The sequence below is a fragment of the Amborella trichopoda genome, chromosome 8, assembly GCF_054954075.1.
Source record: "Amborella trichopoda isolate Santa Cruz 75 chromosome 8, AtrichopodaSantaCruz75HAP2 v2.0, whole genome shotgun sequence".
NCBI classification, from domain to species: Eukaryota; Viridiplantae; Streptophyta; class Magnoliopsida; order Amborellales; family Amborellaceae; genus Amborella; species Amborella trichopoda.
This window is the reverse complement of record NC_142343.1, coordinates 13880254-14024432: the sequence shown is the minus strand read 5'-3', so window position 1 is coordinate 14024432 and position 144179 is coordinate 13880254. Positions and strand designations below refer to the sequence as shown.

The 144179-nt window shown below is 35.6% G+C and overlaps 2 protein-coding genes and 2 long non-coding RNA genes across 8 annotated transcripts; 2 read left to right on the top strand and 2 right to left on the bottom strand.

Moving 5' to 3' along the window:
• Positions 1 to 36405: 36405 nt before the first annotated feature.
• On the bottom strand, positions 36406 to 45511 carry LOC18438359 (type I inositol polyphosphate 5-phosphatase 8). Its single transcript, XM_006848511.4, has 11 exons — positions 45002 to 45511; positions 44222 to 44270; positions 43666 to 43750; positions 43486 to 43551; positions 43250 to 43340; positions 43019 to 43123; positions 41237 to 41720; positions 39375 to 39568; positions 39180 to 39288; positions 38595 to 38743; positions 36406 to 37183 (listed from the first exon to the last, which is right to left on the bottom strand). The coding sequence occupies exons 2-11, from the start codon at positions 44249 to 44251 to the stop codon at positions 36943 to 36945; spliced, it is 1554 nt and encodes a 517-aa protein (XP_006848574.3). The 5' UTR covers positions 44252 to 44270; positions 45002 to 45511; the 3' UTR covers positions 36406 to 36942.
• A 10226-nt stretch (positions 45512 to 55737) lies between these two features.
• Positions 55738 to 57972, top strand: LOC148780810 (uncharacterized). 2 transcript variants are annotated; one of them, XR_016060526.1, is made up of 2 exons: positions 55738 to 56611; positions 57316 to 57972. It is a non-coding gene; the product is annotated as an uncharacterized LOC148780810 (long non-coding RNA). The 2 variants fall into 2 exon arrangements; XR_016060527.1 differs by having other exon boundaries at positions 57283 to 57972.
• A 2662-nt stretch (positions 57973 to 60634) lies between these two features.
• LOC148780809 (uncharacterized) lies at positions 60635 to 62064 on the bottom strand. Its single transcript, XR_016060743.1, has 2 exons — positions 61746 to 62064; positions 60635 to 60954 (listed from the first exon to the last, which is right to left on the bottom strand). It is a non-coding gene; the product is annotated as an uncharacterized LOC148780809 (long non-coding RNA).
• Positions 62065 to 74864: 12800 nt separating this feature from the next.
• On the top strand, positions 74865 to 122567 carry LCB1 (long-chain base1). Of its 4 annotated transcripts, none has more exons than XM_006848513.4 (12): positions 74865 to 75105; positions 75276 to 75370; positions 88068 to 88159; positions 104176 to 104269; positions 104367 to 104439; positions 104614 to 104746; positions 106485 to 106659; positions 108203 to 108343; positions 108432 to 108527; positions 121312 to 121453; positions 121941 to 122068; positions 122225 to 122567. In XM_006848513.4, the coding sequence occupies exons 1-12, from the start codon at positions 74988 to 74990 to the stop codon at positions 122396 to 122398; spliced, it is 1461 nt and encodes a 486-aa protein (XP_006848576.1). In that variant the 5' UTR covers positions 74865 to 74987; the 3' UTR covers positions 122399 to 122567. The 4 variants fall into 4 exon arrangements, with proteins under 4 accessions (XP_006848576.1, XP_088729874.1, XP_020525615.1 ...); XM_088873748.1 differs by having other exon boundaries at positions 104356 to 104439; XM_020669956.2 differs by lacking the exon at positions 108432 to 108527.
• Positions 122568 to 144179: the final 21612 nt, after the last annotated feature.

Below are 144179 nucleotides of genomic sequence, written 5' to 3'. Positions count from 1 at the left end.
ACTGAAGACACTGAAGGAAGATGCTCAAGCTCCAAGGGATACAGCCAGCCCACTTTTCTACCTTTTTTCATTGTCCTCCTGGACAAAAAGATCACGAAAAAAGATTCTATTATAAGACTGTTCAATCAATTGTCCAACAGACAGATAGTTGATTCTTGGAGAGTTTGGGAACTACTAAAGCACAGAAGAAAGGCTTTTTCATCCTTTCTTGGAAATTTTGATAGAACCAATGCGAGCTGATATAAGAACCATCACCAAGATAAACTCGAGAATTACCATCCAATTCTTGGGAGGAGGAAAAGGTATATAACACATTTCTTTCTATAGTCGCCCTTCCCTTCTCAATACCTAAGACTTCTCCCAGTCACAGAAGAGGGAAATCGGCCTAGGCCCTTCTGCACCCAGCTGGTCGTAGGTCTATAGGATACTAAAGCACAGAAGAAAGGCTTTTTCGTCCTTTCTTGGAAATTTTGGATACCTGGAAGTATAGGATATCTCCAGGAGTTGTTTAGGGGTTGTTTGGATATCGAAATATAAAGGAGTTGTTGTTTAGATACCTGAAAATATATTACTAGCGTGGATAATACCTGGAAATATATAGCAGTTGTTGTTTGGATACTTGAAAATATGTTACTGGCGTGGATTGTTGACGTAATATATGATCTGTAAATGGATTGTTGCGTAATATTGTATTATATTATATGTAAATGGATTGTTGCATAATATCATATTATATTATCTGTAAATGGATTGTTGCGTAATATATTATCGATATCTGTAAATAGATTGTTGCGTAATATATTGTCGATAAATGGATTTATTAGTAACTGTAAATAGATTGTTGCGTAATATTTTATCGGTATATGGATTTATTTGTAAATAAATTGGCGTAATATATTGTCGGTAATGGATTTATCGGTATCTATAAATAGATTGTTGCGTAATATATTATCGGTAAATGGATTTATCTGTAAATGGATTGTTGCGTAATATATTATCTGCAAATGCGTAATATATTATCGGTATCTGTAAATGGATTGTTGCGTAATTGATTATTGGTAAATGGATTTATCTGTAAATGGATTGTTGCATAATATATTATCTGTAAATGAATTGTTGCGTAATATATTATCTGTAAATGGATTGTTAAATGGATTTATCTATAAATGGATTGTTGCGTAATATATTATTTGTAAATGGATTGTTATTGTTTGGGTAGTATTTAAATGCAACTTGAGAAATACATTGCTACCAGCATGCCATAATCGAATATATAGGGGTTGTTTGGATACTGAGAAATATATTACTGACGTAATATATTATATATATTACTGGAGTAATATGTTATCTATAAATGGATTGTTGCGTAATATATTATCGGTATCTGTAAATAGATTTTTGCATTATATATTATCGGTAAATGGATTTATCTATAAATGGATCGTTGCGTAATATATTATCGGTATCTGTAAATGGATTGTTGCGTAATATATTATCGGTAAAGGATTTATCTGTAAATGGATTGTTGCATAATATATTATCTGTAAATGGATTGTTGCGTAATATATTATCAGTAAATGGATTGTTATATGAATTTATTTGTAAATGAATTATTGCGTAATATATTATCTGTAAATGGATTGTTATTCTTTAGGTAGTATTTAAATGCAACTTGGGAAATACATTGCTACCTGGTGTGGCATAATCAAATATATAGGGGTTGTTTGGATACAGGGAAATATATTACTGTCGTAATATATTATCTATATTACTAGCGTAATATGTTATCTGTAAATGGATTGTTGTGTTAATATATTATCGATATATGTAAATAGATTGTTGCATAATATATTATCGGTAAATGGATTTATCTGTAAATGGATTGTTGCGTAATATATTATCGGTAAATGAATTTATCTGTAAATGGATTGTTGCGGAATATATTACATGTAAATGCGTAATATATTATCGGCATCTGTAAATGGATTGTTGCGTAATATATATTATCGGTAAATGGATTTATCTGTAAATGGATTGTTGCTTAATATATTATCTGTAAATGGATCGTTGCGTAATATATTATCTGTAAATCGGTTGTTGCTTAATATATTATCTGTAAATGAATTGTTACGTAATATATTATCTGTAAATGGATTGTTATGTGGATTTATCTGTAAATGGATTGTTGTGTAATACATTATCTGTAAATGGATTGTTATATGGATTTATCTGTAAATGAAGTGTTGCGTAATATATTATCTGTAAATGGACTGTTATTGTTTGGGTAATATTTTAATGCAACCTGGGAAATACATTGCTACCTGGTGTGCCATTATCGAATATATAGGGGTTGTTTGGATACCTGGAAATATATTTCTGGCGTAATATATTATCTATAAATGGATTGTTGTGTTATATATTAACTGTAAATGGATTGTTGCGTAATATATTATCTGTAAATGGATTGTTATTGTTTGTATAGTATTTAAATGCAACCTGGGGAATACATTACTATTGTTGGCGTAATATATTATCTGTAAATGAATTGTTGCGTAATATATTATCTGTAAATGGATTGTTATCGTTTGGGTAGTATTTAAATGGAACCTGGGAAATACATTGCTACTGTTTGGTTATGTTTGGAAGAAATATGGGAAATGCATTATCGATATTTTACAAGTACTTGTCTATAAACTATCATAGCTTTTTTTTGTCACAAAATTCCACTAAAATGTGGAATTAAAGTCATCATCACACCATTCCAAAAAAATTTTCTAATAATAACATCATCACCATTCTAGTGAGAGCAATGTTCGTAAAATCGAACTGGAACGATTAACTGGACATGGCGCTAGGAGCGGTTTGAACTGGAACCGGACTAATTGGGGCGGTTAACCAGACTAACCGGTCAAGTAGATTTTTTTAAAAAAAATGGGTCCAAAAAAAAAAAAAAAAAGGAAATACTTATATGAAGTGTATAATATCTTATAACATATATTTATCTTACAAAAAAAAATTGAAACAACTTTTTATAATTAATATTTGAATACTATGGTCCTGTACATGAAAATATCTTAGGATATTTTTGAAGATATTTTTGTCACGTAACATATTCTTCTAAGAATTAATATATTCATCCCAAATCTTACATTGAAAACTTTCTAGTTTTTTTTGTACAAAAAGCGCTCACATTAGAAACGAAAGTTTATGCATTATTTTGCAAATAACAAAAGTAACGTGATGCTATTAAATCAAATAAAAATGGCAAAGAGAGTGTTAGCTAGAAGGGGTTTTGGAGGATTAGAGAGAGAGAGGCAAGGGGTTGAGTATGTAGAGAGAGAGAGATGAGACAATAGATTTGGGGTTTGAAGGGTTAGAGAGAGAGAGAGAGAGGCAAGGGAAAGTAGCTGTTGGGTGTGTTGATAGTGTCTAAAGTGGATGGAGGTGTAGGTGCAAAATAGAGAGGAGGGGAAAGTAGTTGTTGGGTGTGTTGATGGTGTGGATGATGGCGTGGATGGTGGTGTGATTCCGGTGGTGACTTTGCCTTATGATCTCTCATGTGGACTGCTTGAAGATGCACACTTCTATTGTCGGGTCATTCTCTCCATCATCGAATGATATATTTGGTTTGAGTGATTGGGCCAGAAGGTGCTGGCAGCTGCCTTATGCTCCAAAGGTTAAAGTGCTAAGGAGAATAAGATTCTCTTCCTTTTGAATGAGAAATAGGTTGCTATAGCTGCTTTAGCTAATCGGTTTGTCAGGATCTAGGAAAAGCTTTTATCGTTAGATCAGTGGAAGCCTTCCTCTCATACGTCTTATCTGCGTATGGAAAGCATGTGGATTAGGTGCTCAAGTGTCCCACTACATGCGTGGTCGGAGGATACCTGTCGTAAATTGGCCAGTTGTTGTGGTGAATTTTGTGACGTTGGCAGAAAGTCCCTTCTAGGGGCTAATCTTTATTTTATACGGTTTCGTATATGGAAATTGTATGGTGCTGCAATCTCAAAATTGATTAGACTTTTGGTGGGCCAAGAGTCATTTTCTATTAAGGTTTATGCTGAGGAGAAGAGAGGCACCTAGCCAGTGATAGTCGTTAAAATTGCTGAGGACAATGGCGAATGGCAGGAGGTCCGATGGCGATCATCCAAAAAACGTGACTTTTTGAGATGTTGTGATAGGCCCATTCCTAATCGTAGAAGACATCGGAAGTTCAATAATCAAAGGAGGCATTTTCAAAATTTGAAAATCTCCAGGAGTTGGGTTCCGGTGGGGCGTTTCCAGGACCCTATGGCAAATTGTTTGGCTGCGGTTACAAGTGGAGCGGTGGCTCAAGCAATGAGGGACTACGGTAGGGATTTGGTGTTGCGGGACCACACGAGGAGATGATGGCTGCACTTTTATCGGACATGACGGTTAATTTAGCGTTGCATCCCGAGGAGCCGCCTATGGGGTCGGTATATATGAACATCCCGAAAATTGTCGTACGGCCTACCGTCTTTGGGAAGGTACTGCTTGCTCCCTTTCCTTTTGATGCCAAGAAGGTGGCTTACTCCAAGTATTCTTTCAGCCTACTGTTGTGGCTATTGTCGGTGGCGAGTGTAGGTCAAAATCAAGCATCTGCGGTTGCTCTCAATCTCCTATTACTCACTGCTGCCAAGATGTACCCATTATTCCATCTCAATGTTGCAAGGAAGGCCCGAGCTTCTCCTAGGTCAGCGTTTGATCCGAAGGTCGTTGATCCTCTAGCAGTGATGGTCATTAATAAGGATGAAGGTCTCAGTGACCTAGAGGAAGGTGAATTTGTACTTGATATAGCACCTGCTCGCGTGGAACCAGATTCTCGGTAGGTTGATGAGAGTGGTCTGTCCAGGTTTGATCAAGGTCTCGCCATGGTAGAAGTAGCCATGTCCTCCCCTCTCAAGGTTATTCACCAAGAGGAGAGGCCATTGTTGTTGCGCTTTAATGGTACACGGATGGATGGGGCCAGTCCTACTGTTCCGGATGATGCTCTTGAGAAGATTTCCGCTGAAGATAAGGTGCTAAGAAAGGAGGCAGAGAAGGTAGTATCCTTCATGGTTTTGGATTGTGGAATGGACTATGATATACCAATCGGAGTTGTCTTTAAAGAAGTCGTTGCTAAGAAGAAAGCTGAAAAATTGGTGAAGCAGAGTGCAGGTCCCATTCTTTTGGGGAGTACGGCGTAGACCCGGTGGCTACTATGTGTAAAGCTACAACTAAGGGCAAGTCTCCCATGAAGCGTACTAGGTCATCAGCCAGATTGCAGGCCAAGGGTTTGATGCATGCTATCGTTATTGCAGATGACCAGATCATCAAGGTGAGCTCTGGGCATTATTCGGATGGGGAGGAAGCTCTGGACGATGATTTGAAGAGAGCTATTGAAGAGGGTATCTTTGGTGTGAGTAGGGATAATCCAGGTTCATCCTCTTTCTTCCCTTTTTAATGAATATTTTGTTTAGGAATGAGGTCTGGGAGACCTCAGTCGTAAGAAAGACGTAAGGTTTTTGGTGTCTTGTTTTAAACCTATTGTGTTGATTTTAGAAGAAACCAACTTCCAAGCCCCACCATCTTTGGCGTTAGGGAAGTTTGGGGTCCTAGAACTAAGGATTTTTTGGATATTGACTCTGTGAGTGCTTCTAAAAGTTTGGGGTCCTGGGTCTGTGGATTTTTTGGATATTGATCTTTGGTGTTAGGGAAGTTTGAGGTATCATGTTAAACATAAAATTGATGAAACTATTAAGTGCTTAGCATATTTGGATGCTTGCATCCAAATCTCAAGAGTTCTCTTTGAGGAGCAAGTGATAGAGATAAGTTCTAAATCAAATGAATTACATGAGCTTCTTAGGATCGAGGAGATGTATTAGAAACAGAGATCCAGGTTCAAGTGGTTGAAAGACGGTGATTTAAATATTAAATTCTTCCATGCCATTGCAAATGCTATGAGACGTCAGAATGATGTTTTTGGGCTTTTGATTAATGGTATTGATCCTGAGGATGCTAATGGGATGGCTGATGCGGTGGTTAACCATTTCAGAAAAGCTTTTACTACGGAAGTGGAGGTTACCCCACGGTTAGTCAGAGTGGGCTTTAAGAGCCTGTTAGGTGGTATGGTAGCTTTACTTAGAAGGATGTCCATGGAAAAAGTAAATAAAGTTGTTTTGGCCGCCCTGTTGGCTTCCCTCTATTCTTTTTTCACAAATTTTGGAATTTGATTGGTAGGGAGGTGCTGGTTATGGTCCCTAATTTTATGAGTAGAGGTGAACTATTCAAGGGGGTTAATTCCTCCTATATTGCGCTTATTCCTAAAAAGCCAGTTATTGCTAGCCATGGTGATATTAGACCCACTAGTTTGCTTTCAAGCCTGTACAAAATATTGCCAAGGTATTGGCAGAACGACTTAAAGTTGTTCTACCTGACGTCATCACAAGGCCTCAGTCTGCATTCATAGAGGATAGATTGATAATTGACAGCGTCTTGGTTGCTCAGGAGTGTATTCACTCCAGAATCTTGAGTGGTGAAGTAGGGCTAGTGATTATACTGGATATGAAAAAAGCCTATGATAGGGTGAAATGGAGCGTTCTATTAGAGATCATGAAAAACATGGGTTTTGGTGAGAAGTGGCGTAGTTGGATTTATGGGTACTTGTCATCTTCTCACTTCTCTATTATATTCAAAGGAAGTCTGACTGGTTTTTTCTGCGCATCCAGTGGACTTTGGCAAGGGTGATCCCCTATCCCCCTTCACCATTTATGCAGAATGTTTCAGTCGGTTCTTGCACAATGTTGTAGCTTGTGGTCATTTTGTGGGTTTCCAATTGCCCAGTGGGGGTCTTTGTGTCTCACATTTGCAATATGTTGATGATGCTCTCTCTTTTTGTGAGGCTAGACCTGATCAGGTGGCTAATATTGCAACTTTCCTCAGCTGTTGCAAAGTGGCGTTGGGGCTCAAGGTTAACTTGGGTAAGTCTATTGTGGTAGGTATTAATTATGGTGAGACATTGTTTTCTGAGATCGCAGCAAAGTTGGGTTCTAAGGTGGAAAGCTTCCCAATCATGTATTTGGGCTTTCCAATTTTAGATGGTCGCTTACCTTTGGTTGCTTGGGATAAAGTGATCTAAAGAATACAAGTCAAGCTTCACTTGTGGAAGTATAAATATCTTTCTTTGGGAGGTAGGATCACTTTGATTAAGGCATATTTATCTAATTTACCTATTTATCAAATGATCTTGTTGCAGATTCCGCCTAGGGTGGCTATGAAAATTGAAGCATTGATGATGAATTTTCTCTGAGGTTCGTTTGAAAATACTAAAAAGTTTCATCTCTTGCGCTGAGATAGAGTTTGTACACCTAGGAAGGAGGGTAGATTGGGTATAAGAGGAATCAAAGTGATTAACTAGGTTCTTCTTTGTAAATGGTGGCATAGCTTGATCCTGAAAGACTAGTTGTGGTATCAAGTTATTGCTGCCAAGTATGGTGATGACAGATTTTAAAATGTGGGTTGGGCTCCGGAGTGGTACAAGGGGTATGTCATATTGCTGGAGATCTATAAATTTGTGTAAATCCTTGATATATAAAGATATTCGGTAGTCTCTGGGTGATGGGCATAATATTTCCTATTGACACCATAAATCTTCACCATTGAAATATCTATTACATCAGTCTTTCAGTGTATGTATAACCCCAATGCTATTGTCACTGATCTTTATGAATGCAGAGAAGACCTGGTTTTTTGGAATATTGCACTACCCAATAATAGGATTCTTGAGCAGCTCCTTCAGGAGTATGTAAGCTTGTTAACTCTCCTTCAAGAAATCTATGTTCCACAAAATGCTTCTGATATGGTTATATGGGAGATTGATTCAGATGGGTTGTATTCGGTGAAGTCTATGTATCAGCTCTTGTTCCATGACCGATGGAGATGGTCTATGCCTGAAATTGCTACCCTTAGGAAATGGCTGTTGTCATTGAAGGTACAAGCTTTTCTGTGGTTGGCGGTGCAAGATAAGGTACTCACAATCGACAATCTTATTAAAAGGGGAAGGATTTTGTTTGTGTAAGGATGATGCTGAAACAAGTCCTCATATGTTTCTTCATTGTTCCTTTACTCGATGGTTTTTTAATAAACTTGGGGAAGGGTAGATGGACACCACCATTGGAAGGGACTTTTAAGCTTAATTTTGATGGCAGTTCCTTTGGAAATCCAGCGCAGGCTAGTTTTGGAGGTGTAATGCGAGATTGGAATGGCGATGTTATTTTTTCCTTTGCAGGCCCTTTGTGGGAAAAAAGGGCTAATTTTGCCGAGATGATGACCTTACTTCATGGTGTAAAATTCTTCGTGCAAAGAAGGGTGGGACAATGTTGTGTCGTAGAAGGTGATTAGTTGATTGTCATCAACTGGTGCAATAGGATTCAGAATCAACCTTCGAAGTTGAGGTCTTATTTGTTACAAATTTGGGATTTATCCAGGTCCTTTACCTTTTCATTTGTGCATGTGCTTCGTGAGGCCCATGTTGTGGCCGATTATCTTGCTAAATGTGGTTCCGCCTTGACTGAGACTTTGGTCTTGGATTCTGTAATTTCTTTTTAGTCTTTGATTAATAAAGCTTTGAATTCTTATAAAAATAAATAAAAATTCCAACTAATTAAGAGAAGAAATGGAAAAGACCTCTTCCATATAGTTAGATAAATCATAATTCATACAATACTTTTTCGATGAAATTAAATAAGGCATACTTCACAAAAAGTACATCTCATGATATGCAACAAAACAAAAAATCAATATTAATATGTTCTACTATTCTTATATGTATGTACCATATCCATATTAGTGTGTTGTGCATTGATTTTATCAAAAAATAATAACAGTAAAACAAATAATTTGATTAAAAAAAATTTATATTAAGCAAAATAGAAAAACACTTCCCATATTTATCATAAAACATAATTTTATTAAAAAACAATAATTTTATCAAAAAATAATTTACTAAGAAAAATGGAAAACCACTTCCCATGTTCATCATAAAACATAATTTTATTAAAAAAACTATGATTTTATTAAAAAAATAATTTTGTTAAACAAAATAAAAATATAGTTCCCATATTTATCAGAAAAACATACTTTTTTTACTAAAATACATAATTTTATTTGAAAAATAATTTTATTAAGCAATATAGAAAAAAAACTTCCCATATTGATAAAAAAACATAAGTTTACTAAGCAAAATGATTTCTTTTTTTTTAGAAAACCAATTTCTCAAAACGTGAGGGATGATTTGAAATTAAGATCACCTTTGTAAACTCTCTCTCTCTCTCTCTCTCTCTCTCTCTCTCTCTCTCTGTGGAATCATGCCAGATCAAGATCGGCCAGTGATTGGTCACTAGTTAGTCGGTCGATTTTTAAAAAATCGGCCTTGATAGAAAATTGGGAAAAAAAAAAAAGAAAAATGAGAAAGAGAAGAACCAAGCACATAGAAAACGATGGTGTAGTGTTTCATTGAACAAAAGCCAACCAAAATTTTTACATGCACTTAAAAAAACAAAATGTCCCATTTCCATTATTATAAATATAACTATATCATGCACTTAAAAAACCATAATTTAAAAAAATTGAGCGACATTATCATGCACTTATCAAAAAGAAGAATCAAATTCATCAAAAAAATAATTTTATCAAAATGAATAATTTTATTAAGCAAAATAGAAAAATACTTCCCATATTCATTAAAACACATAATTTTATTAAAAAATCATAGTTCTACTAAAAATAATTTTATTAAGCAAAATAGAAAAACACTTTCCATATTCATCAAAAAACATAATTTTATTATGCAATATTTTTTTTTTTAGAAAAATCGATTTTTCAAAAACCCAAAAAATGAAGCAACATTTCGAGCAAGAAACGACTCTCAATGTTTGGATAATCGAACAAATAAACATCAATGCATTGTCAAGGCTTCGATCATCTTTCACACGCACCAAATATCATGAAAAAATATTCGGTATTTTTAATTTAATTGAAAAAAGGAGGAAATTTCAGATCTATGAAAAATTCATGATATGGTGCAACGAAAAAATTCATATAAAAAAATTTAACCAATCAAAAATAAGTATACCAATTTTATTTGAGATATGAAGCTTCAATGATCGAAATCCACAACTCAATTTGATAAAAAACAACCAATAAATGGATAAAACATCTGCATTTTGGGTAGAACATAGATTCTCTGAGCAGCAATATATCGGGGAAAATTAAACCCTTGATTTTTTGTTTTCTTAACAAATTAAAACTTGAATCTAGTAAATATGTCGAATAGCAATCAAAACCCTCAAATTTCTTCAAAAACCTAAAATATCCACCATTTCAATCCAAAAAACGTTTTTTTTTCAATGTTTAAATCTAAATTACTTGTTTTATTATATAGTGATTTAAACTATTAAAACACGAAAAAAAACCAAAAAAATGGCCGTAGACCGAATAAAAAAATGTGAAATTTTAGATTCATAAGTTTCCTGCTACATATAACGGGCTCTGTGATAAATACCGGCCGTTATATTGCAGTTATCATTATATCGTTATATCGGGCGATAAAAACAATAAACCGGACCGGTTAGGTAAACCGCCCAATTTTGAGAAAAAACTGTCAGCTCAATATTGAATCTGCCGGTTTTTGATGTCGATTTTTTTTGGAGATGACCATCTAATGAGGTGTACCGCTAACCGGACTCGTCACCCCACCGGTAGCGATCTAACTGGCTGGTTTTGTGAACACTGAGTGTGTGTGTGTGTGTGTGTGAGAGCGAGAGAGAGAGAGAGAGAGAGAGAGAGAGAGAAAGAGAGAGATAAATAAAGGCATTAATAATTAACATTCCAAAGATAGAGAGAGTGCAAAGTATTGATCTTAATCATCATCATTTTAAAGAGAATGATATTGTGAAATAAAATTGTTATTGTTCCAACAAAATTTACTTATGTTATCATACTTTATTTAATTTCAGCAGCATCATGTATTAAACTCTGGTAATTTTAGTAGCATATGGCTCACCTTGATTACAAAAATAATGCATCGAAAGTCATATAAGAGAGTATCAAAATAACTCATTGTTGTTCATATCAGATATAACCTAAATTCCAAAGAATTTTCCTAAATTGTAGAGAGAGAGCCCATATCAGGATTCAAAAAAAGAGCTCAAAAACCTAAAGAGAGAGATTCTCAAATGATGAATCATACAAAAATCTTAAAAGAAAATCCACAGAGATACTTTTACACAGAAAACAATTATCATATAACCAAAACCCAAAAAACAGAACGATTGACCTTATGAAATAAATATTGTAAGTACTGTGTGATAACCCCATAATCAAGATTTCTGAAACCTTTCATACTTACTGATTTTAATAACAAGAACAAGTCAAATCAACATATAACTTTACTGATTTTATGTAAACTAAAGTAACAAAGAACAAACCAAATCAACATAATCTTAACTGCTCAAATCAACCCCATTGGCCTGTAAAATATTTATTGTTGCAAGAATCTTTTACCCACAAAATCCTACTTTTATAGGGTATTAGAAAAAATGAAGGCCCTAAATTTTGTAGGGCAGATTTATGTCATAGAAAAATAGGTAAAAGCTTAACTTTTTAATAGAGAGAGAGAGGAAAAAATTGCTCTTACTTGAACGCGGAATAAAAAGACAGATGTTGACTTCAAATAAGGTGACAGAATTTGCTCCAAGAGAGAGAGAAAAAAAAATGCAGCCGTTTTGCTCGAGGTTGCTCCATTGCTCCGAGAGAGAGAGGTAACAAATTTGCTAGCAGAAGTTATATGCACGATTTGCTTGTAGAGAGAGAATAGAGAAGGGAGGCTCGAAGACAGAGAAGAGAGGTTGAGTTAGCAGTGAAGGGATTTGGGGAAATGATGCGTAAACAATTACCTGTCGCGCACCGTAATTGATTTCTTAGTTTCCCATAGATAATAGTTTTCATGATATATGGGAAAATAACGTGTAATCTCATTTCCTTATTATTTTGGTGTACCCCAATACTGAAAATTCTAGATTTCCTTGTAATTTGTTTCCTTGTAATGGATTTTCAGTTGTCCAAACAACCCCATAGAGACTAAGTCCCAAGTTAACATTCAAAAAATAAAAAATAAAAAATAAAAGAAATAAAAGTATCCTTTAACAGAAGTGAATAGTAGCACAAAGCTCTAGTACAACACCTCTTAGGATGTGCGTATTCGTTTAAGTGGAAGGCTTAAAAAGGGCAAGACATAAATAAGCCCAAATGGACTTGATTGAAAATAGTGAGAAAAAATATGGGGGTTTATGACTTCACTAAGAGTACGACTCTTGATGGAACAAAACAATAAACCAAAATTTATATATTCAATTCCAAATAATTGAGAAAAAGCTCTGATAATGTTGATGTTGGACAATAGCACATCAATTTTCAAGTTTTCATAGATCTGTCGATCTGCACTATTTTTAAAAACTTTAAACTTTATAAAATATATTTTAAGGATATTACAAAGATTTCCAGTATTGAAACCACATTTCTCGACACTATTTGAAGGTAGGCTCTAATTTGATTGTATAGAACGTAAGCTCCATACAAACTTCACCATATATATATATATATATATATATATATATCCCCACTAACTCATATGAACATATGAGCCTAACTTTCTAGATTGATTCTAGGTCAATCTGACGATCACGGATGTCCGGTAGTATTTGAATTTTATTTATTTTTCTACAAATCTAAATCATTTGAAAATTTAGTCGTGTGTTCACCAAAAATAGGTGAATCTTTAAAAACTATCAAACAAATATTTTACATGAAATAATTGACCAAAATACCCCCAAAAAGCTTTGGGGGGTATTTTGGTTATTTTATTTTTTACGGATAATTTTGTTTATATTTTTATTAGGTGCGACTTAATGAGAAGAACACACACCTAAAATTTCAAGTAATTTGAATACGTAGAAAAAAAAACTAAAATTTAAGCACTACCAAATATCCGTGATCGTCAGATTGGCGCAGATTCAATCGTTGGGCTCATATGTTCATATGAGCTAGTGGGCTAATCCCATCTTTTCTCCTATACATATATATATATATATATATATATATATATATATATATATATATATATATATATATATATATTATTTCAACTCTCATCTTGTCCATAATCTCAATTTTGTTCAACTTTCTTAGAAAAAATCTAAAGATAAGAAGAATTAAATAAGGAAAGAGGAAGGAGAAAGATGACCATTTGGTAGGCTAACACAAAGTTTGTACTCCTAAAGTGCAGGGGTTTTGGGATCCATAAGTTGAAGTTAATGACTCAATCGTCAAATGGTGGTGGTTATGATTGAATGGGATGATCGATTGAGGAAGGGTGTGTTGACTTCAAAATATGGTGTTGATAACTCTGGTTTCATTGCTTAAGGTAGAGGCTGTCAGGCAGCTTCGCAGATTTGGAAGGATATCTATCTAAATAAGGAGGTGGTTTGTGGTGATAAGATTGATTTTTGGAAGCATAAGTGGCTGAGAGATAGTTCTGTAATGCTTGGAAGGATATCTATCTAAATAAGGAGGTGGTTTGTGGTGATAAGATTGATTTTTGGAAGCATAAGTGGCTGAGAGATAGTTCTGTAATGCTGCAGTATCACGATATATAGAAGGCTGTAGATCAGAATTTTAAGGTTGGTGAGGCTCTTGAAAGGGTTTTGATGCAACAATCTTGGGATATTCGTCTTATCCACAATAGACTGTCGGATGCTATTATTACTCAGTATTCAACCTTATGGAAGAGTTATCTCATGTCTATGTTTCTCAGAGTCAAGAGGATGAAGTTGTTTGGGAGATATCATCGGATGGTGAAGTTTTGGTGAAGTTTGTCTATTATCTTTTTTTTTTCCACGATAGATTGTGATAGGAGCAACCCAATCTGAATGCTATGTGGAAGTGGTGAGTTCCTTATAAAATTCAACTCTTTCTTTGGGCTTTATCTCATGATAAATTCTTGATAGTTGACAATTTGAGGAAAAGGGGTAAAATAATTATCAACATTTGCCATCTATGCAAAGAGTCCGAAGAGGACGGGGATCATCTGATCATTCGTTGTAAAGTTGCTTATGCCCATTAGTGTTGGGCAGTTCAATTGGTTGGGTGCTGTGTGTCTTTGCCACTAAGACATGTTAACATTATTGATAAGTTATATTTATCTTTCTTGCCTAAGAAAGGTACGATTATCTGAAGGATTGTTAGGGCGTCACTATTATGGGAAGTTTGGCTAGAAAGGAACAGGAGAACATTTGAGGCGGTGAGTTCGGAGTTGATCCTTACGAAGTAGAAAATTTTGCATAATGTTTGGTTCTGATACTCCAATACGAAATAGGGTGTTGGGGTGTCAAAACCAAATGATTTTTTTAATCTTCACCTCTTGGTTGCTAAACCTACGATTATCTATACACCACTTGGGTTATGGTTGCCTCCTATACAGTGGTGTGTTAAATTGAATTTCCATGGTAGTACTTATGAGAAACTGTATTTCTATATATTTGGGCTTTAAGCCCCCATGAAAGATGTATTTCAGAGCTTATCAACGAAGTGAACAAGATCTCCAATTTATAGAGTTACAAAGCTATATACTTCTAAAGAAAGTAACATATGTAATGAATCACCTTCCTAATATAGGTACACATAAAAGGAAGGAAAATATTGTTCCTAAACATTAGTGTAGGTTTCTATATTTTCCACACTCCCCCTCAAACTCAAGATGAGTGGATAGCAACTTGAGTTTGGACAACTGAAGGCAGGTGCTAGTAACAAGAAAGCAAGAACAAAAGAAGCATGAGCAGCTGCAAATTAGCGATCCTCAGAATCCGATAGAGAATGGAGACAAGTGGAAGAAAGAGATAGAGTTTTAATGGATTTTCAATAGATGTAGTCATAGATGAGTTAAAGCAACCAAGGACAAAAGCAAAACAAGACATCAGCATTGCACCTATGGATTCGAATAGGTGTAGAGAGAGTAGTGACAAAACAAGACAAGACAAAGAGAGAGAGAGTGGAGACAAATGCAAGAGAGAGACAACAGAGTAGATTATAGGCTATTGAGATACAAAGCGAGGACATAGAGAAGGGGAGGAAATCTAGAGAGAAAAAATGACCATGGTCAGGCTCCTGTCTTTCTCTCTCCTCCTCCTCATGCTCTCTCTCCTGTTTTCTGGCAGTGCCCTGGTCGGAATCCCGATTTCTGACCACTTTTTGGACTAGGTTCAAGACAAACCCTCGTACGATGGGTAGAGCACAAGCCAAAACCTCGTGTGAATTGGGCTTGAGGGGATTTGGCTGATGTGGGTTTTTCAGAAAGCCGGTTCTCTCAAAGATACAGAGAGTGAAAAAGGTATTTGGTATTTCAGAGTGTAGAAAAGGTATTTGGAGAAGCCATTTTTTGGTTCTTTCTCTAGGGAAGGTAAGCGGTTACCTCCATTGTAGTAGTAATGAGAGAGGGAGTGGGAAAATCATAGTAAAGAGATCTGAAACATATATCTTTCTCTCCATTAACCAATACAATGGGATCTTTCTCTCTCTATGTTTTTCTCTCTACTTTCCTTTCTACTCGACAGAGCCCAACAAGCACACCAACCAGTAGAGGCCGGTAGCCAGGAGGCCAAGCATCACTACTGTCGCTAGGGTTTCCATTAGGTTAGAAAGAGAAGAGAAAGAGATGAGAGTCTAGAGGGGCTAGGCCTTGAGAAGAACCACAAGGGATGTGCTCAAGGAGAGAGAAGGTTATAAATAGAAAGAAAAACTATTTGACAGTTGCCTTCATATCAGATCAATGTAGAGAGAGAAAGAGGGGTAATATTTAAAAAAAAACAGTGAAATATAGTGGATGAGAGGGGGAATGGGAAAATCACACTAAAGAGAGAAAGTCTAAGTGGGAGAGAAATGGTGGGAGAGGAAACAGGGGTTTCTCTCTGCTCAATAAGAAGAAAAGGTGAGAGGCCCCTTCCCTGGCAGAATCTGGGCAAGAGTCCTACCCGCAGCACCTCTCCGATGTCCGGCCTCCTCCGCCGCCACAACAAGTCCAGCAGCAGCAGCAACGACGGTGTCCAGCACAACCAGGCAACTGTCGACTCAGCCCTGATGGCGCGATCGGGGAGCATGAGACCAGTTAGCTCGATTTTCTTGGCAAAAGACGAAGGCCTGCCTCTCCTGGCATACGTCTCACCGGGGGCCTTGGTCAGAAGAAAGACGCTGTTTTTCGACGAGTTTGTTGTCGTGATGCACTCTCTGATCGCAGGCGGAGCAGACGTCGGCCCCATCCGGACAGCAAAACACCAATGCCTCTGCTTTGTTGCAAGCGCCGCACTGTATCTTCATGTCCTTCCGTTCTTATGGGTCAAAGAAACAGTAACGGAAGATAACAGTAGCAGATTGGGGAACACCAATGTCTGAAGGGCAGAAAAACGATGACTAATGAATTGAACCAGTAAATGACAAACGTTGCTTGGTAGTTGGAGACATCTTGAATTAGACGAAGTTGGAGAATTCTTGAATGAAACAAAATTGATCTTTAGTGGCTCTGATACCACGTGACAAACTGTATTTCTATATATTTGGGCTTTAAGCCCCCATGAAAGATGTATTTCAGAGCTTATCAAAGAACTGAACAACATCCCCAATTTTTAGAGTTACAAAGCTATGTATTACTAAATAAAATAGCATATGTAATGAATCACCTTCTTAATATAGGTACACATAAGAGGAAGAAAAATATTGTTCCTAAACATCAGTGTAGGTTTCTATATTTTCCACAGTTCTATGGATAACCCAGGCCCAGCTGGATTTGGAGGAATTGTTAGGGATTGGAGGGGTGATGAAATTTACTCATATTGGGAGCCTTGTGGGCCTGCTGCGGCTAATTGTGTTGAGTTGTTAGCAGTGTTGAATGGTATTGAGTTGGTAAAGACTCGATGTGCCAATTTGGGATGGGTGGCTGAAGGTGATTCGCTGAATGTATTTAATTGGTGTTATGGGATTGGGAGACCTCCTTGGATCTTAAAGAAAAGATTTAATGCAATTGGTAGATATCTTTCATGGGCATGTGGTTACTTTTCATCATATTCATAGATAGGCCAATGACAGGGCTGATTCTTTAGCAAAGCTTCGAGTTAATGCTGATCACTTACGTGTTTCATCTTTGTTGTAATCTTCTAAGGCTGTGCCTTACGTAATTAATAAAATTATTTGTTCTTGTCAAAAAAAAGAAAGAAAGAAGACCGTGATAAAAAAAGATATTGGTTGCCAATATGTTGGATATTGAAGATATTGATCGCCAAAAATTGGAGTGATATGAAATTAGATTTAATTTCACTTGTATATCATGTTATCTCAACTTGCTTTCTCTTTTCAAAGACCCACAAAAACTCCACCAACTTCTTTGTTCCGATGATCTCCCTTCTTTATATTTTCAGGTAAGTTCTCTCTTAGTTTACTTTGGTTCTTGGTTTAATTCCAGGTTTCATTATTTAGGTATACTCATTTCATGGTTATATGTATGATATTTATTCTTGGTTTGATTTAGTTTTAAGGGGGATGATTAAAATACAATGCTTTGTGTGATTTTAGTGTGTGAGCGTCCATTTGGAGTATCTCGAGATCAGCGATTCTTTCTTTCACCGATTAACCTCTTCAGTAGGTCAAAAGGGGAATAATTGTTTGAGATGCATTTTTTTGCGGCAAAAAGTACCTTATCTCTATAGCTACGGATGCACTTCAAAAATCCATCGGAAAAAGATAGTTTTAATGTTGAAAAGCCCTTTGATTGATCATCTCGAAATCGAGATGTATGATCATGAAAAATAAAAAGATTTAAGTCTTAAAAATAATACATTTTACAACATATTATCTACACCGTTCATTTTCAAGATTTTCATATGTTTATAGATCTACTTGATTTTAACCATTTAAAATTTAAAATTTTATAAGTAGATATAAATATAAATTTTGACATAAACCTAAGAACATTTTATATCAAAATTATATACCATAATAAAAATTGAAGGGGCACCTTACCTCTACATCTACAATGCATCCGTATGCCAACTGCACCCTTTTTGGCGTTAAGCATATTTTAAACTCTCTTTTAACGTCCCTGGCTAATAATAGCTTTTCCCTTCCCTTTATTTCTCTCTCAAGCCTCACTTCCCAGTTAAACCACTTCTTCTCCCTCTCTTCTCTGCTAAAATGCCACCACTCTTTCACTAGGATCTGCCTTCTTACTTGAATTAAAACCTCTCTCTCTCTCAACCAAAAAAGTCCATCTCTCTCTCTCTCCTCTCTCTCTCTTGCAAACCTCCATTCCCACTTGAACCAATTCATCTCTTTCTCTCATATGCCCTCCCACTTGAGCCAATCCCTCGCCCTCTGCTAAAAACCCATTGCTACAAGCACTACCCACATAAATCACAGCAAACCAGCCACAATTACATGAGGAATTGATGCCATTAAGCACCCTATTTTACCCTTTAACAAATAGAAAGCACAATTTAAAGAATAATTTATTATCAGTAGGCAAAGAAATGAAGTTTGATAGCCGTTTGTTCTTCAGATCAAATGTAAAAGGGAAGACAACCTAAGCAATTTGCGGGAGAAAGAATGGGGTACAAGGGAAGCCGAGGGAGATTATTGGCTTGGGTGTGCTTTTGGAGAAAGAGACGAGATGAGAGGAGAGAGAGCAGCTTTCGGGTTGTAGGGGAAAAATCGGGGACAACAAAAGGTGGGAAAGATTTCGGGTTTCAAGTCAACATTTTTTGGGTGGCTGCTGTTGGATGAGAGAGAGAAGAACAAAGGAGAGAAAGAGAGAGAGTTGGGTAGCTCTTGGATGAGAGAGAACAAAGAGGCGAAAGAGAGATTTGGGTTGCATGACAAATATGGGAGACGAGAGAAGCTAGAGAAATTTCAGGGTTCCAATATAGAAGGAGAAGAGAGAGAGAGGCTACAGGTTTGGAAGGGAAGAGAAAGAGGGAGATGGAAATAAAGAGAGGAGAGAGAGGGAAAAGCCAAAGGGAAGAGAGAGGGAGATAGAAATAGAGGGGGGAAAGCCAAGAGCACGGGATTTTTTGTTTTTGTTGTTAAGAGTGTACAGGGGTAAAATTGAAAAATAAGCGGGTTTCCTACAGGTGAAGGAGATATTTAATATCGACATTAGCGCTTCTAACAGATGGTTGAGGACTAAAATCACCTTAAATCTGTGTATTGATATCATTCCCCATAAGTTGCACCCTCAATGACCCGAAGCAAACCTGAAGCGGTCCGAATTTGACCGAAGCAGCCCAAAGAGGTCCGAATCTGATAGAGGCTTCACTTCTCTTCTATTTATACTTATAATCCAAAGGCTTCGACCTCTTCGGCCAAAGCGAAGCGAATTTGATAACATTCGTTGGCGCTCTTGGACACACATATGACATCTCTAATATCTGTACACTACAGTGTCCCTTTGTTTAGACACGTTTCATTTTTTTGAAAATGACATTTTTGCTTTTGAGAAACTTGATCTTTCATTGAAAAGTTATTTATTTTAAAATTAACAAGTATTTTAGAACAAAATAAGTAGAATAAATATTTTTATTTGTTAATTAGGCTTCCTATAAGTCAGCCATGTAGACCATCTTGCTCACAAGGAGGCAAGATGATTATAAATCAAGTATGCGTAAGTACTAGGACCTGGTCATCATTGAACATAGCATAGATAAACCTACAGAAATTGACATTGAGATTATGGTATCTGATGAACCAATCTTAGAAAAGGATGGATTTTTAGAGGTGCCAATGGGATGACCATGTGATTTCAGATGAATGCATTAGGACTATTTTGAATAACCACACAATAAGGTTGCTATATTTTGAATTAACAATCAGCTAATACTTTGTAGCGTTTTTTCGTATTGTTATGATCCAACTTTGAATTGGTCTATAAGAAATCATGATAAATAAAATTCAGATTCACAAAGTAACTTGTTTTACTATTAGTTTAATTATTTTTACTTTTTGGATGCTTTCTTATTGTTGTATGATATGAATTGTTATATGTGGAAATGCATCTGTGAACTATATATAAATTTTAATATATGCATATATAGTCGTACTCATATATGTAGACACTTGTATATTGTATGCACATGTCATGTATGGATGTATTTTTTTGAAGTTCGCATTTTTGACATTCTCATCCATGTCACAAATATATGTTGGGAGTCCCATCCCATGCGGGATGGACACCAATGGAATTGTTCTTTTGAAGAATGGCAGTTCGGGAATATAACAAGGGTGACTTGTGAATATGAGAATAGGATCTCATGTGGTGATTGATATGGGTGATATTTCCTCCTATCTCTTTCTAAAACGGAGAAAGAGATGGACTACCCTTTTAGGTGGTTATGAGATATCCTTCCAAATATGGTTGTTATATTCTTGAGTTCATACAAATACAAATCACATGAGAGGCTTTAGTGCACTTGGTTGGTTTGACCGAAGCCATCTACCTGGGCTATTTTTGGGCGTGAACCTCTCTGGGTCATTTTTTGGCGAACTCTTCTTAGTACCAGAAGCCTCCTTCTATAGAGTAGAAGAAGATAGAGATTCATCCTTCTTTGAGAGAGAAGAAGAGAGAGTTATCCTTCTTAGAGAGAAAAAAAGAGAGAGAGTTGTCTTTCTTCTTAGAGAGAAGAAGAAGATGAAAAGAGTCAATGATCATCTTCTTAAGTCTTTTCTTTATTAGAGAGAAAAGAGGGAGAAGGGAAGAAAAAGGAGAGAAAGAGAGAACATTTTCTTTGAGAGAGAGAGAAAGCCTCTAGAAAGAAAAGAAGTCTCTGATATTAGAGAGAGAAATCCTAGAGAGAGATAAGTCTTTAGATGAATCAGTAATCCCAAGAAAAGTTGATTTTTTATAATACTATTGTAACGTGTGAGTTAATAGTGGATTCGTCTCCTTCTCCCGTAGACGTAGCCTGAAAAGGTGAACCATGTAAATTTGGTTCCAGTAAGATTTATTTTTTTATACTTTTTATTGCATGTTTTCCCACTCAAACACACACACATCGACTTTGGTATATTTGTGTTTCTCATATTTCTTGGTTCCGCTACGCGCATCTGCATTCGTGTCAGAGGGGTCCAATTGGGTGAGCCCAACAAGTGGTATCAGAGCATGCTTCCCTTGCCGCTTGGTCATCCCTATCACCATTTTTCAATATAGCGAACCTAGTAGTCATATGACAAGTAAGAAAGAACACAAATCCCACTCCTTTAATTGAGCTTAGGGAATTCACAAACCCTCAGGCAACAGTAACAATCAGATGTCACAATGATTGGGGGGCAGATCATGATCAGGTGGCAGTTCACGAACGTGCAGTAGCTCACGATCGGGCGGTAGTTGATGATCGGACAACACAACAATCGGGGGGCAGTTCACGATAGCGTAGTAGCTCACGATTGGATAGCAGTTGATGATTGAACAACACAATGATCAGGGGGCAGTTCACGATCGGGCAACAGTAACAATCAGACGGTTCACGATGAAGCGGTCGTTCACGATCGGACGGTAGTTCACGATTGGGCGACAGTTGATGATCGGGCGGTAGTTCACGATCGAGTGGCAGTGACCATTGGACGACACAACGATCGGGAGGGCAGCTCACGATCGGGCTGCAGTTTACGATCGAGAGGCAATTAGCCTAAGTGATAGGGCGAGAGCTAACCGTAATGCCCGGCCGATAGCTAACCATAACGTACGGTGGATCGACACTGTGTATGGATAGATGGATTCTAGTATCGAGGGCAGAATGATATTGTTCAATAGAAATAACTGGATCATATGGAAGCCAATGATGGAAGATCTACTATATTGACAGGACTTTCCCATTGAAGGGGTAGAACAAAAGCCCGAAAGTATGACAGATGATGAGTCGAATAGACTGAAATGAAAGGCTCTCGGAACTATCCGACAATAGTTGAAAGAAAATGTATTCCACCATGTGTAGATGGAGACATCCTTAAAGTTATTGTGGGATAAGCTACATGACTTGTACGAGAGGAAGATCACCGAAAATAAGGCGTTCTTGATCAGGAAGCTAGTGAACATGAAGTTCAGGGATAGGGAATCCGTTGCAGGGTTAAATGAGTTTCAAAGCATTGTCAACCAACTCGCAAGGATGAAGTTGTTCTTGAAAGATGACCTACAAGCTTTGTTTTTGCTCGATTCACTGCTAGACATTTGGGAGACTCTAGTAGTCTCTGTGAGTAAGTCAGCATTGAATGGGATAGTGACCATGAGCCAGGTCACTAATAACCTATTGAATGAGGAGGTGAGAAAAAAAGCTTCCGATACATCTTACTCGCAAGCCCTTGTCACAAATCAAGGAAGGTCCAAGAATAGGGACCAAAACCGATCGAAGATAAAAAAGGGGGATCAAATGTTTTCATTGTGGCAAGGAAGGGCACATCAAGAAATATTACCGGAAGCTCAAGAATGAGAGGTATGAAGAAAATGTCATAAATGATGGCAGGAAAATCACTGCAGTGACTATAAATGATGGTGTGGTCGAAAACTGTGGTGAATGATGCACTAATATTGTATCATGCAACTCGGATTGGGTTGTGGATACCGAAGCATAGAATGTTACTCCACAAACTGTGGGTAAGGCAGATGCATGCATCTCTAACCCCATGTAACCACTATTTGTAAAGAAAAAAACATAGAGCCTCTTTCTTTAGTAAGGCTCTAAGGAAACCTAAATCTGGTGGATTCAGATGTGTGTAGTTCCATAGAAGACAGGTCGTTTGGTAGTGCATCATACCTCATCACCTTCATTGATGATGCTTCATGAAAAGTATGGGTGAAATCGAAAGATCAGGTGTTTGAGATCTTTCAGGATTTCCATGCAAGGTGGACAGGGAGACACGCGAGCTGTTAAAGTGTCTCAAAGTTAAAAGCATGTTATCCACCACCAAGTCGTATTGGGAGGAAGCAGTCCTCACAACATGTTATCTAATAACAATCTCATTGTTTCCTCTGAATTGTCAGATCCTATAGAGAGGTTGGATCGGAAAGGATATCTCTTATTCATACTTGATGGTCTTTGAGGCATTGGTAAACATGCCAATGAATGAACATCCAAGTTGAATGAGAAAGCACTCTTATGCATCTTCTAAGGGTAATCAGATGAAAAGTTCAGCTATAGGCTGTGGGTTCCTGAGTACATAAAGTTGATCAGGGGTATGGGTGTGTCTTTCAATAAGACCTTACTATTGAAGACGTGATGAAGGTAGCAAAACCACGAATCTCCGATGGGTTCAAAACCAGTCATAATTTCTCTACTGTGGTAAATGAAGATGGGGGAGAAGTGAAACAAGAGAATGGGTGCCAAAGAGTTGATTGTCAGTTTCGAGTGACGAGAAGCTGGGGAGCAACTTGTTCAAGAAGTGCCACCCACAGTTGAGCTAAGAATGTCTTCTAGGGGATTATCCTGCAAGGGGTTGACCATAAATCTATCAGGAAGTCAGGTCGACAAACACAAAGGGGTGTGAATTAGTTATGTAGGATGAGATATATCGTTGCATAAGAATCACACCTATGACCTAGTAAAGTTGTCGAAAGGCAAGAAAGCATGGGAGTTAAGTGTCGTGAGATCCATTCAACCAAGAGGAAGAAAGAAGAAACGCAGAAAGTTCCCTATGGGCCGGTCGTAGGAAGCATACGCAGCAGAAGCGTGGTTAGCTCAGTTAGAGATTGTTGGTGAGTGTCCACTGTGCAAAGAAAGTCTTGACCGATATACCTTTAGTCATTACCTTAACCAACAGTGAATCGCTACTATACAAAGAAGGTATTGACCAATAGACTATTAGTCATCACCTTAACCAATAGTGAATCACCACTGTGTAAAGAAGGCATTGACCAATGGATCATCAGTCACCACGTTGACAACAGTGAGTGACTTTAACCACCAATGACTCTATGGACTGACAGTAACACCGTGAGAAGATTCAAGTATTGTTAATCTTGGTAATGAATGCTAGACAACAATCAATTTGATATTCAAGTATCTTAGAGAAACATCCAAAGTGTGTTTGTACTTTAAGGGAGGAAGCTTGTGTTACATTGGTACATAGATGAAGAAATCATTGGAGGACTAGACTCCAAGAAGTCAATCTCGGAATACTTAATTACTTTTGCAATGGAGTCGTTGTATGGCAGTCCAAGCTACAGAAGGGTGAAAAAATTGTTGCAACTAGAGAAAATCTATATCGACATAAGCATGTCGGATATGATGACGAAGATCTTGTCCAAAGATAAGCAAGAGTCATGAAGAAGCATGGCTGGCACGGGTGCCATTTGAGCACCTGATTGATCTGCGAAGGGAGACCGCCCTCTTAGAATTGGAGGGGCAGATTGTTAAGCGTCCATCCCATGAGGGAGGGATACCAATAGAATTGTTCTTTTAATGAATGGTAATTTGAGAATATGGAAAATGGTGACTTGATATGGGTGATATTTCCTCCTTCTCCTTCTAAAAAAGAGATAGAGATGGACCACCCTTTTAGGTGGTTAAGAGATACCTTTCCAAATATGGTCGTTATCCCCTTGAGTCCATACAAATAGAAATCACGTGAGAGGTTTTGGTGCTCTTAGTTGGTTTGACCGAAACCATATCTCTAGGCCATTTTTTGGCGTGAACCTCTCTAGGTCATTTTTTGGCAGACTCTTCTTGATGTATCAGAGATATAGGAAGACTCTTTCTGTATAGAAAAAGAACATACAGATTCATCCTTCTCTGTGAAAGAAGAAGAAATATAGTTATCCTTTTCTGAGAGAGAAAAAGAATATGAAAAGAACCAATGATCATCTTCTTAAGTTTTTTCTTTGTTGAAAGAGAAAATAGGGAGAATGGAAAAACAATGATAGAAAGATAGAACATTTTCTTTGAGAGAGAGAAAGCATCTAGAAAGAAAAGAAGTCTTTGATATCAGAGAGGGAAATCCTAAAGAGAGAAGTCTATAGATAAAATAGGTGATCCCATGAAAAGTTGGTTTCTTGGAAAACTATTGTAACTTGTGAGTTAATAGTGGAATTCATCTCTTTTTCCCATTGACGTAGCCTTAAAAGGTGGACCACGTAAATCTGGTGCCAGGAACATTTATTTTTTTATAAGCTTTATTACATGTTTTCCTACTCAAACACGCACATATCGACTTTGGCATAGTTGTGTTTCCCATATTTCTAGGTTTCGCTGCGCGCATCTCCATTTGTGCGAGAGGGATATAATTGGGTGAGCCCAACAACAGACACACGTGTCAAGAGTTTTACCACATGTCAATATATGGTGGATAGGGACATGCGATCCACACCTCCAAAAATGCATACAATACTTCTGTGGAGTGTCTAACGACATTCTCTTTTTTCACACACATTTTTTTTTTGGAATTTGGCATTGTTTTTTTTTTAGAAAAGTCATTCTTCAACGAATAATATTTTTTTAGAAACAATAAAAAATATTTTAGAATAATAAAAGTAGTTTAGAATAAATAAAATAAAAATTTAATTTTCTATGTGAATGGCGTGATTATATAATTCGATAACCATGCAATAAAGCTACATTTTGAATAAATAATTAGCTCATTGTTTTTACCATTTTTCTAGGGAAAAATTTTTATATAAGGGTGAGGCCCTGAAAAATCAAATTAAAGCGTACCTAAAAACTTCACTAGAAGAGGTTGTTTCAATACCCAAAAATCCTCAAAGCGATCATCTCAACCTTAAGATATATGCACATGAAAAAATATGGATTTCAAGTATTGGAAATAGTGCATTCACTCATGCTTTTTCTAGACCGTCAATTTTCAAGATTTCCAAGTGCTCATAAATCTGTTTGATCTATATTATTTTTAAATCTTTAAATTTTATAATTAGATATGAAAATAAATTTTCAAATCATCACAAAGATTTTCAGTACTGAAACATCTTTTGACGCTATTTACAGGTGCACCTTGCTTGGATCGTTTAGGGCCTCAGCCCTATACAAACCACGCCCTTTCTCTAGTTTGTTGTAACACAACCATGTATTGGATTATAAAAAAAAATTTATACATAAAATTTTGATTCACAGAGTAACATTTTTTAGATTGTTAACTAAATTTAATTTTCTACGATGCTTTACTATTTCTATGACAAGTATTATTGAAAATGAAAAAACTTATGTGAACGCACATATATATATATATATATATATATATATATATATATATATATATATATATGTGTGTGTGGGAAAAGATGGGATTGACCCACTAGATCATATGAACATATGAACCCAACGGTCCGGATTGAATTTGGGCCGATCTAACGATCACAAATGTCCGGTAGTGTTTAAATTTTTTTTTTACATATTTAAATCACTTAAAAATTTAGGTATGTGTTCTTCTCATTAATTCACACCTAATAAAAATATTAAAAAAAATATATTCTCAAAAAACAAATGATCAAAATACCCCCAAAACTTTTTGGGGGTATTTTGGTCAATTTATTTCATGTAAATTATTTTTTTGATATTTTTAGAAGATTCACCTATTTTTTATGAACACAAAGCTAAATTTCAAGTGATTTAGATTTGTAGAAAAAACCCTAAAATTCAAACACTACTAGACATATGTGATCGTCAAATCGGCCCAGATTCAATCTGGAACTTGGGCTCATATGTGTCATATGAGCTAGTGGGCTAATCTCATATTTTCCCGATATATATATATATATATATATGATACTACAAAACACCTACAGGCGAAATGAACTGTGATTTCACCTACCACCATCATCATCCAAACTTCATCGCACGGTCACAATTGTCTGGTAGTGTTTTATTTTTAATTTTATTTTTACTAATCGAAATGATTTAAAATTTGAAGCATGTGTACATATTAGTGAGTCACACCTAATAAAAATATGAAATAAATAATTCGTAAAATATTAATTTATCAAAATTCCCCTGTAAATTTTTGGGGGTATTTTGGTCAATTCATATATATATATATATATATATGGAAGATACTACAAAATGCCTATAGGCAAAAATGAATAGTGATTTTGCCTACCCTCATTATCATCCAAACTTCATCGCACAGTCACAGTTGTCCGGTAGTATTTTTCAATTCTCTTTTTTTTCTTTTACTTATCGGAATGAACTGAAATTTGGAGCGTGTGTACATCTTAGTACGGCACACCTAATAAAAATATAAAAAAATAATTCGAGAAATATAAATTGACCAAAATATCTCCAAAATTTAATGGGGGTATTTTGGTGAATTTATATTTTGCACCTCACTAAGATGGACACACTCTCCAAATTTCAAGTAATTTGAAATTGTAGAAAAAAAAAAAAAATTTGACCGTGCGATGAAGTTTGGATGGTGATGAGGGTGGGCGAAATCACTGTTCATTTTCACCTATAGGCATTGGGAAGAGTTTTCCTATATATATATATATATATATATATATATATGTGTGTGTGTGTGTGTGTGTGTGTGTGTGTGTAGAAGATAATGTGTGTGTGTGTAGAAGATACTATAAAACGCCTACATACGAAAATGAATAATGATTTCGCCTACCCTCATCACTGTCCAAAGTTCATCTCACGGTCACGATTTGTTCGATAGTGTTTTATTTTTCATTTATTTTCTACAAATCAGAATGATCTGAAATTTAGAACATGTGTTCATCAAAAATAGACGAATCTACAAAAAATATCAAAAAAATATTTTAAATGAAATAAATTGACAAAAAATACCCTCGAAAAGTTTCAAAGGTATTTGGTCAATTTTTTCGTGAATTATTTTTTTTTTTATTTTTTTTAGGTGCACCTCACTAAGATTTACACACGATCTAAATTTCAAATCATTCCGATTTCTAAAAATAATATGAAAATTAAAATATTACTAGATAATCGTGATCGTGCAATGAACTTTAGACGGTGATGAGAATAGGAAAAATCATTGTTCATTTTTGCCTATAGGTGTTGGGATGACTTTTCATATATATATATATATATATATATATATATATATATATATATATATATATTGTTTTCCATTTATATATATAAAGGGAAAGCTTTCTATGTTCCCCCTACAACATAAAAGTTCTATGCTCCCCCTTATCCAACCGTCTATTTTTTAATGGAGGGCTAAGCTTGTCCCAATCACAATGTCACGTCTCTACACTGTTTTATTTTTAATTTTTTCTATAAACTGTTTTGACACAAAATTTTGGACGTCCATTCCTATATTAAATTCGCACTAACGAAAAAAAAAAAAAATATTTTCAATAAAATAAAATAACTAAAATACCCCTGAAAATTCTATATGGCCTAGGCTTTGTAACTTTTTGAGAGGCCATTTCTACGGATGAAAATTCTATATGGCCTAGGCTTTATAAAAGCAAATATCAAATCCTCATCTATAAAGCACTCTTGGCAAAAGAAAATTTTCATGATGTTTCTAAAATCAATTTTCAACACCAACAATAAAATTTGAAACTAAAAAATAGTACAGCTCTTGCGAATATGTGAACATTTATTTTTAAGGTGAAATATAAATATTATAAAAAAAAATTTACAATATACACTATTTTTAAAGCATGAAATCCTAATTATTTTTTTTTAGAAAAATTTCTCCATACCCTTCTTTGTTTAAACTCATTTATCAAGAGACCTAAAGTTTCAAAATCTTTCTATTAACATAAAGCTCCAAACTTTTGTATTTTCTAACCCCCAAACACAAATAACCCCTTTGACTATACATAAATGACCCAAACAAATCATAAAATGACACCTTTTTTTCACACTCCATACATAACAATGAATTCTCGTACAATTTTTAGGGTATATTAAGGAGAAAGGATACCGGAGATGTTAGAATTTGTGGGAGCATACATGTACAGACATTGAATAGAGAATGGAGAGAGAAGAAGAAAGAACACAACATTTACGTGGTTCAGGCCGAAGCCTTACGTCCACAGATTCAAAGCCCAACAAGCTACATCTTCATTATTTTGGATCATTATTTACATCAATAAGTTTTATATATATATAGGACAATCACACGATTACATGAGATAAATATGGTATGATAACTTGATGACCAAGTAACTTGGTCTCTATCTTCTAGATACCTAACCTTATCAAGAGGTATATACATATACATCCATAATGATAATGATCTTCTAGATACCTAACCTTATCAAGAGGTATATATATACATCCATAATGATAATGATGTATATCAATATGAACGCAAGATATCCATATCCCAACACTCCCCCTCAAACTCAAGATGCTTTGACACAAAGCAGCTGGAGTTTGAATAATACTAATTTGCCAAAAAAAATGAGCTGTGATCAAATCCAAGATAAATTTCATGGGTTACCATGGTCTACCAAGAAACAACATTTTTTGGGCTCTCTACTTTCTTCTCTGAAGGTCTTCTCTCTTCAAAGGCTTCTCTGCAGGTCTACTCTCTTCATAGGCTTCTTTTTTTTCTAGAGGTTTTCTCGCTCTAAAAGAAAAGGATCTTTCTTTCTCTTTTTTTCGGAACATCCGAGATCAAATAACAAAAAACTCGACGATCATCACACATGATGGAACAACAAAAAACTCATCATCAAACGAAATCAAATAACGAAAAACTTGATTATCAATCGGGATCGAGAAATTCGATCATCTTCATCTCCTCATCTAGAGATGAAACTATTTTTTTTTCTTTTGAGTATAATCATATAAAAAAATGCCAATGAAATTGGGCTTCTAAACAACAGCCCACATCTTAAAAAAAATACCACCCAATTTATTCTTTTTTTTTTTTTTTTTTGTGAGCAACCCTAAAATAAAGAGACTTTGGCACCAAACCCGTGCACGTAATAACACTGCCAGATGACAAAAACCCATTAATAGCTTGCAATAACTGCATAATTCTTGCATCAAGACGGAGGTCTTCTCGGACATGTAGAAGATAGGTATACTTTTGACCATCAGAGCCTATAAGTCCCAACTTCTTAGGCGTTGTCTTTGTCGACAAGATAGTCACTTGCTCGCAAAAAGAAGATATAGTAATAATGCCACGGAGCTATGCTCTTTGATCACCATCAGAACCATATGATAATGGATATGCATGTATATTTCTCAAGACGACCAGGTATAGGCACGAAGCTCTCTTTAATCACCATCAGAACAATATTTTTTTCTCAAGACTTGGCATAAAAGAAGAGTTTTGATATGGTCCCTATGGACCACTAGATGAAAAGCATGGATTTATTTGAAATCACGGAGACTCTCTCTCTCTTGATTTTATCCTCTCTCCATCTCTAGAGATGGAGCTTCATTTCCTGGAAGGGTTTGTCTTCCGGGTGATCAGACGGTCTGATTTGGACTGGGCCTTCTTCGTGCTCGATTGGACGGCAGATGTAGGTCCCAAGAGCAACAAGGGGGATACGACAGATTTGCGAGGGGGAAGAAAGGACTTTGTGTTGCACACAACGCATTGGTGCAGGACAAGTGGGTACATGGTGGCGGAAGCTAGGGGCTGCCCGAGTTAGGAAGGGGAATTCAGAGTTGATGGCTGCTGGGTTTTACAGAGTTTTGGAGGAGGCGAGGCGAGAGGATGCCCACAGTTCCGGCTCTATTATGAATAGCTTCGACGAGTAGAAGAGATACAATTTACTCTCTTTTTGTGAGGATGACCCATATTCTCCATCAACTGAATTGGATCAAGAAAAGCCTGCAGAAGAGGATAAAGACGATGCAGCCGATATGCCTGTGTTCTCTCGTAAAAAATACGGGTTCGTGTGGAGAGAGAAAATGGGAAAGAGAAAGGTTGCGTGAGAAAGAGATGGATGTGAGAGAAAATAGAAAAGACGGTGCTTGTTTGGACGAGAGAGGTAGGTAGGTGACGTCAAGGAGGGTAAAAAATGGTTGGAAAATAGATAGTAAGTGGCTAAGGCAAAGAGGTTGCAGCGAGAGAAAAAATACGGTGGGCACGAATCTGAGCCAACAGTAGAGCTAGCAAGAGGGTATTGAAATTTCCCGAGCCAACAGTAGAACCAAAGGTTACTGAAATTTCCCAACCTCGGATCTGAGGTTGGCGAGCTCAGATTTGAGCAGAGGAGTCTAAGGTCAACGAGCTCAAATCTGAGCTGAGGAGTTGGAGTCTGAGGTCGGCAAGCTCAGATTTGAGCCGAAGAGTCTATTGCTCTGATACCATGTTAGAATTTTTGAGAGCATACATGCACAGACATTGAATGGAGAATGAAGAGAGAAAAAGAGAGAACGCAACATTTACGTGATTCAGGTCGAAGTCTTACCTCCACGAATTCAAAGCCCAACGAGCTACATCTTTATTATTTTGGATCATTATTTACATCAATAAGTTCCTCTATACAATCACACGATTACATGAAATAAATATAGTATGATAACTTGATGATTAAGTAACTTGGTCTCTATGTTCTTGATACTTGACCTTATTAAGAAGCATATACATATACATCCATAATGATAATGATGTATATCAATATTAACCCAATATATCCATATCCCAACACTCCCCCTCAAACTCAAGAACCCACGATATCCATATCCTAACACTCCTCTTCAAACTCAAGAACCCAAGATATCCATATACCAATAGCAGGAAACCCTGCGAGTTTGGCATGGGTGAGCTCTGTTTTGCCTATTCTCTGGTTTGGCTTTGCTCATCAATCTTCCCCTTTCTTCATCATCTCGAAAGTCTTCTTCTCCATCTTCTCTCTCTACCGTGAATTGGTCTATGCGTCAAGCACTAAATACCACTTGAGGTTTAACCAAATTGGTAAATGATAATGGATGATTAAATTCAGCGGAGCAGGTGAGTGAGGAGAAATAAGGGATTGTTGCAGTGGTTTTCTTTTGTTTTTGGACTTTTCTCCATTACATCTGGTTTTGAGCCCATGGTTTTAGTATAAACCCTTTAGGAAATTGTTTGTGTATTGTTTCTCTCTCATTTTCTTGTTTTATTTTCTCTCATTTGAGTCTATGTTAATCTTTGGGGAATAAAAAACAGATTTATCTTTCCTCCTTCCATTGTTTTGTGTTTTTTATAAGATTTTCATTTGAGTTATAGGTTGTTGGTCATATATGAAACCCCTGGTATCTTGTTTCACGAATTTCATCTCTCTATGTCTCTCTGTCTTTTCTCTCTCTTCTGGAAATTTTTATTCCTGGTTCTGAACTGATGGTTTGTTTTTATCCGATTAAGCTAATGGTTTGAAGGTCTCTTCTTCCTTTTAAGTCCATTTCCATTTGGTTCAGAGAATTTTCCTCTCACACTTTCTCCTGGTAATTATCTGGTGTCGCGGTAATTATCTGGTAATAGTTTCATAGGGATGCAGTCCTATCAAACTATTTTTTTCAAATTTACGAGGTAGGCCTACTTCAAAAATTTTATTAAAAGAGGTTGTTTTGATGTCCAAATATCATCAAACTTGATTATCTGGACATCAAGATGTATGGACATGAGAAAAAAGTGGATTTTACTTTTTGAAAATAGTATATTTTGTAATGTATTTTCGGACCGTCAATTTTCAAGATTTTCAAGTTTTCATAGATCTATCGATTAACACTATTTTTTAAGCTTTAAATTTTATAAATAAAAATAAAAATATATTTTATGACTATCACAAATATTTTTAGTATTGAAACCATATTTCTCGACCCTATTTGAAGGTAGGCTCTAATTGATTGTTTAGAGCCTAGGGTATATAAAAACCGCACCCTTTTCCCTTTCTTTTTCGAAGGAGCCAATGTTTCCAAACTCCATAACCACATGAACGGTTGCCAAAGTTAGGCTCAGGAGGTAAATTTGAATATTCCAATCAATTGGTTAGACACTGTCCAGTCAATGAGAGAGTGAGATTCATGGTGCTCCATCCAAAGTTAGAGAGAGAGAGTAGCGCATGCACTGCCAAAGTTAGGTTCTCTAGAATTACTTTGTAGAAAATGATTCACATGGACATCATAACACTCAGTTTGTGATAAGCCGCGTGGCCACTGGAAACTGCTCAATCAAATTTTTTCTATTATTCTCTATTTGTTTTTGTGTTTTTCAATCAGTCGAGCCCCAATATTATATCCTAAAACCACTACTTTTTTATTATTATACCTATGATTTTGAAGGAACATATTGAAACATATTTGCAGCCATCCCTCAGAATTGCTGGATCAAATCATATTTTCCGAGGAACACAAAAAAATAAAAAAATTTAAAATTTGAGTGATGTATGTATAGATCTAAAAATTGTAGTTAAAATACAAAATGTTTCATTTATATGTGAAAATTACAAAGAAAATCGGTCAACTTTTCTTTCTTTTTTTTTTTTTTTTTTAGAATTACCCTTAATCAACCCAAATTTTCATTAGTAGACAAATGCCCCATGCTTTAAAGCACTACCCTACTACTAACGAAAAAACTAACAAAAAAAAATCAAATTTTGAGTTGACCAATGGACAATTTTGAAAATAAAAAAAGTGAGTTGACTTATTTTCTTTGTAATTTCTGTATATAAGTGAAGCATTTCGTATTTTACCTAAATTTTAAGATCTATATGTAAATCACTCTTAAAAATAAATAAATAGAACGTTGATGGATTTCACAAGAAAAAAACTTACAACATTAGAAACTTTTAATAGGAACTCAAAAAATAAAAAGATAAATTAAAAGATTGAAACCAGCCAAGGAAAAATTAAAAAAGTCATGGAAAATTTTGAGATAAAAATAGAGCATGTGACTTGGTGCCTGTTTAAATCTGTCAAAAGATGAAAGATGCATGTGTGTTTTGCTGTGTACATGTGGTTATATGCGTGCTGTGAACTGGAAATAATGTGTGGGCATGTGCATGCATTAGAGTAATAGTAGTGATAATGAGTATTGTAGCAATCTATAACCAACATGCATGTAAGAGATAGAGAGAGAGTCGCATAAATGCAAGTTATCACATGCATCAATGCAAGTCATCACATGCATCGGCGTTGCAGGCCTATCTGGAGATTGTGTTTAAATTTGGCTAATAGTATACCCAAGCTTGCGTCTTTTGTTGACCAACAACGAAAGGCGGCTAACATGTTTATAAATATGGCTGCAGGGAGGCAAATATAGCTGCAGATTTTTTTGGCTAAAACGGCGGTCTCTATGAATGAAGCAATTGTGTGGCGTACTCGCCCCTTTGATTTGTAATATCTTACATTTCAGCTGATGTTGCTAGTGTTCGCTTGCTAAGAGTTGTATAAAACTTGTTTATGTAAAATTTTTTTTGTTTTTTTTTTAATAAAACCGGTAGAGGCGGATGTCCCGATTGACTCACCCAAATAAAGAAAAAAAACGTCATCACATGCATGTCGAAGAGAGAAAAAAATTTATTTCCTTGAGGTACCCTTAACTAAGAAATTTATTTCCTTGTCTTTTATCCTAAAGTATGAGAGTCCCTACTTTATTCAAGCGTTGATTTAAATCGTCCATCTAGAATGACAAATTTTGTAACTTTAAGTTCTAAGCATAGTTATGCGGATCCTGGTTAAATTAAAGGTGTAGATTGTTTTGGGGATGGAGTTCCTTGCATGAAACTTTTTTTGGTTGAACTAAATAAACGGGATTGCGTACAATGAACCCTATTGTCCTTTGTACGCAAAGATCACAATCTCCCCGAGCTTTCCAATTTAAAATCAGACTGTAGGATAAGACTTTTTTATGAGAAATCCTAAAGATTTTTTCTTTTTCAAGAAATTATGCTTGTGCCAAAGATTTTTTATTTTTCAAGAAATTATGCTTGTGCCATAAATAAAATAGGGAATTATGTGGAGGTACAAATTTTGCAGATTCCACACTAAGAACCATTTGATTTATTTTTTTTCCCCTTTGTCCAAACATTGTACTGTATTTTTATTTTTATTTTTAATTTTTTTTTAAATGCATAGCTAGTTTGAGTTCTAGATCCTTACGCTACTTGGCTCATATGAAGATTGTGCAAGGCAAGTGCTCCAAGGTCTTTAACCTTGGACGGGTCGCTAAACTGTGAATTTTAGTCCAACATTCTAGACGTGGGATAAGTACGTAGACTATGAATTTCACACTCTAGGGACTTGTATGAGTTTCTAGATCTCAAACCACTTGGCTTGAACAATCTTCAGAGAAGCTAAGCAGTCTGAGGTCTGGAATCTGAGACAGGTTCCTACATTTCAAAAAATTAAAAGTAAAATGAATAAGTAGTCAGATGTTTAGAACATTAAGGAGAGAGTTAAAAAAAAAAAAAAGTGAAAAAAAACAACGGTTTGATGTTTGGAACATCAAACCATTGGACCTCATAGATTTTAATAAATTTTAGACCCATGCATAATTATCATATTTAAATATAGTATGGGTGTAAAATTTTTTTATTTTTTTTTTTTTTGAGATTTCAAGGGTGGTTAATAGTAAAGCCTACTTTCATTTGTAACTACGATGATTTTGCTAAGGTAAATGGCAATGATAAATTAAACAAATATTTTGTAACAAATCCACGAGTCTTATTATATAGTGTTTGGTCAAAATAAAATAGGGTGCAGTTCATATAAAGTAATGTTATCAAATTCATTTTGCTTTGGCCGAAGCTTTCGGATTTTGCTTTGGCCGAAGATAAACGTGGTGCTGTCACTTTGGTCATATTCAAGCCGTTTTGGGATACTTCAGGTCTACTTCGGTCGAAACGTCGGGATGTTTCGGTTAGAAAAGAAATTACCTATATAAAAGTATTTTTTAAAAAAATTTATTTTAAAATTTTAAATTTTTTCCATTATTTTTATATATTTGATATATATAAATTTTTAGTTTATTTATATTAAATTAAAAAAAATCTGAAATCTTCCTCCAAAATAAACCGTAGCACCGAATTGTTTCATTTTTCAAATTGTTTCATTTTTTGAACCAAACCAAAAATATCTGAAACGAATTCGGTAACATTGATATAAAGCGCACACATGACATAATAAAATAAAACCCGAAGAGGATACGACAACATTGATATAAAGCGCACACATCACATAATAAAATAAAATGGGAAAAAGAGTACGGGCTTAATTAGCCTGGCTCAATTCCTACCCCCAACCGAATCACTCAAAAAATAATAACAATAAAATAAGGTGCAGCTCCAAACCCACAGAAGATACAGTCCAAAAGAATTTTCCAGTTAAGTAAGTCAAAAGAAACTAGTAAATGACAAGGAAGTAAAAAGGCTAAACCTAATCAACATAAACTACTGCAGACCAAGAAAAATTTCCTCATCTTTATTAAGCAGCAAAACCAATAACAAAGTCATTTAACTCAAAAAAGAACAAAAAATAATAATATTTACATTAAAAAAATGCCGTAAAGGCGCCAAAAAAAATAAAATAAAAAATAGCCAAAGACTCTTTCCTGCATCATGAACGCCACCAAGTACAGCTGGAGCGCAAAAGACAAAAAAAATAAATACAAAAAACAAAACTCAAATCTGGGAAGAGAGAGAAAATTGCAGGTATACACATGTTCCCTCATGATGAGAGAGAGTGGTTAGGCTTTGGCATCTTTCCCTGCTCTCTCTACAACGAACTCGAGGGGTCCAGCTTTTCACCCTCAAAGCGTGACCCACGAGCTCGAGGGGTCCAGCTTTTCACCCTCAAAGCGTGACCCCTGAGCCCACCGGCCGCGCCGACCTTCGGTCTGCGCACTCCCGGCACAATGAGACATGATGGTTGATTTCTTTCTCTCTCTACAAAAAGGGTTTCTCTCTCTAAAAATGTTGGTGAGGCATGGGATGGGTCAATGGGCGACAAGGTGACTGGGGAGCAGCTCTTCGGCCAAGACCCTGGCAGTTGTGCAGGTAGAGGGCTTTGGGGGTTCATGACAGTTGAAGTGAGAGTTGGTTTGTAGAGTTAGAGAGAGAATAGAGAGTTGGAGAAAGAAGAGAGAGAAGACGGGCCGGTGGTCCGAGAATTTGGACTCGGCCCGAGAATAGGTCAGTTGGGTCAGCCCACTCCCACGCCATAAGATGCGATCGCACCTGTTTTGCCCGTCGCCACACGCACACAAGTGGGTCAATAGAGAGAAGTATTTCTTGTACTTACCAAAATAAAAAATAGAGAGAGAGATTTAGATAAGATCACCCTTAATAAAAAAAGAAAACTATACAACGTTATCTTTTTATACAAAGAGGATACAATTAATTTTTATCATTAGATGTAAAATTGGATGGTTGTATTTATTTCACTGACTAAATAAAAACTTTAAAAAAAAAAATTTCAAATTTTGTGACACATCCAAGCTATCAGATTACACATCGGATAGTTATAAATAATTGTAACCTCCTTATACTAGAGATAAATGGTCTCATTGTATACACTCTCAAATAAAATAAAAGAAAGTATACCATAAGGGCATTTACTAAATGTTTGTAAAATTGGGGCACTTAAAAGTGTAACATTGATCTGGCTAATGAATGGAAAGGATTATTTTCAAATTTTGTCCTGCCCTTGAAGTGGGTGTGTTTTACATATAATAAGTAGGGGTTGGGATGATTGTGAACTTCCTGTAATAAAGGTGAAAGGTTTTATAAAATAAGGTCACATGTGAGAAGCGGCTAATTGCCCAATAACTTTCTTTAGTGCTTTGTGTAAAAATTACAGAAATTCCACTCCAGTTTAAAGAGGTTTCCTTGCAAAAAAATAGGAAAGCATTGCAAGGCATTAAGGTAAAATAAAAAGAGTAAAAAAAAAAATCATTGGAGCACTCGCATTGCATCAAGAAAAAACCTTTACGGTGTGTTTAACACATGGAGTTTTTGGAAATGGAGGGGACTCTCTCACAAATTATGGAAGATTGAAGAGAGATCTTCCAAAAATAAACCTATGCTAATACTAAAAAAAGACTGCATGAAAGGTCGCCTTTCCATTTTACAGCTTCCACACAGTAATATCAAACATAGAAGTGAGACATTTAACTCCCACTTCCAGAAACTTGCACTTATCAAACACGCCCTTAGTCTTTTGGTGCTTAAAAAACTGGCTCGGGTACCCAAACAGTGTGCCTGACAGGCTCAAGTCAATAGATCTGATTTGCCATGTCAGCTCGACTAAGTCAGTCGATATTATAAAACACAAAACAAAAAAAGAGAAGGCCAAAAATAGGTAAAAAATATAAGAATACAGAATTTGAGAATTCATCTACAGGAGGCACAAATCAAAATCAAAATAAAAAAATAAATATTAAACATCATTTGTAAAGAACATGGAAGAACCAAATGGCTGAAAATTAGCCCAAAATTAGCCAAAAATCAACTTCCCTGATTTTTAAAAATCTCCAAGAGATATCGTAGATCAATGTGAAGCATATCGGGACAAAATGAATGAAACTGCTGAAAGAACAGAAATCAAAGATTTTATTCAAAGTTTTACTATTAACGAAAGAGGCCTTACCAAGCTGGGGTTCGTCGTTTTTCTCTGGGCTTAGCATTTTGGGCAGCATACTGTTCCGAATTAACAACATATTTGTAGGTGGGAGCAAAGTAAATTTTCCCTTCCTTCCATCCATTGAATATTCGACCAGCCTTTCTCTCTTGTAGGAGCTGCAAAATTCCCAAAAGGAATGATTAAACTCATATTGAATAAACCATTGGAATATAGCAAAACAATACACATTTTGGTGGAGCTCTTAAGTATGTAATTTACTCAAAAGAAGTGTAGAAATAGTTTCCCAATCCTTAATTAATCTCCAAGAAACCACATGGATTTGATTAATTAATTTTTTTGTCAATAATAGCTGCCATCAACTAGCAAGAAGTCCAAAGAACCCATTTAAAAAGGGGCATATATAATGGAATAGTCTATCTTCTTAATAGGCTTTTGGCACATGACCGTTGAGATTTTTTAATTAGCAAGTTACGGAAAGAAAATTGCTTTCATCTCAACTAAAGAATAGAGATGAGTAATCGGGCTTGAGCAAGCTTGAGTGGTTAGTAGTTGACATTAATAACACTACATCTCAAATTGAAATTACTCTACCTGGTCTTTCTCCAACAAGGCTTCCCAATCATTTCTTTGGATCAAGGCATGCATCTCTCCATCACTTGATGCGAGACGATAGTTTAGATCTCCAAGCCATATTATCTTACTGCAAAAATAAAAACATTTGAAAATAAATAAATAGTATAATTCAATAAATATTCGTTAAAAGAAGAGGGCCAACTCTTGACTTACTCATGGTCTAATATGCTATCGGGGGTGGGAGGTGCAAAGACCGGATGTGATTGAGGAAACCTTGTCTTTTTCAGTATTTCCATGATATCCAAATTTCTCCTAACCTCATCACCTTCCTTCTCTCCAGATGTGAGATGAGTGCAAACAAAGCAAAAGGTTGTTTGGTGAAGAGTCATGCTAATGGAAACTGAGCCCTGCATTGAAGTAAGAAAAACTCAGTGAAATTTTGTCATAGTAAAAATGTATTCTTAATTTCTAGAGTTATTGCAGAAGGGATCGAATTAAAAATATAAAATGATTTTTTAGATAAATAAAATAACGGATTGCATATTATGAGACCATTTATTTTTGGGTGCGGTTTGTATAAAGCCGAGGTTCTAAACAATCAAATTTGAGCCCACCTTCAAATAGTGTCAAGAAATATGATTTCAATGCCAGAATGTTTTGTGATAGCCTTAAATTTTTTCAACTTTAGTTATAAAATTTAAAGCTTAAAAAATAATGTAGATTGATCGGATCTATGAAAGCTTGAAAATCTTAAAAATCAACGGTCGAAAAATACATTACAAGATGCACTATTTCCAAAACTTGAAATTCATCTTTTCTCATGTCCATACATCTTGATGTCGAGATGATCAATTTGATGATATTCGGGCATCAAAAGAACTTCTTGTAGTGAATGTTTTGAAGTAGGCTCTAATTTGATTGTTTAGAGCCTAAGCTTTAAATAAACCTTTTATGTTTATTGTAAGAGGTCATAATTAGTCGTAGCCATTAGATGTCAAATTGGACTGTTTGGGGTTTATGACAAAGTTTAAGATTTTTTTTTTTTTTTTTAAAATTCAATCGAATACAATAACATATACATAGCCATCCGATTTGAAAGGTATATTTGAAAGGTATATTTGCATACCTTGTACCTAAGATAAAAGGTACATTTGCATACTTTTTCATAAAATAATATGTTGGAACTTGGAAATTTTTTATGGGAACATGTTGAAACACGTTCTAGCAATAAATCAAGGAGCTTCATCTCATTGTAGATTTGAATGAATTAATGCCATATATTCTGGAAATGGTTGGCAAGACCCACGACGTTCTCATAAATCATCAACACATTTTCTTAAGTAGTGTACGATTTTTATATTCTCTTTTTTATTTTCTCAATATTCTTCCTCTTCTATTACAAGTTGGTAGTGCATGAAGGTGCATCTTGCTCCTCATTTCGCTAAAAGAAATTTCTTTTCTTTCAATTTTGTTATTTTTTTCCTGTCACTATGACTACAATATGAATTAGATAGGTTTGGCGATTTCCATGTTAGGCCACCTTATTTTATTATAAACAACATCAGCATTTGTCTTCTAAATAATGGAGAGAAAGAACATTGAATAAATAAATAAATAATAACAATAACAACAATAATAATATAGGTAGTAGTAATAATAGGGATTGTATACAGTGAGACCATTTACTTTTTGTACAAGGAGGTCACAATTATTTATAACTATTCGATAGTAAATCTGATAGCTTGGATGTGTTAAAGTGCGAAAAAATTTCTTTTGAACTTGATCAATGGATTACATGCATCCACTCAATTTCACATCCAATAGTTAAGATTGACTGTGACCACCTTGTACTAAAGGTAAATAGCCTCAGTGTATACTTTTCCACAATAACAATAACTTCTATATTTCACAAAAAAAATTGCAATCCAATAATCAAATCAATCTATATCAAGGAAATGTAAGAAACAAACGAAATAAATATAACTGAAATTAGGTTATTTATATAAAAACCATTCACATTGCCAAATTTTAAACCTAAAGAGATGAATAAAAATGCCAAAATCTAAAATACTGACCTTGTTTCCCATGTAACCCATGAGCCCACGTCCAACGCATGAAACCTTCAAATTTGTAATATGTTGGTTCAACTCATTGCGGACCCACACACACAGGAATATTCCCACCATTTGTTTGCTTGCAGCCAAATAGTAGCCATTCTTGCCCTCATTATGCCTTTCTAATGATTGAGTGGGGCTCAAGGCTGAAAAAGAATATTCATTGTGTGGGTTTAAGTTTGATTTTGAGCTTCCAAATTCTTCAGCATTCATCTCATCTTGTAATGACAACAGATCAGAGAAGCTTATCCGTGGCCGTTGGAGTGGTTGATGATCATTTTCTTCATCTTCAAATTGAGGGGATTTCGTTGAGGTGGGTCCCACGGTTCGGTCACTCTCAGGGTCGTTTAGGGTACGGTGAATCAAAGTGAGCCACTTGGTAGCGGGGCCCCTGTCCTCGGCTCCTAAAACATTTCCAGCATTTAATGGCACAATTTCTTGAAATCTGACAAAGAAAACCAAATGAAACATACCAGTTAAACCATAGTTTGAAAAATCCTAATAAATTATTGGGATTGTCTAAAGAAACCACTTATCATTTGTATATGGAGGTTATAATTATTTTTGCTTCTAAATTTCAAAATGGGTAGCATGAGGCATAGCAATTTTGTTAAAAAATGAAATTGCACCATATAACCATACCAAAAAATACAGTTTTGGCGCCTTAAAACCCTATGATGGCCTGAAAATAAATTTGTCCCAGATTTTGTGCTTTGTAAATGATGTAGATGCAGTGAATTTGTAAACGCTAAAAAATAAATAATCAGATAATACATTACTAGATACACTACTTTTAAAACCCGAAATCCATTTTTTTTCTGATCTAAAGTTGCCAAGGTTCAAATAATTAATTTGACAGTTTTCATCGATCTTTTCCTCCATGGTTTTGAGGTGCGACTTTGATTTTTATCGTAAAGCCTCTGTCGTACCATATAAAACTTTTTTCTGCCATCATACAATCTTGTTGAAAAGTTAAGAAAAGCTTATAGTATGCTTCTGCTGGAGCATATTGTACAGAAACTACCTAGGGAAAAAGGGCTATTTGGGAGAATTTTTTAGACTAAAATTTTAGAATCCGTCTAAGTATCATCAAATGAATAGTTCAAACAAAAACAATGGACTTTGAGTTGTTAAACACTTAATCTTGCCATTCAAAACTTGAAAGGTCCATATTCAATCTTGGGATGTTTTTTTTTTGCCACACAGTGGTGTACAATTTGATTTTTTTCTTTTGAGTTCGGTCGCTAGGTTCAAGAGGTTCAACCCCAAATTCTAGGGCCCGAAAAATACTCCTAGTTTGGTATTTACTTCACGGAGCAAATATACACTGTGCTCCAGCATAAGAAAGATATGATTTCACATAGTCAAAACATGAATGTTTTTTTTTGGAGCGTTTAGTTAAAGGAAAATCATTTCATGCGGGATGGACCGCATTTCTGTATATGCTGTCCAGAAAGGGTAAAGTATCCATCTTGAAAATAGTTGCAAAGTACGTGTTTTATCTAAATATAATAGAATTTTTCAAATGTTTTTTTATTAAAATTATTATTTTTAGTTTTAAAAATTTATTTATTTATTTATATTCTTGATCTCCATGTTAAGGATTACATGTCTTTAAAAATTAAATCTTAAAATCCATCTCAAAAATAGATTTATTAAGATGCCCACATTTCTACATATGCGGGCTTGGCCGCTGGATCAAACATCAGTGTTTGCATGCGTATGTTGTAAAACGTGACGTACCCGCATACATAAATGTCTGATGGAGTCGGTGTGTTGAGCCACTCCTTCAAACTTAAATCCGGATTCGGTGCTCTGCCGCCAACATTCCATGTGCCAACAAACATCCTATATCCAAATACAAAGTGATCACAAATGTAAAAATAGGACCCCAAAATGAATGAAATCACTTCCTTAAAAAAAAATAATAATAATAATAATAATAATAATAAAATCATTAGTAGTAATACACACCTTAATTTCCGATCGCCAGTACCCTTTTGTGGTCCATCTAGCTCTACCCTAGGCCTTTTGAGATTCTCCTCCCTCCCATTGGAAAGTGATCCTGTTGCCAAAAAACAACTCTAAGTAATCTCTTGAAAGTTAATTTATTTGGGGATCATGGCCTCCATCTTCACTATTTACTTTCCCAGATTCTTTTTTATTGCAAGCGTGATTTTGCTTTTGGTTTTGAATAGAATGAATAATACCTGGGTAGTGCTTTGTGAGTATGTAATGATCCTTATTGGAGCAGCTCTTCCTTCGTTCTTGCGGTCCTGCAATTCAAGAATAGATGATATATTATCAAATAATATTTTTTTAATTTATTGACTGCAAATAGTTGAGATAAAGTTCAGATGATGATAAAAGTCAATATGAGTGAGTCTTGCCTTGAATCCAATAGTCAGACTGAAATTCATTCGCATTAGTCTTGATATTCAGCCATTTCTTCACTACTGTTTTAGGCCAAGAAGACTACAAAGAATAAAAGGATATGCTAAATAGAAGACAAAGAAAGATGACATAAAACAAATAACATGAAAATAGAAAAAAAAAATGTAAACAAATACACCTAGTGTGTATAGTATGAAAGTTAGGCATCCACCATACATCTTCCCCTATATGGACGGATGGTGGAGGACCCACATGCTTTGGGTCACTATTTTCTGCCGTTGTCCACTAAGAAAGGAAAAAGCTATATGACTTTTACCTCTCTATATTTTATTTTTTTGTAGTTGAACTATAGGAATCGAACAAGGCCCTTTTTTTTGCTTTTTTTTTTTTTTTTGCATGTAGTTCAATTTTATTTTATTTTTTGTAGTTGAATCATAGGAATCGAACTTGAGATGTAGCGCTGCAAAATGTATATTAGCAACTACTTAAGCCCAAAAACCCGATTCCTAATCGTGAGATAAAAAAAGAAATGACCAGTTTGAAAATCCATACCTTGTACTTAGTGAATGGTTCAGCCCCCATCTTTGGCTGTCAAAAATACCTGCAATATTCCAATTTAATTTCTCTTATTTCTTTAAAAACAAAAATTCTATTTTGAGGGTCAAGAGTTAGAAGGATACAATCCAAGCCAATATTACATGCAAAAAAGGTCATTAGGAAAGTTAAAAACCAAATTGTGTAGTGGGATTGGATACAAAATAGGAAACTAAATCAAAATCAAATTCGGAAATTACAACTTTTTTTTTTTTTTTTGAGTAGTTGGGTGGTAGAAATTCGTTCTTGAGAAGTGCCACTTGCTACAAACATTGATTGCAGTTGTCTTAACTGAAGCCTTGGTCATGTGTGGTGCGGATAAAAGTTGGAGCAGGTTACTGAAGATATTCCCATGTAACTCTCATAGCATTCAATGTAGAGTTCTTCCCCAACAACCTCTCTCTCTCTCTTAAAAATATTTTGGACCACAATTGTTGGACACCTTTGAAATTGACCAGAAATATTGTGCACCCCTCTCTCTCTAAATATTATTTTCCTCCATTCTGTTGCCGTTTCTTGGTGGCCTTCAACAATCCTAATGCACTTATCAAACAAGCAAAATGGAATCAAAACATTGTGTTTCTTCTTTTTTCTTTTTTCTTTTTTAAAAGCAATGAGGAATGGAAGACAAAAATTGGATTCTAAACATTTGGGGTGGAAAAAGAGAATGAACATTCCGATTCATTCAGGAAAGTATGAGGAACAAAGGGAGCAAAACCCGAGGGATTGGAGGCCTACCTCTCCTCGAATGTTTTGCCTCAACAACTCTATCTCCTCAACATTCGATCTTTGCGCGGCACCGAGAGAGAGAGTATAAGCTTCGCTTTGAAGATTTCCTCGCACTAGCACGTTTCACACAATGTCTCTGGTAGCTGAAAGTCCCCTTTGAAGGCAGCGAGAAAGAGAGAGCATTTGCTGCTATCTCTAGTATTCTTAAAATGAAAGCTACAAGCCCTTTATCTTTCGTCTCTAGATGTGAAGAAAAGAAACGCAGGGCCCCACAAGTGTTGAAGATTGAAGATTAAGGGAGAGAGAAACTTGAACACCAGTTTCTCAACTAAATGAGAGCTTCAAGTGTTGAAGATTGAAGATTAAGGGAGAGCTAAACTTTGAACACCAGTTTCTCAACTAAATGAGAGAGAAGAAGAGCGCGTGGGTTTTGGGGAAGGAAGGACATGGGAAACAGAGCTTTTTAACCCCCTTTTCTCAAGAAAGCGCCTTCTCTTAAAAATAACTGCATTTTAAATTAGCTCTCTTTCTCTCTCTAGAATGCATTTTAAATTAGCTCTCTTTCTCTCTCTAGAATTTTATATTATTCTCTCACACCCCATGTAACTTATACTTTGTTCTTTTTCGACTAATGTCATTCATTGCACAGCGGGGATTTCGCTAAGAAAAACATAGGCATCACAGCACGCATCTCTTTCTCTCTCATCGTGTCATTGGAAAGTCTCACACACGATGTTGTGCATGTGAGTTTGGGAAAGTAGCACAACAACAAAACAAACCCATGCCATCATCCACCATAGATTGGGACTAATTACCAAATAACGGCCCTAAAATTTGAGGATTTAGAAAAGGGAAAAGTTTATATATAAATCTCAACCTTATACTGTATGAGTAAGGTGCAACTAAAAAAACCCACTAGAGACGGTTGTTTTTATGCTGGAAAACCCTCAAACTGATCATGTCAGCCTCGAGATTCATATACAAAAAAAAAAAAGGGATTCATAGTTTTAAAAATGGTTCATTTTCTAGCACATTATTTGGACCGTCCATTTTCAAGATTTTAAAATGGTTATAGATTTGTTTGATCGTCACTATTTCTTGAACTTTAAATTTCATAATTGTGGGAAACAAAAGATTTTCATATTATTGTTATGCTTTGCAGCAGTGAAACTATATTTTCGACATGGTTTTGCTTCAATAGTATAAAGTTGACACCTTACGATAGATAAATGGACAAAGCAAACGTGGTGGAAGAATCAACCCTTTTGATTGAAGAGAAGCAATTGGAGGAGGCGCATGGCAAATGCTAATTGGTTTATTCCCACCAATCTCAACTTCCCACTTGGCACACCCTTCCCAATACTCGGTAAGTGAATCGCATTGAGCTCTTGCCCAATCCCACCCCATCTTACACAAATTTGTGGTATTTACCATTTGTCTTGGCGCACATGTTGCAGTGACCCCCCCATCTGTTAGATTTGAATTCTATGAGTTAGAGGACTGCCTGGCAATGGGCCCGGCTGGGCCAGCCTTGGCCCTAGCATGACTCTAGCCCTAGTCTTGTTCAGGCCTGGCCGGGTCTAATATACTTAAAGAAAATATAATAAAAAATTAAAGAAAAATTGGGCCCCACTAGGCCAGGTTGGATCAGCCTTCTTGTGGCCTTGGCCTGCCCTCAGACCAAGGTGGCCTAACCTGGCCCTCGAGCCAAGGTTGTTCGGCCCTGGCCCGGCCTTCCAGCCATAGTTTGTGGCCAATGCAATAGGTTTCTAGGGCCAAACCGGGATAGGTCACCTAACCAGCCCTAGTCATATATACCTTGGCTATGCTTAAAATCCAAGAATTTTTTTTGGACTTTGTTTAAAGAAATGGTACACCCCAATCGTGGTAAGTAGTCTTGCAAGGGCTCGAGGTATTTATGATCTAACCTCCTCAGGCATCTTTCAAATTTGTAAATGCTAGAAAAAGAAGCATCCCAATATTGAAGAAATACAACTCAAATTTTTGAACCATCAAATCTAAGTATTGAGGAGCTCAAAATCTAAATTATATTTTTAAAATAATAATCTGGTGATTTTAAGAGACACTCAAAATTTCATATCGTGAAAATAGTCTTTAGCAAGTGTTTTTACCCCAAGTAAGTAAATGTATACATGTTCCCGTGGGACCATGCTGTATGCGCTCCTGTAAAGTATCCCTAAATAAAATACACCTACGATTCATTATGAAGCCCTCCCTCCCTCCCCTCTCTCTCTCAAAGAAAGAGAGAATGATGAAACAATTTCAATTAAGGGCTAAACTTTTGACTACATTAAGTAGTGTACCAAAATCAAGGACGACCCACACATAGCCCAAAAAGACCACGAGTACTAGAATCTCTTAATGCCACTTAATCAATAAAACCGATTAGTAATCATTATTAAAGAATTTAAGAAGAGTTTGTTATCATTCCACACATATTACTTAGTCAAATCTCATTAGGGTTTTTCTCATGGGTCCAAGTGGTGGGGATAAGGCTCCATTATCCTCTCCCCTAACCCACATTGGGCATCATGTGGTCCCTCCAGCCACACCAAAAGATCCTTTGAATCATGCCTAATTAACCTAATCCTCCACATTGCTTTGGTTAGAGACTTGGGAGACAGTTCTAAGGGAGTTGACCAGCATATTTGGCATTCCACAATTGGCTTCTTAAGCAAATTTTGAATTATGAACCCTTGCTTTACAGCAAATTGTGGGGCTCACAGTAATACTTAACAACATTTTTCCAAGAAAAGCCATGATACACCATCAATTTTGAGATCTATTATCTTAATCATTCTTTTTGTTATGCCATGGATTAACCAATAAACAATAAGGGATGAAAATATCGATGTGCTTCATTTATATTTATAATCTTATCATTAATAGTAATCCCTTACCATTATTTATCAACCAAGGATTAGCTGTTCTATCTCTTGTATTTTATTTACAATTATTTCGTCCTCAAAACACCATGTGTCCAATTTGGTGAGGATCACGATTACATTCATTAAAAAACTAAGCATGGCTAATTACACCCTTGTTTTTTTTGGAAAATGGCTTGATAGGGCTGCAGCCCTATCAAAATAAGTAAAGCCTCACTTTATAACTCATCGAAAATTGCAATTCAAGCATTAGAAAACCTTTATATCGATGATATTAGCTTGAACATTATGGTTGTAAAAGAAAAACATATATTTCAAGCTCTAAAAATATGGTTATTATAACAAATTATCTAGACCTTTCATTTAGCCTTAAAAATAAGTGTTCATAAATCCACGAGGTCTGTACTATTTTTTTAGTTTCAAATTTCATGCTCGGTATTGAAAATTGATTTTAGAGCTATCATAGTTATTTCAAGAACTTTTTGGACGAGAATTTCATGTGAGACTTAATTTTGTTTTCATACAGCCTAAGCCTTATAGAAACCTCATCCTTTTTTTTTCGTTTTTTTTATTACCACGTGTAATTGCACATTTCTTTAAGTCTTGTCGAAGAAATCCTCGACATTACTAATTAAAAGAAGGAATTAGTAGTGCCAAGTGTAAATAGGGCATTGGTTTTGGTAGATACTTAAGATATTCATTGAGTTATTTATCTCTAAGATCAAATTGAATGACATATGAGTTTTGACGATTTCTCCCTTGAGGGCACATAGTTAAGCAAGTGATAAGCATATCATATCATGCATGAATAATGTGTTGTTGTTGACCGACAAATCCACATGTAGAAAGTCCCACCCTTTCTTACAATGAAGCAAGAAGTAAATTATGAGTCATGAAAAGCCATCGGGCTTGATTGGTTAAGGTGCTAACTCTCTCGTCATATTTGCAAAAGAAAAAAAAAAAAAGTTGGGTAGAGTCATTACGTTGTGGTTTTCATTCCCACCACTAACACCACCCATGAATATTTTCAAAAAGCTGCCTCCTATTCTACTTGAAAAAATGGATACGGGCATGTCTTCCCCACTGAATTATCAAAAAAAACGGATAAGGGCATGTCTTCCCCATTGAATTATCAAAAAAAGTAAACAACAACAAGGCGCACTTCTAAATTTTGTCTGGAGATGTAGTTTGAGTTTTAGACACCTTATGATGGCTTCAAATCTATATTTATTCCTAACTTATTAAATTTAAAAGTCCTAAAATGGTACAAATTGAGTAGATATATAAACACTTGAAAATTTTAAAATAGATTGTCCAAATAATTTAATACAAGATGTACTATTTTTAAAACTTGCAATTCTATTTTTCTTCGTATAAGTCCAAATGATTAAATTGGAGTGCTTTCCAAAAAACTTTCTTCTGGAGGATTTTTGAGGTGCATCATACTTCAATAGTATAAGGTTGACAACTTATATAAACTTTTCCAAAAATAAATATTTGGTTGCTGCTGGTGTAGGCTAACTAGCCAAGAAGGTGCGGTAGACTCACCATTGGCATCATACTTCAATACTATAAGGTTGGAATGCCATGACTGCTGTCAACAACTCATGTGGTGCGGTCATGCGAAGCAAAGTGGTGTGAACTGAACAATTGAGTTGAAGCACAAAGTGATTGATGATTAAATGTTGGACATTCAGTTGGTCAAGGCAAGTAATTAAAGCGTATAAATGAATTTATCAAAATACACCTCATTTATCAATTATTTAACATTTAGCCTTTTGAAGGCTATTCCAAGTCATGATCATGTGTATTTTGATGGAAATTTTGAAATTAAATCAAAGAAAAATAGGTTTATTATTATATAGTTCATTTATTATATATATATATATATATATATATATATATATATATATATATATATATATATATATATATATATATATATATATATATATATATATATATATATATATATGTGGCAATGATTTCATGCAACCGTTGTATAGTAATATGATGCAATAACCTTAAAAAATCATCTTATAGCCATTTGTTTGATCCAAATATTGAAATATACACTCTTTCCATTCTAATGAACAATCACAAAAAAAGAAAAAACATAACCTAGAAAGTATTTTTTTAACCTAATTAACATAGGTCATTCATTTTGGTGAGATGGTTAGATCTAGGCCTTTGAAGGATTTTTTCAGTTCCAATTTTTTTGGATAGATTTATTATAATTAGATGAACAATGTTAAAAAATAAAAACATGATTTTGAGTTCATAAAGGCTAAGATCTTGAAATTCACAAAATGAATGGTCTAGAATAGTTTTTGGAGGTGACTCATTTTGACCATATCTAGGGTTCAAATTGAACTTATTTTTTTTTGGAGATTGATTATTGAGATAAAGATAGTGTGCATGCAAAATTTGGAGTCATACAAATACCACAAACATGGTTTTCTAGAAGTGTCATTGCATTATACTATAATACACCCGTTGCATTGGATCATTGCTCATATATATATATATATATATATATAGGGCAATGATTTCACGCAACCGTTGTATAGTAATATGATGCAACAACTTTAAAAAACCATCTTATGGCCATTTATTTGATCCAAATTTTGAAATATATACTATTTTCATTCTAATGAACAATCACAAAAAAAGAAAAAATTAAAAACACAATCTAGAAAGTATTTTTTTAGCCCAATTAACATAGGCCGTTCATTTTGGCGAGATACTTAGATCTAGACCTTATAAGGATATTTTTCATATCCAATGTTTTTGGATGGCTTTATTATCATTAGATGAACAATGTTAAAAAAATAATAATTTTGAGTTTATAAAGGCTAAGATCTTGAAATTCGCAAAATGAATAGTCTAGATTCGTTTTTGGAGGGTACTCATTTTGACCGTATCTAGGGTTCAAATTGAGCTTTTTTTTTGAGGGATTGATTATTGAGATGAAGAGAGTATGTATGAAAAATTTGGGGTCATACAAATACCACAAACATGGTTTTCTAGAAGTGTCATTGCGTTATACTATGATACAACCGTTGCATTGGATCATTGGTTTTATATATATATATATATATATATATATATATATATATATATATATATATATATATATATATATATATATATATATATATATATATATATATAAGCATCTACGCAGTGCCTATGGGCGAAAATGAACTGTATTTTCGGTCAAAGGCTAATCACTGTCCGAAAAAATCAGGTGACGTTTGTTTTTTTACCGCCACGAATCTAGCAAGTCATTGGCAGTACCGTCACAGACATACTAGGTCCGTGGCGATCAAAAATTCACGTGGAACCGCAATAGATGGCACGGGTCTGTTCAATAAACCGCCACATAGCAAGTCCATGGCGGTGGCAAAACACTGTAGCATTTCGCCTATAGGAGTTTTTTAGATTTTTCCTCTATATATATATATATATATATATATATATATATATATATATATATATCAGAAAATGGTTAGATTATCCCACTAGTTCATATGAACATATGAGCCCAATGGCCCAGATTGAATCTAAGCCGATCTAACGGTCACAAACTCATTTTATATTTAAATTTTAATTTTTTTTTATACTATTTCAAATAACATAAAATTTTAGGTGTCCATTTTTATCATTAAAGCTCACCTAATAAAAATATTTAAAAAATAATTCATAAAAATAAATTGACCAAAATACCCCAAAGCATTTCAGGGGTATTTTGGTCAATTTATTTATTGTACATTATTTTTTGGATATTTTTATTAGATTATTATATTTTTGAAGAATACAAACCTAAAATTTTAAATTATTTGGATTTATATAAAAAATATTAAAATTCAAATATGAAATCTCATCACATCGGCCCATATTCAATATAGGCCATTGGGCTCATATGAACTCATTTGTTCATATGAGCTAATCTTAGAAGTTTCTATATATATATAGGGAATGATTTCATGCAACGGTTGTATAATGATATAATATAACCACACTTCTTAAAAACCATGTTTGTAGCATTTGTATCACCCCAAAAATTTCATATACCCTCTCTTCATCCCAATATTCAATTTTCAAAAAAAAAAAAAAAAATTTACATCACAAATATGGTTAAATGAGTCCCCTCCAACAATGAATCTAGACCATCCATTTGGTCAATTTCAAGATATAAGCCTTTATCAACTCAAAACCTTTTTTTTTTCTTTTTCAATATTGTTCATCTAATGTTAACAAAGCTATCTAAAAATTTTGAAAAGAGGAAAATCCTCCTAAAGCCTAAACCTAAGCATTTTAACAAAATGAACGGCTTATGTTGATTGGGCTAAAATAACACTTTCTAGGGTGAATTTTCAAATTTTGTTTTTTTTTTGTGATTGTTCAATGGAATGAAAAGAGTGTACATTTTAAAATTGCGACCAAACAATTGGCACTAACATAGTTTTTATCCTCGAGTAGATGGAATAGTTGAAGCTCAACGTCTTAGATTGAATTTTGGCTAATCAAATGGTTAACAGTTTAAGCCCAATATTTTTATAAATCCTGTAGACCTAAAATTTTGGGGCCATGTGAGTCTGACCTAAGCATAGGTGTGAGCACGCACGTGCATGTACACACATACCCACACACACATGCGTACAAAGGAAAAAACAAAAGGTAATATTTATATTTATATATATATATATATATATATATATATATATATATATATATATATATATATATATATATATATATATATATAGATAGATTAATAAACTACCACCTTTAAGGGTATTTTGATTCCCTTCATTTGCATGTCATTTTCTTGATTTTCCTTTTTTGCCTTTGGTGAGCACGATTCGTCTAAAAAAAGTGCCTAAAGGATTTAAGAAAGGAAAGGCTTCAACAGACCAGAGAACACATTCTTGGGCTTTAGTGGTTAATAGTTGAATTTAGCAATACTATAGCTGAAGTTCGATTCCTACAAACTACCCACAATAAAAAAAGAGCCAAACTCACCTCTCCTTATCAGAATTAGAAGTCTTTTATTAAAATTTAGGTTTGGGGAAAGGTTCCAGGGATCTCAAGTACCTTGTTTCGTTTAGATCCAAGTTTGGTTAAGCAAACTAAGAAAACCGTCGATCAATCTTTTCAGTTACAAAAGGCACAAAATTAGAGTTTAAATATCCAAGCTAAACTCCTTATATGAGCAAGGTGGAATCTTCACAAATTTGAATTGTTCTAGATTCAAGTTCAAACTGGCATAGATTTGACCAGGTTATGCAGTTTTAGGATCCATTACTTTATGCTCCAATTGATTCAAATGGTTGTTGTTTTGATCTAAACCCTTTTAAAAGATAATATATCACAATTTAAGGATCATTATTTTCGAGTATCAGACACTTCTAAGCTGGTATGGATTGACATCTATGGTCTTGAAATTAGATCGCGGTGTAGGTTTGATGAGGCGCTCAAGCTACCGACCTTGATTCCATATCCTTAACAATTTCCCTTGACTATCACATGTCATAAGGTCTGTTTATGGGCTGATAACTTGATTAGTTCAGATTTATTCAAGCTTATCTCTAACCTTCGTGGTTTAGATCAAACAAACACCAATATTTGTGTAACTACAGAGAAAATTCATTTGGTGGGTTATATGCATTTAAGTTTCAATTCAAATATTGATCACCTTCCCAAAATGATACCAAAACTGTAGCAAAACAACAGGCTCTTCTTCTAATGAAAAAGCTATATTCACTTAGTGAGTTCTTATGGATACTACTTTAATCTCTTAAAATCCATTTGAACATTTTGCCTTGTAACAAGGTTGTGAAGAGGGTTTATGAAGGTTTCGATGAACTAGGTCTTGGAGACGATGATTTGAGCAACCCTATGCTCTTTGATTTTGTAGAATCCACTCCTCACTTTTACAAAAGAGTTAAAAAGATAGTTGAAATTTTTATCAATCCAACTACAAAGAGTTAAGGAACATTATTTGTCTCTTCTCTTCTTTTCTTTAAAATACAAAAAGTTCAATTCGGTCTCTTCTATACTTTCCCTTAAAATACCCATTGTCTAAAAATCATCATTCATGCATGACTGAAGTTACGAAGAAAAATAGAGACAAACGGAAGAAGATTACCCAAGAGAAGAGACCAATAAAGTTCCTTAAAATACAAAAAGAAGAGAGAGAATACCCTTTTTCTCGTTTTCTTTTCGTATTTTAAGGAACTTTATTTGTCTCTTCTCTTCTTGGGTAATCTTCTTCCCTTCGTCTCTTCATCGCTATTTTTCTTCGTACCTTCAGTCATGCATGAATGATGATTTTTAGACAATGGGTATTCTATGTCTTGTTTTATTTTTTTTCATTTTTTTTCTTATGTATATGGCGTTATTCTAGAATACATTCTACTAATGGTGAATTTAGAATTTAGTAGTAACAAATTGCTGACATCAAATGCCCTTAAAAATATAAAAAAGTATATTAATAATGGCTTATATGAAAATTTTGATAATGGCATTTTTGTAATTTTAACTTACTTTTAAAGTCCAATCATCATTCAAAAAGTCAAAAGAATCGTTTCTAATTTGAAATTGAGTTTTAGAGGGATTTTAAAAAGACTAAAATACGAATAACTTCTAGAAAATTATGTCTATAGTATTTATTTACCCAAAATTTTGTAAGTACACTCTTTGCATCCTGACAGTTAAACCTAAAAAATTGTCATTTTGCACCTTGATATGATCAAAATGAGTACCCTTCTAACAATGAGTCTAAATTGTCCATTTAGTGAACTTTGAGATCTAGATCTTAACGTATTCAAAATCATTTTTAAAAAAATTATTTATCTAATGATAAATAAAACCATCTATAAAAGTTGGAAAATAAAAATAATCCTTTTAATACATAGATCTTAACATCTCGCCGAGTAGACAGCCTATGTTAATTGGATTAAAAGAAAACTTTTTGTGATATGTTTTCTTCTTTTTTTGAATGATTGTTCATCTAAACGAAAAGAGTATATGTGTAAAAATTAAAGTTAAACAAATGACTCTAGTATGATTTTATTATAAACCTCAATGGACATGTTATGTCCACTGCAGGATGAAATACTATTCAAATTCACCCATAGGCCTTTTTAAGATTTTTCCTATATATATATATATATATATATATATATATATATATGAAAAAAGCTCATGTCAGCCCATAGGCTCATAGATTAGTGTAAGCCCAACGATCCGTATTGAATTTGGACTGATCCAATGATCACATATGTATTTTGTAATTGAATTTTAAGTTTTTTTTTACAAATCTAAATTACTTGAAATTTAGAGTGTTTGTTCTTCAATAACAGTCAAATATAAAAAAAATATTAAAAAAACAATTAGCATAAATTAAATTGACCAAAATACCCTTGAAATGTTTCAAGGGTATTTTGGTCAATTTATTTATGTGAATTATTTTTTTAATATTTTTATTAAATGAACCTTGATGAGAATACTTTATGCTCCAAATTTCATACTATTTAAATTTATATAAAAAATATTAAAATTATATTTGGATATACAGTCCTGACCATCAGATCGACCCAGATTCAATCTGGGCCATTAAGTTTATACTATTCCATAAGCTAGTGGGCTAACCCTAGCATATACCACAAATTACATATGTTTAAGTTAGAGTCCCTTGTGAACCTCTTTTTTACCCCTAATGCCCTTATATTACCATTTGACAAACCTTAAATAAAAGGGCACTTTGGACAGTTGTTTTCACAATAAAAAAAAAACGAAAGATGTTTTAAATTTTTAACCTCGCCCCAAAACTCCCTCCATTCTCTCTACCTCCAGTTTCTATCTGATGAAAAAAATTCAGGGGTCCAAAACTCCATCCCTTCTCTCTCTCTCATAAAAAAAACTCTTGAGAGAAATAGCATACTAAGAGTTATGCTTCTTCTTTTTGAACATTTTTCATGTACATATCTGTGCTTTAGAATGGAATCCCTTGTTTTTTCTATCGCTCTTCTTTTCGTGTACCTATCTATGCTTTAGAATGAAATCCCTTGTTTTTTCTATCGCTCTTCCTTTTCTCTCTCTCTCTCTCTCTCTCTCTCCTAATACCTAGTTCATATACAAAATGATGCTCTCTCCTAATACCTAGTTCATATACAAAATGATGGGGATTCAATCTAAAAAATTCAAGTTTTCAAAACTCTCACGAAAAAAACTCTTGAGAGATATAGTATACTCAGAAGTATATCTTTTTTTCTTAAAAAGCATTTTTCAGGTACAGATATATGCTTTAGAATGAAATCCCTAGTTTTTCTATCGTCATTCTTATTATATATCTGTCTCTTCTAAATGCTTGGTTCATAAGCAAAATGATGGGGGTTCAATCTGAAAAGTTCAAGTTTTCAGATTAATAAGCCCCCAAAGTTTCTAGGGTTCACCCTTGTCTGAGAACACTCTTACATTGTCAGAGAATTTGAAATTTTGTGGGTTTTAGGAGGAGTTAGGAGGGTTCAACTTTAAAAAATTTGTGGGTTTTTCTTCATTGCATGTCTAATCCCCATCACTCTTCTCCTTTCTCTCGTAGAACCCCAACATTTATTTCCCTCTCAATATCAAATCCCCTTCCCTCCACTCACTCTCTCTGGATCTCTTAGTACTCTCTCGCAGCCCAAGGAGATACATCGCTCAGGTACTCTCTCTCTCTCTCTCACTAAATTTGTTATTTGTTTTTCCTTTTGTTGATAAATATTTTATTTGTTAATGACTGTAATATGCTTTTGAACTTTACACTACAATTTTCATTTGAGTTGGCTGATAGTTTGGTTCGCTAATATATATGAGTATATGATTATTGATGTATTATTTACTTATTATGGTTATTAACTTTTTCGATATATGATATACTGATATATGGATTATATATAAGTTGTTGATGTATTAGTAGCTCTATTGATTTGCTTGTTATGATTCTACAAAAAAAATGTACGACTCTACAATTCTCAGTTTCAAGTGAAATTTGCATATGGGCTAGTTTATGAAATTTTGCATCTCCATTACCAGTAGTGGAAATTATGCTACTTAGGTTCTTGACTTTTTTTTATTTTATATCCTTTATGGTAAGAGCAAAAAATGCTTAAACAAAAAATGTAAAATGGATGGATATTTGGGTTTGCAATTTTACAAATTTGGGTTTCTTTTTGTTATGTATAGTTAGAAATATATTTGCTTGAATTCAGCTAGTTTTGGCCGAAATGGATGTCTTTATGGTTCTGATTTACATAGCCATTGTAATTTTTAACGAACATGCTCCAAAAATCTCTATTGTAGTAACATTATCTATTTGAGACTTTTTTTTTACAGGTACTCACAATCAAACTTGAGTCTTTTTTACAGGTACATAAGTAGGCATAACTTGAAGAAAACCTATTAGAAACAGTTCCTAGTGATTTAATTCCATACCATAGGCAAATATTTCAACTCATGATGATGCTTATGAATTTGACAAGAGTTTTGCTAAGGCATGGGGATTTTTAGTGCGTCGTCAACGAACAATTGAAAAGGATGGGGATGGCAACGGAACTATTAGAAGATGTTATGTTTGCCATAGCGCAGGCCATTTAACAAACAAAGAGTTGTCTGAAAATAGAGGACAAAGTGATCGATCATCAAGGAAATGCAATTGTGGAGCGAATATGAGTATTGCAGAAGTCATAGATTTGAATATTTCAAATTGGTGTGTTGTAACTTTTGATAATTTACACAATCATGATGTTCTCGAGCCACAAGAAGTTAGATTTTCTATTGCTTATCGTAATATTTCATAAAGCTATAAGCATCATACTCTACAATTTGCAAAGGTTGGTATATGTGTTAGAGATATGATGCGGTTGTTTGAAATAGAGTGGGGTCTTAAACTAGGGAAGTTACCATCTATAGATAAGCATATCTATAACTTTGTATGTGCTATAAACAATGTGAACCATGACATTGATGTTCATTTTCTCTTAACAAAAGGTAAGCAAATAAAAGATAAAGATTAGATTTAAAGTAGGATTTTACAATTGGTGAAGATAATAGGTTGGAGCATATTGTTTGGTCCCATGGTTCTTGTTCTCATGCATATGAGATCTTTGGTGAAGTGGTAGTTTTCGATACAACCTGCTAGTCAAATGGTTACTTTATGTCGTTCGGCATTTGGGTGGATGTCAATAACCATGGTGGCACTTGTTTATTTGGGTGTTTTCTACTACAAGATGAAAGAGTTCAATCTTTTGCATGGGCAATGCAGGAATGTGATATTCTACAAATTTTTAGCTTTGAGTTATTTGATATTCTTATCAATGATGTGTGTTTGAGCATGCTTACATGTTTTTAGTATTTCCAAAGCATTATATGGGTGTAGGCATTAGTAGGTCTAATGAATGGAAAGATGCGACAAACAATCCTAACTTATCAAGACTTGGCTCTCCAAGAAGCAATCTGTAAGGAACTCCCCAACACTAAATATGCATTTTGTATATGGCACTTATTATCAAAATTATCTGGTTGGCTTTACCTCCTCCTTGCTAAAAGATACAATAAGTTTGACAGCGATTTTTACAAGATATATAATCTTGAGTCCATTGAAGATTTTGAATAAGACTGGAATGCATTAGTCAATAAGTTTGAATGGCATTCAAATAGACATAATAACAACCTATGGAATTTAAAAGAGTTTTGGGCATTACCATACTTGAGAAGCCACTTTTTTGCTGGAATGAAGACAACAGGACATTCAGATTCCAACAATGCATCTATAAAACAGTTCTTAGGTTCACAAACTCCACTTAATGAATTGATAGATCAGATATAAGAAATAGTGATCTCATTGTCTTCCTTAATGTTTCAAGATATTGGCATGTTATTTTTTATTTATATTTTTTGTATCCTTTTTGTATATGACTGTTGTTATTGAGATGAGAGATGTAGAGGGTTAACGACGTTTGATGCTACAAAAGTCCAACAATGTGGATGTTCGAACAATGTGCCCTTTCAAAGACCATGGAGCACATGTCTTAACTACTTATGCATTTTCTAAGCTATTCAAGAAGAAATTATTTCATCTTTCCAATATTTGACATCTCGAAAGGATGATGGAACCTAGGGAAGTGACACACTTTTCAAAGAAAGAAAGAGGGTAAAAAGTTTCTTTGATGGTCGGAGACAATAATATCAATTGCAGTTGTAAAAGGTTCGAGTTTACAGGAATCATTTGTAGGCATTCTCTTCATGTTCTCTTTAAGGAAAATTTTATTCAAATTCCAGACCAATATCTGCCAAAATGTTGAAAGCGCTCTACATCATTAATATCAAATGATAGCTCGAGCACATCAATTGCGTATGTTGAGCGTGTCCAAACTATACGATCATTAGCATCAACAATTGGTATGAAAGGTGCAAGATTTGATGATTATTACAAGTTCATTATGGAGTAATTTTCAAGAACTTTGGAATATATTGAAGAAATAGAATGCATGAGGTCTCCTATGGTTGATGAAATATCCAATGCAAGTCTAGTGACTGCAAAGGATAAAAATGGACTTCATTGTAAAAGCGCCCATGAAAAGAACCCAACTCGGTCTATCACAAAAAGGCCGTCTCCTCAAAATAGGATAGAGATAGAGCCCCATTTGTAGTGGCCAACAAACCAAGATATTGTAAGTTTCCTTTATTTCGCTAAGAAACGTAGATATTGTGGCCAAATTGACCATGATTATAGGAATTAAAAAAGAGCTTAATTTAGTAGGTAATCATTATATGTTAGAGCATACAATTTTTGGTGAGTTGTACATAATAATTGTCATCCCAGCGATTTTGTTGAGAAGTTATTGTAAGGTGAAATGTGGATGCAATATTGATGTTGTGCATCAAATGTAATGAACATACTTTTACTTGATCAAATGCTCCATCTTTTGCTAATTATTGTTCTAATAGAGGTTGGAGGGAAAGTTATTTATGCTTTCAATTGCAATTCACACATATAAGTCATTGGATAGGATTTCAAATGAAGTGTCATTCTGTGCTCCTTGTGAATGCATTAGGGCAAAGACTGCATTTTCCCATGGGATATTGAGATATGGCAGTCCCAGCAGGGCAGCAATACTTAGAGAATATTGTTGATAGGTTTATAAGTTAACACTATTGTTTGTGTGTTTATAAAAATAAGTTGAAGACAAATGCCAGGCTGATAGATGTAATGAATGACTTCTCACAAGGTTATTATTAATATGCTTTGTCCAGATCATACCTTATTGCATTAATTTTCATGAAAATATGCAATAGGTGAGGAGCTAGGCCTTGCATGGTATAGCATTTAGAATAGGCTTCACTAAAAGTTTCTTTCTAACAAAATGTATATAATGACTTTCCCACATAAGCTCTAGCTCGACCTTAAGTGACGGCATGCCACTTCCATCTGAGATTGATAACCTGTAAGGACAGTACCACATCCTGCGCTCCAACCCTCTCCTAACCCCAAAAACAATCAGAACAAAAAGAAAGAGAAAAGTGTAATAAACATATGTTACCGCTCAAAGACAGTCTGATATGCAAACCAGCTAGCATGCCCTACTCATATGGAATGGCCAAATGATCACACTCTACACATCTTGTAATAAGTAGTAAATTATTCAGAGAGACAGAGAGAGAGAGAATTAAAGGTTCAAATCACAACTTCCCACTAAAAAAAAAAAAAAACTTTATTTATGTAAGCGCAAAATAAAGTACATCAATTGTTTTAAAATTTAAGAGAGAGAGAGAGATCTCCATTAACACTGTTTGCATAAAATTCTAATTATAGGATTACACCATTATTCCATCTCTCTATGTTTCTCTCAAGAAGAATTTTTGGCCTTGAAAATACATGAGCTAAAAGCTCTCATGCCTTTACGTTATGGCTTTTAAACCAAATATCTTCATCACCACACTTCAAACCAGGGCCTCCTACTCACGCTGCCCCATACAGTTCGCCTTCAAAATGCACACCAGATTAAGCTGTGAATAGATCAAACAAATAAATAAAACCATACTCAATAGCATTTCTCCAGTCTTTCCTATCATCATATATTTATTATACTGAAAATAACAAAATATCATTCACTTGATCCAAAATTAACTATGAAAAGTATTGCAGAATCAAGGGGAAAAAAATGGAATCAAAATGTAAAAAAATGGGTGGGGCATTTTTCAAACATGAAAAATTTTAGTGTATCTTGAAGCATATTTTCAAGTAAGAATGTCATTCCAACTGCTCTCAATATGTGGGGCTTTCAGTGTGGTAGTTGCTTATACAAACATAAATATAGAGAAAATCAAAATGAAGAACGAACCCTACACCAATAAATCAATCAATACATAAATAAACAGAGTAAATTCTTGAAGAAAAACCCATAAATAAAACCAAAAAAATGAAAACAAATGATATTGAGCTCGATATTCTTATCTGGTGTGAATGGATATTTCATTGGTTGATATCACGTGAATGTGAAATAAAACCTACAAAAAATCATATGGCGTAGGGTTCTTTCTTCTCAAATCATATTGCGTAGGTTCTTTCATCATGTGAACGTGAAATAAAATCTACTAAATCAAAAAAAAAAAACCTACCAAAATCACATCCAAAAAAGAAAAACACATAAAGCTGCCAAAATCTCACCTCTGATAATCTTGTTCACCAAAAATGAAAACTACCAAAATCTTGTAAAAACCTCAGCACAAAAAGAAAAACACAAAAATGAAAAATCTTTACCAAAAAAGCAAAACACAGAAAGCTACCAAAATCTCACCTCTGATGATCTTGTTCCTAAATAAAACTCTGCATTTGATAGCAATGGAGAAGAGGAGCACTTCCATGTTTGCAGGGGTATTTTTTGTTTGGGAAAATTGCATAAAACCCTCAAAAATAAACTTTATAAGAACTTTACCCCCAACCTAGCCTTTCCTAGAAACTTTTTCCCCAAGGCCATCTTTTCTAGCAAATAAACCCCCAACTCAAAAAACAAAAAAAAAGCAAAAAACAAAAAAAAACAAAAACAAAAAAAGCAAAAACAAAAACAAAAACAAAAAAGAAAAAAAAGAGACTAAAATACCTTTCCCTTACCCCACACGTTGACCTAACTCATTATTTATCATTTTCTCTTTCTACTAAGGACCCATTATGTCTGCCTATCTCCCGCTCTCTCTCTCCACATCGGCCCGAGCTCCCTCTCTCTCGCTCTCTCCCCCAAACTAGGCCCGAGCTCCCTCTCTCTCGGTCTCTGTCCCCCAAACCAGGCCCAAGCTCCCTCTCTCTCGATCTCTCTCCCCCAAACCAGGCCCGAGCTCCCTCTCTCTCACTCTCTCTCCCGAAGCAAGACCGAGCTTTTCCCTCTCTCTTGATCCCTCTACCTGAATCCAAGGCCCGAGCTCTCACCCTATCTCTCGCTCTCTCTCTCTACGAAGGACCCACTACCCGATCTCTCACTGACTCTGTGAAACATCTCAGGCTATCGATTTCTCAGCACTAGCCCAAGCTCCCAAAGCCCGAGCTCGATTTGTAGCTCGATGTCTTAGTGCCAAATCAGCCCCATCAAAGGTATGAAATACTATTTTATTTATTTCTTATAAAAATAAAAAATAAATTGTTGTGACATTCTTAGCCCCAAATCATTATCATATTCTCTTTTTCAATAATGTTTACATTTCCATCTGTGTTTCTCTTTGATCCCACATGAAATTTTACCTTATTGGATTTTATTTAGGCAAATTATTGATGATATATATTGATGTCACATTTCTCTCGTGGCTAGATAGATTCTTCGTGCATGAATTGAAGATTCAAATCAGAGTGAAGAAATTGAATTCCTGTGCCTCTGTTTCTCACTCTCGATTATCTACTCAGTTAAAACTATTTAAAAGAATAGATGATTGGTTGGAATGTGGTATCCTTTAGAGTTTGGATGTTATTGGTAGTTGTAAATTTTTATTCTCTATTGTAAATTTACTCTCTATTGACTTGAATGTGATCACCTCTCTATTTTATCGTTTATCCTCTCGGTTATCATCTTGATTATCCTTTCTATTAAAACTTTTATCTCTATTGTAATTTGAGGGCTTGAATGTTATTAGCGGGTTGTAATTTTTTGGTATGTTTTGCTATAAATATTGGGTATGAATGATCCATCCTATTTCTCTTGTTCAAATTTAGTTTGTCATTAAAAAACAAAAATTATGCCTAGGACTTGTTGATTTTAGAAGTAGCTATTATTTTTGTAGGTTATATACCCCCTAACATTATGCCTACCTCTTGTTAAAATTTAATTGTAGCTCTTTAAAAAAAATATATCAGCTTGCCAAACTTCCGCAAGTTCAAGGCTAGTATTAAGACGTTGTAATGCAATGTGTGGAGTATAAACTATTACAAATCTTGTGTAGGACAAAAGAAAATGGGTGATAACATATTGATTTATTATATTTTTGGTGGAGAACTCCGATCAAGTGTCGATGGGACTTTATACTATATTAGTTGTAATGCATGTACATTTATGATTGACAATAGAACTAGGTTAGATGACATGCGAAAATATGTAGCAGTGCGGTTCTCACTTGACATCCACTTGATATCTTTGAAGTATTTGTCCTAAGAAATAAAATTTTTATTCTGAACCTATACATTAACGATGATATTGTTAGGATGTTGAACGCCCATGAAGGTGAGAATCAAGTGTTCGTCTATGGATTTGATGGGAGTGAACGTAGGGGTAGACGTACTTCACATAATACTATGACAGTTGAAGATGTCAAACCCCCACAATCCTCTAATGTTTTGGTCTTTAGCTCCGAACAAAGCAATGCACTAAGGTTGCTTAGCACATGGGAGGATGCACTTTCTAGGATAGGACAGTAATTTGAATCTTTAGAAGATTTTCGAGAAGCCCTTAGCAAGTTTGCTATAGTAAACCATTGTCACATACCGTCTTGTTAAAAATGAGGGGTATCACATAAGGGCAAAAATGAAAGGGTGATGGATGTAAATGGGAGATATATGTTGTGAAACTTGGCAAGACGAATGTTTTTAGAATTAAAATATGGAAAAGAGATCACTCATGCAATATTGGGACAAGCAATGATATACAAGAAGAGCGTCACAAAAAGTTGTATGTGCCTTTATCAGAGCATGTAGAATATATAGGCAGCAAGATTATTTTGATAAAATGATGGAAATTAGATCACTTTCCGATGACGCATTCAAGTGATTCATGGAAGCATCACCAAACTGTTGGGCCACATCACAGTTCAAGGGTAATTAACATGACCAAGTAACAACTAATGTGGCTGAGTCATATAGCAAGTGGATTCTAGACACACGAGATATACCAATTCTCCACTGCGTTGACTTGAATAGGAGACAAATCATGGAACTAATGGCCACTCACAGCTTGAAAGCTGAAACTTAGACTATAACACTTACCCTGAAAGCTCAAAACAAACTAAGAAAGGTCATAAAGCAATCCCTTTCCGTAAAGGTCAATGTGGTATCAAATGGAGTAGTGTATGACGCAAGGGGTGATCGCATGAATTATAAGGTAAATATTATTGCACGAGAATGTGAATGCCGGGGTTTGCAAATAACGGGTTTTCCTTACAAGCATGCTTGTAAAGCCCTTCAAGGAATGCATAAGGATCCCGTTGACTATTGTGACGAATATTTCACAGTTGCAAAATTTCATGAAATATATTTTATAGCTATCATGCCAGTTACCTTGATCGACTTGTCTAGGCGTAGTTTACGTGGACAGTTTCTTCCAGAGGGAGTAAGAGTGCTTCCACCTCACTCAAGGTGCCCTCCTTGCCGACCTAAAAAGAAGAGCATCATGTCATAGGAAGTATCAATGAAACCTATTCACTATAGTCGGTGCAGAGGAGTTGGTCATAACAGGGCAACATGTAAAGCAGCCACTTGAAGGCATATGCTTGTACTTATCTTTTTTATTCTGTCTTTTTAATTTGTAGCACTAACTTTGTGGGAAATTTTGCAAAGGCTATGAACCTTTTTTTGAGACAGATGTTAAGTAGTGAGTTTGAAACAGATGTTAAGTAGTGAGTTTAAAAGAGAGAAATGTTCATTCTTTTTGTACAATTGAATCTACTCTATCATAGCAGCTAGCAAATGAAATGTCCATTCCTTTTGGTATCATTATGTTAATGGAAACAAAATCTAATAACAATATCCTTTTAAAGGAAATCTACAAACTACTCAATGTATTTATAGTTTAGATGTATTTTTTACTTTTATATTTGAATGAACTCATTTCTTTATCAATGTAGTTCTACTTTGAAACTTGGTCAAGCCATGAGTTTGTAAAGATTGATATGATATGGTCAATGCGTAGGAGAGTGATATGGCTGATAAAATTGTTGATGGATTCACTCTTTTGGGTATAGAGATTTAAGGGTACTCATGAAATAGGTATAGAGATTCAAGGCTGCAACATGCTATAAACATTTTGCACTCAACACTTTTTATTGTGTTTTTATATTTGAAATATATTTCACTGCCTTGCAAAACATTTCATGTGTTGAGAAAGCTTCCAAAACATTTGTACACTCTCTCCCTCTATACCATACTATTGGGATTTATTTGAAGCCAATCCATTGGGAATTAGTCATTGCATAAGCAGTTACAAGTTCATATCATATTCATCAAAGAGTGGTCCAGCACTTAAAGAAGGCGTCCAATACTTTACTAAGAGTGGTCCGACAATTTGCTTTCTGGAAAAGGGGCAATCTGGGACTTGGCTACCGCGGTTCAGCAAAGCTGTCACTAGAATAAGGGGTGCTCCGGAACTTCACAGGGGAGGTTCGGCAGAATTCTCTCTGACATAAGGGCAGTCCGGCAACTCAAAGGACCAATCTGACATTAACGTCGAACACTCCGGCACTTCATAGGGGTGGTCTGGCAGAATTCTCTCTGACAGAAGGGCAATCCGACAATTCAAAGGACCAGTCCAGCATTAACATCGAAGAATCCGGCACTTCACCGATGCAGTCCGGTGATATCTTACTCGAGTATGATGGTCCGGCATTTTAAAGCTTTGGTCCGGCACTCTGTTAAATCAATCTGTCACTTACAAAGGGGCAGTTCGTAGATATCTTATTGCCAGAAGAGCAGTCCAGCATTTCAAAGGTGAGGTTCGGCACTTCCTTGAAGCAATCCAACACTTCACATGAGTGGTCCAGCAGATGTCTTACTGGAGTATGGCGGTCCGTCATTTTGAAGCTTTGGTCCGGTGGTTATATTACTGGAGCGGGCGGCACGGCATTTTATGGTCGCGGTCTGGTGTTTGAGTTATTGGAGTAGGGGCAATCCATCAATTTCAAGTAGTGCTCCAACGATTAAGTATTGGAGTAGGGGCAGTCCGGCATTTGTGCAGTCCGGCATTTGTGTCTAGAATAATGTGTTGTCTGGCATTTTAATCTATGATCAAGCATAATGCTGTCTAGAATATGCAGTCTGGTAGTGTAGAATTATAATCCGACAAAATTCATATGTCAGACAATTTACAACAATGGTCCGACAAAAGTAGGGGGTTCGTCATAGTTGGTGAAATGATTTGTTCTATACGTTGAAGGTACGTGAAGGGTTATTTTCATAAAAAACAATAACTTCTCGAGTTGGGGGCTTATTTATTAGGAAAGATGGTTTTGGGGAAAAATTTGCTAGGAAAAGTTAGGTTGGGGGTAAAGTGCGTAGAAATTTCATTTTTGGGGCTTTTATGTAATTTTCCCTTCTTTTCTTTTCAATCAAGAGAGAGAGAGGGGATGGGGAAGGGCAAGGAGAGAGATCAACAAAGAGAGGATGGGGATGGCAAGGGAAGAGAGAGAGAGAGATTGGGAAGGGCAAAGTGTGAGATCAAGAGAGCGAGGTTGGGGGATGGGCGGACGGCAAGGAGAGAGAGATAGAGAGAGAATATAAAGGCATGTGAGAGAGATGAGTTTACAAATTCAAAATTTAAATTTTACCCTCCTTAAAATATTTGTTTTTTCATGTTTTGACCTAAAAGTCCAAACTGCCATTGTGTAACAGGCTTTGTCGTAGGGCCAATTTTGGTAAAAAGGTATTTGACAAAGGATTCTAAACTTGTAATTTGGGGGTTGCTTACTATAGAAAATTCCTATATATGTGTGTGTGTGTGCATATATATATATATATATATATATATATATATATATATATATATATATATATATATATATATATATATATATATATATATATATATATGTGTGTGTGTATGTGTGTGTGTGTGTGTATGTGTGTGTGTGTGTGTGTGTATGTGTGTGTGTACAATTTGTATAGAGCCAAGGCTTTAAACAATCAAAGTAGAGCGCACCTTCAAATAGTATCAAGAAATGTGGTTTGAATACTATATTTTCATTTCTAACTATAAAATTTAAAGGTTTAAAAATAGTGCAAATCGAACAGATCTATGAAAACTTAAAAATCTTGAAAAAGAGAGAGAGAGAGAGAGAGAGAGAGAGAGAGAGAGAGAGTCCCAAAATTAGAGTTCAATTTGAAAAGGCAAAAATTAGTGCACAATCACACAATGCTTGGGGGGGGGGGGGGGGGGAGAGAGAGAGAGTCCCAAAATTAGGGCACAGTCTGGGAAGCGTAAATTAGGACATAGCTGCATAGTGTTGGGAGGAAGAGATAGAGAGAGTTTTGGGCACAATCGCACAATCTTGGGAGAAAAGAGAGAGACTATGTACTTGTGCTGCTATGGGGCTGAAGCCTTGAAGGGTGAACTCAACTGGTGAAGTGATGATAATAGGTAAAATTTTAGGTTTTAACTTTTACCCTTACCTTTTAAATTTTAATTTCGACTTTTAACTATTTTAAAAAGCATGTATACCCTTGGAAACATTATATAGTATATGCTATTGATTTTTTTTCTAAATTCCATTGAAAATATTCTATAATATCATGTCTGCACTCATTTTCTTGGCCGAATCATCATTACTCAACCAAATCGACTTGAATCTTACCGAAGTGACCGGATTAGGCTGAAAAGGGCCAAAAGCAATTGGTTTTTTTCTTAGCTTTGCTTTAGTTGGACGAAGCAAAACGAATTTAACAACATTGACCATTGAGTGAATCATCTTCTGGACCACTAATGCACTATTCATAATTTGTATGTCTTTAATTAAAGTCAATTATGTGCCAGAAAGCAACTGATATGTAATCCTTTTCTGCATATTAGTATGCACTTGAGTAAAAAATTAATAGACCAAAGAAAGCAACCTAATAGGTTTGATGTTCTCAAGTGTTGTAATACTTCTTTTTGGGACAAGAGCTATAAAAGTGGAGTTCAATGCTGGGTTGACCATCCCACTCTGGTAAAATTCTTAAAAGAAGACCACTGGATCATCACTTAGAATATTCCATAATTCTTTAAAAAAGGCCATAGGGAAGACATCTAACCCAAGAACATTATCCTTGAGCATATTGAAAATTTCATTATGGATCTCCTCATGTATGAATTCCCTCTCCAAATATAAAGCAATGGCCTTAGGGATCTTCTTCAATGGCACATCCTCTAGATTAAAATTAAGGTGAGTCTTTGACCTAAAGGTCTTCGATAAAAACTCTAAAAAGGGCCCTTTCTTTTCTTGCCCAACCAGTCTCAACAACACCCACATAGATATGCCTCTCACACTATTAGTTCTTCTTCTAGTTATTGTTGCATGGAAGTATTTCATATTGTTATTTCCCTCTTTTACCTAATTAGACCTTGATATCTGATACCACAATACTTTCTCCTTGCAAAGCAGTTCTTGAAATTCCTCTTTAAGAACCCCTCTCATCTTTTTGTTACCTATCCAATCCCCCGTTGTCATGTTCCAATGACTTAAGGAATGAATTGAGTTGGAAACCTGGGTAATCTGTTGGTCCATATTCCCAAACATATCATTGCCCTAATGCTTAAGTTTGTGTTTCAACTCCTTTAACTTTTCTGAATTAATATATTCCCTCCACCCCAAAACATGGATATTTTGCCAACCTAAAACAACCGCATTTTTTAAAGTCATGCCCTCTAGCCAGATTAACTTGAATCTGATTGGAGACAATCTAAAATAATATCTTTATGTATCTAGCATTATAGGAATATGATCCGAAGCCCACTGAGGAAGTGCTTTCACCATTGCCATAAAAAACTTGGTAACCTATGATGAGTTCACTAAGAATCTATCCCATTTTGACATTTGTGGGTAGGTAGAAGAATTATTTGACCAAGAATAGGCCATTCCAATTATATTATAATCATATAATTCGTTACCCAAAATAAAATTCTTGAATTTTGACATTGTCGAGTTGATTTCTCTAAGCATATTTGTTTCATACGGCCATCTATTTTATTATAGTCTCCAACTCCACACTATGGACAGTTACCATTTTGTATAACATTGGATAAGACAAAAAAAGGAGTGCTCATTATAAGTGTTCAAGCCATACACGAAAGGAGACATACCACTTAAAAGAAGGCTTAGGGCCTTTAAAATACACAGAAAATTTGTTATCAACAATATTCGAAACAGACCCCACAAGAACTATAGTGTCCCAGACTGCTTACATACCACCTAATAAAATAGAGGAAGATGAAAAAGTAAAATCAAAAGAAGCTAAGCCCCCAAAAGAACGGACTAACATCGCATCAAGGAATGGCATCTTAGTTTCTTGTAGGAGTAAAGCATGTGGCTTAAACATGGACACCGGCCACCTTAAAGATACCATTTTACCGATATCTGCTTGCCCCCTGACATTCTAAGACGCGAGCTTTAATTAGATTTGAAGTCTGTCCCCTTCCTGGCAACCTCCAAGGGGCCAGCAGACAAAGGGGAGTGTTTAACTAGTGATTCGACCTCCCTAATCCAATGTGGCATCGTACACCTCCTTCTTGGTGTCTCCTTTGCTTGGCCTTCTTCCTCTTTAGCTGCCTCTTTCGAAATCTTAATAGAGCCTTTGTACTCCACTGTCATGGCCCTGATCATAGCTCTCGCCTTCTCCTTCATCTCAACCCCCTAAATAGATTTCTTCTTCATCCATTTAAGGTGAGATTGTCCCTATAGGAATCAGAGGATTTTGTTACCAGAATAGATGGGTTGTTGGGGTCAAAAACTATGAAGAGAAATTTGAGAATCTGGCTTTCCATTGTAGCTATCTTCAAAATTTCAATAGTTAGTTGTTCCGAAGCAAATATCTCTACCATTTAGAAAAGGACATCCTTATTGCGCCTTCTACAATAGTGTGCCGTTAATAAGGTCTTGGACACACAACTTATCAATGACAGAGATTATTTCGGAAGGCAAAGAGAACATTTTCCTCTCTCTTTGAAAAGTATGCTTTGAGTGCAAGGATGAACAAGAAAAACATAGATGAACAATGATATTCTACCTCTCTATTGGTATAAATAGAGGCAAAGTTGTGCTCTTCCACATAAGAAAACAAAAAAAATTTAGAGGAAAAGAGAGGACATGTACCTTGAAAATAACCATCCTAACCCTCTATAATAATGAGCTTTTGTATCTAGATTTGCAGCCTTCTCAAGGATATTGATCTTCCCCTCTACATGCACTACATCAATCCTTTATGGAACATAGATAACAGTTGGATATCATTGCTATCAATCGGAGAAGAGTATTCTACTCGTATTGTCTTATCCAGGTCCTCCCTTTTACTTTCTCACAAGATGTATCTACCCAGTTGCACCCTTTCTGTAATAGGCCATTGAATGATAACCCTGGCCGCCCCTGACAATTCCTTACAAATGCTTCCATATCTACACCAACATTGAATGGTTTCTTCTGCCCACTAATATTCATCGGATCATCTAGAACCCCTGATTTGGGAAGGCTTTTTAAATTAGAATTCACATTCGAACCAATGCTCGAAGTTATAGTAATGTTGGAAGGTAGATTACTTTGCGATTTGGGTTTCTTCTACTACCACACCCATTTGTTGGCATGCTTTTCTTTGAAATAGGAATCCCACACGTACTTCCCTTTCTTCTAACTTGTTCCCAGCTCTGCTGTTCATTTGTAGTACTAGTCGAGGCCTCATCACTCTTCTTCCTTCTAAAAGATGAAACAAAGGGAACCTCACTCCTTTCAATAGAATTTGCAAGATATTTAAAGGGGAGCAATGAAAAAGGATTAGGATTCGCTTGCCGTACACACCAAGAAATGCAGCGCCATACCTATCATGAAATAATCATCAGCAATCTTAAAAAAAAATAGACTCAAGAACTTGCTTCTCAGGCAAAGAATAAAACTTTGATACGCAAGGAACCCAAAGTATGACCAACTGAAGTATGCCAATCAACCTATAATAACTTCCCAAATTCTTCAGCCAAAATATTAAAAACATCCATAGTCCATGTGTGAATGAATGGGTACCATTTCAATTCTTAACCACACCGATGGCAGCTGCATAAATGAAGCTGAGGCCTTAGGATGCCACCATTCCAGTGTCATTAATACTCCATTAAAACTCCATAATCTTTGTTTACAAACTTTTCTAGCTTCAGATGCTTCATTAAAGATTATTAACGCTCTACCATTTCGAATGAGCCTATATCTATAACAACTTTTCCAAATGGACCGACACCACTTAGAAAAATTGCTCAAATCTTAATCTTGAAGTTGTGGACCAAAGGAACAAACAAGTGCAATTTTAAGCATCCGATGTTAAGGTTCCATAGCTCTTTCAGTCAGCTCCACAACCTACACTGTTTCTATAATAGACCTACTCGCTTGAGGCCCGAGCATCAGAGCATCACTGTAATTAGCAGGTCTAACCCTACTCGAGCCTGACGTTTCTGGTTGTAAGCTTCCTTCTCCTCCGCCTCCATGGCCTCCTCTAGAACGCAAGGAGAAAGTCCCATTAGATCCTTGCATGCTTAGGCGAAACCTCGACATCTCTATGAAATTGGATGATTAAGTTCCTTTTGCCATTGCCATTGATGTATCACCACCCTCCTATTCAAATTGAAAGCTCTTGCCGGTCTGAGGACCCTTCTAGTTGATACTCTCTCTCTCAAGATCACTTCGTTTAGAGGGACCTGGACTACTTGAAAGTATCCTAGCAAAGTGACTAGTTAGCAAAGCCAATGTAACGATAAAATATATGGGAAGATTAAGTCAACACAAGATTGAAGTAGAACCATGGCACGCCCTCATGGGGATAGGAACCGGATTGAAGTAGAATCATGGCACGTAGTCATGGGTATAGGAACCGTAAGGTAATGAGTAGAACAAATAGAAAAGGGCAAGCTTTCTATGCTTCCCCTACTGCGTAAAACTTATATATTTCTCCCTATTTAACCGTCTATTCTGACTAGACGGTTAAGATGGTCTCAATTACAATGTCATGTCTCTACACTATTTTATTTTTAATTTTTTTCTATAAATTATTACACTTGCACTTATAAAAAATATAAAATAAAATTTCAATAAAATAAAATAACGAAAATACCCCTGAAAATTTTAAAAAGTATTTTGATCATTATATCTTATCAAAAAAATATTTTTAATATTTTTTTAGGTGCGACTCATTAAATAGATAGCACATACCAAAATTCATTTTCAAACAAATTGTAAAAGAAAAACTAAAAATAAAATACCCTGAGGCGTCAGATCTTGATCAAATAGCCAATGACTCGCTTGATGTAAATTGGACAGCTATCAGGTAGGGAAGTTTAGATCTTCTATGCTTTAGGAGAAGTACGAAAACCTTTTCACGTGGATTTCATGATGCAAACCAATTGAATTGGAAATTATATGTGGGCATTGAACTAAATGCTTAAAACCTCGAAACTTCTTTTTTTTCCTGAAATTATTTAATTTCCAGATCATATGTCTCTAAATCTCTTTCCCAATTTTTTAAAATTTCAATTTATTAAAAAAGAATAGATAAAAGAGACCAATAAATAGTGAGATGATAAGTTCAAAGGGTGCTTATAATGAAGGTATCCCACACACTGAGCTCCCCTCAACATGATGTCTTTTGGAGTTTCGTTGGACCTAAAATTTGGCATCCACTTAAAAATAACCGACTCAATACTTTTTTTTAACCAAAAAAAAAGAAAAAAGGATTTCAAGTTCTCTAACAGTTAGATCACGCTGTCCAAAAATTGGATGATCGATGTTCAAATTTTTTTAAGACATTATTTTTTTAGGTTGAAGATGATACATCTCCAAAATTTGGGGTGCTAAAAATATCCCTAGCTTGGGTTTTGCCTTTGGAAGCAAATAAACAGTATGCTCACATAAAAAGCATGAATTATTTTAGCAATGAATATGTGTATACTTTTAGATGGAAGAGAGTTCATTGATGTTGCATTATCAAAATGATTTAATAGCATTATAAATAGATCAAAATTAATAGTTCAAATAAATAAGGGAATTTATGTTGTGAAATAGGGGAATTTTATTAAAAAATCCCATTTTGTTATCAGTATTTAGAAATGGCAAAAGTTTTATATGATGTTGCAACTGTATGCTATTGAAGTACGATGTACCTCAAATATCCCATGTTGGAGAACCCTCTAATTGATCATCTCAAGCTTGAGATATGTAGATATGAAGAAAAAAAGAATTCCAAGTCCAAAAAAATAGTACATCTTGTGACTAGTTATTTTGACTGTTTATTTTCAAGATTTTCAAGTATTTATTGATCTACTCGATTCATAATATTTTTTAAATTTTAAATTTATAACTAGGGATTTTTAAGCCAGCATAAGGTTTCCAACACTGAAACAACATCTCTAAACAAATTTTAGAGGTGTGCCCTACATTATAAAGAGGCAACTTCATACAAATCTCAACCTTTAAAATAGTTATTGGATTTCATATCTTACGCTTAATTCACACTTTAAAGCATCTTATATCTTAATAGGTAAACCAAGACGCACCTCCAAACTTTGTCATGAGGTGTAGCTTTGAAAATTTTTAAGGATGTCCAGAGAAACCATTTTCATTTCTAGTTATAAAATTTTAATATTAAAAAATAGTTTAAATCGAGCAGATCTTTAAATGCATGAAAATATTGAAAAGAGACAGATAATGTATTACACAATGGACAATTTTCAGGACTTAAAATCTTTTTTTTTTTAATCGTATCTCCAGCTCTAGACGCCAAGATGATCAATTAGATTGTTTTTCAATGTCAGAACAACGTTTTTAGATATAGGTACACCCTTATTCTACAATGGAAAATTGCTTCATGCAGGCAACCCCATTTCTACATATGCGATCCAGAAAGTGTAAAGCATCCATCTTAAAAATGGATGTTTAAGATGGATGTAAATAGGTGTTCCATCTAAAAGCAACGGAAGCTAACAGTCCAAATGTTTTCTTACAAGAATTATTACTTTTAGTTTTAAAAATTGATTTATTTTTTCATATTCATGATGTCCATGTTAGAGATTAGATATCTTTAAAAATTAAATCCAAAAATCCATCACAAAAATAAATTTATTAAGAAGCTCGAATTTTTACATATGCGGGCATGGCCGCATGGAAACCGAGTCCTTCTACAAATTAAGGCCTCAACCTTATAAACACTTTTGCCTATCTTAGTCCATCTTTCAACACATTATCGGGACACTTTATTTTCAAAATGTTGGTGTATTTTTCAAGTTCAAAATTTTATAATTAAAAATAAAAATAGATTATCATCTTAAGAATCGTCGACACCAAAATTAGATCTGGTGAACAGATTTGGAAGTACACCTTAATTTATTTATTATTTACAGTTGCAACGTTACTCAAATTATACCAGTTCCATTTTGATTCGTGTGCAATCGAGAATTTTAACCCACAAGGCTGCCTCAAATTTCAGTCCAACCAGCGTTAAACCGGCGCTTTTTGACAAACTGAACTGTCGAAACCGGGAAAAACATTCCTACTGTTAGCAGTCGGGCATTCATTTTCAGAGGATCTGAGATCTACTGAACGCTTTCTCATACATACTCAATCTCCAACACTTCGCCATGAACGAGCAAATCAGTGGTGGTTGGGAGGCCATGATGCTCTCTTTTCTCAATACTCTGAATCTGTTCATGGCTGCCTTTGATGCTCCCTCTGTGGTCTTGGGCTTCCGCATTCATGGTTAGTTCTGCTGTAATTTCCTTTATTATCTTTTTTTTAGGCCTTCGCTTTGCCATAATTTCCTTTTTTATCTTTTTTTTTGGGCCTTCGAGCTCTCAAGCTTCAGGTCTTACATTCACTTTTATCTCCCTTTTATGATTTCTTCTCATGTTATGTATTAATGGTTCCAGGGCATCTTGTGGTCGAAGCTATTCTTGTTGTAGCTCTTATTTACCTGTTTTTCCAGAAGAGTTACAAGCCTCCAAAGCGCCCGCTTACAGAGAAGGTAGGTTATGTGAAAAAATGTGGATTTTGGTCTCTTTTGATTCTTTTTTAATTTATTATTTTCAATTTTGTGGGCACAGTTGAGCATTGTATTGAATCCTGATATTGATTTGTGAGAAAGTGGGTTTAGCGAATCACTCTGGATTTCGTTTTCTCTTGTGACATTTTTGTAGTTCTTCTGGATATTATTTGAGCATTTTAATCAATTATGAACAAATCCCATTGGCTGTTATTTTTAATTTATCTCTGAATTTGTTTGGAGTTATTCACTGAAACTAGAGATGCAGAGTGCTTTTAAAAAAACGAGGGATGCACAGAAAATGGTAGTCTGAATCATTGTATTGCATTTCTAGCTTATTGGAAAAGTTTCTTCATTAGCCATTAATGATCTCCTTGGACCGTTATTCAGCATTTAGATAATCCAGCTATTTGAATGAATTTATATGAAGGAGTTGATTTACTCTTTACAATCTCACTTGGATGTCATATTAATGTACTTTCTGTTTGTTTGTGAGGCATAGTCAGTGTGAAGTGTTGAGAGCTTTGCAAATTGTTTGCAACTGTATCTGTAATTTTTAGTACCTTTTTAATTTTATCAACATTTTCTTTGAAAGCTCAGGTTCTTTGTATGTGAAGTCTTGCCTTGCTTGTCAAACTTACAAATGTCAATGTAAACTTAACAATGGTTCCTGAACCAATGCTTCAACAGATAATAGAGCAGAACAGTAGTATCGAATTATGTTGTTAATTGGGACCATGAACTGTAAGATGGGGGAGCAGTTAAAATTAAGATGCAAGACAACTTACAATAATTTATAAGAACAAAATAATTTTAAAATCCTGGCTGTATAATGAATAATTATGCATTAGGGTGTTTCTTATGAAATACTTCATTATGTGAATGTTCAGACCTTCTCTTTGAAGTTCGAAACTTCGATTCAGCATCTCATAACCATGAATTTCCTTATTATATTTTGCATTGAATCTGGGATCTGTGCATATTATACTACGATGCAAAGACATAAATCATTGAGAAAAGGATTATACAAATTATTTGATGATGATACTTTTTCTGTGCATCAGGACCTAAGATCTACTGATTTGCACATTTCCTTCCTTTGCCTTCATTGCGTAATATATATAATCTACTTTCTTTCTCAATTGTTCTAGATGTCCTATCATATCTTTTGCTTCAAGCTTATCTACACTTCTTCTTTTAGAATCTTGTATGTGGAGAACTTTGTTTTAAACGACCTCTAGGATTTGTTTTAATTTCAGTCTATGCATCTTTAAATGATATATGCAGGGAGTCTCATTGCTCTGAATTTGAAAACACAACATTGTCATCTTCTGAAAGTATGATATATGCCCATAAGTGAGACCCTAGAGATGTTTAATTTGAAGGCAGTGGTGTTATCACTAGTGTTTCAAAAAGCGCCAGGCGGGTCCTAGGCGGCTTGGGGGGTCCAGGCCGTTTAGCGCCTAGGCGGGCGCCTAGAACCTGGGCGGCCCAGTTGAATCCAAAAAGGATTCTACAGTTATATATTGTATAAAATATAAGAATTAAGTATTTAAAGCACATTAGATTTCAAAGTATATTACACATTAGCGCACACTCCATAAGCATAACCATAAGTCGGTTCATAATCCATATCCAATTAAAACTTAAAATTTACCAACCAACCAAATTACCAAACCAAAGTTACCAAATAGTACCAATCCAGTGGAACTGCAAATCCACTATCCACAAATCACATTGCAGTATTACACCACCATGAGGAACAATGACTAATCTTCAATAGACAATAGTTCAATCAAAGTTCAAAGTTTAATAATTATTCAACATCATCATTCATCATCAAAAAAATTAAGTTCAGCTGCATTGACATCATATTCATCAGAGTTGTTACCCTCCTCGACATATTGGTCATCCTCCATCTCTTCTGAATTTGCCTCTTTTTCTTCCTCTTCCTCTTCCTCCTCCACCTTCGTTCTCTGTGTAGAAGATCTAGTGGCCCTAGGAGGGTCAGCTGATGTCCCTGAAGCATCCATGACTATGTCCTATGTCAATCCTTCATGCCCCTTGACCTCATCATCATCAACTAACCATTTTATAGCATTGTCCATATTTTTTGATTTGATGGGGTCTCTCTTATCTCTCTTAGCAAACCTGTCCTTCAAGAATCGATTATACTTGACATAAACTAGATCATTGAGCCTCTTTGATTCAAGCCTGTTTATTTTCTTTGTATGAATCTAACAAAATCAAATGAAACTAATTAAAATCTATCGTTAATGTATTATTAATACAATTATACAAATTACCCCTACCGCCTTACCCCTTCAAAAGTACTCCAATTGCGCTCACAACCGGATGAGGAAGTGGTTAGGTTTAAAATCCGAATGGCCAACTTTTGTAAATTTGCAGAACTACACCCATGTTGGCTCCACCAATTGGCTGCAAAGATATAAAATAAAATCATAAATAAATAATAGAATTATAAAAATGAAACTTGATTACTTGAACTTGTTGAACTTAAGAATATTATTACTATCTGGATCAATTTTGGTCCTTTGCCTCATTGCCATTAAACTCCCAAGAGACTTTAATGAGCACTTGTAATTTATTCGCTCATCTGCACATATAATATACTGGATATCAAGATTAGGGACTAACACATCTACACACTGGGTTCAAATAATAATCAGCTGCATGCAATTGCCGATGTAGCTACCTATCCCATTTCTCATCAATAATCTCCCAAACAGGCTTGTAGCAGTTCTTATCATCATCAAAATTTTGGGCTCTCTCTTTTGCATTTCTCTATAGCCTCTATATATAGCTCATAGAAGGCTTGTCATTATTAACCATGCAGAGGACTTTGACAAGAGGAAAAAATACCTTAAGAGCGCCCTTCATCTCATAAAAAGCCTTAGAAAGGATAATATCTCTCATCTTATTTCCAACCTGATCCTTGGACCACTTGTATGCTCTCCTGTCATCCAAGGTAAACATCTGCCTCAACTGCACTCTCCTCGAATGTATGCTATCTAGGTATACGTACCATGTCGCAAATCTCGTGACACCAGGCCTCACAATCTCTTTCTTCTTTGTAAATCTACGTATAGATTTTAATTAGTTTCAGTGTTGGAAACCTTATGCCTCACAAGCATGAGGTCTATACAATGTGCTGCACATGTGTCCAAAAGATTCTAGGATTAGCTATGCGCAACAAATTAGCTGCAGGAACATTAAGAGCAGCATTGTCTGTGACAACCTGTACAAAATGATGCTCCCCAATCTCCTTGATTCCCTTCTTTATAACTTGGAATATGTAATGGGCATCATGAATATGATCACAATCATCAATAAACCTAAAAAAAATAGTCTTTAAAGGACAATTCACAAGCAAATTCATCTAACTTCTTCTCTTCTTATCACTCCAAGCATCCGTCATGATAGAAACCCCATACTGAGCCCATGCATGCTTAACTTCTACAGCTTCTTTTGTTACACTCACCCCCTTTTTCAAAAGAGGCTCTGAAAGCTCATATTGGGTTGGGGGTTTCATCCCAGGCCCAAATTGGCTAATTGCCTTTACTATCGTGGCATAGAAACTGCTTAAGCGAACGGTATTGAAAGGAATAAGACCATGTAGCAAGATAATAATCAGTTATCTCTCTCTTCCTTCTTCATTCTATTTTCAATGGTGGTTTGCTTCTTTGTTTTCTTTCCTGCAACCTCAAGGTCAGGCCGAGGCAAAAAACTATCCATAGGACCTCTAACTCGAGGCTTCTTACTCTCAGAACCAGAACTAGAAGCAATTACAACTCCCTTTCCATTTCCCTTAATAATGGATTGTTTTGCTTCTACCTCTTGACATCCCTCGCCAATCCTATCCTCATCACTATCATCATCATCATAATTGACCCGACTTAATCTTTGCTATGGAGACAAATCTCCCCTCTTTTTTCAATTTTATCATATTAAAAAAATTGGTTATTTCCTCTTTAACAACATCAGGCGTCTTTTTACATGGGGCAACATCCCCCTTGATACCGACAATATGTTTCTTGAACCGGTTTATGCCTCCTTTTGTATCCTTCTCACAAAAATTGCATCTTATGCAATTTTTATCATTAGGATGTGGGTTGTAGCCATATTTACATCTGGGATCACCACTCCTATTAGTCTCGAAGAAGACATCTCAAAATAATGCAATTTATACAAGCAATTAAAAAAAAATCACTTTGAGTTTGATTGCTTAATCTCCAAACTTCCATCTCAAAGATGCTTTTAAGGACTCAAATTTTCTAAAAAAAACCCCAATAGATTCATAAAACATCAAAAATTAAATCTAATATCAATGAGTGATGTTTTGATCAATTTCTCATAACTTTGAGAAACCCTTCGATGCTAAAGAAATCACCAAAACCTATTTTTTGGGGGCTTTTTCTCTAAAATGGGTTCAAATAAGTTTTAGGTTTCAAATGAACCTAAAACCCCCATTTTTCGCCCTTTAGTATAGAAAATTAGACAAAAAATGCCCCCACCAAAAGCTGTTTTTGCCTCTGGGCGGGGCGCTGGGTGGCCGCTTAGGCGGTATCCTGGGCGCCTAGGCCTGGGTGATGCGCCCAGGCCCACAGATCCACCTAGGCGGCCCCCCAGGCGTTGGAAGGTCCACTTTTTGAAATAGTGGTTATCACATATCAGATCATATACTTACCCCTTGTTTGGCTTCAAATGAAATTAAATCCACATTTTTTCTAAAACGTGGATTGCTATTTGCAAGATTTTCGTAAACTATATTTTAAATGATTTGTGGTTTTGGCTAGTTTGGCTGCCAAAGAGAGAACAACCAGGAAACAAAAGCAGTCTCAAATCAAAGCTATTCTCTCCAATGCTCTTTGATCACCTCTAGAAACAAGTTTGAGAGAAAATTGTGTCCTCTCGAATGCTTTAGCATCAAACTCAAAAGGCAATGTGCCATTCAAGATTGAAAAGAAAATTTTTGAACGACAAAGAACGATTAACACATTTAATGACACAGTGTCATCAAAAGCATATGATCACCAAAACCAGGAAGACCCACCTAATTGATCTTGAATAGACTCGGAAAGGTATGATCATCTCCTCCATCCCCATATGCATCATGCAAATCGCCAAAAAATGGAAGAGTCTATTGGGATTATGGTGGTTATGACTCTTATCATATGATAAGTTTATCTTCAGCAACTAAAATTCAAAACTCAACACCCTAAAAAATATAGTGTTCCACCCCATATGGCTATGACATCCTTGTATCGATAAAAGATACTATTTCCTAGTTTCTCCCATCATATGCCTTGTAAATTTCATGAAACTTCTTGATCAAGATAGAAAGTGAATGAACACTCGGAAGCTGTGAAGTACACACAAGGTAAAAATGAAAGGAAGATAAGATACTAAAACTTCAATATTTTTGGCGATTGTCATTTATGATTCTTTGGTGACTCAGTATTTTTCTCTTGGGGAGTTAAGTAGGTAAGCAATATTCTTATCGTACATCCTCGATGTTATATTTGCGCAAATTGACTACACCCCTCTAACCTTGACACCATCATCATCATCATCATCATTGTTAGATCTTTTTCTCAATTGATTGGGGTCGGCTATACAAATCCTGGTCTACCATTTTTCTCTATTAAGGGCCATACCCTCAGTGAGGCCATAAGACCCATATCTTTTCTCTGTACTTCCAACCATGTCCTTTTGGGCCTTCCCTTTGCCCTTTTTGAGCCTTTTACTTTAACTAATTCGCATCTTCTAACAGGTACTGCACTGGGTCTGCGCAACAAATGGCCGACCCACCTAAGTCTACTTTCTCTTATCGCCTATTGGTGCCACACATAAATTCTCCCGAATGTATTCATTTCGAAGTCTACACCTTCTTGTTTGCCACTCATCCATTTCAGCATCCTCATCTGAACTACACTTATTCTATGGGTATGTTGTTTCTTGACCGCCCAACATTCTGCCTCATAAAGCAAAGTTGATCTCACAATTGTCCTGTAGAACTTACCATTCAACTTCTCTAGTTTGCGGCGATCAAATAAAACTCCAGTTGCACACCTCCACTTTGCCCATCCAGCTCTAATTTTATGTGCGACATCTTCCTCAATGTTTTCATTTTCCTAGATTATCAACCCAAGGTATTGAATATTTGCTCTCTTTGATATTTCTTGGCTGTCAGTCTTAACTACTTTCTCTCCTCTACTCCTATTATTAGTAAATTTGCATTTCATATACTCTGTCTTAGTCTGGGTAGTTTTATAACTTTTAGATTCTAGAGCATCCCTTTAAAGTTCTAACTTTGTGTCGACGCCATTTCAGATCTCATCAATAAAAAATATGTCATCTGCAAACAACATGCACCACGGTACCTCATCTTGTAGATGCCTAGTTATGTTGTCCATAACTAAGACAAAGAGGTATGGGTTCAATGAATACCTTTGATGTAGACCTGTTATCAATGAAAACTCACTATTATGTGTACTAGTTGTTCGTACACTAGTCTTGTATATATCTCTCAACAAGTCGATGTAGTGTTTGGAGAGACTTTTCTTTTCCAACACCCACCAAATGAAATCTTGAGGTACTCTATCATAAGCTTTCTCTAGATCAATAAGGACCATGTGGAGGTTTTTTCCCTTAGCCCTGAACTTCTCAATCAATTGCTTAAGTAGGAAAATAGCCTTGGTTGTTGACCACCCTGGCATAAAACCAAATTGGTTTTCTAATACACTCGTTACATGTCTTAATCGTTGCTCAATTATTCTCTTCCACAACTTCATAATGTGGCTCATATGTTTGATCCCTCGATAGTTTGCACAATTCTGTATTTTTCTTTTTTTTTTAATAATTAGGAACCATAGTACTTTTCCTCCATCTGGCATTTTTTTTTTTTTGTTCTCAACACTTTGTTGAACAATTTGGTTGGCCAGTCAATGCGAATCCCCCATGCACTTCCAAACCTCTTTGGGGATACCATCTGTTCCTAAAGCCTTCCCTAACTTCATCCTTTGCAAATCTTCTTTCACTATCGGTATCAATTTTTTTATGTTTTTTGAAACGTTAACATTGTATTACCGAGCCAGTAATGGTTACAAAAATGAGAATACTGAGAGCCCCCATATGGGTAGCTCTTGGTAAAAAATACATCAGAGAGGCATATACAAAAAGGGGCTTATAATTGTCGCCTGTTCACAATGATTTACAGTGGGTAACCCAAAAATAACACCAAAAACTAAGGAAGACACTTTCGAAGCTACTAAGTGTACTTGTGGTCCGTGACAAAAAAGGAGCGGGACCTAGCATTATCTTCCTCTTGCACTCTAGCTCCTTCCCTCGCCATTGAGATCTGCGAACTCGTTGGACGTCCGCCAGATATGCCTCTAGGAGACGTCCATATCCCTACAAATGTGAAAGATTTCACCAAAAATGGTGGTCAGTTTCCATGGGGGGGAAGATCTTCCCACTTGCCCAAGAGATTATATTTTGGGAGTCTCCTTCCACAATGAGGCGTGCTCCCCAAGACTGGTTGAACTTTTTCAGCTCCAGTAGCAGAGCCATAGCCTCTGCATATTGGGAGTCACCACTACCGAGGTATTCGGAGTACGTTAAGAGGACTTTCCTGTGGTAGTCTCTAAAAACGCCTCCAGCGTTAGCCGGGCCAGGATTCCCATTTGAACAACCGTCAAAGTTTAACTTAATGTAGCCAACAGGTGGGGGCTGCCAGTTGTTATGTCTAATAGCCTTTCTCGGTTGGTGGTAAAGAATGTTCTCCCATTGACTATGGAAGAAGTTCTTTGGAATGCCCGTGAATGTCTGATGATTGGAAGCCCAAAAGGAGACCAAGGTAGTGATCCTGTGAAAGAGAGTTGGGGTTGGTAGTTTGATGCCTTTTTCTATTATTCCTTTCAGCTCATGTAGTATGGTAACCTCTACAGTAGCTTTCCACAGAGTTTTACCAGCTTTCGGCCAATGGGAGTTCAGGTCGTAAGAGATAAGGGCTTTGACCGAGGATGGTGTGACCCATTGGATACCGAACAGTTATATTACCTTACCCAACAGATCATATGTGACATTGCAAATAAGGAAAAGGTGAGGGTTAGATTCCTCCTCAGAAAGGCATAAGGAGCATCTATTGGGGATGGGGATCACCCTTTTTTGGAGTTGGTCCACCGTGAGGGCTCTGTTGGATGCAGCAATCCAGTTAAAGGTTTGCACCTTGGGTGGTGCAATCATTGCCCACGCTTTTGCCAAGGCTGATGACAGGTTGCCAGGAAGGGTAGGGGCTTGAGAGAGGCTCTTATAAAAAGAGGCAACTGTGAAGAGGCCAGTAGGAGTGAGTGTCCACACCATAGAATCAGTCCCATTTAAGGGAATGAAAATTGAGTGTAGCGCAGCCGAGAGAATTTGGAAGTGCAAGGCTTCCTCGTCAGTGAGGTGCCTTCAGAAAGCAGGGTTCCAGTTTTTGCGGCCCCTAATTAGCATCATTTCCTCAGCAACGGTGGAGTGTTTGTTTGTGGCTAGTGAGAAGAGGGTTGGGAAAGCTTGGCTCAAAGGGGTATGACCCAGCCAAAGGTCAGACCAAAAAAGTACCCTATCGCCCGCCCTTGGTTGAAGACGTACCCATTTTTTGAACTGTGGGAGAGAGGTAAGGATAGATTTCCAGGCTCCTTACGCTTTCGGCCACCGTCTATCATCATGCAGCCAAGCGCATTCTGGGATTTTATATTTACTTCGAAGGATTCTAGCCCAAAAGGAGTCTTGCTTAGTAGCAAGACGCCACCACCATTTCCCGAGTAAGGCCAAATTGTGTTTCCTAAGGGTTCGAATCCCTAGACCTCCAAAGTTTTTAGGTAAGCATATGTTTTCCCATCCTACCAGGTGGAATTTAGTCTTCTTTGCCTGCCCTGACCACAAAAAGTTTCGCATGAGTTGTTTTTGGCGATTGGCCACCTGAGCAGGTATGTGGAAGAGGGACATGAGGTACAACAGGGAATTGGCTAAAGTAGCTTTGATCAAGGTAGACCGACCTGCCATAGAAAGATATTTGCCTTTCCATCCCGCCAGCCTCCTATCTACCTTATCCAGGATATGAGACCAGAGTCTCTTTTTTGGTCTACCTAGTCCTAAGGGAAGGCCAAGATAAGTAGTGGGAAGGTTCTCTACTTTACACTCCCAATCTGGGATGAAGTTTCTATCTTTGGAAGAAGATAGGCAACTCTCATCGTTGTAGATTTCTTCAGGTTGACTTTGAAGCCCGTAGCTAACTGAAAGCACTGGAGGAAGAGCTTTAGGAAGTCGGCTTCACGGGTTGAGGCATCAAGGAAAACGAGTGTGTCATCCGCATATTGCAGATGAGACACCATAGGGCCTTGCAGGCTGCTTTTGAAGCCTGAAAGGATATCCGCCTGGTAAAGACGGGAGAGCGAGCAACTGAAGACTTCAGCTGTTATAGTGAAGAGGAATGGAGAGAGAGGGTCCCCTTGGCGGAGCCCCCTCGAGGATGGGAAGTATCCTTTTGGGGATCCATTTATAAGGATAGAGAAGTAAGGATGGGAGTAACAACCCCTCATCCACGTCCTCCACCGGTCCTGAAACCCCATTCTAGCCATGGTTTCCTCCAAAACCGACCATTCGACATGGTCATAGGCTTTTTCCCAATCAATTTTGAAGATAAGGCCAGGGCGCTTGGATAGGTGTCTCGAGTGGACTCATGGGCCACCAGTGCCCTGCCAAGGATCTGCCTTCCTTGGATGAAGGCAGTTTGGGGTGGAGAGATGACATAGGGGAGGACCTGTTGGAGTCTTGAAGCCAGGACTTTAGCCAAGATTTTGTAAGAGGAGTTTAGCAGGCTAATTGGACGAAAGTCCTTAATCTCTTCTGCCCCTTCCACTTTTGGAACAAGGGCTAGGAAGGTAGCATTAATCACTATCGGTATCTTAATCCTACGAATGTATCTATGACCTTCGCCCTCATTTATACTAACGGTTCCTTCTACTGCTATGTTCCCATTGTGTTTGTCAATAATTTTTGAAAATTAACTCACCACCTTTCGTTGACCTCTTCATCCTTCACCAAGAAGACCCTTTGATTCTCAGTCTTAATGCATTTAATATGGTCTAGATCCCTACACTTTTTATCTCTCATTTTTGCTAATTTGAAGACATTTTGTACACTTTTTCTTGTTCCCAGTTTATTGCATAGATTATCATATGCCTCAAGTGTAGCCTTGCTTGCTATTTGGTTAGCATTTTTCTTAGCCTTTTTATATTCGTCTAAGTTTTGATTATTTCTATCACATTGCCAAGTTTTATAACATGATCATATTTTGCTAATAGCCTTCTGAACCTCATTACTCCACCATTACGTTTCCTTATCGAAAGAATCTCTCTTTTTAGAATAAACCCAATTCTAACCTATCCTTTAGAAGGGACTTTCCTCTGATGAAAATATGATTGTAGTATTTCACTTCTCATGTTGCAAAGTTTTCGAAGAAGTCATCCTCTTAAGAACTTGGGTAAGTATACTCAATGTTTAAGAGGGTGAAAAAGGGCAATTTCGAGTCACTTCTAAGAGAAAACCTTTGAAAAGATAACATTTGAAATATTTTTTGAGAATGGAGGAAATTGGTTACTTTATAATTCCTGCAAAATTGAAAAGGATTTTAAGCAAATGATTTTTAGACATAAAGTATCAAAAACAAGGAACCAAAATGGTAGGGGTGGCAATGCGTCGGGTACTGCTGGACCCGGACTTAGACCCAAAATATTATATATGTGTCAAGACCCGGACCCGGACCTGGACCCGGACCCGGGCCCGGACCCGAATGGGTCCAAAATACCCATACCCATACCCAGAAGAAGGATGTGGACCTGGGACCTGTACCCGTAACCACCCCCAGAAATATTAAATAAGTTTTTTGGGCCTGACCTGACCCTAAACCCAGCTCGACAATATTAAACCACCCAAAAAATATAAAAAAAGAAGATTAAAATTTTCTGGCTTTGATGCTTTGACATAAACTGGGTAGTCCTCTCTGTTTTTTTGGCAGGACTTGCGTATTCTGTTAAGAATTTCCGTTGATTCTTTTCATGTGCTGATGATGATTTGGTGCTGTGGAAGAGTTGAGAAGACGAGGGTTCTTTACTATGAAGAAGGGACCCGTGAGCTTGTCTCTTCTCTCTCTAGGAAGCAAAGTAGAGCTGCAAAGGCTAGGGTCTAGGGTTTGGCTGTTTGTGGACTTCAAATAAAGAGAGGGAGAGACCGAGACTCGGAAAGAGCTCAAAGAGACTAAGAGAGGTAGAGTTGTAGAGGACCAGAGGACGCTAGGGTTTGGATTGGTGGTTGGGTTTGGGGAACATGAAATGATTTAGGGTTAGGGACTTTGGGTAAAACAAATATGCATCGATGAGAAAAGTCAAAAGTTTAGCGATTGATTATTTTATAGTTAAATTAAGTAATTACTTTTTAATATATCTAATAAGTTTCTAATGAATTGATTAGTTAATAATTAATCATCATTTACCTAAAATCATATATAAAACTAACATATTAATTTACATATAATAAATCCGGTTCGGGTCTGGTTCGGGTCCACTAGGATCTGTACCTGACTCGTGACTACTTTGGGTATGCTAGATTGGACCCGGACCCGACCTGTGGGTCCAAAACTTGGACCTATACCCGGACCTGAGTTGGGTATAACCCCCCGGGTCCCAGGTCGGGTCGGGGTCCATCCACTGCCAGGCCTACAAAATTTCATCAAAATACATAATCTACTCACTGAATTAGAATTCAATCATCTCCATTTCTAGGGGAGAAAGGGAAACATAATCTATATTTCTAGGGCAGAAGGGGAAACATTTTTCATCCTCCATAAAATAGAGATTGTATACATGATGGAGAACTTCCTCTAAAAAAAGTCTCGAATACAGCAGTTGATCTCCTGATCTGAGCATGCAAGCTACTGGGGGATTGTGCTCCAAAGCCCTTCTAAGAGCTTCATCTTGAAAGCTCTTAGAAAACCATGTAGAAGAACCCTCAATGGGATTAAGAAGCCATTAGAGGTTGCGGAAAAGCTTAGGATTTGAGAATAGATGGGAGCATAGGAGAAGAGGGAGGAAAGAGTGGGCGATGATCTTCTAGCAATGGAGGGATGCTGATGCTTTATGGAGAAGAAGAACAGAGAGGGATAGGCACATGATATTGCCAACCCAAACAATCAAGCGTATCGTAGATAAAAAAGAAAAAAAGAAAAAAGGACCCCTTTTACTTTTTCTGTTTGTGATATTGGCATCCACATTGCCACAAATTTAAGTTTCTATTTTTCATTTTTTTTAACAAACAAGTTGATTGCTAGAATGCCCTCCAAGCAGGTTTGGGATGGCATTCAGATGTGTCCTTCTTTTGAGTTTCATAATATGTGCTTTTTCCTAGTAGGGATCGTGCATGGTATTTTCATTGGACAAATGTATCATTCATGACCGTGGTTGTGGTTTTTCATACATCAGCCTGTTGTACTGGGTGTAAATTTATGAAGCAGTTTTTGTCTGGGCAATTCAACTGATATTTTGTTTTTTATTTGTTTTGTTTTCTGGAAATTACAAGGATTCTTAGGATTCACCATAGTTTTGTAATAATGATGCAGGAAATAGATGAACTTTGTGCAGAATGGGTCCCTGAACCTCTTCATCCACCAATTACAGCTGACATGCTTTATGAGCCACCGGTATTGGAAAGGTAAAGCACAATACGTGATTTTAATTTTACTATTTATGATTTTATCTCAAATACATGGATATTTCACCCTTGCCTCATATTAGTCATTTGTTCTTTGCTATGTTACTGAAACTGGGACAGGTGCAGTCCTGTCCAACCAATTGGACAGCAAACCATACATTAAAACGGTCCAGAACTTGTCAAACCAGCCTGTTTAGTCGAATTAAGCTGTTGATGTAGCCTGTCTGACTAGTTCTTGGTGATGGATATTTTATATTCTCTCTTTTTCATTTTTCCAGTCTGATCTAACTAGTGAACAGGTCGGTCCGACCAGTTTGGTTCAGATTGGTGCCCTCACCTATTTTATGACTAGTCTGGTCTTCATGGCATTGGTTTTAGTGCCTATTTTACTTCTGTTGGCTGCTTATAATTACTTGTTTATTTTATAAGTTGTTTCGTGGTGGTTGTTTTTTTGTTGAAATGGATTGTATGAAATATGCTGCTAACTTAGTGACCTGTAGATATTTTATGAAATCATGGATTGTATCAACAAACGATACTCCACTTATTGTTTACCAAGACTTCTGTGTAAGTCTGGCTAAAATGACGTGAATGTGAAAATAGTAAAGTCGACTATACCAAGAATAGTGGAGTCTGTTTTCTTTAATGTCACTCCTGCAGTAAAAATGAGTGGATGCTTTGGAATTTGTGAGGTGTCAATGAAATGGTGCAAACTATCGTATCCCATGCATTATATTCAGCTTTGGAGTGGTGGATTTAATGATAGAAAATTTAATAAAAAACTAAGTGAGTTTTAACTTTTAAGGAAATTGAATTTGGTGGAGAGGGATCTTCAGGGTGAATAGAATTTACTTGCAAGGGTGGATGTGTTGTGCCCTTGCACTCGCTCATGGACTGTGTACAGGCTTAGGAAGGGTAGTGGGCTCTTCTAGAAAATGTACATGGCTATTGACATGTTCATAGTTGCCCTTGCTGGAGTATATGGTAGTTGAAGTTGAACCTCTAAAAATTGAGGTGTGAGATATGGGATTGTGAATGCAGATTAGAGAGAATTGTGCAGGATAGTAGGAACATTGGTTTCATTGTATCTGTGGGCGAATATTATGTAGTATCAACAAGCTCCTATATATGAGGATTTAAAGCCAATCTGCTTTGTTGGGGGATGTACTACATTCGATTACTACCTGTTTGGGTGTTTTTTTAGTCACTCTGACTTTGAGTCCACACAGAGTATACCACATTCAGATATGATAGTAGTCCTTAGCTAAAGGTGAACATAAGAAACAATCATAATGAGCCTGATTTGTGCTAAAATTTGGCAGGGCAGCTGACAATGGTTCTGAGACTTGTGCTTCAAAAATTTCATTAAGTTTGAACTTGGATAGAGGGTCAGGCCAAATTCGCCCTGACCAAATTTGTGGTGTATGAGTCTGGGTGCTGCAAACTTTGAAAGAAGTTGAAATAATAAAGTCCAAATGGGCTGAAACATTGGATATAGTTATATACTGTCAAAGACTCAAAGTGGTGTTATAACCTTGAACTACAAATTTCATGAACACTAGAGCTGATTTGAGGGATGTTCAAAGTTCGCTGCATCCGAGTCTATAATATAAGGACTTGGGTTCGGGGAGCTTCTGAATACAAGTGATAATGTGTTTATAATGCAATGGAACTTCGGATACCCTCTCAAAAGGGCATTATAAGCCTATGAAGAACACAGCTGGACACACTTTTTCATTTATACACAAGTTATATGGGATTTGGATGAATTGCAATGTTAATGTCTGTAAATTTTTCTTTATTTTGATTCTTTTTATTGCTCTGTAACAACATTGATCAAAGGTATTGCTTTTTGTATACTGATTGAATGAAAATGAAACAATTCCTTACAAGTCCTTGAAACTTTTCCACACCCAGCAATAAAAATAAAAAGCCCTCGATTTTCATACAATTTATCATGATTTGGGGACCCTTTGTGTATTTCTCTGGTTTTGTTTTGGTTTGGAGTCATTTTCTCTTTAATCATAAGTACACTTTTGGTTGTATTACTCGCTCAAATCCATCAAGGTAGGTTCTCATCTTTCGGAAAGCAACAAAAATGGCTCTTTGCATCTGGATTTGGACTTTCCTTTGGCTATTGGACTAACGACTGAACTCCCTTCATTGGCAACAACAAAATTCCCTTGTTATGATAGTAACCATACGTGGAATTGGGTTCTAGAATACATAAAAACAATACCCAAGGCTTATGATAAACAAACGAGAAATTTGTTATCCTTATCATAGTTACCGAAATCTCTCACTCAAGGTTGCGTTTCCGATTTGAAATCCTGATTCCGTGATTTTGACATGGAATCTTCATGGAATCCATTTTTGGGAAGCCAAGAATCGCAATTCCAACACTTATAGGATATCGTTTCTAATATTTATTGATTCTCGATCCCACAGTTGTTGAATCTCGATTCTACATTTGTTGAATTGGATACCACATATAATGATACTCTCTCCATCAAATCAGAAACACAAACATAGGGCCATGAACTACAAAATAAACAATTCAGTACTTATGAGAAGCATTAAATCAAAAGCTCGATTCCAAAGATATCGAAATCTAGATTCCATATATGAAAGAATCTTGATTCCATATGGATCGATTCCAAATTGGTCAGAGACTCGATTCCAAAGAGGACAAAATCTTGATTCCATATATGTAGAGATCTCAATTCCATTTGGGTCGAATCGCCATTTTTATAAAGTAGAAATCTCTTTTCCCATAAGTCCCTTGTACGGACGTCGATTCTGAAACAAGAATCTTCTATCTAGCTGCGATGGCAAAGCCGTCAAAGACTTCCTGTCCAATAAAAAGCAGGAGGAAAACCCTCGACGCATAAGATAGATGAATCTTTTACAGATGTACTCATTCACCATTGAGTTCATCAAAGGCTCTAACAATGTATTAGCTGATTTTCTGAGCAAGGAGGATGGAAAGACGAAATCCTAACCAAGGATCCGTCAACAGTCAAAGACGAAATCCTAACCAAGGATTCGTCAACAGTCAGAGACAAAATCCTAAACAAGGATCTGACAACAAAGGAAAGCAGCCACTCATAAACAATGACGGAAGCAAATGGTCAAGAGCGAATAACCAATTTGCGCAAACCCAGAGTTCGAGAGATATTTCCTATAAAGAAGCTCTAGAATTTCAAAAAGACCTTCACCAAAACTTCCCAGTAGAAACTAAACAAGTTTCTAGCTTCTTCAGAAAACCCGACATTCCAAACAACATTTATGAAGAACTAGATCAGGTATGGAAAAACCATATCTTCGGAAACAAAGCCCAATTTCGAAAACACATGAGTTCACTCTCAGACCTGATAAACAATCAGAGTCGAAATTTCGAAAAACTCAAAGAGAAAATATTTCTATCCATTAAACAAATGGATTGGAATGAAGACTTCTCTTTTGAAAAGATAAATTCCTTTCTTGAGATTTCACAACTTCTCGACCATCAAACAGATCATCTAGTTTTCGAAAAAATAAAAAGAATCTGTCTCTATGAAAAGGCTACACAAGTCTTGCCTAGCGACATTTTTAAAAATAACCCAGATGGTGGAAAGAGATCATTTTTCGAAAATTCCAGAACTCCTGGAAAGTAGGTTTGGATACCTGTACCTCGACCCACACCAGAGTATGAAAGTTGTTTGGTATCTCAATTATAATCAAAACTATGATTATGGCGAGATTGTTGGGTTGGGATTAGCTGGAAGAATCATATTTGAACACCTCCAGTCATTGTCCCTCAACTTCATGCCTAATTTCATCAAAAGCATGGTCTACACAGTCTCTAAATCATGGACTCATAATGACCACCTGACCTTTGAAATTACCAGTACCACGGGATGGTATGCCAGAGATAAATTCTACGAGCCATACCAGATTTGGAAATTGAGAAAGACAGAGCAAATGGATTTTTACATCTTTGAGGAAAACCTTGTCACTGTGGATGAGATTAAAAATCTAGATGTTGCCGAATATGCCATAAAGAGTATAATAGCATTCACTAAAAAACTGTACGCTGTTAAATATTCAAGAATGGAAAAATTTACAGATGAAAAAAGACTGTTCGTAACAGACCTTCCGATAGCCTACACAGCTAAAGAAGAGTTAGATATAGATTTAAAAAAATATCTAAATCTCTATCTCATGACAGTACTGATGGATCTCCTCTCTAATCTAGCTAACTAAGCTGAAGAGAGGCTCGAGATTTTCAAAGATACATTGTTGACTAATTGGGAAAACCAGTCCTTTGCCAGCAGTGACAATATGAACAGTGTTGGAAGACACAACATTGCCAATATGATGGAAGATTAAAATAATCTTATATGGGACGACTTGGCTGCAAAATTATCCAGCACACGTGTCCTGATAATGCAAAGACGACGCAAAACAGGATGTCATCAATGACGCAGGCTACAACGTAGGCGTTGACGTCATCAATTCCACCTCATTTGACACCTCTCTACCAAAATTATTGCTCCCAGGATGACTCATCAGTCACAATAATGAAGCCCAAGACACCTCATCTGTTGACTCATCGGTTGACTCATTAGTCGCAATTATGAAACCTTGACACCTCAATCACTGCAATTATTGCTACCTAGACACCTCATCTACTTTTCCTGGACACCTCAGCTAGCTTTTACAGGCCACGTCAGTACCTTTGTACTTTCCGCAATAATGGTGCAACCAATCCATTAATTATGGAATTCAAATGTAATTTGTAAGAATTTGGAGTCCGCCCTCTATAAATAGGGGCTCAGTTTAGTTGTTTGAGACATCGAAATTCAGAGCTCCACTTTGAGTTTGAGCCTTAGGGTTTTAGTTCTAGGTTTCTAATTTCCCATATAAGTTGTTTGCTCAGTTCCTCTGCTTCTTTCCTTTTTAGGGTCAACAAGTTCTCGTTCTTTTTCATCTTCATAGTTCCTTCATGTTGTAATCCGCTAGTCCTCTTCATCTGCTGCTGTTGCTGTTTCGCTTGTCTGTAACTGACATCAGAGCTTGTAAATGGTTTGATGTTAGACCGTATGCTCAGAGCTTGTAGTCGCAATTTCTATATATGAAGTGAAGCTTGCCATATCTTTCGGTAAGATTTTAATTTGATTTAAATTATTTCTTCAGCAAGGCATCTTTATATGTTTCGGTTTTTCTAAAACCCATATGCTTGTGTGTAGTTTCTCGAACTGTGAGGCCGTTTAGCCAGGAGTGCATTTCGGCCATTTTGTTCAAAGGAAACTGTTTTATCACAGGTGGCCTTAGGTGCCAAGAAAAACAACATGGGAGAAATAAACTGCTTAGCCAAAGAAAATAAATTAGATCAAAATAATTTTGAGCATCTATATCATTTGGATAAAAATGAAGTGAAAGATATTTCAAATCTTAGGAGTGTGAATGGACTTTTTGATTTTTGTAACCACTGGTTTAAAAATATTTCAAAAAATCAACAAAAAATTTCGGAAAAGATTTCTAAAGTAGAAAGTAAAGTAGATAGCTTAGGAAAAATAAATAGTATAGACTTAAACCCTGAGTCAAAAAATTTGCTAAAAAGTTTTGAACAATCTTTGAATGAAAACACTGTTTTCAATGAGGCTTATGAACCACGTAAGTCACTCTACTTTGGGACAGAAATCCTGACCCTTGAAGAAGAGTATAATGATTGCAAAGCCATCAAAGAAATCCTTGAATACTGGAAATCCCGGTATATCAAAAAAACTGATTTTGAAGAAAGATCAAAGCTTCAAAGAGGTATAAAAAAATTGTTTTCTGAAAATGAAAAACTCATGATAGAAAATAATTACCATCTCATCTTAAACATAGATGAAGATGAGTCTTTTTCGGTTTTCAAAGTCAAAATCGAGTTTGATACAGAATCAGATTATAGAATTGAAAGGAAAAAGAAAAGTTGAACCGCCAGATCACTTAGTCCTACCTGAATCTAAAAGGTATTCGGCCCAAGAATGGGAAGACTACCTAAGAAGTTTTCAAAAAGAAAATTTTGAAAATTTTCAAAAATATAAAGAAGCTTCTAACAAAGAAGAATTTTGTCAGACCACCGAGGAAAACCTCAGACGTCAACAGCATTTGAAAAACCAATTCCCACTGTAAACAATAGACGGGAAGATTTAAGCAAAATATATGTTTCGGTTACTGGAACGTATTTGGATATTAAAGATGTTCCCTTCTCTGAATATAATCAAGTTATCAATGAATGGGCTTAGTCAATGACTATTGTTATAACAAACAATCCTACATGGAACACTGACAGATTTTTCGACTATCTTGCGGGAACACTGCAAGGTGATGTTTTACAATATCTTCGAAAGTGGGAGGATTCTATAAAAGGATCCGTTCACAAAAAAGAACTCTTTGAGAAGAAAAAAGAAGACTTTTTGAAAGAAGTAACAAAACTTCTAAGAGGAATTATGTCGCACTGCTTTAGATCTGAATCTAAAAGTGGATTCTAATTATTCTCTCACAAAGCAAAAACTTTGCAAAATCCAAAGTTTTGAGCCCTTTGAAAACGAATTTAAAAAATGGTACCAAATGTTAGATGAAATCAAATCTGAATTTTGGAAAAAACAGTTTTTCAGCAAACTACCTTTTCCTTGGGATGAGATTTGTACCAAAACATACGACAAGTATGTTGCGGATACGACAAGTATGTTACTGATACGCCATAATCAAATATCTTAGCCAGAGCTTGCCTATGATAACCATATCTTAGGGATCTGTAATTCAAAAAAACCACAGTAATTCAAAAAAACACCAATGTATACATGTTATTGATATACATGATATATATATACATGTATTTTGATATATAGCAAACTACTTGTAATTGAATTTCAAAATACAATACCTGTACATGTTTTTTGATATCAATAATAAGCTCTGATACCAGTTACAGATAAGCGGAACGGCAACAACAACAGATGAAGAGGACTAGCGGATTACAGAATGAAGGAAGTATGAAGATGAAAAAAAAGGAGAATTTGTTGTATCTAAAAAGGAAAGAAGCAGAGGAACTGAGCAAACAACTTATATCGGAAACCAGAAACCGAGAACTAAAACCCTAAGGCTTGAACTCAGAGTGAAGCTTTGAATTTTGATGTGTCAAACAACTAAACTGAGCCCCTATTTATAGAGGGCAGACTCTAAATTCTTACAAATTACATTTGAATTCTACAATTAATGCGTTGGTTGCACCATTATTGCGGAAAGTACAAAGGTACTGACGTGGCCTGTAAAAGCGAGTTGAGGTGTCCAGGAAAAGTAGATGAGGTGTCCATGTAGCAATAATTGCAGTGGTTGAGGTGTCAAAGCTTCATTATTGCGACTGATGAGTCAACCGATGAGGTGTCTTGGCCTTCATTATTGCGACTGATGAGTTATCCTAGCAGCAATAATTTTGGTCGGTGAGGTGTCAGATGAGGTAGCATTGACGACGTCAGCGCCTACGTCGTAGCCTGCGTCACTAATGACATCATGTTTTGCGTCAGCTTTGCATCATCGGGACACGTGTGTTGGATAATTTTGCAGTCGGTCCGTCGCATAAGAGATTATTTTAATCTTCCATCATATTGACAATGTTGTGTCTTCCAACACTTTCCATACTGTCACTGTTGGCGAAAGACTGGTTTTCCCAATTAGTCAGCAATGTATCTTTGAAAATCTCGAGCCTCTCTTCAGCTTGGTTAGCTAGATTAGAGGGGAGATCCATTAGTACTGTCATGAGATAGAGATTTAGATATTTTTTTAAATCTATATCTAACTCTTCTTTAGCTGTGTAGGCTATCGGAAGGTCTGTCACGAGCAGTCTTTTTTCATCTGTAAATTTTTCCATTCTTGAATATTTAACAGCGTACAGTTTTTTAGTGAATGCTATTATACTCTTTATGGCATATTCGGCAACATCTAGATTTTTAATCTCATCCACAGTGACAAGGTTTTCCTCAAAGATGTAAAAATCCATTTGCTCTGTCTTTCTCAATTTCCAAATCTGGTATGGCTCGTAGAATTTATCTCTGGCATACCATCCTGTGGTACTGGTAATTTCAAAGGTCAGGTGGTCATTATGAGTCCATGATTTAGAGACTGTGTAGACCATGCTTTTGATGAAATTAGGCATGACGTTGAGGGACAATGACTGGAGGTGTTCAAATATGATTCTTCCAGCTAATCCCAACCCAACAATCTCGCCATAATCATAGTTTTGATTATAGTCGAGATACAAAACAACTTTCATACTCTGGTGTGGGTTGACGTACAGGTATCCAAACTGACTTTACATGAGTTCTGGGATTTTCAAAAAATGATCTCTTTCCACCATCTGGGATATTTTTGAAAATATGTCGCTAGGCAAGACTTGTTTAGCTATTTCATTGAGACAAATTCTTTTGAATGTTTCGAAAACTGGATCATCCGTTTGATAATCGAGAAGTTGTGATTTCTCAAGAAAGGAATTTATTTTTTCAAAGGAGAAGTCTTCATTCCAGTCCATTTGTTTAATGGATAGAAATATTTTCTCTTTGAGTTTTTCGAAATTTCGACTCTGATTATTTATCAGGTCTGAGAGTGAACTCATGTCTTTTTGAAATTGGGCTTTGTTTTCCAAGATATGGTTTTTTCATACCTGGTCTAGTTCTTCATAAATGTTGTTTGGAATGTCGGGTTTTCTGAAAAAGCTAGAAACTTGCTTAGTTTCTACTGGGAAGTTTTGGTGAAGGTCTTTTTGAAATTCTAGAGCTTCTTTGTAGGAAATATCTCTCGAACTCTGGGTTTGAGCAAATTGGTTATTCGCTCTAGACCATTCGCTTCCCTCATTATTTATGAGTGGCTGCTTTCCTTTGTTGTCAGATCCTCTTTTAGGATTTTGTCTCTGACTGTTGACGGATTCTTGGTTAGGATTCGTCTCTGACTGTTGACGGATCCTTGGTTAGGATTCATCTGTCTATCCTCCCTGATCAGAAAATCTGCTAATACATTGTTAGAGCCATTGATGAACTCAACGGTGAATGAGTACATCTGTAAAAGATTCATCCATCTTATGCGTCGAGGGTTTTCCTCCCGGTTTTATTGGATAGGAAATCTTTGGCGACTTTGATATCTGTTTTGATAACAAGGTTTTCTGGCGCAAGATATATGCGAAAGCTTTTTACTCCGCGTATAACTGCCAGTAATTCTTTTTCCTAGATCATGTAATTCTGTTCGTTTGGTTTAATTTTACCGGAATTGTATCCACATACCAACTCTTTTCCTTCATTATCAGCTTTTAAGACGGCTCCCCAATTTTCGTATGAGGCGTCGGTTTCAAGGATTAGTTTATCTTCTTGTTTAGGAAAATAAACTGAAGGAATAATTTTCAATTCTTCTTTAATACGTTTGATAGTGTTTGTGTCATTCGTATTTCAAGATAATTCTTTATCCTTTTTCAATTTTTCCAAAAGAGTTCTTTCCTTTTAGAGAGGTTTAGAATAAAATTTCTCCTATAATTAAGAATTCCTAAAAAGCTTTGAAGATGTTTTGTGTACAAGCTCATTTGGAAAATTCCTAATTTTGGAAACGATATGCTCCAAAAGTCTTATACTTGTTTGGTCTAAGACAATGCCTAGAAATTCGAATGAGGTTTTCTCAATCTCCATTTTCTTGGGATTTGGAATGATTCCATGCTTAAGGAATTGTTTGGAAGTGATTTTGAGATGATTTTGGTGTTCCTCTATGGTTTTAGAAAACACTAAAATGTCATCAATGTATATAGCACAAATATCTTTTAAATCAGAAAAAATACCATCCATCCATCTCTGAAATATCTGCGGTGCATTGCAGAGTCCGAATGGCTTTACTTTCCATTGATAATGGTTGTATGGAGCACTGAAAGCAGTTAAAGGTTTGGATTCTTCTGTGAGCATGATTTGCGAGAATCCTGACTTGCAGTCAAATTTACTGAAATATTTTGCTCCCTTGGTTTGATGAATCAAAACATCTTTTCTGGATATAAAATATCCATCAAACTCAATGTTTTGGTGAAGCCTCTGAAAGTTGATTACCATTCTGGCTTTACCTCTTTTTTCCTCATTATGGTTTCCTACCATGAATGCTGGGCTAGAATGGGGACTTGTTGTTGGTTCAATCAAGTCTTTCTCTAGCAGTTCTTTCAACTGAATAGCAAACTCGTCTATATCTTTTTTGAGATAGACCATGGGTTTTACTCTTATGATCCTGTTTGGATCAGAGAGTTTCAGGCTACAGTATCTTGGACTTTTGGACGATAATTTCATAGGGTTCTCTGAGAAATTTGGTTCAAGCATTTTGTAAATCCAATGGGTAGCATCTAACTCTTTGAAAAAGTTATTTTTGAAAATTTGGAGTTTTTGAATGGTTTCTCCTCGTTTTTGAGGTGAGAATCCAAACTGACATCTATACTTATGTTTTATAAGTATAGGTATATCAATGTTTTCTCCTTTTTGGGTCAAAGTTATTTTGTAAATCCAATTGGGTAATGGTTTTACAAAAAGTTGTTTCCCAAAATAAAATCTCCATGCATGAATGGAAAACATAGTATCTTAGGGATAGAAAATTTTATATTTCCCAACCAGATAACGATGCTTTTGGCTTTGTACTTTATGAGAGTATTGTTCCTATAGATGCCGGTTGCATGTAATGGGCTTTTCATTCGTTCCCATGTTTCTAATGGTAACGCTGTTGGGCAGCGGGCTCATGTGGTAGCACCTGTGTCAACTAGAAGTTGTTTCCCAAAATAAAATCTCCATGCAATAGGTATATCAACTTTTTCTCCTTTTTGAGTCAAAGTTATTTTGTAGATCCAATTGGGTATGGTTTTGCAAAAAGTTCTTTCCCAAAATAAAATCTCCATGCATGAATGGAAAACATAGTATCTTCGGGATAGAAAATTTTTTATTTCCCAACCAGATAGTGATATTTTTGGCTTTGTACTCTATGAGAGTATTGTTCCCATTGATGCCGGTTGCATGTAATGGGCTTTTCATTCATTCCCATTTTTCTAATGGTAACGCTGTTGGGCAGCAGGCGCATGTGGTAGCACCTGTGTCAACTAGAATATCAAGGTGATATGGTTTATAACCTTGAAAATTAAATTCACCCAAAACAAACAAATATTTTTTCCTGTTTTGGTTATGAGAGAAGATTATTTCTTCCCCATCTTGAAATTCGATTTTCGAAAACAAAACAGTATTTTGAAGCTCTTCTTTTCTTGTTCTTTTGAATTACTGGTGTTTCTAGTTTCAAAATTGCTAGACAGTCCAGGAAAAAACGGTATTGTAATGTTTTTGAGAGGTTTCGGTTTTCTGTTTGAAGATAAACCTTGTGTTTAAGATAAGTCTGTTATTTCAGAAAATCGTGCTGCTGGACTGCTGGGTACTGATTGACTAAAACTTTTGGTTAAAGTTCTTTGGTTAGAAAAGTACAAGTTTTTCCCAGATGCTTGAAAAGTTATAGGTTGCAGGTCTTGGCTATAATTTTCAGAAAAACTGTCAACCAACCAATTTCTGGGAATTTTCAAATCCTTCCGGTTGATTCACCGGGGATGGATCTCATTATTGAAATTTCGTGGTTCTAAAATTTCGACGAACCTGTTATCAATATTTTTTGTTGAGGTTCTCGTTTCGTTTGTAAATTCGTGGATGGCTTTCCACTCAATTGCAAGGTTGAAACTGTTGTTCTTCATACCAATGTTTTTGGTCTGAATCAGAATCCTCACACTATCGTGGATGTTTTTATCATGGATAGAAATAAAATAATTTATGTTTTCTTTTAAACCAAATTTTTCCCGTGACAAGATTAGATTGAATGCCTGCTATTATTGCTTTAATAGGGTTATTGAATCTTTTGTCTAAAATAACGACAAGGATTGGTGTGTCAATACCCTGTCTGAAAAGTGCAGTGATTTCAATCAAAATGATTCCTATGTGCATATATCTCAACCTTGGAAACTTTTTGATCATTTTGGAAATCTTGCCTTTGTCAAATATAGGGATTTCTACATAACCATTTTCAATTGCTCTTGCAGTGGTGTTTCCACTGAAGCGCTCAAAATGTCTGATGTTCCAGAATTGGAGCTTCGACATCCTGTTGATTTCTTCCTTTTTGAGATTTTTCAATTTTTCAACCTTTTCTTCATCGATGAAGAATTCTTCTTGAATTACATCACCGAGTTTTACAACTTGTTTAGAAATCTCAGAGTTGTTCTCCGGGTTTTCTTTTAGATGCATCATGAAAACATATTCATCCTCTTCTTTCGACTCGTTGTTAGATTCAGAGACAACTTCAAATTCAATTTCATCTTCAGAGATTTCTTCTCCAAAGCATATTTCAAAATTGTTTTCATCAAGCATTTTGATCATCTTTGTGGCATTTTTCCCTTTTTGGGGGCAGTTTGGTGCTATGTGTCCTTCGTTGCAGATGTAGCAACGACATGAACTCTTAAGTTTGCTGTTATTTTTTCTAACAACATACCTTTTCGTCTTGTTAAACTTTTTACCCTTTTTCGAGTTTTTCCAACAAAATCTTTTTGTTTTGAAAATTTTCTTTTTCTTTCCTTTTGCATTACACCCAAATTCTAAATTGTTTTTTAGAAGTTTGGTGCAGTCGTTTCATCTAAGTCATTTTTTGACTTGCTTGGCTGCTTTTACTTCGATGCAATGAAAATTTATGATATAGAGAACAAATCTGATTCTATTTTCGAGAGTATCTACTGATGTAGTATCAGAAACATACTTGTCGTATTTTTCGGTACAAATCTCATCCCAAGGAAAAAGTAGTTTGTTGAAAAACTGATTTTTCCAAAATTCAGATTTGCTTTCATCTAACATTTGGAGCCATTTTTTAAATTCTTTTGCAAAGGGCTCAAAACTATGGATTTTGCAAAGTTTTAGCTTTGTGAGAGAATAATCAGAATCTTCTTTTAGATTCAGATCTAAAGCAGTGCGACATAAGTCCTCTCTTAGAAGTTTTGTTATTTCTTTCAAAAAGTCTTCTTTTTTTTTCTCAAAGAGTTCTTTTTTGTGAACGGATCCTTTTATATAACCTCCCACTTTCGAAGATATTGTAAAATATCACCTTCCAATGTTCCCCCAAGATAGTTGAAAAATCTGTTAGTGGCCCATATAGGATTGTTTGTTATAACAATAGTCATGGATTGTGCCCATTTACTGATAACTTGGTTGTATTCAGAGAAGTAAACATTTTTAAGATCCAAATACGTTCCAGTAACAGAAACGTATATTTTGTTTAAATCTTCCCGTCTGTTGTTTACAGTGGGAATTGGTTTTTCAGATGTTGCAGACGTCTGAGGTTTTTCCTCGGTGGTCTGGCAAAATTCTTCTTTGTTAGAAGCTTCTTTATATTTTTGAAAATTTTCAAAATTTTCTTTTTGAAAACTTCTCAAGTTCTTGGGTCGAATACCTTTTAGATTCGGGGTAGCAATCTAAGTGATCTGGCAGTTCAACTTTTCTTTTTCCTTTCAATTCTTGAGCTGATTTTTCAGCTTTTTCTTCAGAATTTGATTCTATATCAGACTCGATTTTGACTTTGAAAACCGAAAAAGACTCTTCTTCATCTATGTTTAAGTTGAGATGGTAATAGTTTTTTATCATGAGTTTTTCGTTTTCAGGAAACAATTCTTGCATACTTCTTTGAAGCTTTGATCTTTCTTCAAAATCAGTTTTTTTGATATACCGGGATTTCCAGTATTCAAGGATTTCTTTGATGGCTTTGAAATCATTATACTCTTCTTCTCGGGTCAAGATTTCTGTCCCGAAGTAGAGTGACTTACATGGTTCATAAGTCTCATTGAAAACAGTGTTTTCATTTAAAGATTGTTCAAAACGTTTTAGCAAATTTTTTGATTCAGGGTTTAAGTCTATACTATTTATTTTTCCTAAGCTATCTACTTTACTTTCTACTTTAGAAATCTGTTCTGAAATGTTTTTAAAATTTTTTGAAATATTTTTGAACCAGTGGTTACAGAAATCAAAAAGTCGATTCACACTCCTACTAAGATTTGAAATATCTTCCTCTTCATTTTTATCCAAATGATATAGATGCTCAAAATTATTTTGATATAATTTATTTTCTTTTGCTAAGCAGTTCATTTCTCCCATGTTGTTTTTCTTGGCACCTAAGACCTCCTGTGATAAAACAGTTTCCTTTGTACAAAACAGCTTAAACTCACTCCTGGCTAAACGGCCTCACAGTTCGAGAAACCACATACAAGCGTATGGGTTTAAGAAAAACAGAAAGAAATAAAGATGCCTTGCTGAAGAAATAATTTAAATCTAATTAAAACTGAACATAAACATCATAAAGATAACTAGAAGAAATAGAAATTAAAATCTTACTTGAAGATAAGGCAAACTTCACTTCATATATAAAAATTTCGACTACAAGCTCTGAGCATACAGTCTAACATCAAACCATTTACAAGCTCTGATACCAGTTACAGACAAGCGGAACAGCAGCAGCAGCAGATAAAGAGGACTAGCGGATTACAACATGAAGGAAGTATGAACACATCGGGGATAACTGTGGATTACATGTACAAAGTACATGTTATTGATATCAAATAACTTTCCTTTGGTCCAGTTTTTCAGCAAGTCATGGAAACTTAGTAATCTGACCATTATATGAGCACATCGGGGATAACTGTGGATTTTACCATGATGTAGATCTTTGATGAGGAAAACAGAAAATTATGTGGGTCCAATCAAAACAAGCACAAATTGAAGGAAACGCTGGTTTTCTCCTGTAAACCCTAACTAGGGCTCATGCTAAAGCTCCCATCTTTCATATTACCATGTCAAAAATTCCCCTTCCTTTATGTGCACCTCCTTTTTAGAACATAACTAAAAATTAAAAGTCAATAATGTCCCTCACTTAGATAAAATGGCTAATAAATCCGACTTAAAGTAAAAATACCCTATTTGCCCTTCACTTATTCCAAAATAGAAGAAACCATGGTTGTGGGAACCTTGGGGTTAAGATCATGGTCCTACCTTAGGAACTTGATCCTGCGGTTCCTCCAAGGGATCCTAGAGGGTTCTCGCTCCCTCATAAAATAGGATCTCGATCTACATGCTTGTAGGATCCCTCCAATGAGAGGAGCTGACTGTTAATTGAACTACTGCTCCTCTCCTTGGTATTACAAATTTATTTCTTTAGAATATGTTAAACTGTGGTGCATATCAAATCGTGGTATACTAGAATTATGATATTAAAACCTAATAATTTAATATTATTTTAAGTCACTTATGATATTATTAAACTGACCCCAAATCATTAAGATAAGGCTTGGATGATGATGATGATGAATTTATGATATTATTGAACTATGTTATTGTAGTAAATTGGAGTACCATAACTATGGGATTAGTTATAAGCTAAGGTGCATGATAAAGTGGAGCTTAGATCTCTCCAAGTCAAAGCCATAATCCCAGTTACATGGGATCTCCGTCCCAAGCATCCTATAGGATCTAGCTCCTTAATTGTTAAATGTACAGATGTCGATCCTAACCCCAGGGAACTTCTACCTTATAGCGGTTTGGCATTCCCCGAACCAATCTCGCTCCCAAACCCTCTCTTGCCTCCAAGAACGATGAAAGTAACTATTGATAAAATAAAAATAAACTGAGATCACTAAAAAAAATAGCCCCAATTAGTGCTTGCTCTTCTTATTCTTCATGGTGGCTCATCTGAATTTGCATCCTCCAAATAGATACATGCCTTGGGAGGAATCTAATGTTCGAAATGCAGAGCATTCCCACTAGGACTGCTATGTATGTCATCAATCTTACTATTTTGTCTACCCATTGTGTGTGATGGTTTGTTGATTTAGATCTCCTCTATGTGTTGGTTGAATAGATAAGTATGTACTTTAATCAAAGAAGTTGGGTGTTTTTCTTGCCTGCTTACTTTTTCTTATGCAGTGCTGCAGGACCACATACCATAGTTGGTGGCAAAGAAGTTGTGAACTTCGCATCAGCAAATTACCTTGGACTTGTTGGGCATGAAAAAATAATAGTGAGAAGGCTTTTATCTGCACTTTTGTTGACTTATAGAATACAATTATGTCAGCTTGTGAAACAGCAATCTTATTGGAGCTGCAGCTTCATTTCAGGGGTCCTGCATGGCTGCTTTGGAGAAATATGGTGTGGGATCCTGTGGTCCTCGTGGATTTTATGGGACAATTGGTAAGACTGAAGCGCTACAATGCTTAATAAAATTTAACTTGTGCATTCTACTTCTAAATAAGTATGTAGTTGTCCTGAACTGCAAAACTCTCAATATGTTTTTAATTAAATGTGCGATCACACTAATGTATAGAGTTTTCTGATATTGTTGTTTAACAACTGTCTCTCTTTCAGATGTTCACCTTGATTGTGAGGAAAAAATTGCCAAATTCTTGGGAACCCCTGACTCAGTTCTATATTCCTATGGGCTTTCAACTATATTTAGTGTGATTCCAGCATTTGCCAAGAAAGGGGACCTCATCCTTGTGTGAGTCTTTCTATTTATATTCCTGTTAGTTTGATAGTGTTTTAAACTCCGGACTAGGACTTTCTGAGATCTATGCTTGAGTTAGGCCAATTGACTTGGCTGAGTTTGTTGTGAAAATGCATTGGATGCCAAAAAGGGTCAGACTTAGGCGCATTGTTTTAAAATGCAACTGCAAAACGTGTTGTGCGTTATGCGGCTTGGAGCGCATCGCTTCGGGCCACATACGTGGAAAAACGTGATGCCCCCACATATGCGGTGCATCATCGGCATATATGGCCTCATTGCTCACATTGCCCTCGTCGAAATTTCTTTGGATTGGTTGATAAGTTTTTATTTCCTTATTCTTATTTTTTTGGGTGGGGGACCGGGTGGGGTGGGGGGTTCAATGTCTTCATCATCTTCAAGTAACAAGGACCCGGCATAGAAATATGCTAAAACTAAAAAACTATAAGGATTGAAATTGTGCTATTTGTAATATGTGGGAACACTTATACGGGGGGACCACACTTATATAGGGGGTATTTTCCAGCCAAATGATAACTTAGTCCGTATTAACAGAAATGTCAAAGCATGCCCACAAATAACTGATTAGATTGGAAGAGAGACTAGGGCATACTTAGACAAGAAAAAACAAAAGAAATGAAGAAAATGAGACAAAAGGAATTGATAGAAAAAATTCAAGTAGATGATATTGATGACTTATATGATTGAGAGTTGAGAGTTGATTCTCTCTTTCTTTTTTGTCATAAACTTTTGCTTTGGAGTTCAAACATTGAAGTTTGGAATTTTAGATATTTTATATGAGATGGACTGGATTGCTTTATTTACATGTTAATTATGTTAGACATTTGGACTATTAAAGATTAAAAGTTAGAACAACAAACTCTATTACTCTTTATCAGGCTATCCAGGGACTCAAAATCTCATACAGCTAATGTGTAATAGATACTGAAAAAATAAAAATGCCTACTACCACATAAATCACAATTATGTTTTTCCTATGTATTGTTTTTTTTGTTATTTTCTAGAAGTTTTTAAATTTTTTGACCGCATTAGACGTGATGCGTCCGTGACTGCATCGAGCCGCACTAGACCCCAACCGCATTGGGACCGCATCCCGCATTTTAAAACATGGCTTGGGTGAGTTCCTAGGTATTTTCACCGGACTCGCTAGGGGATGGCTAGGCTGGTTGACTACAGCTACTCTCTGAGTTATAGAATGCTGGTTTAATAAGATAGAAATACAAAGTCAATAAGTTTAAGTGAATGGTGATCCTGAGTGTATGTGGCAGCGGAGGATGCCTATTTTTAAGATATGTTGGTTTCTCAAAGTCCCAAATACAGTTTCAATTATGGTGGTTTATTGCCAGTTCGATGTGTCTGTACATGTTATTATTCTGGTGAAACGGCATACAATTTTATGACAGAGAGCACTGTCTGAAATCTTTGGCCTTGTTGAAGTTGCTTTCCTTGTATGCTTGTATCTGTTTTTCTTTTTATATTCTTTTATTGTTTCCACGTTCTACGTCCTCTATGTCCAAAACTTGATATAACTCCTCAATATATTTAGTTTTAAAACAGCATCTATTTGGTTTATTGAATACCTGTCCATGGTGTGCTTGCTTTTTTTTTCTGTACACTGCATTTTTTAAGAACTTTGTTTCTTTTTTTCCTTTATCTTTTTTACCTTTGACTTGGAACAGAGTCTCCTTTGTTCAGTTAGATTTTCTTTTTTCAGAGATGAAGGAGTACATTGGGGCATACAAAATGGTCTGAGTCTTTCCCGTAGCACTGTAGTACCTTTCAAGCACAACGATATGGAGTCACTGAAAGGTCATTTGGAGAGAGTTACACGAGAAAATAAGCGACTCAAAAAGATAAGACGCTACATAGTAGTTGAAGCTATATACCAGGTACACATGTTTGTGATTGCATTAACTTAATTTCAATCTAAGTATAGGGCAATTTCAGATTAATTATTAGATTCATTGAATAGTCCTTCTGTATCCGTAACTTTGTTAAGCTTGTTAACTTTCTTGGATAGAGACTTCTGTTGCATCATAAATGGGGATGGCATGTGCCTATATATGTAGATATCAGCAGATTTTGGAGGGGCAGTTAAAATGGCTGCATGATATTGAGTTAATACCAGTCAAAGCGATGCACAGTTGTAAGTGAAATATTAAAGAAGTTAGCTTATTGGCTGGTATATGGTCCAATAGCTATGAGCTCAATATTTTTGGGAATCATTTCGGCCAATTCCATATATCAGTAAAAAGCTTGTTCATACTCAGAAATGTGATTGAATTTGTTATGAGAATCATAATGAACTGAATTTCTAGTTCATTTCCTGATTGACCAAAAATATGAAGTACATTCTCTCTAGATTGCCATAGACCCCATTTAGAGGGGTCAGGTTGTAAATTCTTCTACAGAAGCAACTAATATGGTAGTGCAATGCAGTGTTTAAAAGATATGGTCTAGACCGGGTCCAGTTCCGCCAAGTATAGGTTCTACCATCCCTTCACCCGCTTTCTTTGGAAACCCCCGTTTTTCTTTTTGCCTTATTTTTAAAAAAATAATTTTATGGTATATTCCCATGTATCAACCCCCCTACAACTTTTCTCATTTTGTTGTAAGTTTTTTTACTTTTATTGTTTTAATAATTCCCTGGATCCGGACCGACCTGGATCAGTGATCACCGAGACTTCTTTTCAAACGGTGGTTTAATGGCAAAGATAGTTCATTTTGTCGATCTTTATCACAAATAGTTAAACTATTTGCTAGAAAAATTTGCTTAGTACACTCAATAAAGAATTTGACTGAACATAAATAAACTAATTTTTATGTTTGAAGAGAGCAAAAACTCTTAATATATACCATTTACGCTGGTAGAAGTGTCACATTTGGATAGTTCAGATGTGTAGATTCAGGGTGACCATCAGTTATTCAAATGATTCTGTAGGGTTTGTGAGTTGCTGGCCATCATACTTCTTCTGCTTGTTATTTCTGTGTTCTGTATCCTTTCAGTAATATAATATGAAAGTTATGAATGGGAATGTCGAAATTGATGAGGAAAGAATTAAGGTTCATTTTATTGGTTGAGCCTTTCTTAAATTGGTGTCACTTTCTTTGAAAGCTTGGCCTGCTTGTGGTCTGTTGGAAATTTATCGGAGGAAGGTGGTAATATGAATTTCCAAGGAGTTGGGGCACTTGACTCTTCACTGCAAGGGCACCTAGGGGTTTAAAAAAAACAAAAAGAATCTCTGCACAAAAACATATACAAAATAGGTGATAAAATGCTTATTAATTTAACTTGGTTGAAGAATTTCTATCAATCCTATCGGTTTTTGTTGCGCATATTTGCTCAATTAGTTTGTAGTTTTCTGTTATTTGTGCTTCATGTCTGCCATTCTCTCTTGCTTCAAGAAATCATGGATCTTCCTATGGTTTCAGAATTCTGGTCAGATGGCTCCACTGGATGAGATTATAAGATTGAAAGAGAAATACCTTTTCCGGGTGATATTGGATGAGAGCAATTCAGTTGGTGTTCTTGGAAGATCTGGAAGAGGCCTTTCTGAACATTACAATATTCCTGTATGTTCTAGTCCTGTGGTTCACCTAGTGAATTTTATTATATTTTCTGTAGTTTGTAATGTTATTCAGATGTGTATTCCTTGTGTAGATAGAAAAGATTGATATCATAACTGCTGCTATGGGTCATGCACTAGCAACTGGTGGTGGATTTTGCACTGGAAGTGTTAGAGTAGTTGATCATCAAGTACGTATGTATTTATTATTGTTTTCTAAGTAACATGTATTAAGAAGAAATTTTGCTTGTTTTCAACTTACTTGATCGCCAAAATTTTAACTGATATAGAAGACCGTCTCTGAGACAAAACAGGATTAAATTTTTACAAAAAGGGAAAGGATTGAAGTTTGTTTCTCTTGGTCTTGTGAGTTCTGGTTATGATTATATATATACTAGCGACGGACACGTGCTCCACACATGTTTTGAGTTTTCTGATTTAGATATTTCTATTTTATCATACCTAACGAAGAATCTCATGCATTCATAGATGTTATAGTAAATGAGAAATGTTTTAGCAATGTCGTTGTTAATTCAAGAATTTTACCGAAGTTTATTTCATAGAAAATCTGTCTTACATTTTTTGAAAGGAATTGTATGTATGAAAACATTTACTTAAAATACATGGAGTTTACAATAAAACCTATCTATCTAATGTGAAATTCAATGGCCTGGGTCATGTGATGAATCTTGAAAAATTTTCTTCTAGACATTGAACCTAGACAATGTAGACTCTAAGCCACAGGATTTGAGATCTAACAGCCAATAGTGATTATGACTTATTTGTACCAAAGCAAAAAGTCTTATCCTATACTTCCTTTTTTAATAACATGATCAAGTGAAATCCTCTAATATGTATTATTAAACAAACTCGTATTTTCCATCTGGTTTGTTCAAATAGTACATGTCGAATAAATAAGGCTTTGGAGGTTCAGTTAAAGAGTTTTAATAATGACGTTATCGGAATAGTATATTGTATGATGCTCTTAAAATTTTGCAATGCAAGTTTCTCTTAAAATGATGAAGTAGAAACCTCACAACCAAAACTCAATTCTAGAAGTACAAAGAATAGAAATAGCCATGTCTGATCAATGCTCTAAAGCATAAATAAATGAAAATCTGTCTATGTAAAGTTACAATTCTTTACATAGAAAATATGAAGTAAATGAGAAGCTTTCTATGAAAATATGAAATTAGTAAGATAAAAGTAAAATATGAATTTTAGTATCATTTGACATCAATTGAGAGTCCTAAAAAAGGTATGGTTTATATAAGGCTGAGACCCTAACAATCAAAGTAAGGCGCATCTCTAAATAGTGTCCAAAAATGAGTTTTCAAAAGTAAAAATCTTCGTGATGGCCTGAAAATTTATTTTTGTATTTAATCATAAAATTTAAAGCTTCAAAAATAGTGTAGATTGAACAAATCGAGGAACACTTAAAAATATTGAAAATTGATGGCTTAGATAATGCATTACAAAATGCACTATTTTTCAAACTTGAAATCCATTTTTTTCACATCTATACATCTCGAGATTTAGATGATCGATTTGAGGGTTTTGCACAATGTTGTCAGATTTGCTTCGGAGTCTTCTTCGGTTTGGTGAGAAAAATGAAGCAATTCAGTGCTTTGGCCGATTCGGGGAAAGACTTCAAAATGTTTTTAATTTAATATAAATAAATTAGATATTTATATATAAAATATATAACAATAATGGAAAAATGAAAAAAAAAAAAAAATTTAAAAATAAAAATACTTCTATATAGGTATTTCTTTTCTGACTGAAGCAGCCCAAAGCTTTCACGCTGCTTGAAGCAGCCCGAATCTGACTGAAGTAGCCCGAAGCAGCTCGTATCTGACTAAAGTGGCAACACCACGCTGCTCTTCGCTTCGGTTTATGCTTAAAATCTGAAGGCTTCGGCCTCTTCGGTCGAAGTGAAGTGAATTTGATAACATTGGTTTTGAAACATCGCAACAATATCTTCTACTGGATTTTTTAGGTGCGCCTTAATTTGATTGTTTAGGGCCTCAACCTTATATAAACGTTTTCCCCTGAAAAAATGCCTTAGTTTGATTTTTACTTAGGAGCACATTGTTATTTGTATTTTACCGTAGATTAATTCATGATTTATTAATATTAGTATCTTCTCTTTTGTATAATATAAAAGAAGATTGAGAGAGAAATATGTTAGCTATTTGAATCAGATTATTATAAATGAAATCACGCTATTATTATAATATAATGTTACTATGATATTATATAGTATAATATAATAATATAATGTATTGTAATACATTATAATATAAATTTAATGGGAGCCTTCATGTGAGCTCGTGTGGGCCTAGCCATAACTTCATTCCTCTTTTCAAAGGGAGAAAGTATTTCGTGCTTCCATGGGCACATATTGTATACATGGTCTATCACTTAAAATGAGCGCATATTGTGTGCATCGCATATGGGCACATATGCACTTTGGTGCGATGCACCTGCATAGGTGTCGCATCATACCTCATATGCGGCCGCATAGTGCATATGCGCCGTATAGCTCGTGGGAAAAAATAGTGCCCACAAGCATGGGTATTTTTGGTGTTTTGGGGGCGAAATGGTTATAGGTGGTATTAAACCCCCAAAATACAAAAAACAAAACAAAGGAAAAAAATAGGTAGAAAATTAGAAATGTTATTTGAAAAAAATTATCGATTTGCTCTAGGCGTTGGTTGGGTTGTTGATTAAGATTAGATTGGGCAATGTTTGAAAGAAGTTTGAGCATAGTTTGTCAACATATTGAGGGTTTCAAGGGCCAGGAAAACATCGAAAAAAAATTTGATCGATAGCTAAGTTTTTATTTCCTAAATCGTAAAACTGTTGTTTGGGTAATTTATTCTTCACAAACTTCAAGTTACAAGGATCTGGCTTGCAAATATGCAAAACACAAAAATCCAAACGATCAAAATTGTGTTATTTGTACTCTTTGTGGAAATTCTTATACAATGGATATTTTCTGCAAAAAGAACACTTGGCCGGTATTATTGGGAATGTCATAGCATACCCACAAGCTATTGAAGAGATTAAAAGGGAGATTAGAGAATACATGGATAGCTTAAAAAAATAAAAAAATTATGGATTTTGATAATATGATGTCTTCTAAGTTCTAATGTCTTCTATAAAGTTAGTTTCAAGTTTCTAGTTTTTATTTGCTATTTCTAATGTCTTCTATCAGCAGATTCAGAGTTTCCAATAAATGATAATATTGGAGTTAATGAATAAATTAAATACCTACTATTACATAAATCTCCTTCATATGTTTTTCCATGCATTAACCTATTTTTGAGATTTTGTTATATTTATTGACCACATCGGGGTGATGCACCCGCATCTAGACTACACTGATTTGAATCGTTGCATCGGCCCTTCGACTGCATCCCACATTTTAAAACACTGAATGGGACCCAGATCCCGATACCAAAAATCATTGTTTCATGAGTAAGCAAAACTATGAGTCTGCTACATGGGATCGAGTATCTTATACTTTGGTGTGAGTTTCAACGACTTCTTTTGGTTTTTAGACAATGAAGTGTGGATCTCCATTTTTTTTTAAGCAAAACTATGAGTCTGGTCCATGGGATCGAGTATCCTATACTTTGGTGCGAGTTTCAAGGACTTCTTTTGGTTCCTAGACAAAGAAATGTGGATCTCCATTTTTTTTATTTTTTTGACTTAGAAACTTTCTAAATGTCATGATTTCCTATATATTATATTTTATAATTCACAACTTTACACACCTTATGAATTGTGACTTGTGTCTAGTTTCAAGGAAAGGTAACAAGAGAGGGAGAGAGAAGGAAGAATTGAATGCTCCTAGATTTCAATACAATGGATAGTTGAACTTTGGGAACCTCGATTCTAATATGGCGGAACACGGTCCCATCCCGTAAGGGAGATGCTCCTTTGCAGATATGGAACTTTTTTTCTGGAAGTCAGGGATATCGATCCCTACATTTGACCATGTACGGAACTCGTTCCCTCTACCACAGAACTTTTCAGTTTCCTCGCTCCTCGGTTTTGCTACCTATTCCAGAAATGTTTTTCACTCCTACCCCAAGTAACAATGCTCAATTTATGAAGAGATTCTATGTGGACTCATTTTTGCACATAATGCTTTTGTTTGGCATAGACACACCTCATTTCATCAAGTTATCAATTGTCTGCACCCTGTCAATCGCTGCAAGCCACCCAAAGTCTTGAGTTTGGATGGTGCAGCAACTGTCCACAATCTTCATGCTACTGTATTTTCTAAAGTAATTTGATTATTGATCTTGTGGAAGGACCTTACTGAGAAATGGCATTCGTCTCTGGTTCCAAAACAATGCAGTCTTCTCGCTGTTACCTAACGAAAAAGGTTTCGAGCCCTTGCAAAACTGACGTTAAAGACCCAATTTCTTTCTTCTTTAGGTCATATCGAAGTTCTGGCAGCCAAGTTCCGTCTACCTCCCACGACATTCTCGGCACTTGTTGCTTCTGGTTCAGCAGCCAGATTAGACAACATTGAATACCTTACGTTGATAGCTTCTTTGTTGTGCCAAACATCTTTCCCAATTCTAACCCCTCCTATCACCGAAATTGAATGCTCGACTCCTTTGTTTTTTGGAATCTGTTAACAATACGACAGATTCATATTATTAATAATATGACATGTTACATGGGGGATATGATTTTGGAGAAAGAAATGAGATAGGTGTGACTATCCCGGATTTTGCTATGCCCTACGACCTAGCAATAGCAAACACCTGCTTTAAAAAGCGAGATAAACATTTCATAACTTATAAAAGTGGGTCATATAAAACTAGACAAGTAGAATGCACCTGTGTTGCAGGTGTTATTAAACTGTTATGCATGTAATAATTTTTTTTAATAACATTTCATAAGAAAATTAAATTTACAAAATCTAAAATGAAAACATAGAATGAAAGTAAAATTAAACTAAATTCCACAATAAAATCCAAGTAATAGTTTCTCACACATGTAGGGAGAAAGCGAAAGAGACATGAAATACTTGTCATAAAAAAAAACAATAATTGAAATACTATTTGATTGAATAGACATAAATTTAGCGAAATGAATAAATTAAATTTTAATATATGTAATTAAATAACATAGAAAGGATATTATTATTATTATTAATCCAATTATAATAATATTTATTACTTATTAAAATAAATTTATATCATATAATTATTATTATATTATTAAAATATATTAATATGAGGATTAATATTATTTTGTTAAAATTCTAATAGTATAACATAATTGTTGCATCTGTGACTAATCAAACTATATTTAATTTCATTATACTAAATGAATTATTGTATTTTTTAGATATCAAAGTATAATTATTATTATTCATATACACATACAGATCACATTTATAGTGCCCACCAAAAGTATCTCCGAAAATAAAAAAATTAATGTTTAAGGTTTTCAAAATATATGATATTGTTGTGACATTTTTAATTGGTAGTTATGAATAGTTTTTTAACTTTTAATTTTTAAATCCAAAAATGTAATTTCCTTCAAATTTCAAGGTTTCAAAATATGATATTGTTATGACATTTTTAATTGGTAGTTATGAATATTTACTTATTATTTTTTTAGATTTTCTTAAAGGGGAAAGATCCTGTATAATTTCAATACACAGATTTAAGATGATTTTAGATCTTGACGGATGGATCATGGCCCAATCTCAAGATAATACATATTTTCTTATATATTCATGATGACCACATATTTTCCTTGTGTAACGGATTGGGAGCAAAACGTTTTTGATATCTTCGTGGGGTGAACAACAACATATAATACTTTTTATTTTTCCCTAAAATTTTGATAATGCGTATTTTTTCTTTATTTGTAAATTTTAGATAATACATATTGTTTTATATATTCATGATGGCCACAAGTTGCTATGAGAGAGAGGAAGAGAAAGACCACTTTCAATGGGGATAGAGAGAATAAATGAGAGGAGACAGAACTCGTTGAGAGGGGGAGAGAGAAATAGAGCAAATAAATATTTAGGGAGTTTTATAGATATAAGTATTAATGGATAGATAACTAATAAATACTACATTGAGAAATAAGGAGTTACCATGAGAAATCCTTTGAGAGAGAGAGAGAGAGAGAGAGGGAGTTGTTGGGGGAAGAGACAGAATGAATATTGAGAGAGAGTTTTAAGGAGAGAGATGGAGACATTTCTAAAATAACATTAAAAATTAGGAGTTATCACGAGAAACCTTTGAGAGTGAGAGAATCGTTGAGGGGAGACGGAATGAATATTGAATGAGTTTTTAGGAGAGAGATTTTAGGAAAGAGGGAGAGAGACTTGAGAAACGATTCTGATTTTAAATGAAAATAATGATAAATATGAGGGAGAGAGAAATATGGGGAGAGACATTTGAGGAAAAATATGATAATAATAAATTTTAAATGAGAATGTTGATAAATATTAGGGAGAGAGATTTTAGGAAAGAGGGAGGGAGAGAGAGGGAGACATTGTAGGAAAGAGTGAAGGAGGGTTGGGTATAGAGAAAGGGGGTTCAGGAGAGAGAGAAAGAGGTTGTATGAAAGATTTTAGGATAGATTAGAAAAATATGGAGCAAAAAATATATAGGATAGATTTTAGGATAAGTAAGAGAGAAGAAGATGAGAAAGAAATAGTGGGAGATTTTAGGATAGATGAGAAAATTATGGAGCAAAAAATTTATTATATAGATTTTAGGATAAGTAAGAGAGAAGAAGATGAGAAAGAAATCGAGTAACACGATGGAGAGAAATGACTTAGAGAGAATATCTACATGCATAAAAATGGTTAAATAAACCATCAGTCAATTCTCAGAAGAGGCCACAAAAATCAAAATCTACAAATTTTATAGATATAATTGAGCAATATAGTACTAAACTCAGACAGAGAAGAACCGTAATCTACACATTATTGATATAACCAAGCAATGTAGTAATACATTCAGACAGAGAAGAAGAGGATAAAGGCGTACCTTTTATTACTTTGGTACTTCAGTTTTACTGTTTTTGTTCTAAAATATGGTCCCGTTAGGCTTTCCTGTTACGCTTTCATTTAGAGAATATATGAGTCTTTCTAGAGTGTGTGAGGAAGAGTAAATATGATGTTGTGTGATAAAGAAAGAGAAGGATAATAAAGAGAGAATGAGGAGTGGGTGAGAGTAGAGTGAATGAGAAAAGAGAGTAGAGTGAATGAGAGGAAACAATTCTTATAGGGGTCGTTTGGTTGCTTTAGTTATAAATTTGAATTTTGATATACGAGGTGCGTGAGATGCAGGTAGTTGTAGAACGTTTGAATTTTGATGGGAGAGTTTTTAGGCACGTTTTGGAAGAGATGCGTGAGATGAAAGTAGTTATAGGCGGTTTGAATTTTGATAGAAAATTTTTAAGGCACTTTGATGTTTGAATTTTGATGGGAGAGTTTTAAGGCACCTTTTCAAATAAGAGAGACACGTGTCATAAAAATAGAGTAGGTTTTCTTCTCGCTTAAAACATTGTAGATAAACTTCTTTATAGTCAAGAAGATAGATCGACCATCATGTAAAGAGTGCAAGATTATCCCATTAGAGAATTTAACCATGCAACATAGACTCGTAGTTATGGATCTGCCTAAAGTGATGGAATAGAAAAAAGTGAAACTAATAGGTGTCCAACATCTAGTTGATGCAATTTAAAAAAGGAGAACATAAACTTATTTGGGGATAAATTTGTAAAAAAAAGGGAAATGGAATTCTGAACACGAATTTAATATTATATGGAATGAAATATTATATGGAATGAGATGGTTGACTGTATTGAGAAAGTGACAAAAGAAGTTTTAAGAGAAACTAGATGGAAAAGAAATATTGACAAAGAAACCTAATAGTGGAGTGAGGAGGTTTAGAACGCTATTAGCTAGAAACGATCATGTTATAAAGCTTAGTAATGTAATAGGAATGATCAAAACTTAGAAGAAAATAAAATTTTAACAAAAACATCAAGAAAATAGTAAGTAATGCTAAACTTAAAGCGATAATCTATACAATAAATTAGGAACAAGAGAAAGTGAAAAAGATCTCTTCAGACTAGAAAAAAGAGAGAGAGGAATTGGAGGGATCCAAATCCTATTATATGCATTAAAAGTGAGTATCAAAGGATCCTGGTGAAAGATGGCGAGGTTAATGAAAGGTGGAGAATTTATTTTAAAAAATTGTTTAATAACGAACACTATGGGAGCACAACTGTAGGAGGAGCCTTTGACATAAATGAGGGTGGAGGTTATAGTTACATTTGCCGGATTAGGATATCTAAAGCGAAAGAAGCTTTTAAAAAAATGAAGATAGGAAAGGCTTTAGGACGAGATGGTATCGCGATAGAGGTTTGGCAGTGCATTGGAGATATTGGCATATGCTGGCTCACCAAGCTGTTCAACATGGTGTTGAGAACAGAGAAAATGTCAAACAAATGGAGAAAAAGTATTGTGGTACCTATTTATAAGAACAAATGAGACGTGCAAATTTTTACAAACTATCGAGGGATTAATCTTATGAGCCTTACTATGAAGCTGTGGGAGAGAGTGGTTGAGAAACTACTATGACGTGAAATGAGTGTATTAGAAAATCAATTCAATTTTATGCCAGGGAGGTCAATTATCGAAGCGATTTTCTTACTTAGGCAATTGATTGAGAACTTTAGGAAAAGGGAAAAGTCCTCCATGTGGTTTTCATTGATTTAGAGAAAGCATACAATAGGGTACTTAGAGATTTAATTTGGTGAGTATTGGAAAAGAAATGAGTAACTAGAGGCTATATTGATATTGTGAGAGATGTACGAGGGAGTGCTAACTAGTTTGTGGACAACTAGTGGAGAGACAAGTGAAGTCTCTGTGACAATGAGCCTACATCAGGGCTATGTGCTGAACTCATCTCTCTTTGTTTTGGTTATGGAAGAGTTAACCAGGCACCTATAAGATAAGGTACTATGGTGTATGTCGTTTAGAAATGATATAGTTTTGATCGATGAGACTAGAGGCGACGTCAGTGCAAAGTTAGAACGTTGGAGGGATGCTCTAGATTAAAAGGTTTTACAATTAGCTGGATTAAGACAAAATATATGGAATGCAAGTTTAGTAATAATAAGAATACAAACGAGGAAGTAGTTAGATTGATGATCAAAAAATACTTAGAAGAGATTATTTCATATAGTTAGGATCGATAATCTATTAGAATAGAGATAATGAGGAAGATGTCACACATAGAAATATAGCTGGGTGGGCAAAGTGCGGATGTGCATCATGAGACTGAAGAGGAAGTAGTTAGATTGATGATCAAAACATACTTAGAAAAGATTATTTCATATATTTAGGGTCGATAATCTATGACAATGGAGAGATTGAGGAAGATGTGACACACAAATATAGTTGGGTGGGCGAACTGGAAATGTGCATCTTGAGTTTTATGTGATCGCCACATACCATTGAGGCTGAAGGGGAAGTTCTATAAGACAACTGGAAATCCAGCCACGCTTTATGGGATGGAATGTTGGGGTCAAGAAACAACATATCCCTAAGCGTAGCTGAGATATGGATTTTGAGATGGAGGAGAGAGAAGACAAGAAAAATTAGAATTCAAATGAATATATACGAGGGAACTTAGGTGGGGCTTTAATAGATGATGAGATTTCATACTTTCATTGATAGGGTTGTAGCCTCTTCTATTGAGTGAAATTTTCATCGATTCATACAAAAACTGATGAGATGAAAGCTTAAATACCTTCCTAACACACTTTGAAATGAAATGAGACAGCCCTCTTTGGGAAATAACATTGGGTAGATTGGATTTGGAAGTAACTCCTTGTGGTCACTTTCTGGTTGCTCTCAATCCTACTTCTAGAGTTATGAAAATAGGGTTTCCTTAAAGAGTGGAATTCTTGATATAAGTAGAAGTGAGGGGTAAAAATGTTTCAACTTTCAACTCACGGGTAAATGCCTATGTGGAAAATTCTCTGCCCAATAGTGGTTTCACTTGGGTCACTGACAAGCTCTTAGATGTATGTGTACTAGCTTAGTGTTGAAGAAGGGGAGGTAATCACCAATTGGCGAAACGATTGCTTGACAGAAATTGAAATCCGAGCTGATGACTCCCCATCATATGGTGAAGGTTGGCTAAGGAGAAGGTTTGAAGTTTGAGTGGAAGAGTAAATAGCTATGAATCAAATAAAAAACAAAAAAGAGTGTGGATTAAATGATGCCGAGTGATTGGGATGAAGATGAAGGAGGCTTTGGATTTAAGAGAGCTTTTGAGAGAATTAGCAATTGTAGTGCTTTATGAAAGGGTGAAGCTCATGGGTGGATGGGTAGTCTTCAAGCTTGAGATCATGGGCCTCGTGCATAAGATTGGAGAACCAGTTGAAAGACATAATCCCAAATGGCTTTAGAAAAGGTAAATCAAGTGCATTACCTTTTGCATAGTTGGCATGGTGAATTTCTTTGCACCAGCTTGATAAAGAGCATTAAATTTCCCAAGTACCTAGTATTTGGTAAGTAGAGGGAATGCTATCATAATGGGGTTTGCTCCTCATGCTTGAGTAGAAATTTAAGTATTTTACGTTTACTCATAGGTAACATGTCATTCATTCATAAGAAGAATACATCTTATTACAGAAGCTGCAAGCACAAAAAAAAAATGGAAAGGTTACAAACAGGAATATAGATGAGAAGGAAAGAGATCAAAAGAAATGGGAGCACCAACCAATTTTACATGGATATAAAAGGCTGAAATAGCAAAAAATGAAACCCCAATCACCAAAGATTACCTCTGATATGTGAGGGTGCTTGTTTTTGCATATATGTGTGTGTGCGTGTGTTCGTCTTTGAGCTATTTTGGAAACATTATACATTAAGGCTTTTATTTCTTGTGAACGAAAAAAATCTTTCTTAGCATACCGAACTATAGTTTTTTCCATAGATTAAGTGGCATTGGCACATCTTCACCAGCCATGGAAATTGGAACTTAACAAAAAATTATGCCATCCATATTGGAGTTAGTTTAGGGTGTGTTTTGCTATAAGGTGGGAGCAATCCCAATATATGGAACGGAAAAGTGCATTTGGCTCAAAATAAGGTCTCACCTGATGGCAAGCTGACAATGATGAGGCACTTTTCATACAGGCCATTTTGGTGTGGCATGGACCATTTTATGAAAAAGTGGCTGCCTGGACGGCCTATGCCCCATGTGATGGGATGCCACCCTGCGTTGGCCCGTTTTCACTAACTTAACTTGGAGAGGAAATAATCCTCAGTTTAGGGATATTTTAATTATTTTCTAATCCATGATTTACAATATGGAGTGCAATTATGCTGCAGTAAACCATGATATTGTGGGCCATGCTGACATGCTCTTAGCTATAGATCTGCTACTGCTGAATCTGGCTGTTGGAACACGAAACTGATCAGAATAAAGTAGGCCTTTTTGTTGTTATTAGTTAGCACTTATAACTTTCTAGGTAATCTTTTGCATAATAAATCCATGCCCTCAATCACCCAAAAGCAAAGGAAGATAGTGTTTTCTTCCTAAGCACAATTGCTCTCTGGATGATATGTATAATGTGAAAGTAATGTGAAACCCATGTGAAGCAAAGCAATGTGAAACCCATGTGCTTCCTGATGATTTGACATTTGTATCTGTGCATGTGAATGGAGGATTAAGGTTCATGTAACCGGCCCCAAATAATTGGGATAAGGCTTCGATGATGATGATGATGATCTATGCATGCGAATATGGTTCAACACATAGTTTGAATCAACTAATTTTTTTCAAACTCAACATAGTCCTAGCTTGAGTTAAGTTTGTTGAATACCAAAATGAATCCCTGAGTCTTTTTCAAATAAGAGCAAACCAAACTTGGGTGATTTTTCACTTTTTTTATGGGACTCAGTTGGGCAACTCGGTGAGTCCCGATTCAGCTGGCCAAGCTTTGAACTGTGGTTGAACCTTCATTCTTTGCATGCTTGCTGCAAACTTACATGGGTTTGAAAGCATGGTTTGGTTGCATGATGCTATAGATGATTTGTGAACCAGGCCTTTGGCCTAATGGTGATACCGAGATTTGCAAAAGAGATGTCTAGATTTCTAATCTTTTTCTTTAAGTAGTGGATTCCAACTTGGAAATTGTGTTTGTGCCTGAGCTAAACTCCAAGGGCCCTAATCTTCTTGAGTTTGAACCTATGTCAGTTAAAACCAAGCTGAGCCACCCACAAAAGGAAAAATATAAAGGTGGGAGATGCTTATGTGCACTTGTTCTGGACATGGCTCTCTGCATGTTAGCTGTTATTGTTATCGTTTTTTTTTTGGGTAATTTAATGGGGATGATGAGCCCCGGCCCGTTTTTTAAATAGTTAGTGGTTTTTTAATGCGTTAGGTGAGAATGGAAGCCTAGACCTTAGCTGGGGCACAAGTGGTGCTACCACCACAACCCCAACCCCATTCTCAAGTATTGTGTTCTTTCTTTCCTCTATGACGATGCACCAAACCAAGAGTTGCACTGATTCTGTCGTCGAAGAACTTGACTTGTTGTCTTGATGTATATGATGATAGTACATTAAATTCTGATAATTACTCAAATGTTATTATGAGTTGTTCAGGCCAAATTCCATGTCATTCAAACTGTTAATTTTCATAGTGGATGTGATCCATCTATCCTGGGCAAACCATTGTCTCCTAATTTGAGTTGCTTGTTACAATGCTTATGAAAAACCTCTTTTTGTCTCTACCTGATAATTCTTTGTAGCTCTAAATCTTCTACCAACTAAACAGTAAGGAACTAATGAGGAATATCTGCACATACATGATCATTATTAAGTGCTTCTGTGCTGCAGGAAACTTAACACTTCTATTCTTCTCAGCTGACAATTACAATTTTGTCATGCAGCGTCTCAGTAGTTCAGGATACGTGTTTTCTGCATCTTTGCCTCCTTATCTAGCATCTGCTGCAATTACTTCTATCGGTGTTCTGGAGGAAAATCCTGATCTACTTACGAAGCTGAAGGATAATATCTCTATACTGCGGGAAGGTTTGTTCGGGCCTTAATGTTACTATTTCCATTGCATTGTACATTGCATATTGTTTTAGCAATATTCTCAATTGAACCAAGTGTAATATTTTTATTCTATGAAATATTACTAGGTCTTCAACTTTTCATGTTGAACTCAACTTCATGGATTAATTGGATCTGAGTGTGGGGAAAGATCTATTCATTTGCCTGTCTTTATTAATAGAATGATAAATCAAGGGGTGTCTAGAGAGACTCATCTCTTGGAAAACAAGCCCCTTTTCTCACTGGCTTGCAGCTTTCCCTTTGGTTTTGAGTTAAGGCTTAATTACGTCTCATATTTGGACTATAATTAGGCTTAAATAGCTATTTCCTATTTTGTGGGAGATTATAGAGCTTAGGTCCAAGGTGTTTCTTTCTATATTGTGGAGTGTGTGGGCATGCTCTCGTGCGCACATGTGTGTTACTCGGGCATGTCTTCTTACTATTTAAGATGCCAAATCTGCAGGTTTGTTGGAGATACCAGGCATCACAATCACAAGTCACCAGTTATCCCCACTTGTTTTTTTAAAACTAAGGAAGTCAATTGGTTCCTTAAAGGACGATTTAGTGTTACTTGAGGCTATCAATGATAAGGTAACTAAATCTGTCTCTACTTCATTTGTTCATGGACCTGCTTAGTTTTGCAATTCTTGTGAAATTGAATTGGAAGCAGCTAAGTCCTTGGTTGAGCAAAGCATACTTTCAATCACTTTTAGATTCTTGCTGATTAAAGTGCTGCATCATCTGCAGATGTTAAAGGAAGAGAATATTCTTTTATCAGCCCCCAAGCGATCAACGCTTGATAATTGCAAACTTCCTTGTGGTGTACGCATTTGCGTTTCTGCAGGCCACTCTCAAGACGACGTGTTGAAATTGGCTATGTCATTGAAGAGAGTAGCAGCATCCATATTTGCAGAGATTTAACAGGTTCTATACCAAATTTGTTATAAATGGTCATATAAATTTCATTTTGGGTTTTCTCTTTCTCTAGATCATTTACAATCCTTTTCGGGTTAACTTGGCAAGGATTACTGATATTTTTGTATTACCAGTTTTCTTAAATTAATTTTCATTGAATTGTCCAGCCCTCTAATGTTTTTCTTTGCAATGGTTGTTGGAATTTGAAACAGATCTTTCTTGTTTTGAGATTCCTAGTTCTAATACCTTAACGTTTCTCCTGAACCTGGCTGGAACAAAATCAGGTTCAAGAACTGTAATTATAACTTTATACCAATAAACTATTAGATGCAGGACAGCTGTGGAACATAACGTAATGGAGGTTTTTTTTTTTTTATGTTCGTGCTTAGTAAGACAAAATGGAAATTTGCCTAAATTATTAAGGTCTAGATTTGTATTTGATGATTTTGAGAAGTATTTCGTCACAGGGAAATATTCTCAAGGAGAAATATCTGTTCAGTGTAGTTGCCTTAGTCATGTTAGAATACAATCTGTGATTCCCTGCTGCACATTGTACGTACGATTCACGCCTCACAAAAACTGCAGTTAACTATTCGCAGTCGTATTTGTTGGAAGGAGATAATGCTAAGTTTTAAAATATGTTTGCTATGCATCATTATATGGAGCAGATCAAATTTGGAAATGATTATGTGGATTTCCTAGAAATTAAGTTGTGAATGTGTGTGCATGTGTTTAGTGTGTGTATGTGCCTGTGCACGTCTATGCGTGAGGTCTCACATGAAATTCTCAAAGATCATTTTCTTTTTTTTCTTCTTTTAGATCTATATTATAGATAGAGAGGTCTCGAACTCTTGGAGGATATGGGGAGAGAGATAGAGAGGCACCTTGCATCGAACACTTGGAGGTCATATTCTCCTTTTTCTTCTTATATATAAAGAGGGAGCATATGGTTCCATGTGTACCTTTGTGTGAGAGAAAGAGGCCACGCATCGAACGCTTGGAAACTATCTTGTTCTTCTTCTCAAATGTAGAGAGAGCACATCGACCGAGAGAGATAGAGAGAGAGAGAAGGACAATATCAGGCTTTATTTTTGTTTGGGTGGATTTAAATTTCTCTTTTTTATTTTTTATTTTTATTTTAAGGTATGGCACTAGGTGGGTGTCCACATCACCTAGGTGCCCACTTGAGCCCTCATAGGTGCCTGCCTTGACCGCCTTGGCCCCCACTTTAGGCATGCCCGCCTAAACCCCACTAGTAGCCTAGGCGGTTCGTAAGCCAGGTCGCCTAGGCGGCAAGGCGGCCGAATTTTCATTTATTGCCTGTAGCTTAATTTTGACTAAATTTCCTAGGGAAACCTTGGACTAATTTGAGATGGATTTCAATGATTTTATGGGGGATTCGGATTGTTTTGACGCTCTGATGGTCTTTACCCTTGAGAAATTGAAGATGACAAAATGACTAGCCAATTGATAGTGGTAGAGTTTTCTCTAGTATGTTCAAGAGCGTGAATGGCATTATTTGGTTGTCGCAGCATGAACCATTGCATCTTGCAGAAAACACTATATGGCTTGGGATTTCCTCCTACAGGTTGTTTTTATGACTTTATAACTTGCTTTTCTATTATTCTCTCTCCTTTTTCCTCCAAGATGTAGGTTTTCTTGATAACGTTTTGTAATTATCAAGTGTAAGTTCATTCATACGAAAGCTTGAAGCCTCAACTAAAAAAGGCTTCTGAGGATTGGTTGACGATGAGGCAAGCCTGGTTGGCGCATTGTTTAGCCGAGTTTTTCTCTTTGCGTCGTGCCAATCACGGTGTAAAGCAATGCAAATCAGCTCTCCAAGGTGAGAAATTTGAAGCCTCAACTAAAAAAGGCTTATGAGGATTGGTTGACGATGAGGCAAGCTTGGTTGGCACATTGTTTAGCCAAGTTATTATCTTTGCTTCGTGCCAATCACGGTGTAAAGCAATGCAAATCAGCTCTCCAAGGTGAGAAATTTGCGCAAAAATATATTCGTGTCCATGGGCAGGTTCTTTGGAGCCCCCTCCACCACTAGGTTTGAGCCCCAAACTCTGATCAAACAGTCAGATTCCTTGAAGTATGGCGAGTGCTTCACCCATGTCTGAAGTCATACAGTTCTCCGGTCCCAAGAAAGACAAAAGTGTAGCACCCTGGATATATGTGAACAGTTCCCTTATTCCAGAAATACGAGGTTTGCCTTGACAGCAATCATCGAAATTCAGCAGATGGTGTCAACTTTAAGGAGCAATCCATTAGGAAGATCGGTTGGGTAGGTTCCTACTTGTGATAATAGCCTCCCAATGCAGTAAAAGACTGGAGGTGGATAGGCCTTTGAAATGTTTTCAAATAGCAGCCCACCCAAGCAGAATTGTATTGTCAGAAACAGCCTTGGGTGATTTAAAATTGCTGTGGAACACTCTTCTATTATTTTGTCTATCCGGTGTTCGAGAGGATTGCCAAGACTGAAATCCTCCACAAAGTGAATCCTGATGAGGAAAAGGGGCAAGAGAGAGGCAGAAAATAATTGATGAATGGATTCCACACTACCCACTCTTCCTTGCTCAACTGATTCTTTGTTGGACTTGCACATGATGCATTTATTCAGCATGGCAAGAGTAGGACCACACGTTTGGAGGTAATTGACCACTGAGTATCTTTTTGTGGATGGCCATCCAATTGAAGAATTGGACCTTAGGGGGGACTTGGGGGAGCCAAGCCTTGCAGGCAATCAAGGGTTGGGTGTTGTCGTGCCTAAGCTATCAGTAGAAGAGATTGAGGAGCCTGAAGTGGAGGTGCCCAAATAAATTTATGGCATCGGCAGATAGGAAGATAATAGTAATGGAGAGAGCTGGGCAGGGTAAAAACAGGACCCTCGCCATTAGGTAAGTTCCTCCAAAAAGTAGGGGTCCAAACAAGATGATCACTCAAAAATTCGATACATCCAACATACTACATCCCCGATCCTATCCATCTGAAATATAGAGGGAACTGATTTTCCAGGGTGTACTTGTCTACCCATATGTCCTTGCTCATCTACCCATATGTCCTTCAAGCACACACCCTATTCCCTAATTTGGTTAGAAGCCTTGTCTTGTTCGACAGTGTTTATGCCGACGAAACACCTTTCCTAGCTGCCAACATTCGAGAGTTAAGGTACCCCATATGTAGGCAACCTTAGTTATTGAGTTTTGTGCAATCTCCAGCCTCCATACATTATTCTTTTGGGTGGTAAAACACCACAACTAGTTCCCTCACTGAGCAGGGTTGAAATCTTTTGAAGCCCTAATACCCAAGCCCCCCTTGCAGTTTTGGGTTCGCAGACTGCGGCCTGATTCGTAAGTTGAAATTTGTTTTTACCTCCCGTCACTAACCAGCATCCCTTATGACTTGCTTTGCAGACTGTGGCTCGATTTATAAACCGAAATTGGTTCACCTCCAGCCCTTAGACCATAGTCACTAGGATCGCCTTAATGGTTGGCAATCCCTTTTAGAATCTCGATTCTCTCCATCCCATAATGGATCTCACAGGAATCTTTTTCTTTTTTTGCTTTTAGGATCATTTTTTTTTTTTTTTTGGGTAATTGAGTGGGGAAGACAGGCCCCTACCTATTTTTACAAATAGATTAAGAGTTAGCTTTTTTAATGTGTTATTTTGAGGTGGTGTTAGTGGTGGGAATGAAAACCACAAAGTGGTGATTAGGGTGTGGGGTGCTACCACCACGACCTTAGCCCCTTCTTGATCTTTGCTTTCAAGATCTTACTCTGTTTTACAAGAGAACGGGTCCTTAAAAGTATTGGCTCGTGTTCTTGGTCACTAGAGGAACTAATTCTTGTGTGACACGGTTCTCGTTCTGGGAATTTGTTGGATCTAGATTCAAAAATATTGGAACACGAGGATCACCATTTATTGTATCCAGATCCCACTAATATGGCATAGGTCTAATAGCACGGGATCCATCTTATCCTACGATTCAAGCCGAGGGCCCCATCGATTGGGGATTGAGCTTCCATTTTTTTGGGGATCGAGCATCACAGCCACCATTTTAGCCATGCCAAATTATTAATATATTTTATAATATGTAATTATGTATCTGTAGATCATGCAGTCAACAACCCATTCTCTTTATGATTGGCTACTAGTCCCCGCATGGAATGGCTGCATCCAATAAGGTATTTGGGCATTTGGAAATTGTGATTTTTCAGTTAGGAGATGAGGAGCTATTAGGTGCTACGGATTTTTTTATTGTTTTTTGGGTTTTTTAGGCTCTTGAAGAAAAACATAGGGGTGGCAATTGGGTCGGGTCGACCCAATGACCTGGTAGATCAACCTGATCTAGGTCCAGGTTGGCCCAACCCAGACCTGCCCGAACATACGCGCGTGCACGCACACACATGTACACATATTTATGTATATTCACACATACACATATACATATCACCATCATTTTCCAAGCTTTATCCCAATTATTTAGGATCAGTTACATCAATCATGTTCATCCATTCTTCTTTATCCAGGGGTGATACCCTTAGTAATTCCAAAAGTCGCCATATCTTTCCTCACTACTTTATCCATATCCTTTTGGACCATTCTTTTGCGTTTTTAGATCATTCGACTTGAACCAAATTGCACATCCTCACTCGTGTTGTATTAGGTATACAAGGCACATGGTTAGCCCACCGAAGTCTATTTTCCCTCATCTTATCGCCTATTGAAGCCACAACTAAGTTATGGATTCAGTATAAATTCTATCATTTCATGTCTTGCCACTCATCCATTTCAACATCCCCATCTCAGCTATGCTCATCTTACGGATATGTTTTTGTTATTGCCTAATATTTTGTCCCATAAAGCATGATTGGTTTTACAACTGTCTTATAGAACTTCCCCTTTTGTCTCAATGGTATGCGGTGATCACATAAAACTCTAGATGCACATATCCATTTCGGTGAGACATATTCGTCAATCTGTCCATTATCATGGATTATCGACTCTATGAATTGAAAATAATAACTTTTTAGATATTTATTGATCATTAATCGTAGCTACTACCTTGTTTCTACTCTTATTACTAAACTATTATTACTAAACTTGCCTTCCAAACATTTTATCTTAGTCCAGTTAATTTTAAACCTTTAGATTCTACAATATCCCTCATACGTTCTAACTTTGCGTTGACACCGCCTCTAATCTCATTGATCAAAACTATGTCATCCACTAACAATATAAACTACGACACGTCATCTTGTAGGTGTCAGGTTAACTTGTCCATGACGAAAGTAAAGAGATATGAACTCAGTACTAATCCCTGATGTTGGCCCATTTCACTAAGTACTCATTTGTCTCTCCATTAGTTATCGGCATACTAGTTAGAGCTCACTCGTATATGTCTTTGATTGTATCAATATGGCCTTTCGTGACTCCTTTTCTTTTTTCTAAACACTTTTGAGTATTGTTTGTATAAGGTTTTAACTTTAAACAATCAAAAATATTGTCTGTATAATGTTGAAACTTTAAACAATCAAATTAACGTACACCTCCAAATTTTATCATAAATATAGTTTTGGTATAAAAAATTCTTTGGATGGCTTCAAGGGTGAATTTATTAACTTTGTGGGTTTATTTTTTTAACTTTTGTGATATCTTGCTCATTAAGTAAAAGGTAAATATTACTACAAAACAATGGATACTTTTGTCATCTCCATAAGGGGTAAAGTTGGAATTTTTACTATAGGATAAAGACACTCTACAAATAAAATTCATTAACATTAACTTCCAAAATGCCAATGTACTTCTGTAAAAAATTTCAAATTTTCTATTGTTTAATGATTTACATATTAAAATAAATTTTAAAACAAAAAATAATGATCTTTTTTATAAATACACCTATCACAACTCCTTCTGACATTAACCTTTGTATTTTGAGGGATTGTTAACTCTAGACAAACTCTATATATATATGAGAAATGATCCTATAGGACCCTCCCCCACCCATGTGTGTACTACCCCAAAGGATCACCATTAAATTTGGCATGGATCTATAAAAAAGGTCAAGTTCCACACCCATGTGATAGATTTTTTAGAGATCCGTACTAACTTTAATGGTGATCCTTTGGTGTCCTACACACATGGGTGGGGGAGGGTCCTATAGGATCATTAATATATATATATATATATATATATATATATATATATATATATTCTAGGGCAGTGATTTCATGTAACAGTTGTATAGTAATATAATGCAATAACCTTCAAAAACTATGTTAAGACCATTTGTTTGTTCCAAATTTTGAAATATATACTCTTTTCATTCTAATGAACGATCACAGATAAGAAAGTTTTGAAACCAGAACCTAGAAAGTATTTTTTTAGCCCAATTAACTTAGGCCATCCATTTCGATAAGATATTTAAATCTAGGCCTTAGAAGGGTGTTTTTCTTTTCCAATTTTTTTAGATGGTTTTATTATCATTAGATAAACAATGTTAAAAAATAAAAATAAAAAATGATTTTGAGATTGTAAAGGCTAAAATCTTGAAATTCACCAAATGAATAGTCTAGATTCATTGTAGGACCGGGCTCACTTTGACCATATCTAGGGTTCAAATTGAACCTTTGTTTTTTTTTTTGATTGATTATTGACATGAAGCTAGTATGTGTGCAAAATTTTTGGTCATACAAATACCACAAACGTGGTTTTCTGGAAGTGTGGTTGCATTATACTATGATACAATTGTTGCATGAAATCACTTATATATATATATATATATAGAAGATTTTACGGTACGTCGATTCGCGTACCGCTACAGTAAACGCCGAACGGTCCATATTGAATTTGGCCCGATCTGACGATCACGAATGTCTGGTAGCGCTTGAATTTTAAGTTTTTTTCTACAAATCAAATTCACTTGAAATTTTAGGCGTGTGTTCTTCAAAAATAGATGAATCTACAAAAAATATCAAAAACATATTTTACATGAAATAAATTGACCAAATACCCCCGAAAAGTTTTGAGGGTATTTTGGTCAATTATTTTTTATAAATTATTATTTTTATATATTTTTATTAGGTAGGCCTTGATGAGAAGAACATACACCTAAAATTTCAAGTGATTTAGATTTGTAAAAAAACAATTAAAATTCAAACACTATCGGACAATCGTCACCTTCTGATCGCCCAGATTCAATGTGGCCCGTTGGGGGTATACTATAGTGGGCATATAGATGTATAGGAAATTTTTCCTATATATATATATATATATATATATATATATATATATATATATATATATATGTGAGATAATCTAAACTTCATAACCCTTCAAATTACAAAGGTTAAATATAGAGTTGTGAAGGGTGAATTTACTAATTTTGTAGTCTATTTTTTAAAAAAAGTTATTTTTTGTGATATCTTCATCATTAAGTAACCCTCCCACACCCATGTAAAGTAGGACCCCAAAGGATCACCATTAAATTTTGACACAGATCTTTAGAAAAGTTATCGCATGGGTGTGGACTTGGGTGAATGGGTTATTAATAACTTTTCTAGTGATCTGTGTCAAAATTTAATGGTGATCATTTGGGGTCCTACTCACATGGGTGTGGGAGGGTCTCATGGTATCATTATTATATATATATGTGTGTGTGTGTGGAAAGAGCTGGGATTAACCCACTAGCTCATATGAACATATGAGCTCAGCGGCCCAGATTGAATTTGGGCCGATCTGACGATCACGACCTCATTTTATGTTTGAATTTTTATTTATTTTTTTACAAATCCAAATCACTTGAAATTTTAGGCGTATGTTCTTCTCATCAAGGCGCACTTAATAAAAATACAAAAAAACTTATTCGTGAAAAGCAAAATGACCAAACACCCCCGAAACATTTTAGGGGTATTTTGATCAATTTATTTTTTGATCAATTTATTTCATGTAAAATATTTTTTTGATATTTTTTGAAGATTTAACTATTTTTTATGAACACATTCTTAAAATTTCAAGTGATTTTGCTTAGTAGAAAAAAAAATTAAAATTCAAACACTAACGGACATTTGTGATCGTCAGATCGGCCCATATTCGATATGAGACGTTGGGCTCATATGTTCATATGAGCTAGTGGGATATATATATATATATATATATATATATATATATATATATATATATATATATATATTTGAAATATATTTTTTAAATACTTTTCAAAATATTTTTGTTAGCTTTTAGAACCCGGACCGGTACTGGGTTGGGCTTTGGTCCAAGGTTTTGACCCAATGGGTCTAGTTCGGGTCCAAAACCCTAGACTTAAGGTGTGTCCGGGTTGGTCCAATCCAAATCGACCCGACCCGACCCGACCCATTGCCACTCCTAAAAAAAGAGCGTAAGAAACCAAAGCCTTCACATTTAACGCCCTCCTTGGGAACAGCGATGTGATGGAGAGAGCGCTTCTCCCGAAGATTGGAAGAAGAGTGATTATTGAGAAAGGAAATCATGCTATCATATTGAGTGGGGAAAAACACAAAATAGATAATCCTCATGGATTAGAAAATGGACTATTTTAATATATCAATTCCATTCTAAGGTCATTCAATGGTCTTCAAAGCACAATAGTACATAAACAAGCTTCATGAAGTTGCCTTGTTTCTTGGCTGATCCTCTCGCGAGCAATGAGATTGTGAGCTCTTTAGAGTCTACAAATCCCACATTCTTAGGGGTATCAAATTCTCCACATGAGCAGTATTAAAATAAGAAAGAAGAGTAAAAATATAATGGCATTGGAGACAAGAAAAAAACGGCATTGCAAACACCACAAGGGATTATCATATCATATCATGTTTGACAATGATCTTATTTAGAAGGGGGACCGCGTATCTCTACTGTCGCCTTTGGGCCCAATCAAAAAAAAGAAAAGGGTAAACACAAATGTTGCTCCTACATACTACGCAACCACTAACGACTGACCCACTAGCTTTACAACATTACCAAGGATATGTGTATTTTTTTGTTTTTTTTACCAGATTTCTTAGCTTTTATTGATACTAAAGAGGAAAAGATACATTAGTCAAAATAAATTATCTGAAGTAACTAACTGGTCGAGATTTCTCCCGTTTTTTGTCAACTCATCTGCAACCTCATTTGCCTCCTTGAAGATATGTTGAAAAAAGATAATCAGCAAAAAAATTGTATCCATCACTTGAAGCCACAAAGATCTCAAACGTCATGCGAGTTTAGCAATGCAAGTGCAACAATTTATGACATTCAAAGAATCTCCTTCCAATATCACTGCATTTCCAAACCCCTTCTCTGTCCAAATCAAGAGTCCTTGTAAAAGGGCTCTTAACTCTACGTGATTTGCAGTAGTCACACCACACGGTCCAGTATAACATAAAAGAATATTTCCCACTATGATCTCTACATACTCCACCAAAACCTGTTACGTCCGGGTTTCTAAGGGAAGAACCATCAAAATTAATCTTCAAAACTCCAACTGTCAGTGGTACCCATCTTAATTTTCGTCTAACTTTCAAAAAACAATAGGCGATGAAATTACCTATATTTGAAAACACATCAACTTTAGAAATCCCAAAGCCTTCCTTGTAACTCTAAGCCAACTCCAAACATAATTTTATATTGCAGCTTCTGAGTCCCTAAGGATATGCCATCAAATGTTCTTTTATTTCTCTCTAGCCATAACTCCTAAATGATTGCACCTCTAAAAATATTCCAAATCATTCCACCAGTTTTTGGAAGACCAATCAATTTAAGTTGTTGCATTCATTGTACCAATAATCTCGGCTTGACCATATTTATCCCAATATGGTACAAGCCCATTGCCATATGCGGCAAGAGAAAGGACATAAACAGAAAAGATGAAAACAGCTTTCTTCATCACCTTTATAAAATAAGCAAACATTTACTACATCTTTCCCCTCTTCTCTAAGTTGTCCACAGTCAAAGCCTTTCCTTGTGTCATAACTCAAATTGAAATCTTTAACTTAAGTGGGATCCTCAAATATCTCTAAGGTCTGGCTAGGTCTATCTAATATGATCATGGAAAATTTCCATCCTTTTCAAGAACCCATATTGCCTCATCGTTAGCCTCCAAAAAAAGATGAATGTTAGCCAACGGTGCAACAATTTAGTAAATTGGTTAAAAACCACATTGGGGATACGATTATAGCGACAATTAATGTTCCATATAACATCACGACCATTTACCACTCCAATGTCACTCACATTAACCATCTCATTTGAACATCTGTGAAACAAATCAAGATATTCGAATTTAAGAGCATGCTCTGTTGCCCATCTCTGGTGCCAAAACAACATATTGCCACCTCTTCCCACATTCCACCTAATTTGACTTAGTATAAAAGTTATCATGCAATTTATTGACTTCCTGTAACAATCCTAAAATTTCAAAAAAAAAAAAAAAGAGAAAATATGCTTTTAAATAGGTGATGTTCTGTTTGAATATGATGGTCCTTGGGGACCATCACTATTTTCAAAAGGTTTTGCCTTTGCCTTTGCCTTTACTTTTTCTTTTGCCTCCTGCTGCTTGCAGTTGGCCACGTCCTTTAGCGGACGTAGTTTTCGTATGTTAAAAGCAGACGCTTAACGCGACACCTCAAGTATGAGGTAGAACGTAATAAAATAATATAATAATACGTTATAAGAATTTAAATAGGGGAGGTGAGCACTCCTACCCTAGAAAATTTTGAGATCTCTCTCTCTCTCTCTAGCCGAATTTTATCGAAGTTCCCTCTCAAATATTTGTGGGTAAGTGACATCGTCTTTCTGAAAAATAGTCTATTTTTAATAAATAGTGATATTTCCGTCTAGGATCTTTATTTTATCAGTTTTGTGTGTAAGTGACATCATTGTCTCGAAAAATAATCCATTCTTTTTAAAAATAAAATGAAATAATTATTTCTACTTATTATTATGAATTTTAGGCGCGATAAATTTTATGCGCACGTGACCTCATTATCTTGAAAAATAATCTTTTTAATAAAAATTGTGATATTTTATCTATGTTAGAAATTTTGAATGCTGTAAATTAGAAAAATAAATTTATTCATTTTTCTTGTCTATTGTTAGAAATAAATGTGATATTTCTGCTTTTAGTAAAATTGTGATATTTCTTTCTACTGTGTTGAATATTTAGACATTGTAAAATTCATGTGCAAATGACTGCCTTATTATTTAAAAATTGATATTTTTGCAATTGATTATAGTATTGTTGTGAAATGTTTATTTGTGAATTGATATTCCATAAATTGTGATAATTCCGTATTCTTGAATTTTTATAAGAGTTTTTCTATATATATTAAATTGGCAATTATGCTAGAATGCCTTTACAAACTGCTACCTTTCTAAATTTGAGCCCAAAATATTTGATTGGTTATTTTTGAAATGTTATATAGAGTGATTGTTATTAATGGTTTAAGTGAAATTCACATTAATGATTTTAGTGATATGTTGAGTACATGATACTGCTGCTTTCGAATGTTTAAAGAGATTTAGAAATAATTTAAGTATGCAAGTGGACTCATCCGGTTCGCCGGTGAGGTATAAGTGGACCTATCTGGGACGCCGGTAGGGATTAAGTGGACTCATCCGGTACGCCGGTGAGGTATAAGTGGACCTGCAGGGATTAAGTGGACCTATCTGGGACGCCGATAGGGATTAAGTGGACCCATCAGGACGCTGATGGGGTATATAGGTGACCTACTTGGGACGCCAATAGGGTATTTTGTAAAATCCTTTGAATTATGTACTGCCGTTAAAAGTGTTATAAGCATTTCAATTACTCGGATCAGCGTTTTAAAAAACGCCGAGTTGAACCGAACTCGCCCGGTTCGACTCGGAATTCAGGAAAAGGGACCGGATCGGTTGAAAAATCGGAACTCGTCCGGTTCTAGAGAGAACCGGATGATTCCGCACAGTGACTCGCCGATTCACTGTACGGAATCGGCGAGTCCGAACAGTGAATCGCCGAGTCCGTACGGATTTTTTTTTTTTTTTTTTTTTTTTTTTTTTTTTTTTTTTTTTTTGTAATCCATGATAGATTTTTTTGTAATACTTGATCGATTTTTTTGTAATCCATGATCGAATTGTTTTTTTTTTTTGTAATCCATGATCGAATTTTTTGGTTTTTTGTAACCCATAATAGAATTTTTTGTAATCCATGATCGAAATGTTTGTTTTCTTTTCTTGTAATCCATGATTGCTTTTTTTGTTTTTTTTTTTTTTTTTTTGTAACCTATGATAGAATTTTTTGTAATCCATGATCGAATGTTTTGTAATACATGATCGAAATGTTTGTTTTTTTTTGTAATCCATGATCGAAATGTTTGTTTTTTTTTTTGTAATCCATGATTGAATTTTTTTGTTTTTTGCTTTTTTTGTAACCCATGATAGAGTTTTTTGTAATCCATGATTGAATTTTTTGTAATCCATGATCGAACTGTTTTTTTCTTTTTTTGTAATCCACGATTTAATTTTTTGTTTTTTTTTGTTTGTTTTTTTTTGTAATCCATGATCGAATTTTATGTAATCCATGATCGAATTTTATGTAATCCATGATCGAATTTTATGTAATCCATGATCGAATTTTATGTAATCCATGATTGAATTTTTTGAAAATTTGTGATTTTGTTTTTTTAATCCATGATCAAATTTTTTTTGTAATCCATGATAGAATTTTTTGAAAATTTGTGATTTTTTTTTTAATCCATGATCGACTTTTTTGAAAATTTTTTTTTTTTTTTTTTAATCCATATTATTCAAAGAGAAAATGAGAGAGATAATGATTCTGAGGCCACCCTATCCCAGCCATATTATTCACATATCGAGTCCCAACAGCAACAGTGTAGGGATGAGCACGAAATACTGTAAATTAAATGCTGAATGGCGGTTCATGCAGGGAAAGAACATATCAATATTCGCATATTCATTCAAAAACATGAAAATTCTTAATGGAGTACCCTCATTTTATATTGAATTCCTAAAAAACAATATTTATAATGAATTTTAATAATTTTTTCGAACTTTTTTTAAGCTTTATTCTGACCGATTCACCCGATTCCCGATCCGGATCGCCGATTCGCCGATCAGGATCGATTTTTTGGAAGCCCGATCCGGGTCACCGATCCGTTTTTTAAACCATTGACTCGGATTATACTTAATTATGCAATTATTGAAAGTGAAACTGTTGATGCATTTCTATTAATAGATCTCATTTTGGAAAATATTGATATCTTTCAATCATGATTATTTTTAGGATTATGATGATCACTTACTGAGTAGCCAAACTCATCAAACTATGGTAAACATTTTTTCAGGATAACTACGGATTCATTTTGAGTGCTAGTCAAGATCAACCTTGGAAGATACTGTTGTTGTGCTAGCTTTCTTTATTTACTATGTAAGACCTCGCCACTGTAAATTTGTCCTATCAATAGATGTATATATGTTTTGTCCGTCACATCTCAGGAATAATAGTATTGTAAATTCTTGGAGTGTGACAATTTATGGTATCAGAGCAATAGGTTTAAGATCCTTAGGAAATTTAAAAAGAATGTACTTAAAAATCACATTTATTGTGTGTACAGACCGAGATAAAGTCAAGATCCAGAATAGCTGAAGCCAAAATGGAAGGAATTCACAAAGCCTTGGAAAATATGGTTGCTCTAATGCAACATCAGATGGAAAAAGACAATCCACCTAGACAGTCAGTTACAGGAAATGATGGGAGCAATATCGAACAATTTAAGAAATTAAACCCACCTTCTTTTAAGGGTGCTGTAAACCCACTGGAAGCCGAGGGATGGATTATGCAATTGGAAAAAATATTCGAGGTTATGGAATGTCCTGATGATAGGAAGGTGGCCTTGGCAGTTTTTATGTTAGAAGGTGAGGCACAACACTGGTGGCGAATGGCAAAAGGAGTATTGGTCAAAGAAAATAAACCCTTGACTTGGGAAGTATTTCTAGAGGCATTTAATGAAAAGTATTTCCCAGATTTTATTCGAGACCAAAAAGAAATGGAATTTCTAGAATTAATCCAAGGAAATAAGACAGTAGCACAGTACAAGGCCAAGTTTACTGAATTGGCCAGGTTTGCACCACATATGATTAATAATGAGGCAAGAAAGGTGAAGAAATTTGAAAGGGGTCTCAGGCCAGCTATTAGAAGCAGAATATCAGTCTTGAAATTAAGAACTTATGCTGAAATAGTGGATCGTGCCCAAATTGTCGAAAAAGATTTTGAAGATTACCAAAAGACGAAAAATCAGAACAGTCATGTTAGAATCGACAACAGTTTGAAAGGCCAAACAAGAAGCCAAGGCCCTCGCCATTTCAAAACCCAATAGAACCATGTAGAAAATGTGGGAAAAATCATGGATCAAGCCCTTGTTATTGGAATACCAGAGCCTGTTTTAAGTGTGGAAAATTGGGACACCAGATTAAACAATGTCCTAGCTTACAGACACAACAGCTTCCAAAGCAAGGAGAGATAGCACAAAGCCTCAGATGAAGGGAAGAGTATTTACGATTACCAAGCAAGACGCTCAGGCCTCAAAATCAGTGATCCAAGGTACTCTTACTATCTTCCAAAAAGTAGCTCATGTTTTGATTGATCCTGGATCTACTCATTCATTTGTGTCACAACACTTTGCATGCCACTTAAAGGTAGAACCAGAACAATTAGAATACATTTTAGAGGTAGCCACACCGATGGGAGATTCAATTAACACCAATATAATGTACAAATCATGTGTAATAAAGATAGAAGAAAAGGAACTGTTGGTTGATTTAATACTCCTGGAAATTCAAGATTTTGATGTAATCTTAGGCATGGATTGGCTCTCTGCATACCATACAAGTATTGATCGTTATAAGAAAATTGTTACCTTTAGTATTCCGAATCAACCAGTATTTTACTTCAATGGTGTCAAAGAAGACTCCCCATCATATTTAATCTCTTGTATTCGAGCTAATCGCCTCCTTCGGAAAGGGTGTCAAGGCTTTCTTGCCTATATCAAAGAACATAGAAAGGAAGAAATAAATTTGGATACCACTCCGGTTATCCGAGAATTTCCCGACGTTTTTCCTGAAGAATTGCCAGGATTACCTCCTGACAGGGAAATTGAATTCTCCATTGAATTATTGCCAAGGGTAGCACCAATTTCTAAGGCACCTTACAGAATGGCTCCTGTGGAACTTAAAGAACTGAAACAACAATTGGAAGAATTATTAAATAAAGGTTTTATCAGGCCCAGTGTGTCACCTTGGGGTGCTTCAGTACTGTTTGTCAAAAAGAGAGATGGGACTATGAGATTGTGTATTGATTATAGACAGTTGAACCAAGTGACAGTGAAAAATAAGTATCCATTACCTAGAATTGATGATTTATTTTATCAATTACAAGGATCACAAGTGTTTTCAAAAATTGATCTTAGATCTGGATACCATCAGCTTAAGATTAAAAGTGAAGATGTACTCAAGACAGCTTTCAGAACAAGGTATGGCCATTATGAATTCTTAGTCATGCCTTTTGGATTAACCAATGCACCAGCTGCATTTATGGATTTGATGAATCGGATCTTTAAGCCCTTTTTGGATAAATTTATTGTGGTATTCATCGATGATATTTTAATTTATTCCAAGAATCAAAAGGAACATGAGCAGCATGTAAGAATGGTATTGCAAATACTAAGAGAGAAGAAATTGTATGCCAAACTTAGTAAATGTGAATTTTGGCTTGAACAAGTGATATTTTTAGGACATGTCATATCAAAAGAAGGTCTATCAATTGATCCTTCAAAGGTTGAAGCCGTTGTTAATTGGAAACAACCAAGTAATGTGACTGAAGCTTTTTGGGATTGGCAGGATATTACAGAAAATTTGTAGAAGGATTTTCTCGAATCGCAATCCCATTGACTCGATTGACACAGAAAAATGTCAAATTTGAGTGGACAAGTGAATGTGAGGAGAGTTTTCAAGAGCTAAAAGTTTGATTAACTTCAGCACCTATTTTAACTATTCCTGAGGGGAGTGGGGGATTTGTGATTTATAGTGATGCTTCACATAAAGGTTTGGGCTGTGTATTAATGCAATATGGGAAAGTAGTGGCATATGCATTCAGACAGTTGAAAGAATATGAGAAAAAATATCCAATTCATGATTTGGAGCTAGCCGCAATAATATTCGCTTTAAAAATATGGAGGCATTATCTATATGGTGAGCAATTCGTAATATACACGGGTCATAAGAGTTTGAAATACCTTTTCTCTCAGAAAGATTTAAATATGCGGCAGATAAGATGGATGGATTTCTTAAAAGATTATGATTGTACAATCCATTATCATTCAGGAAAAGCTAACGTTGTAGTCGACGCTCTAAGTAGAAAATCTACTGGAGTCTTAGCTCATCTAATGATCCAAGAAATGAGATTGTTAGAGGAAATAGTGGATTGGCATCCAACTCCGTCCATTAATGGTGTGGTAAGTATGATTGCCAATATTAAGGCGGAACCCCAATTAATCCAACAAATTCGATTGGCACAAAAGAAAGACCATCAGCTTATAACAATTATAGAAGAGGTGAAGCAAGGAAAGAGAAATGAATTCTCTATATGTAGTGAGGATTTGCTAAGATTCAAAGGTCGGGTTTGTGTCCCAAATGATGAGAGTGTAAAGAAAGCTATCTTAGAAGAAGCACATCATTCTCGTTATACAATACATCCCGGAAGTATTAAAATGTATCAGGACCTGAAGAAAACCTTTTGGTGGAATAATATGAAAAAAGAGGTAGCATTATTTGTGTCTAAATGCCTAACATGCCAGCAAGTAAAAGCTGAACATCAAAGGCCCGCTGGGTTGTTGCAGCCTATACCGGTACCAGAATGGAAATGGGAGCACATCTCTATGGATTTTGTCTCTGGCTTACCTAGAACAAATTCAGGACATGATAGCATTTGGGTCATTGTAGACCGGTTAACCAAAGCTGCCCACTTTCTACCGATTCGCACGACGTACACTTTGGATCGACTGGCTTAGTTGTACATTAAGGAAATAGTACGATTGCATGGAGTTCCTGTCAGTATTGTATCGGACAGGGATACTCGTTTTACTTCTAAATTTTAGGCTAGACTACAGTCAGCCATGGGGACGAGACTCACCTTTAGTACTGCCTTTCACCCCCAAACTGATGGACAATCGGAGAGGACCATCCAAACCTTGGAAGATATGCTGAGGGCCTGTGTTATTGACCTTACAGGAAGCTGGGATGACCATTTACCCCTGATTGAGTTTGCTTATAATAATAGCTTCCAAGCCAGTATTCAGATGGCACCATATGAAGCCCTGTATGGAAGGAAATGCAGGTCACCCATATGTTGGGACGAGGTTAGTGAAAGAAAGCTTTTGGGGACAGAAATTGTCCAGATAGCCACAGATAAAATAGCATTAATTCGTGAAAGGCTCAAGACGGCTCATTGTCGGCAAAAGAGTTATGCCGATAACCGAAGGAGAGATCTTGAATTTGAGGAAGGTGATCGAGTTTTCCTAAAAATCTCACCAATAAAGGGCATTATGAGATTCGGCAAGAAAGGAAAGTTGAGCCCACGTTATATCGGACCATTTGAAATCCTGAAAAGAATCGGAGGTGTCGCTTATAGACTTGCCTTACCACCCGAATTGGCAAATATCCATAATGTCTTTCATGTATCTTCACTACGAAAATATCAGCCCGACCCGTCCCATATCTTAAAATATGAACCTTTACCGATCAGGAAGGACCTATCCTTCATTGAGCAGCCAATTTTGATACTGGATAGAAGGGTGCAAGTGTTGCGTAACAAGGAGATTCCTTTAGTCCGTGTATTATGGCAGTACCATTCAAGAGAAGAGTCGACTTGGGAACGAGAAGACGAAATCAGAGAAAAATACCCCTATCTTTTTCAGTAATCAGGTACACAAATTTAGAGGACTAAATTTCTTTAAAGGGGGAAGAATGTAACAATCCTAAAATTTCAAAAAAAAAAAAAGGAGAAAATATGCTTTTAAATAGGTGATGTTCTGTTTGAATATGATGGTCCTTGGGGACCATCACTATTTTCAAAAGGTTTTGCCTCTGCCTTTGCCTTTACTTTTTCTTTTGCCTGCTTTTGCCTCCTGCTGCTTGCAGCTGGCCACGTCCTTTAGCGGACGTGGTTTTCGTATGTTAAAAGCAGACGCTTAACGCGACACCTCAAGTATGAGGTAGAACGTAATAAAATAATATAATAATACGTTATAAGAATTTAAATAGAGGAGGTGAGCACTCCTACCCTAGAAAATTTTGAGATCTCTCTCTCTCTCTCTAGCCGAATTTTATCGAAGTTCCCTCTCAAATATTTGTGGGTAAGTGACATCGTCTTTCTGAAAAATAGTCTATTTTTAATAAATAGTGATATTTCCGTCTAGGATCTTTATTTTATCAGTTTTATGTGTAAGTGACCTCATTGTCTCGAAAAATAATCCATTCTTTTTAAAAATAAAATGAAATAATTATTTCTACTTATTATCATGAATTTTAGGCGCGATAAATTTTATGCGCACGTGACCTCATTATCTTGAAAAATAATCTTTTTAATAAAAATTGTGATATTTTATCTATGTTAGAAATTTTGAATGCTATAAATTAGAAAAATAAATTTATTCATTTTTCTTGTCTATTGTTAGAAATAAATGTGATATTTATGCTTTTAGTAAAATTGTGATATTTCTTTCTACTGTGTTGAATATTTAGACATTGTAAAATTCATGTGCAAATGACTGCCTTATTATTTAAAAATTGATATTTTTGCAATTGATTATAGTATTGTTGTGAAATGTTTATTTGTGAATTGATATTCCATAAATTGTGATAATTCCGTATTCTTGAATTTTTATAAGAGTTTTCTATATATATTAAATTGGCAATTATGCTAGAATGCCTTTACAAACTGCTACCTTTCTAAATTTGAGCCCAAAATATTTGATTGGTTATTTTTGAAATGTTATATAGAGTGATTGTTATTAATGGTTTAAGTGAAATTCACATTAATGATTTTCGTGATATGTTGAGTACATGATATTGCTGCTTTCGAATGTTTAAAGAGATTTAGAAATAATTTAAGTATGCAAGTGGACTCATCCGGTTCGCCGGTGAGGTATAAGTGGACCTATCTGGGACGCCGGTAGGGATTAAGTGGAGTCATCCGATACGCCGGTGAGGTATAAGTGGACCTGCAGGGATTAAGTGGACCTATCTGGGACGCCGATAGGGATTAAGTGGACCCATCAGGACGCTGATGGGGTATATAGGTGACCTACTTGGGACACCAGTAGGGTATTTTGTGAAATCCTTTGAATTATGTATTGCCGTTAAAAGTGTTATAAGCATTTCAATTACTCGGATTATACTTAATTATGCAATTATTGAAAGTGAAACTGTTGATGCATTTCTATTAATAGATCTCATTTTGGAAAATATTGATATCTTTCAATCATGATTATTTTTAGGATTATGATGATCACTTACTGAGTAGCCAAACTCATCAAACTATGGTAAACATTTTTTCAGGATAACTACGGATTCATTTTGAGTGCTAGTCAAGATCAACCTTGAAAGATACTGTTGTTGTGTTAGCTTTCTTTATTTACTATGTTAGACCTCGCCACTGTAAATTTGTCCTATCAATAGATGTATATATGTTTTGTCCGTCACATCTCAGGAATAATAGTATTGTAAATTCTTGGAGTGTGACACTTCCACACGTGAAACTGCCTGATATCACTAGAGTTTCCTCTTGTCATAAACTTGTTTAAAGGATCTACCCCATATTTAGTAGAGAACCTGCTTCCATAATTAATCCTCATTATCTAAAGTATCTCCACCACCACTTAGAAAGTACAGCTTAGTTCATAAGTTTGATTCTACGAATTCCTAAATCACCTTCCCTTTTTGGTATGCAAATCCTTTCCCAACTTACTAAGGGATTCTTCTTTTGGTCTCTATTCGAGCCACACAAAAAATTCCTCATCATTAGCTCAATTTTTTTGATAACCGAAGAAGGTATAACCAAAAGGGACATTTGGTATATGGGTAAGCTGGAAAGGGAGGATTTAATGAAAGTTAGTTTTCCACCCAAAGAAAGATTTTTAACCTTCCATAAGTCCAACTTAACATTTGCTCTCATAAGTATCGGATCCCAAACCTCCTTAGGTAACCTAGAATCCGAAATCGACATTCTCAAATAAGTGAGAGGGAAATGCTCCACTTTGCAACTCATAATACTAGCCATCTGATCAACAATTGCTCCATCAAAGCCCACCCCAATCACTAAGGTCTTCCCAAAATTCACTTTAATACCAAGTGTCACTAAACAACATCTCATAAATCTCCTAGTATAAAGCATTTGATTTGCTTGAGCACCACAAAAAAAAAAAAAATGTCATCTACATATTGCAAATGCGAGATGACTACAGATTCATCTGAAACTTTCAAACCATAAACCATTATATTATTCAACATAAAGCTAAAAGCTTCACCCACATGACTCTACAAAAATGGAGATAATGGGTCACATTGCCTTAGTCATTTAGATGCACTAAAAAAAGAAAAGTTTGCTGATGACAAGCACCCACTAATCCACTGTCTCCACCTTACATGCGCCTCAAAATTTCATCCAACACCTTCCACTCTACCCTATCTTATGCTTTCTCCATATCAAGTTTTAATAAAATCCCCAGCTCCCAACTCTGAATTCTAGAAAGAATACACTCCTGAGCAATAAGAACCCCATCCATTATCTTTTTTCCTTTAATAAATGCCGATTGTGTCCCAGAGACTAACAAATGCAATACTATTTACATTCTTTCAGCTAACACTTTCAAAATAATCTTATATAAGCTTGTGAGCAAGCTGATTAGCTGTAAATCACTAATCCCCGAAATAGACCTCTTTTTGGGGATTAATGCAATATAATTTGAATTTATGCCCCTATTCAAATTCGCCTATCTAGAAACTCATTAACCATCCACAACAGCTCATCTTTTAGCATAAGTCAAAATTTGTGGAAAAAACTAGGGGATAACCATCCAGCCCAAGGGTCTTATCACCTGGTAGCACAAAAACAATCTTCTTCAACTCATCTACTTCTACCTTCTTTTCCAATTTCAAAGCTATAACTGGAGGTAGCAACTTAAAAGGAACTCCAACTAGCTTCACCACAAAAGGCAGTTCCGAAAAGAACACTTTTTTGAAGTGATTGACGAATTCCATTTCCCATTCTTATGAATTCTCCTCCTCCACCCCTTAAAATCTAACACTCGAAACATCATTATGCCTTCTCCTGACATTGGCTATAGCATGAAAAAAATTTGTGTTCATATCACCTTCTTCAGCCACTTCACCCTAGAACATTGCTTCCAATATCTTAACAAGTCATGGAGAGTAGTTGCAAGAATTCTCCTTTCCCCAACTAATTCCCCCGACAGTTGTCCATTGTTGTCGATGTAATCATTGATATCTTTAATTCATCCCACTGTATCTTCAATATAAAATTTGATGTTGAAATTCTGATCTCTTCTCCATTGGAGCAAGCTATGTTTTAAGATCATAAGTTTTTTAATCAATCTGCAGCATGCACATCCCAACACCTATGTGCGTCCCCACACTTCCTTTATTAGTTCGACAGCCTCATCCTCCTCCAACCAAGCAGCCTCTAATCGT

What these genes read in the sequence shown, in the direction of transcription:
- LOC18438359 (XM_006848511.4), bottom strand. Translation starts at nt 44,251, where the DNA reads ATGGGGGCTGAACCATTCACTAAGTACAAG. An exon ending in ACTGGCGATCGGAAATTAAG is followed by an intron (nt 43,124 to 43,249) that starts GTGTGTATTACT and finishes ATTTGGATATAG; the next exon opens with GATGTTTGTTGGCACATGGA. An exon ending in GATAGCATATTAGACCATGA is followed by an intron (nt 39,289 to 39,374) that starts GTAAGTCAAGAG and finishes TTATTTTTGCAG; the next exon opens with TAAGATAATATGGCTTGGAG.
- LCB1 (XM_006848513.4), top strand. Translation starts at nt 74,988, where the DNA reads ATGAACGAGCAAATCAGTGGTGGTTGGGAGGCCATGATGCTCTCTTTT. An exon ending in GAGCCACCGGTATTGGAAAG is followed by an intron (nt 88,160 to 104,175) that starts GTAAAGCACAAT and finishes TTTCTTATGCAG; the next exon opens with TGCTGCAGGACCACATACCA. An exon ending in AAAGGGGACCTCATCCTTGT is followed by an intron (nt 104,747 to 106,484) that starts GTGAGTCTTTCT and finishes TTCTTTTTTCAG; the next exon opens with AGATGAAGGAGTACATTGGG.